The sequence below is a fragment of the Acartia tonsa genome, chromosome 13, assembly GCF_053477335.1.
Source record: "Acartia tonsa isolate MP-2025a chromosome 13, ASM5347733v1, whole genome shotgun sequence".
In the NCBI taxonomy this organism is placed as follows: domain Eukaryota; kingdom Metazoa; phylum Arthropoda; class Copepoda; order Calanoida; family Acartiidae; genus Acartia; species Acartia tonsa.
In genome coordinates this window covers 40,805,576-40,949,754 of record NC_137272.1, presented here as the reverse complement: position 1 = coordinate 40,949,754, position 144,179 = coordinate 40,805,576, and the positions used below count along the sequence as shown (strand labels likewise).

The 144,179-nt window shown below is 32.5% G+C and overlaps 8 protein-coding genes across 12 annotated transcripts in view; all 8 read right to left on the bottom strand.

Moving 5' to 3' along the window:
- The window catches only part of LOC145335311 (fibroblast growth factor receptor-like 1), a 9,382-nt gene extending 5,905 nt beyond the window's left edge, over positions 1-3,477 (bottom strand). Inside the window, exons 1-4 of the mRNA XM_080181045.1 lie at positions 3,474-3,477; positions 807-899; positions 463-527; positions 6-80 (exon numbers count right to left, since the gene is read on the bottom strand). Coding sequence (XP_080037171.1) covers positions 6-80; positions 463-527; positions 807-899; positions 3,474-3,477 — 237 coding nt within the window. The remainder of the gene's footprint in view (positions 1-5; positions 81-462; positions 528-806; positions 900-3,473) is intronic.
- Positions 3,478-33,305: 29,828 nt separating this feature from the next.
- On the bottom strand, positions 33,306-36,598 carry LOC145304658 (uncharacterized). Its single transcript, XM_080146590.1, has 10 exons — positions 36,433-36,598; positions 36,235-36,351; positions 35,880-35,948; positions 35,501-35,607; positions 34,806-35,353; positions 34,657-34,731; positions 34,453-34,560; positions 34,310-34,372; positions 33,804-33,863; positions 33,306-33,456 (listed from the first exon to the last, which is right to left on the bottom strand). The coding sequence occupies exons 1-10, from the start codon at positions 36,559-36,561 to the stop codon at positions 33,407-33,409; spliced, it is 1,326 nt and encodes a 441-aa protein (XP_080002716.1). The 5' UTR covers positions 36,562-36,598; the 3' UTR covers positions 33,306-33,406.
- Positions 36,599-38,328: 1,730 nt separating this feature from the next.
- Positions 38,329-41,679, bottom strand: LOC145303942 (uncharacterized). 4 transcript variants are annotated; one of them, XM_080145610.1, is made up of 10 exons: positions 41,552-41,679; positions 41,054-41,170; positions 40,862-40,930; positions 40,538-40,641; positions 39,877-40,049; positions 39,424-39,468; positions 39,236-39,328; positions 38,828-38,905; positions 38,685-38,723; positions 38,329-38,478 (listed from the first exon to the last, which is right to left on the bottom strand). In XM_080145610.1, exons 1-10 carry the CDS (start codon positions 41,675-41,677, stop codon positions 38,429-38,431), a joined length of 894 nt encoding a protein of 297 aa, XP_080001736.1. In that variant the 5' UTR covers positions 41,678-41,679; the 3' UTR covers positions 38,329-38,428. The 4 variants fall into 4 exon arrangements, with proteins under 4 accessions (XP_080001736.1, XP_080001737.1, XP_080001738.1 ...); XM_080145611.1 differs by having other exon boundaries at positions 38,828-38,893; XM_080145612.1 differs by having other exon boundaries at positions 38,828-38,890.
- A 2,047-nt stretch (positions 41,680-43,726) lies between these two features.
- LOC145335487 (uncharacterized) lies at positions 43,727-50,502 on the bottom strand. Of its 2 annotated transcripts, XM_080181249.1 has the most exons (9): positions 50,387-50,502; positions 49,333-49,449; positions 47,832-47,900; positions 47,596-47,704; positions 45,809-45,856; positions 45,359-45,742; positions 45,162-45,222; positions 44,029-44,108; positions 43,727-43,913 (listed from the first exon to the last, which is right to left on the bottom strand). In XM_080181249.1, exons 1-9 carry the CDS (start codon positions 50,498-50,500, stop codon positions 43,831-43,833), a joined length of 1,065 nt encoding a protein of 354 aa, XP_080037375.1. In that variant the 5' UTR covers positions 50,501-50,502; the 3' UTR covers positions 43,727-43,830. The 2 variants fall into 2 exon arrangements, with proteins under 2 accessions (XP_080037375.1, XP_080037376.1); XM_080181250.1 differs by lacking the exon at positions 45,809-45,856.
- Positions 50,503-51,446: 944 nt separating this feature from the next.
- LOC145304703 (uncharacterized) lies at positions 51,447-53,866 on the bottom strand. Its single transcript, XM_080146644.1, has 5 exons — positions 53,575-53,866; positions 53,046-53,165; positions 52,536-52,601; positions 52,079-52,409; positions 51,447-51,625 (listed from the first exon to the last, which is right to left on the bottom strand). The coding sequence occupies exons 1-5, from the start codon at positions 53,677-53,679 to the stop codon at positions 51,543-51,545; spliced, it is 705 nt and encodes a 234-aa protein (XP_080002770.1). The 5' UTR covers positions 53,680-53,866; the 3' UTR covers positions 51,447-51,542.
- Positions 53,867-58,334: 4,468 nt separating this feature from the next.
- Positions 58,335-60,833, bottom strand: LOC145304701 (uncharacterized). Its single transcript, XM_080146643.1, has 6 exons — positions 60,616-60,833; positions 59,797-59,913; positions 59,636-59,701; positions 59,410-59,563; positions 58,955-59,098; positions 58,335-58,503 (listed from the first exon to the last, which is right to left on the bottom strand). Exons 1-6 carry the CDS (start codon positions 60,721-60,723, stop codon positions 58,421-58,423), a joined length of 672 nt encoding a protein of 223 aa, XP_080002769.1. The 5' UTR covers positions 60,724-60,833; the 3' UTR covers positions 58,335-58,420.
- An 8,666-nt stretch (positions 60,834-69,499) lies between these two features.
- Positions 69,500-95,596, bottom strand: LOC145335308 (uncharacterized). The gene is made up of 15 exons (XM_080181044.1): positions 95,573-95,596; positions 94,814-94,887; positions 93,051-93,155; positions 89,960-90,074; positions 89,223-89,305; positions 86,340-86,410; positions 82,549-82,603; positions 81,812-81,851; positions 77,175-77,254; positions 73,246-73,310; positions 72,681-72,829; positions 71,898-71,993; positions 71,293-71,428; positions 70,605-70,700; positions 69,500-70,178 (listed from the first exon to the last, which is right to left on the bottom strand). Exons 1-15 carry the CDS (start codon positions 95,594-95,596, stop codon positions 69,940-69,942), a joined length of 1,428 nt encoding a protein of 475 aa, XP_080037170.1. The 3' UTR covers positions 69,500-69,939.
- Positions 95,597-124,005: 28,409 nt separating this feature from the next.
- LOC145335307 (uncharacterized) overlaps positions 124,006-144,179 on the bottom strand; it is a 111,336-nt gene continuing 91,162 nt past the window's right edge. The window contains exons 22-25 of the mRNA XM_080181043.1: positions 144,092-144,146; positions 143,419-143,472; positions 142,751-142,824; positions 124,006-124,318 (exon numbers count right to left, since the gene is read on the bottom strand). Of these exons, the coding sequence (XP_080037169.1) occupies positions 124,236-124,318; positions 142,751-142,824; positions 143,419-143,472; positions 144,092-144,146 (266 nt within the window). The 3' untranslated portion in view covers positions 124,006-124,235. The remainder of the gene's footprint in view (positions 124,319-142,750; positions 142,825-143,418; positions 143,473-144,091; positions 144,147-144,179) is intronic.

Sequence of the window (144,179 nt, the reverse complement as noted above, 5' to 3'; positions counted from 1 at the left end):
TTTACCTGAACATTTTTCATCCGGAGGGATTTTCTTCCAGCTTTTATTCTGGTCCAGGTATGATCTATTTCCTCTCCATCCTGCACATATAATCATTATTCAAACAAAATGCATTGTATTGTTAATTACATTATAGGAGGAGAAAAGTTAGTATTTGTTTGCTTTTTCTTTTCTGCCATTTAAAAATGATTTGTATAAAACGATGTTTTACCATGCCATCTAGGTAGGGGTTGTTGGTAATTTTTCCTGCCCCCTTTAAAAACATTTTTGATCGAAGTATATTAGATTTAAACTCCCCCCCCCCCTCCCCCCACTGTAAGAGATTTATCCAAAGGTAAAAGAGGAAAAGTACCCATCCCACTTAAAGTGTTTTTGTAGGTTCTCATGGTTAAAACTTTTAGTTTTGACAAATCAAGTGAATTTACAATAATCTAAATTTGTTTTATAAATGGCTAAGGTTACCTTAGTCCATTCAATGATTGGCTGGGGATTTCCAGTTACTGGACACGGGACTCGAACCTCCTCGCCTTGTAAAGTTTAGATTTAGATATAGACAATTTAATGAAAAAAGAAAAAAGCTAGTAAGAGATTAATTAATATATCTACATATATATAAGTAACAGATCCTTTGGCTGTCTGTCTATCTCAACCAGACTTGAGGACAGATACGGTACTCCTTTGCAGCGAAGGTTCTTATAAGTTCCCGAAATTTGAAACTAGTCTATCATACATGTATATTTATAGAGAGAGAGAAAGGTATATATATGTATATAGATAGATAGATACACAGACATACAGATGATTACCTTGATAAGCAACTATTCTCAATACATCTACACTCGCCTTGGGAGGACCTTTACTCTCTTCTTCATCGCTTCTACATGTGGATATTTTTATTCCTGTTTTTTTAGAGTTTTATCAATTCTTACTTTTTAACTGAAACTTTCTTTTTCTAATGCTGCTGTTTTGTCAGATGCATGACATTAATAGTTAGAGTAGGAAGGATGCCTTGGTATTATTACTTTAATCAAGACAAAAAGCGTGCAATAAAAGGGTTAATTGTTAATTACAGTCAAGATAGCCCTTAAACCTTACAAAGCTCGCAAAAATCCACCAATTCCCTAAAAAAATGGCATAATAGCTATCGTATAGAATGTTAAAATCACCTAAATTATAAATAAGGGAAAAAGAATGCGTTAAAATAAATTTTTGGTGATTTTCATAGATTATGTTATGGGAAACCCCCTTAAATTTGACGTCCTTGTTTTCTTGTAAAACAAATCAATTTTTTTGTGCAATCATGGATTCACAAACAAATGTTTTTGTCATAAAAACTGTAATTATAACTTTGTTTGCCTTAATTGATTAATTATTGAATTTCCTTGTATTCTACTGTTTGTTTTTGTTTAATTTTATAAAGAAAACAAATAAAATTTTCTACTTCAGTAAATTTATATAATAAAACATTAATTGATTTTAGACGAATAAATTATCAATTTCTTTAGTCAATTGATTTTTTCTATTAAAAAGTAACAAGCCCTTTTCACTCCACAGGGGGAGCATAGGCCGCTGACAATTTGTCAGTGTTTCTGTTTCAGCTTTTTTTTATAGATATGGGATAAGGTTGTCAGCTCTAAGCCCTATGATTGCGGTGTAAAGCTTCCATTTGCCCATCAGACAACCAACCCTTTGATTGCACGACCTTTGTCTGAGAAGTCCTAACTGTGCATGGTAGTGAGTTGCGCCTGTTTTGGGCCAAGGCATTCCCCGTACTCTAACTATTTTTGTCGCGCACCTGACATAGAAGCAGTAGGAACCATTTTTAACGTCTTTAGTTATGACGCGGTGTCGGTCCGAGATTCGAACCTACCACCTTCCCGACGACGAGCGGATGCGCTACGTGTTGAGCCACAGTCGCGTGTTCTTTTTTTTCTATTGCGAAGTATTTATTTAATTCACTTGAGCCGTTCTTTTTATATCTCTAGTAAACTAAGGCCATGTATGGTAACTCATAAAGTTTCTAGGACATAAAGCGTAGCAATTTTTAATGGATTGGAAGTAAATTTTAGACATTTTTACATACATAACTTATTAAATGATATTCATATCTAATATTAATATTTATATAATTTTTGTATAATGATCTATAATAGCCATTTAAATGATTGCGTATTACAGACTGACAGACACATACAGTTGATTTTGTATAGTAGCTTCGCTACTAAAAAGGTTGTAATAATCAAAATATCCTGTATTATTAAATTGTTAATGATATTTTGTTTACTATTTGCCAAAGTATCATTCAACGTCAGGACTCAAAGGACTGGTTATTATTTAAATTCTACTACAAAAAATCCGCTAAACAAAACTAGTTTCTCATCTCTTAACTTTACATCTTTGGGTGTAGGAGGTAAACAAATAGTTTTAAACCACCGCAAGGTCTATGTAAAGCTTACCTAAAAAGCACAACAAAGGCGTCTAAAAGGGGGGGGGAGAGGGGTTGACCACCCAATTCATTATAGTTTATAAAATAAAATCAGAAGACGTAATCTAGAGTCGATATTTTCAAGCTAGTTAGAGCCACATGATGAATGAGAAACACTTTCTTAGGACCTCTACGAAGCTTCGCTGTAAATGATAATAATTTCGACCAAGCAGGTACCTAGATCTTAAAGCACAGGGATAATTTAAGGATAAGTCATTTATTTAACCACTTTATTCGTAATGAAGTTGTAATATGAAATGAATATATCAATTATCTAACTTTAGAGTGTTCATACAAAATATACATAAATTGTTAAAATTAAAAATTAATCCTTCTATCACAAATATCAGCTGAGAAAATAATGTTTGCCTTTTGGCGTAGCTTACTGATATTTCAAATTAAAAGTTAGCTGAGCTACGTACTGATACCACAAAAAGTAAACAAGGTTTTGCTAAATTAAAAACTGGGTTTTTATAAATAATGAATAAACGCCAAAAGTTATCAGTGCTGGTCGGGTGGTTTCTCATATCACCTGTTGTAAGTTACAGGGATCTAAAGGGATAAGACAATGGCTGATAAATTAATGTTCATCCCAAATGATGAACAAACAAAACTACCCCTTTTGTAGATTACAATTAGAGGTAAATTGTTTGGAAACTCAACTTAATGAACGAACCAATCAAAAGTCCCCAAAGTTGTTTAGCCACAAATAAGATAACGTTATTATAGAACTTTGGGGACTAGTGTAATAAACAATCCAATGTACTCTTCCTCCCTGTGTAAGTTATATATCAGTGGGTAGAATAACATTAATTATGCGATGTGCATTCCCTTCCGCCTTAGTAACAAATCATTAGAACTGTCTATTATTTTAACAAAACAAACTTTACCCTACTAACATCATTGAAATAAACACCCTCTCTAGTCGATACTTTAAAACGCTCCTCGAGACCTCTAGGGGCACTTAAGGTGAGGGTTAAACCCCTACCCATTTCTCAATTTTTTTTGAGGTTTGGTCTGTTTTCCAGGGACAATATCTCTTGGAAGGGTGGTGGTACTCTCCCACAATAGAGATATAAACATTTCCATGACCTTTTGAATTGATGTGAAATAATAATACGGAATTGAATGTACACCGAGTCATATAATACATATATTATTTACTAAGTATATTTGCGATTACTTTTATTTAATGAAATCTTCCAATTTTTAACATGTACAAAACGGCCTGCTTACTTGCTTCAAGATCCATGTCAGATCTATATAGGAAATAAATGTCTATAAACGAGCTCAAGTTTTTCAAGGAATATATGATTAAAACTCATAGTGCTCCAATAATCCATAATAAACTCTCATTGCCCAGAACGATAAGACCCATTATTTTACTTTATTAAAAATAAATTCATTTTTTTCATTTCATGTTGCTATTTACCTTATATTGATGTATTTAATTTCTAATCATAAAAAAGAAAATTTAAATTTATAATATGATAAATTTAAGAAAACTATGTTTTAAAAGAATTCGATTGTGGCGACATTTTGTGTGTTCAAATATTAAACTAAAATTGTAATCATCATCATTAACCCTTTGGTGATGGTAATGTAAAGAAAAAATATAATTTTAAAAAATCTTTTAAAAATCATTTAAATTATTAAATATTTACTTTCTTTTAGAAAGTAATGCCGGGTGAGGAAAATAGATTTATTGAGAAATAGATATGCATATAGAAAACTAGCCAATAGGGAGATAATTATATCGAGCCAACTCTAGTTAAAAAATATACAAGAAAAAAAAAGACTTTTCGTTCTTTAAAAAGTTGATATTGTCAAATGGAATCAACTAATAAAATATGATTATAATAGCTGTGCTATTTATAAACATAACAATTGCTATTTTTGTATGACCACAATCATAATATTAAATAGATAAATAATTATCTAGCTTTCAATTTTGATTTCCAACAATTGTGGTTTGATAATTTGGTAATTTTATATCTTCTTCATGTAATTTCCAGGGATCTAAAGGCATAAGACAATGGCCTACAAATTGATGTACATCCCCCAATAATGATACACACAATTATCCCATCTGAAGATTACAATAAGTGGTTGAAATGTTTGAACACTCAATTTAATGAACCAACCAATAAAACTTCATCAACAGTCCCCAACGTTGTTATGCCAACGAATAAGAAACCATCATTATAAAGCTTTAGGGACTAGTATACTAAACAGCCCAATGTCCTTTCCCTCCCTGGTAATTCCTGTTTGGTATTTACTCACTTCCGTACAATTATAATCTAAACCTAAAGCTGTCTTAAATCAAAAAGTTAAAGATGAAAATAAAACAGCATGAAACTAATTGGTTCATTGATTAGCAAGATCTTAACGGACAGACATAAAACCTTACTACTTTATCAGGGATCTTAAGGGTTATAACAATAGACAACAAATTCATATACATTTCAAAAGATGATTATTAACAAAATTATCCTTTCTTGAATTAACTTGTTGGTTGAAAAGTTTTAAACTATTTTGGAACCAACCAATAAAAAATCAATAATGATATCAAATGTTTTTAAACGAAGCCCAATCTGTACCTCTTTTGCACCACTTTTGATTCCTGTGATGTCATAAAAAAAGGGAGATGAGAGGAGAATTGGGAAAGAAAACCCCTAAAAAAGAGATGGAGAATCCCTCATTTTTATTACGTATCAGGAATCAAAAGTGGTGCAAAAGTTGTACAGATTGGGATTCGTCGTTTTTCAAACAACGAATAAGATAACATGGTTATAAAAGTAAGGTACCAATATAATTAACAATCCAATGTCCCCTTTTACCCTGCTTCTTTAAATAATAGGATATTGTCCTAGTCAAAATTCAGAATAATAATCGTTTGACACCTTTTAGCATTTCCTATTTGTTGATAAAAAGCACAATATTTTTCAACAGGGAAGGAAGGGATATGTTACACGGAAAAAAATCTGCCTTAAATTGTTCATTAACCTTGTTGAACTAAAAGCATTGTGTAGACTAATTTATTCGACACTTTATTTGATCGATCAATGTCGACAATATGTTATTTTTTTTATAAAATTGATCATCCTATATTATAAGTAGTAAGTTTTTTTTGTCTGAAGCTTAAGATTCCAATAATTATCAAACTGATTGCGTTATCCTTTATAGGGAATCTTCACATAGGTTACGGGATGGTTTTCAGAAATTTAAATTTTTATTTCATTCTTTGGGATTGTTACAGGTTTTATTCAAATTTTTACAAGCAACTTTTCTAGATTTACTAGTTAAAAATATATTTCTTTGACTTTGATATCCCTTATAACCAGAATTTGCATGTTTTTTGCAACTCTTGCTAATGTGTAAATATCTTGTATTGTTTTCAATAATTATGTATGTGTATCTGCACAGAAAGAACAAGGATAACAACAAGTAGCAAAGGTAATACACATTGGTGCCTTCCCCCCAAGTGCCTAACGCGCACCCCCATACCCCTTATTTTTTGAATAAATTGTATATAAGAGTTGTGTATTTTTTTTCTTTTCGGGGGTTTCCTAATCTTAGGGCTACCAATATAACCTACCCTAACCTGACCTAAAGTGAAAATCTAACACGAAAACAATATTTCAAATATTTTAGTTACCAAACCTATGTAGTTTGGGATATTCAACATTTAAATTTTTTATTTTCTACAACTTACGAAGCCTACATTTCTGTATACTGTGATAATTTCATGTTAAATTATATGAAAATATATGCTTGCATTTTTACCATGCGAATAAAATTGTACTTTAGCAAAAACATTGTATGTAGGTCTTTATCATGAAAAAGAAGCGAATCGTAGCTGTGTTTAGTGCCCTAGGAAAACGGAGATAAATATCATCGCTCTTCGCCTACCTAATCTATTGCAATCATAGTAGATGTAAAGAGAAAGGGAAGGAAGAGAGAAAACCCCTGATTGGTACAGGGCTTTTCATGTACCGTCATTAGAATATATAGGCCAAAAGCAGTGACATTTATCCCCATTTTGCTATGGCACTATAGACAGCTACTTATAAGAACAGTATTAGAGCAAAAAAAGTACGCAAAATATTTCTTAAATACATAAACCGATAAAGATTACCCTAGATGCTTGTGGCACAGTTGCTTATTCATAAAAATAGTTTTTAAAGTATTTTTTTGGTGAGTATTTAAAAACACTAAATGTGTGGAATTATGTGAAAAAAAAACAATAATTAAAGCTTTTAAACCACTACTATTTCTTCAATAATTCAAAACTATTTTTCTTTTTCATTTGGAAATTTAAAACTTTAGCAGAAAATGTCTTATCAAATCAGAGAAACGGACAAATGAATATTAGACAAGTAAAAAGTATTTAAGCTTTATTACTTTATGTCAAAATCAAAAATCTGTCGTAAAATTAGCTATAAATTACCGGAACACTAAAGCAAAGTTTGAGCTAGCTTTGACGATTCTAACAATTCTATCTTTATTCTACATTTACAAACAAAGATGAAAAAAAATTAAATAGTTGTCCCTAATTTTACAGCAAAAGGAAAAAGGCAGCTCTACCAAATTTCATATTTTAGGGGGGTATTGACACCCCACTACAGTAAGCTTATGTATTTTGACCCTATTAAATGAACACTAACTATATAGTAAATAATAATAATTTTATGTATTTGTTTAAACTTGAGAAAATATGGCAAAAAATTAACTGCGGTGGTGATACTAAATAACTAACAATATTGAGTTTTTATCAATCTTAGATTTAGGCAGGAAAGTGCAACAATCTAAAATATAAAGTTAAGGGGGTATATAATATTTCTAAGGGAGGTATTAATGAAATATTCATGTTCAGGGGGGTGGGGGGAGATGTGTAAAACTAAATTGTGTATGGTGAAGGGGAGTGTCATTCCAATACCCTGGCCCCCTAAAAACAAACCATTAAAAGAGCTTTAATTATATGCTTTAATTAAGTGTTTTTAGTATAATAAATATTTTGTTGTATGTTATTTTGTAGCCATTCCATTATTTTCGTGTAGAATTTTGAACCACAATTCAAATATTCATATATCAACTAACTAAACAATGCCTAACCGGTGTTATACTGTAATGGATATAGAATACGTGGATATCGTGACAGGTGATTTCTTTTTAAAAGTGAAGCTTTTCTATAATTAGGGTCGGTCCGTCCGTCCGTACATTTGTCCGTAACAGATAGCTTTTTTCGTTAATTAAGGCATGTTAGAATTGTCCTATTGATTTCAAACTTTGCATGGTGATTCCTGAAGTAATTAGGTACGATTTAGAAAGCGTAGCAACTCTATAATCATTAACAGAATGTCCGTACGTCCATTTTAAACATGTTGATTTTTTTACTTTTTTAACAACAAATTTGTTTGTGACTTAGTAATCCGATTGATCTGATTTTAGGTATACTGATTCCTGGGACAACAAAGTACAATATTATAGGCAAAGCAACTCTATAATCAAGTCCTAAAAATGTAAGTAAGTCCATAAACATTATTCTGACACTATACAAGTGTTATTGTCTGTTTGTAGTACCGTTTCAGTGCTTCGCTTTTATGGATGTTGTCATCCTTGTCATCGTCCATTTAGGTTGCTAGCATAGTCCTCAGATATTGGTCAATGCGTTCATCCATGATCAGGGGAGTGGATGGGGGAGAGAGTATGTTGTGATTGTCAGATGAGAGAAAAATTTTATCAGGGTATGCCAGAATATCTAACAATATCCACGTATTCTATATCCAGTGTTATATTTTATGTTTATAAAATACAGGCAATATTAAACATATATGAAAGACAATTATTTTTCACTCATAAATATTACCATATATCATATTTTGTATAATAATACTGAACAATAAGTAATGTTCTTGACTAAAGCCAAACTTTTTCTTCGCCAATTCTAAAGTAATAAATATTATTATTAATTAAATGTTTCCACTGAAATGATTCTTTCTCTTTCACTTTCTTTCATTACTTTATGAAGAAATGTAGTCTAACTACTCTACGATTAAATATGTATTTGCTTTTAGAACTAGAAGTAACTGCCTTTTTGTGTTCTTAACCCTTTACTGTCAGCGGGTGAGGGGGGGGGGGAAGGTAGGTGGTGGGCAATGAACGACACCCAATACCTGTTTGAAAAAAGATAGATAGCTGTTACTAGCGGGCAAAGAACACCAGAAAACCTTGCTGGGTCATCCAGGTACAGAGTAAACCTTAGCCTTCTAACTTTAAATGAAGTTGAAATATTTGCGGAGCCCTTTAAAGCGCTCTGACAGTTCAAGACAAATTTGTTACGGAAAATTTATTTTTATTTAAAAAGTTCTATACATTTTAAAAGTATTTTACGCTTTATTAAACTTGCTCAATCTTGTTCTATCCTTGTTTTATATTAAATTGATATTCTTTTAAGTGGAACAAGTTAACAAGTATTAGTAAAATCAAAAAGTAGAACAAGACAGGCATAATTCTTGTAATAAAGTAACAAGATTCTGTCTGTCTGTACCGAAGGATCTCGAAAATCACTGAACCGATATGGTTCTCTTTTCAGTGTAGCTTCATATGGGTCCTGGGATGGTTAATAGCTATTTTTGGGGGTAGGGTACCACCACCCTACCAAGAGAAATCAATAAACCCCTATATGGCGGCGATTTTTTTTCTAGGGGGCGTAACCGCTCATATTATATGTGGGGAAATGTTATCAAGGCAAAAATTATTCGCTTTGTCCATGATCTTAAATGAAATATACACTGGAGTGTTTGTGTTTAAGTCAAATAGCATAAAACCGTCACATATTATCTACATCGTTACCTAAAAAGCGAATTGTTCATAAAATATTTGAAATCTTTAGTAACAGACAAAAAGTTAACCATCATTACTTGACTTGACTTAATCAAACATAAAAAAGACAATTAAAAAAAACATATTTTGACTTGTTATTTTATTTATTTTTAGAATGTATATCCCTCTCTGTTTGAGTGTATCCTTATTAATGGCAAGGTCTCGCATCGCCTGAAAATTTCTCCTTTTCGAATTTTCGTATCGAAGCTACTCTATTATTCACATTGTCTGTTAATAAGTCCGTAACGTTATGGGGTAAATGTTGAATGTCGGCTAGTATTGAATATAGACAGCTGAAATTTTAAGTGAAGATTCCAATCTTATCTAGTCTATACTTTGTCTTGTCCCTTTGTCTAATTTTTTTTGCATATTTGCTCTCTTTCTTTTCCTTTTATATATTCATTCTTTGATTTTTTGAGCTTCGCTACTTATTTATGTTGTCATCCTTGTTTTTTTCTCTCATCTAATCATCCTCACATTAGCACGTTATTAGCAGCGTAGTTACTCTATAATTATTGAATATTAGTCCGTCCGTCCGCAACGGATAACTCCGATGTTAAGGTCATGTATGTTAGTTTGTTAGTATTAATTTAAGACGCTATTGAATTAACAAAAAAGACCAGCATTTATTAAATGATTAACAAAAAGTCTTTTAGACTTTCATTTTAAGAACCTTTTTTCATTAAAATTGTGTTTTTTTCTTAATAATTATAAGTGCTATATCCTTTTTTTTAGCTTTATTTTTATCTTATACCTTTATAGCAACTTATACATTACACAATAAGTGTTAATTTGAAAACAAAATATATTGCTGAATGTCATGGCTTGTTTTAATCAAATTTGTTTTCTCCTCTCAACTGTAAAATTAATTGTAATAATTATTTTTAAACTTTGGAAGTTACTTTTCATTAAATACATAGAAAACTGTTCTATTTGAAACCGCATGTAAAATTTTAAAAGTTACTTTATAAAGTGTCTCAAAAATCAGCATTGCGACGGCATACAAATGAGGGTTGATCCATCTCTTTTTGGGGGGGTTTTCTTTTCCACTTCTCCTCTCATCTCCCTCACTTTTATGACGTCACATGGCTGGTTTTCATTCGAATCCGGAAGATAGGAACCGGTTCTCATCCATACGTAAAACTATGTCTAGCATTCTATATCCGCGGAAAGCCGTTTATAATACGATGCGAGAAATAACTATTCTGAACGTTAGGATTAGAATAAATTGGCAGGGTTAAGAGATTGAAGAGTTTAGGCTGAAAACTTTATAAAAAGCATTAATATTTAGGGGTTGAACCTTTTAACTTGAATTTGTCTGAGATTAATACAAAGCTTCACGAAGTAAACATTAAAATACTTAAAGATAAATTATTAAATTATCATTAATATTATTCCATGCACAACTTTGATTTGTTTAATTCAAACATTGATCTGATGCACTTGTAATATTCATCTGTTAAATATACAATAATTATTAAAATTGACATTTTAACAAGGATGACAACATTCAAAAGTAGCAAAGCTTAAAAATTATGAATGGATATCGGGAAAAAAATTTACTATAGAGCAGTGTCATACAATAAACATTAAACTTGATAAAATAGAGAAAAAACGAAACCTATAAAATCACGCAACCTTTAAAATCACAAAAAAATTAAAAATCTAGGAATAGATCTAGCACCGCAATTAATGGACAAATCTTAATGAAACTTGATGGAAATATGTAAAATATGGGTATATTCATTCCTTGCTAATTTCAGCCATCAAACCTGAACATGAATCGAGAAAACGGAGGGACGGTCCATCGGAATTATAGAGTTGCTTCGCTACTAAAAAGCGGAGCGCAAAAAATGCTTATAAATCTTAAACAAGCTTATCTGTTAAAGCAGTAAGGACACTACTAAATTAATAATCAAGATGAAAAAGTGGGATTTTAAATTTGTCACGGCTGAAATTAAAAACAAAACTGGTTGCCACCTTCCAAAAATCTTAATGAACCTTTATTGGACCTATAAGAAGCTTCCCCATATCGGTCTAGCGGTTAGCGAGATTCTAAGCTACAGCAAAACTCACATATACAGATAATACAGACATCTTGTTTTGTATAAGGATTAATTATAGAGTAGCGTTGCATAAATAAATACTACTTGTATGTATAAGCTAGATGTCATTTTTGATGAATTCCATACGGAACAGCCAATATTATTAAAGGAAAATAGCAACCAGAAAATATTGGAGATTACTAGCGGCTTCGCCCCCTTAGCCTGAGGGAATGAGGATTTTTCCCTCCGAGAAAATAACTTAAAACTACCATAGGACCAGTTGGTATATTCCTTAAAGAGTAGAACCCAACCGATTCAGCGATCATATTAAGATCATAAGCTTCAGACAGACATACAGACGGACAGTTGGACAGAAATCATAGATAATAATTACAACATAAAAATATAAAAAAAATAATGTCTAAAAAAATATTATTCTCCGTTGATAATGTCGTTTTAAGAATTGTCTTGTATTATCCTCTTAGAATTTTTTTTTCAATTTTGAAAATTTGAGTATCCCCCCCCCCCAACCGCCCCCCCCCCCCCCATCCCCTACTGGACAACGAACAACTCTGGCCGCAGCTCTCGGCTCCCTAGCCTGCCTAGCGCAGCGCTCGACCCCCTTGCATGCCTAGCTGCAGCGCTCGGCCCTCTTGCCTGCCTAGCCGCAGCGCTCGGCTCCCTAGCCTATAACCTAACCTAACCTAAACTAAACTAAAATAGTTGTTCGTTCTCAAATTTTTAAAACGCCAATTTTCTAAATATTTTTATGCTGCTTTGTAAAAGCAACAATAATTTGAGCAATTTTTCAATTGTGTTAGCTCTTTCAAATTATTGAAAAGGGATCGTTTTAGGTTTAGTTTTTTTTTAAGTAGAAAGAAGTTTTATTTAGGGGGTGGTTGATACGTTGATACTTCTAAAAAAATAGTTATAAACATTCCCAGGACCTGTAAGAGACGACAATGTAAAATGAGAACCAAATCAGTTCAACAGTTGTGACTTACACCCTGTTACTTTTATATAAGCCTTTTTTTCAAATTCAAAAATGTTTTTTTATTGAAAATGTATGACATTAAAATCAAATTATTACTACAACTTAAATCTGTTTAAACTTGTTAATATACATATAATTTTCCTCTTCAATAGATTACATCCCTCATATTTTGATATTTGTATCAGGAAGGGTGGGGACATTGGGATTATAATTATACTGGTCCCCAAAGGACTTATAAACCAGGAATAAGGTATAACCAACAAGCGAAATAAATCTAAAATAATATTTGGGGGGCAAATGGAAAGGTCGTCAATTTTACGATGTGTTGCCCCCCAACGACAAAACAAAACATGTATAGGTTTCGAGATTTATTTCCTGCTTATAAACCCTTTCTATCATTCGATGGCTAAAAAAACTTTAGGACGTTTAATTGAATTTTTATTTTTTTTGTATTTGTACTATCAAGCAGTATAAAAAAATTTCTATCAATAATCTGAATAGACAGAATTTTGATTGTTAACTAATGTATCAATTAATTTAGTGAAATGTACAAAATAAAGAGCGTACAATCCCGGAATGCTTGATACTTGTCACCGTATAACAAATTTGATTACACAATACATATGCAGTTTAAATTCAAATAGACAGACATACGGATAAACAAACGGATAGACAAAGACAGACATAAAGACATTGTTCTACTTTGTAATAGAATCCTTAGAAGTTGAATAATTATATTATACTGTACCTTAGAATATTGGATTTCTTTAAATAAAAACTATTTATTAAACTTTAAATAAAACTCTCCTAATGCAAATACTAGAGCCAATAGAGTCTTCATTTTCTTATTTCAACTTTAATTATTCTTTAGAAGATTTTCTTTTCTCAATTCACGGATTCTTTAAAAAAGTGTTTTTACAATTCAGACAATATTACACATTAGCTGAATGAGATGATTTGCTTATAAGATTGTACCTTGTTGCAATAGGAATCAGTATTCCAAAAAAACAGATGAGTAGGATATTTATAACAGACAAAAATGTGTTGTAAAAAAAGTAAAAAAATCAGAATGTTTTAAATGGACGTTCGTACTTTCGAGTAGCGATTATAGAGTTGCTTAACTTCCTAACTAAATTGTACCTTTTCTGTAATAGTAATTACTACTAAGCTTAAATCACTGGCTTGATTATTTCACTTTACATTTCACATATCTACAGTAGTATTGTTGTTAATCATTAAGAATTTGACGGACATATTATCACGGCTGTTTCCTCGTTGTCTGTCCAGGGAGTATGGAGGCTCGACATTAAATATTTTCTGAAAAAATAAATTTTCTAAAATTACAGTTTAACAAATTTAAAGTAGTATGCAAGTATATTTTTGCAATCAGTGATGTAGGAAGGTGTAGGGGTGTCAACGCCTCTCTGAGAAATAAGTTTGATGAGGCCTGTCTCCCCCCTTTTCACCTACTTATAATTTCATACCCCCCCTTTATGAATCGATGTGCACGCCACTCTTCAAACTAAACTTCGAATAAGATTAAATTTATCGTGCTGAAAAGTAATGTATCGCATGGATTTATATAATAATAGAAAAAATATCATAAGATTAATCTATTTCTTGTTAGCTAATAAATCAGGCCTCTTGGAGCCAACAGAAGATGGAAAGAAGGAGGGAAAGTAGAAGTGCGTGAAAGAGAAAGAGAGATAGTACTAAATAGAGAGAAATAGAGAGAGAGGGAGAGAGAGAGAGAGAGAGAGAGAGAGAGAGAGAGAAAGAGAGAGAGAAAATTACTAATCACTATAATTTTTACCATTGGTCAATTACAGTGTATACTGGCCTCTCATTGGTTATTTTTTTTGACGTCATAATCTGAGTCAGCCACTTTTACTAGCTTCGAGAGAGAGAGACAGACAGACAGAGAGACAGAGCGAAAGAAATACATTCAAAGATATAAGATTGTCTCTCCCTACTCCCTGTCTATTTCAATTATGATAACAATAATTTTCTGCTTTCTGAATATATGTTTGTAATTAAGCATTTGTTGTATTATTTAATGGATGTTGAATATACATGGATATTATCACAGGAGAAAAATTGTCGCCAATTTAGGTTGCAATATCTCCTTGCATTTATTGGTCGGGCCGTTTATTTATTAGGAACGGAGGGGATGGGGGATTGTTATTTTAGCCCGCTACAGAGTTAACTTTATTATAGAACATAAAAATCTGGTTTAAGATCCAAGTAATAATAAATCCATTATCTTGTACATAATCATATAGGATAATTATCAAATACATCATTTTTAGGAGCGAAGCTTATCTGGTCGTCAGTATGTTCGTTCTTCAGTCCTTGTATGTCAGTCCATCTGAACGGCTATAGTGGTAAATGGAAGTAACTTGAATGCCAAATGAAATAGGCTTCATAAGTTTCTTAATATTTTTTTATTCCTTTTTTTCAAAGCAAAGATAATTTATACGAGCTGAAAAACAGTATTGATATTTTAAAAGTATATTAGGTTATATTTTTCAGGGTTGCTTACTGTAAGTCCCATTCTTGTCATCCAGGATTCAACCCTCTCACTTTTATTTATTGCATATACTACAGTGACAGAAAGTTTTGTCTTTGTATGCACGTCTGCTAAGATCTCGTAAACGGCTAAACGGTATTTTTAGAGAAGTTTTATATTGGTTTAAATCAGGGTTTAGGCTATTTAGAGGAGCCTAACAAATATTGCCTCTTTTCTTGATTAATATGGGTATGGAGGTGTTCCGAACCCTCCCTTGGGGTGAAGCCATTATAGTCAATGGACGAAGCCACTAATTTAACAAACACCTAAACGCATTATTAAAAGCTATTATCAAATATTGAAAAATAATTCATTTTATTTTTATGTGTCATAGATAATTTTTTAAAATACCAAATGTTATTATATCTATAGTAAAATCTATGACAAATCTGATTATTAAATCATAAAATAACACCTTCACATATTTTTTTGTTAAATTTAAAATGTATTTTTTTCACAAAAATATTCACTAAGTAGGGCCTTGCGTTGACACTCTATGAAAAACTACTACAGTAATACTAAAGGAGAGAAAACAGTAAATAAGATACGGACAATTTCCGCTTTACTCATGGCTTGGCGGTACAGAATATTTGTGCAAGGCAGTTCAGGCCACTCAGGCAGTGTAGGCCAGTCAGGCAGTAATGGCGTGACGGTTTAGTAATAATTTATTTATACTTAAAATTTTGAATATATCGATCCAAAAATCAAGTAAATAGACATAGCATATCTAGATGGTCCATCTGACCCTAAAATTCGTCAAACTTACTAAGGGATTCCAAAACAGACAAATGCCTTGCATTAAAGTTATTTAAAAGATGAATTTTTTCGAGGATATAATTTCTAGAAAGCTTTATCCTAAAGAATTCAACCTATCATAGCTAACTTATTTAAAAAATTGTAATGTGTTTCACTCTATACTAGGAAATAAAGTTTTACACGTTATAATTTACCCAAGAAAGGCTTTATCTAAAGAAATGCGTCTATTTATAGCTGTCTCATTGTGTGAACGAAATGAAAATAAATATGCTCTTTCATACAAAATTCTGTACACAAGTTCAACCAATGACTTGTTTGGAATGTACCTCCACTGTTATCCTATAGGCTGATTTAGAGTGTGTCTCTAGATTAACTCTATTATAAAGTATTTATGTTCTTAAATCAAACTACATATATAAATCTTTAACTTATTTATGTTTGAATTGTTATTTGATATTGCTCTGTCTCATAATTTTGTAAATAATTTTGCATAGTTTATCTGTTTTAATTCATATATTAGTCATCTTTTTCTGATAAGCACTTTAAAAGTGTGATTACTTGAAATCCATTTTTTACTTAACTTTAAAACATGGCTTTAATTCAACGTGATAGGGGGAGGGTAACAAATCCCCTTTTGAGGGGGGAGGGGGGAATTTACCAGCCCCCTAAAAAAATATGAAAAGCCTGTTCGTCCTTTTTTTACCTTCATAACTGACGTTGCCTTGTTAATCTAAAAGCTATTTTAGATTAATAAGATTAAAAGTCTTTTGACCTCTTTTTAAAAGCGAAGCTTTTCTATAATTAGGGTCGGTCCGTACGTTCGTAACGGATAGCTTTTTTTAATTAGGCATGTTAGAATTGTTCTATCGATTTCAAATTTTGCATGGTGATTCCTTTAGTAGTTAGGTACGATTTAGAAAGCATAGCAACTCTATAATCATTACCAAAATGTCCGTACGTCCATTTTAAACATGTAGATTTTTAGCAACTCTATATTCATTACCAAAATGTCCGTACGTCCATTTTAAACATGTCGATTTTTTAACTTTTTTTACAACAAATTTTTATGTGATCTAATCATCCAATTGATCTGATTTTTTGTGTATTGATTTCTGGGACAACAAAGTATGATGTTATAAGCGAAGCATCTTTATAATCAAGTCCTAAAAATGTAAGTATGTCCTTAAACATTATCCTGTATAAAGCAGTTTTCTACAAATTTACTTAAGATTTTGTTTCAACTATTATACATTTATATTCTGATGATTCAGTTATGACACTATATAAGTGTTAATGTCCGTTTGTCCTACCGTTTCAGTGCTTCGCTTTTATGGATGTTGTCATCCTTGTTTTTTTTTTATTTTTAGCCTTCTTTCCCAATTAGTAGTAGATAAAAGTCAGTGTTAAAACCTTTATAACTCTTTTGCGACATTTGCTTAATCCCAACTGCATTTTGACCTCTTTTCCCCCTTTTTTTTAACACTTACACACCTCTTTAGATAAATCTAGTAATACGATTCTAACAAGGATGACAATATTCATAAGTAGCGAAGCACAAAACAAAACCATGAATGGTAATACGGACAAAGGGTTTAAAAGAGAAGATGTTCAGTGTTCTAAATAAAGAATAAATTTATTTAGAGAAAAATAAAGTACTTTAAATATTTTTAGCCTGATAGACAGACCTATAGATCAAGTATAATAAATTCTTATTGTTATAGGGGATCTTTACAAAATAGCGCCAAAGACTGATGGACTGACAGGAAGACTAATTTGAATTATATAGTAGCTTTAAAAGTCAAAATTTGAATCTACTTACGGTTTTGAATTTAGGCTAAGCTACCATAGAACGTTTATTTCAGCCTTTTTAAAAAACGAAATGTACATTTTCATTGTTTAAAGCAAAAAAATAAATGAAAATTGCAGCAGAATGTAAAATGTATAAGATGCCTATTTTTCCACACCATAGTGTACCTTTTTGCAGTAAACTTTGGTCAAATGCAAGGTTATTTATTCTAATAAGTCAAGCTTTTGCTTGCAACTTACTCGCAAGATAAAACAATTATTATTGAGATAAAAAATGTATCTGCCATGAAAGTTTTTTACGGTATTTTTAGTAATGTATAAGGTTGACGGTATTGTCAGAACTGTAATATTTTTCAACATTTAAGTGAATCTTGTTGTAGGCATTTTACAACATAAATCTATACAGTTCTCCTCTACAAGATGGGACAGTCAAAATCAATTTATTAAAGGGACGAGATTGAAAGTGAGTAAAAATAAGATGTATTTACTGTGCTTAAGATTGGGAGATGGGAGGCAATTGAGGGTGTAACTTCCTGAAGAATACAAAACTTTAAATTATAAGTAATTTTGCGACAAAGGAGAGCCATACAGGTCCCGTGGATAGGGAGATCTTTTGAAAGAAGACACACTTCCTGCCATTTTCATAGCTTTATATGTGGATAGAGATGGAGAGACAAAGGGGAAGCGAGCATTAAGATAGTAAGGGCAAGATAATGAAAAAGTTGGAAAGGGGGTAAAGTAAAATTACAATCCTTATATTAAAAGTAACAGTATGTTTGTCTGACAGTGGGCACCAATATCCTCCCAAGATAAATTGTCATTATAAAAAATTACCCCACCATCCAGGGGCGTCCAAGCTTTTTATTTTGGGGGGAGTAAAAAATTTTTAGGGGGGGGTAATTCGTGTTTGGGGGGGGGTAAATGGTAAAATTTTTACCCCGGGGGTAAAATTTGCTTGGGGGGGGGGGGGTAATTACCCCCCCCTGAAATCTGTTGGCAGGGGTAAATTTAGTTTACCCCCCCCAAAATTTACCCCCGGGGTAAAATTTTTGGGGGGGGTAATTTAAATTTTATTAAATATATAGTATTAAAATTGCGCGCGAAACGCGCAAAATTTTTTTTTATTAGAGATTTTTTATTTTGGAGGGGGTATTTACCCCCCCAAAATTGTTTGGGGGGGGGTAAATACCCCCTCCTAAATTGTTGGGGGTGCCTACGGCACCCCCAAGGTAGGGGTGAATTTTGAATGGGAGGGGTAATCGCCCCCATTACCCCCCCCTTGGACGCAAATGCCAACATCCACAATTTTTAAAAAATTTTTACTTAAAACTTAAATTACAAGCGGGGGTCAACTTTCCCACCTTTCCCCCAAATCTAGGGGTAAAGCCGCTTTTAGAATATTCGTAAGACTTTGATGAATAAACTTTGGTAAAGGGTGAACAAATCTGCAGATGCAAATTTGCAACTAAACATAAATCTGTCAGAGGAAAATAGCAAAATAGACGGATAACAAAATAGAAAAAGAGATAGAAAGGAAAAAAGATAAATATAATGCTTAATTCAAATTAAGCAATATATTATCGCCTCCAAAATTATACTAGAGTTTCGGGTATAGTCCCTTTCGTAACATGGCACCTTATGGGGAGATTCTTCGTATTTTTCACAGTAGCTTTTCTCCTATTTCTAGCCCCTGCGGGAGGCTCTAACCAATTACCTAACCCTGTGGGGAAATCACCTAACCCAATAAAACCTAACCTAACCTAAAATAACCTATAAAAAGCCATTTTAAAAATACGACGAATCGCCCCTTATGGGGCGATGTTACGAAAGGGACTATTCCCCTAGTTTTTGGTTTATTTATTTTATTAGGTTAGGTAAGCTTAGGTTATATTGGGTACTTGGTAGCACCACAGGGTTCACCAGAGGCTACGTCTAGAAAATTTTCAATTTATTTTTTATAAAAAGAGAAAGGAAGTGCTATGGGGTCCAGTGCTCAATAGGCATTTTGAGGAAAAGTACAAATAAATCTTTTTATAAATAGGAGAAGGAGGGGTCCAATTCCTTATAGAAATACATAAAAAAAGAAAACACATCTCGACAGGAGGGAAGATTGTAAACATGTCTCAAATCTGCATCCTATAATTATAAATCTATCAAAGATGACAATTCCTGCCCACTTTACAATTTTAGAAGTGAAGCTTTTCAAGAACTAGGGACGTCGGTCAAATCCGTCTGTATCCGAATGCTCTGTAGATTGTTAATTTAGGCATGTTAGAAATGTCAAATCAGTTCAAAACAGTTATTACAAAATAATCAGTTTATCCATTTAAACATAATGATTTTTGGCTTTAAAAAAACAATATCTATAATACAAAGTAGAATGATGTCTCTCCGTCCGTCTGTCTGTCCGTCTCTTAAGATCTCGGTAACCACTGAACCGATCGGAATCTACTTTTCAGGGTATATACCTACTGGTCCTGTGGTGGTTTTAGGCTTTTTTCTTGGAGAGTGGGAACCCCCAACCCCCAAAAAACCAAAAACTTCCCCCCATTTTTTTTCTGAAGATTTCCTTGGTCCTTTTATGAATTTCGGCCAAAATTTTTTTTGATCACCTCTTGGGCGAAGCCGATAGTTTTACATAAAATAATCATACTCATTTGACTTATTGAAATCTGGATTTCTAAGACCATTAAGCATTCTGAAATTAAGAACTTTTAAGAAAAGATTTCTACGTACTTTTATCAAACTTTTAAATAATGTTTAAAATTAACTGCTTTGTTACTCTATAATTTCTATTGTGTGTTTGTTTTGGAGATTTGCAAAGCTTCGTTTTTATAGATGTTATTATTCTTGTTTAAATTCACATAATAAAGCCATTTATTTAAAACCAACAACCAACATTAGAAAAAAAATTATAAGAAAATTATGAAAAATATGAAAGAAAGAAAATATACTTTAACCAAATAGAAATATTGTAATCCTTGTTATGATATAGTTTTCATATTATTTTATAAGTTTCTCTTCAAATTAAATTTTCATTTTCTTATTCTCAAGATTTTTTACTAAAAATGTATGAAATAAATATACCTATATTACTATACATGACTTTGTATGTTATTGGGAGAAAGGAAATGATGTTTACGAAAATGAAACTAGGTAAATTTCTTTTGCTAAAATGTCAGTTGCATGACTTTCAGGGAGGGAGGTGACATTTTACTGCAATTTTATGGCACCAAAAGTTTTTTTTTTAACATGCGTTGCCTTTAAAACTTTTGAGAACTTCTATGAAATATTGATGGTTGATAAAAGAATTCAATTTTCATTCATTGTCTTATTCCCTTGAAATCAATGAGGTTAGCTTTAAGTTACCATAAAATTAGGTTTGCAGGTAACGTCAATAAAATCCACTAAATTTCAACATTTAAGTAAACTATCAACATCCGCTCGTATTTGAAAAATTGAAATAAAGATGTGACTTGTTAACCTTTATAAACTGGGGTACCATCACTTTCGCACATGTTTAATTTTATCAAATTTTCATATCGGCATTATAATATATTACAAACTGGTTTTTACTTTTATCATAACCCCCCCTCTAGATTTTAGGGGCCCTTGATGAAAGCGAATGGAGTAAATCGACTCTACACTTTTAATATTAGTTTGAAAAAGAAAAAGTAAAATCCTTCTTAAATGTATCCTTTCTTCTAATTGCAGTTTGTCTTGGAAGGGTTAGCGATAACCTCCAATAAAATAGTTATAACCTCTTCACTGTAAAGAAGTACAATATTAGTTCAGTGGTTACCAAGATCAAGATAGCTACACACAAACAGAGAGACATTTTGTTACTTTTGAGGATTTGTTTTAATATGAAGCATTATAATAAAATATAAAAAAGTGGAAATGAAAGAACACCAATTGATCTACAATTTATTTAAATGAATATATCAAACAAAACAGACAATATTATAAACTAGCAAAACATATATAAAATTATAAGAATGCTAGTAAATTCCTTTAAAGGATAGTTATATACATTCTCAATTAATAAAAGTCAATAAAGAACAATTTCATAGACGTCTAGGGGGGGGGGGTAAAGTGGCGATTACCTCTCCCCCCCCCAAACGAATTTGGGGCTGCTGTAGGCACCCCCAAATTTTTTTTCATTTTACCCCTACCATTTAAAATTTACCCCTACTTACCCCCCCCCCCCCCAAAAAAAAAATATCTCTAACAAAAAAAAATTTTGCGCGATTCGCGCGCATTTTTAATACTAAATATTTAATAAAATTTAAATTACCCCTCCCAAAAATTTTACCCCAATGGTAAATTTTTTTGGGGGGTAAACAAAATTTACCCCTGCCAACAGATTTCAGGGGGGGTAATTACCAACTCCCCCAAGCAAATTTTACCCCCTGGGTAAAATTTTTTTTTTTTGGGCGGGGGGTAAAAAAATTTTGCGGCGCCATTTTACCCCCCCAAAACCAAAATCCCCCCCCCCCTAAACAATTTTTACCACCCCCCCCCCCAAAAAAAGCTTGGACCCCCCTGAACAATTTTGTGGCTTTTTTAAAGCGAAGCATCTATAATCAGCACCTCTATATTCATTACAACAAAGTCCTACGTTCATTTAAAATATGCTGATTTTTTTTACAACAAATTACTTATAATTTAGACTTAGGCATTAATATTCTGCTTATTCGGTTCCGACATTCTACAAGTTTTGATATTTGTTTGTCCTACCGTTTCAGGGCTTTGATTTTATGGATGTTGTCATCCTTATTCTTAGAATACCTCCTCTATAATTGATGTAAGATTGAACGAAAACTACTAGCTACCAAAACTTGTTATTAAATCAAAATATATTTTTGTTGCACTGTAAAAATATTTAAAATTAGGTAATATATGATTGATATAATAATGAAAACTTAATAATGTTTAACCCTTACAGATCGGGGGGGGGGCTCAAAGAGCCCCCCCCTCTAGTTTTTTCAATCTCATTTTTTTTGTAGGAAAGATGGAGAGCTGTAACTTCATGACTTTTTAAGTTTGGTAATTATACGTCGGCAAGAGTTGATTTTATTAGGATATCTGGTCTGTGTCGGTCGTGGTGTCCGGTCAAAGTCGGTTGGGTAGCAAAAAAAATTAGAAAAAATTCTAAATAAATCTTAATTTCTACATTATGACTTTTGTGTATAAGGTAGAAACATAAAATTTTTTTGGTGAATACTTAGATATCAATGACCATCTGAGAAAAGTGGTGTTATGACCGTTTGACCGCTCCCTGACCGACTTTATGACCGATTTTTGTCCGGCTTTTACTACAGACATATATCATGAATATCGTGGCTTCTATTACAGCTAGAGAACTATAATTTTTTTTGGTAAATCCTTGAGCAATAATAAACAGATAAAAATATTAATTTGCGCCGCCAACCGCCATTTTACCGCCGTAACCGCCGAAAATGGCGGTTTCCGTTATTTGCCGTTTTTCGGCGATGATCAGAAAAAGTAATTTTTTTGTTATGAAAAATAAAAGTTCGTCCTAAAATTTGGTCATCCTAGCTGCAAAATTGGCCGCTCTACAGCTGTTTTAAAATTTAGCGGCTGGCCGCTAAAAAGCGGCTAAGGAGCGGTCTGACTGCTATGACTAGAAAAAGTAATTTTCTCTAAAAATACACATGAACCACCAGAAAAAAATTTTACGTCTTTATCTGTACCAGGAGCCGAGATAGAGGGGGGGGCTCTTTGAGCCCCCCCCCCGATCTATTAAGGTGGGAATTGGGGCCCGATCTGTAAGGGTTAATAGATATTTGTGTTTCCTGTTAAATTCTAAACTTTAACATCCTAAATAAATATTTTGATAGATAGATTGATAGGTTACAATTTAGATTTGGATTGGTAGATAACCATTTAGATAGATTGATTGAAAGGAACTATATAGATAGATAGACAGATAGATAGGTAATCAAATAGATAGATAGACTGAGAGAGAGAGAGAGAAGGAAAGAGAGAGAAATTAAAAGAGAGAGAGAAAGGTAACCAGATAAATAGAAAGAGAAAGTGAGAGATAGCTAAAGGATGAAGGGTAATAGAAATCTGAAAATAGAATTGACGCAAATGAGTACAAATGATACGCCAATTTTGATCACTATTCTCACGTTTATCTAAAAATGCAACATATAATAATAGCTATTAAAACAATTTTCAAGCATAACTTTTGTCTTATTAGGATAACAATTAAATAAGAAAAATATTTTTACCATATGCAATGCGTGATCAAACACCTAATTGAAAAGAAATGCAAGACATAGCTTTTATTTTAAGAAAGACTAGGGGCAACGAACGCCCCCTAGAAGCCTCTAGGTGTTCTTAAGGTGGGAGGGGGATAAGTCAATCGCCCTTCTACTTTTTAATTTGAGTTTTAACCCATTAGTGCCGAGCGCCACTTTTATGGGCCGATCGAGCTGAAAGTTTCAGGGAAGCTTTATAATGGTCAAATTGGAATTCGTATTTTTTTGTTTTGCTCTAGTGGCGTGCACAGGAAAGTTGCAATAAAACCCGGTTCGGCGTGAGTAAAAAAACCTTGCGGCATTAATAACCGTTTTTGGCCCTTTTTGGTGCTTTCCCCCGGCATTAAAGCCCGTTTGCGACCTAAATACCCGGTTTTTTGGCGCGAAAAGTTAAAAATGTAATTTCTGAACGCCCAAAGTGAGATGAACACTTTTTAGAACTTTGATACGGTCCGTAATTGAAAACTACACAACCTCATGTAATCTATAGAGCTACAAGTAATATACGAATCGATTTATATCACATTTAAGATTTTGGCTATAGGTGCCGCCGTTTTCGGTTAAAAAAGCCCATTTCGAAGAAGTTTTAAAACTTTTGCTAATATTTGTATTGATAATAATGGGAGGGATATTGATAATGTAATTTTTGAACGTCCAAAGTGAATTATAGAGTAGCAACTATTCTAGTAGTATCAGTAATTGACAAATATATAAAAAATATAATTTTTATTGATAAAGGAAAGACTAGAAAAGACTTATCACATATCTTTGGCCTAAAGTATTTAAAAAATATCACAAACAAAAGAATAGAATAATACTGTAATATCAAGATAACAAAAATGGCATAAAACCATCAAATTTGCATATCCCCCCCCCACCCCTTAAAAATATTTATGTAGTTAAGTCTAAACCAAGATATATCTATCTATCTGTCCATCCATCCTTTTATTTATCTATCTAACAATTGTTGATTATTATTGGGAATCTACATAAATTTATCGGCCATTGTCTTATCCCTATATATCAGTCTATCTATCTATCTATTGATCCTTTTATTTATCTATTTATCAATGATATTTATCATTGGGAAATAAAGAAATTTTTACATTTGAAGAGAATAATAAATGATAAAAATATCTAATATATCTAATGGTTGAAAAGTTAACCCATTAGTGCCGAACCGGGCAATAAAACTTTCGGGTATTTTTACTCACGCCGAACCGGGCCTATATAGAACGTAAAAAAACGATAAAAAAATCATATAAAAAATAATAATTTGAATAAAACGATTTCACAAATGAATGTAGTTGCCAATAAACTTTAAATTTCACGAAAAAAATCACTAACTTTACTTCATAAACAAAAAAGTTAGGAGGGGTATTTTAAATCACCTTGTTTTTCTCGGTTCACCCATTTTCGATGAAAGATTGTGGCCGACCGAATAGATAGAAACGCTTCTCTCTAGGGGGGATTGAAAAACAGCGCAGTAAAGGGTAGGCTCATGCGAGCATAATGCAATCCTAAAACTGAAAACCGGTTTTTTTCGGCATTTTCTGGAACCGGGCGTTAAAAGCCGGTTCGTCACTAATGGGTTAATAAGAAATATTTTTTAAAAAATGGGGGGGGGGTGTATTTAAATTTGGAGGGTGGAGATACGCTCTACCAAAGTAGTTAAAAATCTTCCCTGTACCTAAAAAATAGGCTTAATTGCAAAGGAAAACCAAACAGATGTCATTTTTAAAAAAAACTTTATAAAAAAAATTGGCGCATTTGTATAAACACCCATGAGTTGTCACGAATTACGCATTTTTAGGGAAAGAAAAAAAGAGGGCGAGGGGAACAGGTTTGAAGACATCCTAGAATAGTTATGATACGGATCTGCTGCTATCTAGCTAAAGAGAGAAAAAGAGAGAGAGAGAGAGGGAAATAAATAAAGAATAACATAATAAACTATTATTTTATTTTTTATTTTTTTTAGCTGTGCTATTTAAAAACATAGAAGTCCTTGTAATAATGTATATCGAGTGAATGGGAGATTCTCTGTTAAAAGAACAATCCATAGTTTTGGTTTGGACAGCGGAAAGTGTCATATGTGACTTCATAAAAAATACGTCTAAAAAGGAAGAATGAGAAGAGAAAGGGGAAAGGAACGCCCTTAAAAACAGATTGATAATAGACGTATTTGTATGACGTCACGCATGATACTTTCCGCTGTCCCGTTTCGGTTTGTTTTTAGAACATTTTTTTACAATCACCATCGCTTTCAAAAAAGCATTAAATAAAATCTGTTTAAAATCCAATTGATATAACCTTTAATTTTACAGTTTGAGTTAGACTCCTCAACAATGAAAAGAACTAAATATAAGCCATGCCGTTCTAGAGACCTTAACGACAGGAAGACAAACACACCCTAGTAGATTCATTTCAATGACATACAAGTTCAATGGTTTATTTCGATTACATGGCATTAAAGAGAAAAAAGTACTATATAATGACATTATTACTACATATTTATTGCATTCAATAAAAGTGGTGACAATTGACATATTATAGACGTGTCATTGATATAGTTTAATTCAGTCTTCAGTCTTTTTGATAAAATAACGACACAAAAGAAGAAGTTTCCTTTTACCCAGGGAGGAAGGGAGGGGACATTGGATCGAATAAGTGTTCATAAAGGATTGAGACTTAATTTGGGGACTTTGAGTACTAGCACACAGTTGCCGCGGAATTTGTTAAGAATGAAACAATTAACACAAATTCTAGAAGACTTTTCTTCTTAGAACTCTTTCTCATTTTGAATTATCTAATTTATATAACCCTATACACTTTAACATTTTCTTCAAATTTTTTTGATAAATCTGGTTTTCGTGGCTTTTCAGCGAAAACTCTCAAATTAAACTAATTGCCCGTTGTCCCCACCCTTCCTCCCTGCGTTTACCAGAAAGGATGTACCCTTAAAAAACTCAACACATGCAATCTATATCATAACTTGTTAGATAAATTTGCACAAGTATAACAGTGTTCAAAAATAGCGCAGTCACACTTGATAACGAAAATAAGTGTAGGGATTTTTGGCAAGCACCTTGAGTATTTATTGGAGTACATATACCAGATTACTAACCCTTTAATTGCACAACTTTTGCACTCACGTTTTGGATGCCATCGTATATTTATCTATCATCTTAGGTAGAAGCTTGTTTAAGAGACGTATAACCAAACAAAGTAACTTATAGAGTGGCCTTGCAAAAATTCCAACTCTCAGTTATGTGTCATACCCATACTTAAAAAGTCACGCAGTTTGGGCTCTTTATCTTTCACACACAGAAAATGAGATAGAAAAAACCGGAGGGGGGGCGTTGAACGTTAAGGGTTAAAGTCACACCCCAGATTATGACGTCATACAATAGAATAGCCAATGACAGGCCAGTATACACTGTAATTGACCAATGGCAAAATTCATACTGGCCTCTCATTGGTTATTTTATCGTATGACGTCATAATATGTGGAGGGACTTTAATAATTTTCGAGTACTGCTAGCAATTGCGGAAAATTGATGTATAGACTAACAATTAAAGTATATTATAGAGTAGCTTTGCTACTATCATTAAATAGTATTTTTATTTAAAAGTAAAGCTATCAATGGAGAAAAATTGACGTATAGACTAACAATAAGAGTAAATTATAGATAAGCCGTGCAACTACCATTATATATCATGTCTAGTTATGAGTACCAGATATTAATAACATATAATTAAAATGTTTTGGTACAACTAAAAAACTACACAACCTTAAAAAGTCACAAAAATAAAATTAGACAGGAAAAACAGATTATTTACAACAACAAAAAAACGCGGTATTAGAACCAGTTCTAAACAATAGCATCGTATTACAGATAATTATCCACGAATCTTAAAATAAAAATCCCAAAATTGATATCAGTTTTAATCTTAAAAATTTTTCATTATAATATCTGGGGAAAGCTGTCTATAATACGATGTGATATAACTATTATTTAACAAAAAGCAAATCAACACAAATGAAGAGGTAGTCAACCGGTAAAATGAAAGGGCAGTTTCACAGACAGAACGACGATTGACAGGACATATATCAAGACTGGCATTTTTATAGTTGATCTAAATATTTTAGATATTAAATGTAGGGTCGAGCCTTTTCCTCTCTAAACGCCCAATTTCATGAGAATTTTTACAAACATTTTTTTGAGTAGCAGTGCTACTCTATAAACTATTTTATTTTGTCCATCTATGGTATATGAACAGCATTTTTTAAGTTTCAGATTATCTAAAATAAATAGCTCAAAACCATACCGGGACCTATGTAAAGCTTCCCAAATCATACAGGATCGTGATTTGTTTTAATTATCTTCGGGTTAAAAAAAATGTTTTTAAAAAACGTTTAGTTGTGCGAAAAGTTAGATATAAAATATTTCAGGGGAGTAAGATTATGCCAATTTCTGTGTCAAATTTGTAAATATATTAAACGGTAAATTTGGATTTTATCATCCCTGTTTATTTTGTTTTCTCGGAAGCTATTATTTGTGCTTTGACTTTCATTAAGTCTTAATTTGTCTATAGTTTGATACGGAGCAAAGCTTCTTATTGAAAAAAGACTATTTTGACAGAAAAGCTAGACATATACAATACATTGACAGATCGACAGTCAATTATGTAGAAAAATATATATAATAATGACAAATAGACATAGAGAGAGATAGAAAAACAGATACACAAATAGATAGACAAATAAATATATGGACAGACACATGGTGAGGCAAAATATACATACAAAGTCAAATAGATATTTGCAGAAACACAAACATACAGATAAAAAAACAGACACAATAGCTGACAAATATCTACATATAACCCGATAGACATACAGACAGACTGGTAAAATACACAGACAGTAAGACAAACAAAAAGACATTTTCAGATAAAAAAACAGACAGATAGACATACATTTGCTGATATACAAATAACTAGATAAAACTAAATATAAACAGATAGATGAAATATACAGATAGAGAGATAACCAGATGTAACATTCAAATAGACTGGCAAATTATTTAGACAGTTAGATAGACAGACACAAATAGCCACTAAGAAAGACAGACAGATAGACAGAACTATAGACAAATATATAAACAGGTAGACAGTTACACACTTAAAAAGACAGATATACAAATTGACAAATAAACATTAAATATACCATAATTAGACAGTTAGACAAATAGACAGTATAAATTAACACAGCTACATAGCTAGGCATAGATTGGCAGATCAAAAATTTAAAAATCAGACACATAAACCTTAAATAAATTCAACGTTATCTCAATTATTCTCAAAATTTTTGTAATTCTACTTCAATCCCGGACATAAGCTCTAAAATATTTTATTTCCTGTCAACCTAAATAAAATCACTAAATTATCACTGTATGAAATTTCAACCAAAACAAATCTAAAATGAGAATTGCAAAGCCTCATTTGACATTTCTTTGCACAATAATTTTTAAAAATATAACTAATATATACAATTACTGGTTGTTAGGAGGATAACGTAGGTCAGGAAAATAGCCTAAAACTATCCCAAGCCATTTATCAAGCTCCATTTCATAGGAAAGGAAAATAAAAAGAACAATACTAATCTAAATGGAAAGTTTTACTTTGGTCAAGGATGTGACAAAGCCCAAATTGTGTCAAAAGTGTGTCAAAAATTATTAATGTGACGTTATAAAAATGAGGGAGATGAGAGGAGAATTCGGAAAGAAACCTCTAAAAAAAAGAGTTGGATAATTACTCATTTTATGACATCACATGCATTATTTTTGACACAATTTGGGCTTTGTCCAAGGATGTATATTTAGGTGGGAAGGATGGTACCACCTTTGGAGCTATAGCCGCAAAAACTTCCCCCCCTTTCCCCCCACAAAGAAAATCTATTGTTTTAATTTTTTACAAACAAAATTATATGTCAAACCTGGCCCTCTAGAGGCTAGGGGCGTAACCACTGGCAATAAAAAGAAGAAAGATGAAAAGAATTGATAAAAAAATTCCAGGACAATCGCAGGAGTCCCAAACATCGGAGTGGACAAACGCAGGAGTGTTAAAATATTAATTTAAATAAGTATTTCTATACAGATTAGCCTAGGTTAAGATATGAATGTACAAATAAGCCACACGCAGGGGTTAGGCATTTAAAAGTTGGTCTAAAATAGGTTAGGTTAGGTTAAGTGTTCACTCCTGCATTTGTCCACTCCGACGTTTGGGACTCTTGCGTTTGTCCTAGGACCAAATATGATAGAAAGATATACAGGATGATAGAAAAAAGCTGTCACCATGACTAAAATATCAATTTTGGTATTCATTAACCCCACTTCCTGTCAATGTGTGTGTGATGTGTGTGTGTGTTGGGGTGTGGGTGTGTGTGTAGGCTTGTGTGTGTGTGTGTGTGTGTGTGTTAGGGTGTGTGTGGGTGTGTGTGGGTGTGTGTGGGTGTGGGTGTGTGTGTGGGTGTGGAGGATAGGGGAATAGGAAGTAAAGGGTTGAATTAAGACAGGGATAAGTTTTCTAAAAAAACAAATAGGTCTTTGGTTTCAAGTTTATTATTATAGGGAGAGAGAGAACATTGGACTGTGAATTACACTAGTACTTAAAGTATTATAACCATGTTATTTTATGCGTAAGCTCAAAAACTTTGGGTACTTTCATAAAATATTGATTGGTTCGTTCCAAACTAGCTTTGTCAAAATTAACAAACCATGGAATGTAATCTACAAAAGAAGTAATTTTTTATTATCATTAAGAATGTCTATCAATTTATCAACCATTGTCTTATCCCTTTAAAACCCTGAATCGGCTGTATACCGCCAAATATAAAAATTATCCATTGGTAACTATTCTTCACTCATGGTCATTAAACGGTGTCTGTGTTAATAATATTAATCACTGTCCTTGATTAAGTCTACTACTACAAGTGGTAAAACAAGATCAGACCTGAAGTCTATAGACAAATCATAATCATGGTATGTTTCAATGTACATAAAATCCAAAGAAACGTACTAACCAAAATGTTTTTAGGAAAGCTTTGTATTAGCTCTTTGAAGATATAAAGTTAACTAACAACCAAAAGAAGCTACTCTTTATTATACATAGACGGCTAAAATTTCTATTTGCATACCATGAGCATCTACTCTTTAACTCCATTTATTCCTCAGTCTGGCTTTCCATAGAGACAATGAAGGATCTTAAATTAATTAATAAATATAAACATCTACTCTGTAAGTAACTTTGTCCGTCTATCTAATTTTCTATTTTTATAAAGTTTCAATATTAGAGTAAAACACTAGAGGGAGAAAGGGTTAAATAACTGTATCTCCCCTTCACATTAATCTTGTGGAACATTTATATTGGGTCATTGAAAATCAACCAATGGTGTCTCTTATATTAACACAGCCAAGAAGAAGAAAATAATTTAGAAGCAAACGAAAAAGGTCATTTAAAAAGGAAGGGAGGTAGTTGTCTGTTGTCTGTACTATACATCTGTACTATAGATCTATAGTTTCAACATTGTTTAATAATTTTATTTTTTCTGCCATTTGTCTTAAATACCTCTAAGTAAACTCTACTATGAGAGTACTAATTGTGACATTAATTTCTTTCCTTTTCCATAATTTACAAAAGTTTTCTTCCTTTCTCTCTCTCTCTCTCTCTCTCTCTCTCTCTCTATATATATATATATATATATATATATATATCTCTATATATATATATATATCTCTATATATATATATATCTCTCTCTCTCTCTCTCTCTCTCTCTCTCTCTCTCTCTCTCTCTCTCTCTCTCTCTCTCTCTCTTTATTTCTCACTCCCTATCTACCTATCTTTTCTAATTAAAATTTAAGATAAAATGTTGTTTTACTTTTAAGTATATTTTCTAATTAAGTATCAATCTAATTATCTTATTTATAGTTTTTTTCTCTTCCTTTTCACTTTCTATTTTAATACATTTATCACTTCCTCTGTAAATATATACATCCCTTCCCTTTCATTTCATCTATATTTCTATTTTTTACCTCTAATTTTTCCTCTTATATATCTACTTCTTAATCTAATTATCATATTTTTATCTATTTATTTTTCTTCATTTGTCTTTTAAATCAAAATTATTTTTTTTCTTCAAATCTTTATATTAATATTTTCAAGGTTTCGTGATTTCATTTTATATTATATTTATAAATTAGAATTAAAAAAGGGGTGGAAAATAATACGACAGGAAATCCAAAGTGATCAATTAGAATGACAAATTCAGTCAAACATAACAATGATTAATCAAGGGACATAAACTGATGGATAGATAGATTGCTATATCAGTTACTTCTGATCCCTAAAACAGCTGTAATTTTCTTTGAGCCTAAAATATGATCAGGCTATCTTCATTGCAAGAACAAAAACACAAACAATTTTTGCCTTATTCCCCAAAAATGCCTTTTTGTGCATTGAAACTGCCCCCTCTTCTTTAAAAAAAATAGAATTACGAGGGGTGGGGGGGGGCCGGGGGGGGGGGTAAATGTTTGTTTGTAATGGAAGTAATTTGAAGGATAGTCAACAATGTATAAGCAGGGCTCGGCAGCCGCGCGTAAGTTGCGAATAAGCCTCAAATTTAGATACGTTTGAAAGTTTTGCCTTATGAGGGTCGGTTTAGACTTCCATTTGATTTAAAATTGTAGAAAGTTGATTTCTCTCAGACTTACAGACGGATGACTTAAATGTGCCGAGCCTTGGCAAAAAGTTGTAAAAGGAGGAGGGGAGGGGGGAGAAATAATTGAACCAGTTATAAATTAAAGGAAAAAGGAAATGTTTTTATTAATGAAATTTTTTTTGGTTGTTTAACATTTAAGTCAATATCAACAAACACAACCAACTTCCTTCCTTCCTGCTTGTGGTAGGTCTCAATCTTGCCCAGGAAGGTGGGGGATAGGTGGAGGGGTTGTTGAGGGTTGGGGGGGGGGGGAGTACTACATTTGACTGTTAATTACACTATACCAAAGTTTTTTTATGGTCACATTTTCTTATTGATTAGCTTAGAAACTTTGGGTACTTTTATAAAATTTTAATTGGTTGGTTCATTAAGTTGAGTGTCTAAACGTTCCGATAGGTTTAATCTAGAGAAGTTATAAATTTGTCTTTCATAGTTGGGGTTTAAATTGTCTAGTGTCTTATCCCTTAAAATATTTTATTGTAGAGACACATTTCTTAAAGTAAAGTTTGAAGTTGGACATTACATTATGTAAATACAGGTCAGGCAAGATCCTTAGCAATTTCTTCCTACCTTCCTATTCCTCTAGACCATTGAGTAAATTTACCAATAGAAATTTCTTGTCTCAAAACCGAAATGTGCATACTTAGTTTTCTTTATATCTTTTCAGTAATAAAAAAAACAGCTTTAAAACAAATTGCAATAATATATCTTTTATTCTTATTCTTTATTAATCTTACATTAAATACATTCATAAATTTTTGATTATCCACAATCACATATTTTTCTACATTCTTCTTATCCTATTTTGATTTTGTTTCCACCCTTTCTTTTACCATATTTGCCACCTAAAAATTCATAATTGTGAAAAGGGATATTTTTTTAAGTGTACTTTACAAGTTAAGGTACTTAAAGAAGTGATCATTTTAATGTTATTGAAGAATAGGAATAATATTGTTTACTTATGAAGATTAACAAGGTAAGAATTTACTTTTTCATGCAATTAAGATTCCTAATAAAAATATGCAATTTGTGATGGAAAACTTAGCAATAAATGAATTATTAGCTGCAATCAAAATTACTTAAATCAAAAGTGTATTATCTTCAAAATTTAAATATTTAAAGTAAAAACTAAATTTTAAACATAATTTCCTACTTTGTTGGTTAATGTAATATCTAAATAATTTGTAGGTACCTTTAAAATTTATTTTTACTGGGGAACCATCTCCAGAACCAGAATCATTTTGGTCATAGCCTAAATTTAAAATTAGTTTAATCATAGATGCTTAGATATTCGCATAGGTTAGGGCTTTACACAGTAAAAGAAATAGTATATTCAAGGTTTTATATTACCTAGCTAAATTGTTTTCCTAAAATCTAGCCTGATAGATATTGTTATTTAAAAGAAAATAAATCTTATCAAAGCTTTGTAATATTAGTATTAGAGATACCTACAGGCATACCTAAGTATGTGGGCGAATCGACGCTATACACCGAAATTATGGTGCTTAGGACTGACAACCCATATCCATAAAAAAATACACATTGTTAGCCAAATTTCCAGCGGCCTATGCTCCCCCTGTGTAATGAAATCAGCTAGTTACTATTTTTTTACACCTGAGTACATTAGTATTAGTATGCTACTGAAAATTAAAGTTTATTTTATGAAGATCAAAAATGATCAGTTTAAAGAATTCTTACCATTATCTCCTGATCCTTTAATTCTTATTTTGCTTCCTCCCTCTCTTCGGCCATACTTTCCTCCTAGAAATTTTTTTTATGTATTTTGGTTTATTCTTAATTTTAGAAATAGTTATGATACCTAAGAATTTGAGGTAGTTTACCTGTGAAATTGATATTGACAGGTTGACCTGCAGCTCCACGGCCATGATTACTTCTATCTCTACCAATGTTTATTTCATGCCCACCTTCTCTAGAGTTGTATTCCCCACCTAAACAAAAACTTTGCAAAATCTATGTTTTTCATTTGCATTGACCATCTCCATTTGTACATACCTACACTCTTTAATGTAATGTTTGAAACATACCTACAAAATTAACATCCACAGGGGCGCCTCCCCAACCACCAGGGCATTCAGGACATGGATACTCAGGATCATCAACTAGGAAATTAATTTAAAATTTAGAAAAGCCACAAATTTGGTAGTTGTAGCAAACCAATGATGTTATTACCAACCTGATTTTGATTTTGGAGTCGAATGCACTCTGTTTGGACGTTTAGTTGGAGGTGGGTATGGTACTTCAGGGAAATCAGTAGTTGTAGATTCAGGTTCAATAGGATAACGAGTTTTAGGATAATCAGTTATGGGTACAGGAGGTTCAGTTTCAACAGGATTAGGAGTCTCTGGGTATTCAGTAATGGGTACAGGGGGTTCTGTTTCAATGGGATATTCAGTAGGTTCAGGATATTCAGTAACAGGTACAGGTTGTTCAGTTTCAATGGTATATTCAGGAGGTTCTTCAGTAGGTTCAACAGGGGGCTGTGGAGGTCCAACTGGGGGAAATGGAGGTCCAACTGGGGGAAATGGAGGTCCAACGGGCGGAAATGGAGGTCCAACTGGGGGAAATGGAGGTTCAACGGGGGGCAGTGGAGGTCTAAATGGGGGATATGTAGGTTCAATTGGGGGCTTTGGAGGTTCAACTGGAGGCTGAGGAGGTTCAACTGGGGGCTGTGGAGGTTCAATTGGGGGATATGGAGGGTCAATTCCAGGGAAGATGGGTTCTAGTTTTGATATTATAATTATTAGTTTATTGACGTAAAAAAAAATTAAATAAATATTTTAATATAGTCTTTGACATTTAAAAATAAATTTAAGATTTAGAATGCATTAATCAGTAATTATAATTCCATGTAAATATAATATCATTCCTCTTGGTGGTTTATGCATTTCCAACCTAATTCCTTTGCAAGCAAAGGCTAGAATTCGTGTTTCATCTTCAATAGTAAATTCACACACAGCTGGTCGAATATGATGACACTAAAAAATTAAATACAAATATAAAAAAAAACTAAACAATTAGTAATAAATATGATAAAAAACAGGAATCCTGAAGATATGATAAACTGATGTACATCTCCAAAAATGATTAACAACATTACCCCTTCTGTAGATTAAGATTATTGTTTGAGAAGTTTGGATACTTTTAATTTAAACCTATTGATCAAGTTTTAATAAAAGTAATGAAATGAGCATGATTATAAAACTTTGTGTACCAATATTCCTTTCTCCCTGATAAAGTAAGATATTACCAATTGTTTTATAATCAGTGTAAATTTGTATTCAGTTTTTTCACCTAGTACATCTCCGAAAAATATATCCTGGAAGCATTCAAAGAATTATCAAATCATTAATTTTAAACTTTTATACTGTGTTATAATTATATTATAAAAGTAATATAAAGTCCCTAGAATTTTGGATTTTTATTATAAGAGGCAGGGAATAGCCTGAATCATGAAGGCTTTAATCTTAAAATAAAAATACAACTCTATGACCTTAGTGAAGCTTTCCTCAAAATGAGAACTTAATCGTTCCATTAGTTATCAAAACTTTAAGCTACAGAAAAAGCCTCAATTCTTTATATGATAAGATAAATAAAAAAAAAACCTTTTGCTGAAGATGATGAACCTCATATTGAGCAGAGGTACATGTAAAAATAGTTCTCTCAAGGTATTGTACCAGATTACTTGCCATTTCCTTGTGCTTAGAAGTTATTGCTTGCACCTAGTTTAAATATTTATATTTTGCAACTTAATAGATTATCTTCAATTTTTGCAAATTTATCGGATAGGGGGGAAAATATACCATTGAAAATCCAGGTTCAACTTGAGTTTGTTTCATTCCATATCTTCTTCCAGTTCTGAAGACTATGTAGTTGCTGAAAGTAGAACATACTGCTGCTAATATACAGACAGCATGTAGAAACCTAATCATTTCACCTGAAAAAGTAAATATATAATCTTGTTAAAACATTTGAAATGATATAGTTAATACATGCTTTGTTAATGAAAATCAATGATTGATTGAAGATAATTTACATTAAATGGTCAGAATCACAGCTATATGTTTTAGTATTTTAGATAAAATATTTATATTATATTCTAAACAGTAAAATCAAACATCCATATCCTTTTTCTCAAATCCTATTATCATAAACATATTATATTACATTGTTATGGTAATAAATTTAAATAATCTTTACATGTGGCCTTTTGACAAATGAAATAAACTTGACATGATTAGATAAAGTTCTTGTTATACCTATTTTATATGCCTTATCTAACTCTAGTTGAAATTCTACCATATAAAGATGAGCAAAATGATTAAAATATATTTTACTAGGGCGGGCTACGCCACTAGAGGGGAGAGTCAAATTTGATAACCTAATTTATTATTTTAGATTTGAAAAGAATAGGTAAAAAAAAATTTGAGGTGGGGAGGAAAATTTTTATCTTTACTTTAAAAAATTTAAAAAAGAATAATTTTTGGGGGTTAATTTTTTTCTAGGGGCAATTTCTCTTGGAAGGGTTGTAGTACCCTTCCCCAAAATAGTTATAAACCTTCCTGGGACCTATGAGAAGCTACCCTGTTAAGGTGAACCCGATCAGTTCAGCGGTTAGTGAGATCCTTCGGTACAAACACACAGACAAACAGACATCCTGTACATTTTTTTTTGTATTCATTCGAACCGGTTCTCATCCATACAAAAAAAAACTATGTCTAGCATCATGTTATATCCAGCTTTCTACGAATATAAAAATGTACAATCATAAGATTAAAACCAGTTTTTATAGTCGGTTTCTTCAGCACCTTGGGGCTAAATAACTAATTTTAATCTCATTATTTTACATTCTATATCCGAGGAACGCCATTTATAATATGATGTGAGAAGTAACTAATAAATGCCTAAATTTCTTTCTATGGATGGGCTAAGAATGAGCTATCAACATTTTCCCCTCTATACAAATAAATTGTATTATATTGGATAATATGTTTATTTCTAAAACTCTAAACTTGATTTTTTAATCTATGTTGTTTTAACAATATTAATGGCTTTAGCAATACTGTATCGAGACAGTGTTTCAAAATTTAGGGATTTTCTTTCCCACTTCTACTGTAATCTCACCATGTCGTCAAATGGATGATTTTTAGACACTTTATCCCACTACCAAATATCACCAATCTTTCTTTATTCCAGAATTTTGTATTATAGACAAAAAAAAACTTTATTATAGAAGGTGATCTAACAAATTTTTATTATCAATCTGAAAATAATCTTTGTTTGTTCACAGCAATGCTGTTTGAATTTGTGTCTTAAACAGTCATACTTTTGTGTAATTTTTAAATTTAAATTTTTTTCATATCTTTTCCTATTTTAAAATTTGTTCAAAAAAAAACTCTTTATAGAATTTATTTATCATATATAGTAATGAAAAACATATCAGTTACAATTAACAAAAAAGATTTGAAATGTTTATAATTCAATATTTTCACAATATAAAATCTGTCACTGAGACAGGTGATTGAAGGATATTTTAGTAGTTCAATTTGTCTAGATTTGCAATAAAAAAGGTACCTGATCTAATGTCTTTCAGACATCAAATTACTTTATATTTATCAGATTTCAGACCAACATTAAACAGCTCCCATTTTATGTTTAATGGTATTTCAATTTGATCTATGAGAAACATTTACATGATAATAATAGGTGAAATTTTATTAAAAATATATATAAATTTTACATAAATTTTAAGTACATAAAATAATTCAATCAACTTAATTTTCACCATGGGTATCATAATTATTCTAAAATTATTTTGTTTCCTCCATTTCTCTTTCCATATTTTGCATCTATGTGGGAAACTGTATTATTTTCTTTATAACTATGATTTTTTAATAATTTGAGTATAATAAATATTTGTTGAATATTTTACAAAAAAAAGAAGCTTGCCATGAATACATTTATAGTATTTCATTTGAATAATTTGTAGGACTAATTTGTAGCAATTGTGATCACCAAAGATTTGATAAAAGAAATAATAAAACAGTTTTTATACCTTTAAAATTTATTTTCAAGGGAAAATCTTCTGAATTTTCTTGATGTTGTAAAAAAAAGTATGAATCAAGATAAAAGTTTGAACAATGATAAACATTTTTCAATATAAATATAAATAAGACTTATTATAAACTAAATTCTCACCATTCTCCACATTGTCACTTATTTTTATAATATTTCCTTTCTCTCTTCTTGTATAATTTCCTCCTGCTAAATTTAGTCCTTGTTTGAAATAAACTTATGTAATTGAAAGTATGCTAGTTTCACTTACAAAACACAAAGTAGAACACATTTATCTCTCTGTCTTGATAAAGCTTAATATTTCTATAACTGCTATAATTGTGTTTTTGTAAGAAAATACCTTACAGAAGTACCAGGGTTTCAGAATGTTATCTATGGGGATACAACCCCTCATAAAAATCCCTTGATTTTAATAAAATATGTATTTATGTAAAGTTTAGATTAGTGTAGTACAATTAAGGTGTGGTTTGGACATCATAATCTGAAATCAGGCAAATCCCTGTAAAAAGAAGAAAAAAATAGATTTTTTACCTTGAAAAGCTATCATGAAAGGTCTACTATTTCCATATTTATCCCTGCCAATTCTTATTGTGTTGCCTCCCTCCCTAGAACCATATTTTCCTCCTTAGAAAAATTAAAGAAGTTCAATCTCATCTTCTATGATATAAATAATCAATTGATCAAAATACTTATTTTTAAATTAGAAACTTAGTAATGACCTATAAAATCTATGCTCACAGGAGAATCTCCATCACCATTTGAGTCTAAATCATTTAAACATCAAAAGTATATTACATCAATTCAATAGAATAGTAGATCTAGATGGTCATGCATATGATATGTATTTTCATTTACCCTAAAATTGTACATGGGATGAAATTGCACAAGATATAATTTACACAAGAAAAGCTTTATTTTGAGAAATGTGACAATTTATAGCCTACCTCACTCATCATGTGGATGAAATGAAAAAAAAATAACTTTATAAAAAATATCTATACACTTTCAGACTAATAATATGGCTGGATTGTTCCTCCACTGTTTTCCTATTGGCTGATTTAGAGAGTGCTTATCTGGATTATATCCATTATTACATCCAGCAAATTTTTATTTAAAAGCTATTTGACAAGATAGTAAATTTTTGTCTAAGGAGCAATAAATTTAATGGTAACCTGTGGTTGAATCAACTGGTGATGAAGGTAAAGTTATGATAGGATTATCAGTAGTTTCTTCAGGATAGGGAACATAAGTAGGGGGGTAAGGATCACTAGTAGAGGCTTGAGGAAGTACAGTTGGAGAGTTTGGAGTCTCTGTAGAGAGCATAGAAGGAGGTTGGGGAGTTTCTAAGTTTGATATTATATTTACTACTAGCGGCTTTGCCCCTAGCCTCTAGGGGCATTGCCCCAAAAGGTTTGATCAAACCAAATAATCGTATTTAAGATTTAAAAGAAAAATTTTAAAAAAACATTTTGGGGGGAAGGGGGGTGGGGGAATTCAACCCAACTATTTTTATTTTTTTTTTGGGGGGGGGGGGATTTTAATTTTTAGGAGGGGTTGGGGGTATCCCACCCCCCAAGAAAATAGTTATAAACCTTCCCGGGGCCTATGAGAAGCTACCCTGTAAAGGAGAACCCAATTGGTTCAGCGGTTAGCAAGATCCTTTGCTACAAACAAACAGACAGACATCGTTCTACTTTGTATTATAAATGATTGTAAAAATTCATTAAAATGATATTTTAAAGATAGATTAATATTCAAATCATAATAAATGTTTTTGATATATTTTAAAGGTTAAAAAATGTATTAGCCACAGTTAAATACAATATCATTCCTCCTAACTGTTTTTTCATATCTAATTTTAATCCTGTACATGCAATGGACAATATGAGGTTATCATCAAAAACAACAAAGCTGCAAACAGGTTTTTGTGGTAAGCACTGCAATACAATTTATAAATTATCAAATGTTTTGGTATAAGACTAAGTTTATTGAAAATTATTATATTAAATGAATTATTCTCCTTCCATCAAGAAATGATAGACAATTATTCTCTTATTTCTGTTATTATTAAGAAAACAAATTATATTTTTAAGACATCCAACATTAGGTCTCTCAGCAAAACTGTGAAAATAGTAATTGCAAATAGATAAATATTACCAAATCTTCTATTTTCATTGTAACTTTGTACATGGAGTGTTTAGTATTTTCCATTATATTGACTCTTGTCTAAAAAATAATGGAAATGCCAATGGGTACATTGTCCTATCCAAGTGAAATTTTATTCTTCAATTGTAGGTTTAAGAGAAAACACAATAAGTTTATAAAAAATTTAAAAATTGAAAATTATACCTTTTCCTGAAAATTAAAAATCACATATGTATTATTTAGACGACATATGACAATATGGTCTTTCATATATGTTGTAAGATTTTCCAACATTTTCAAGTGTTCTTTCTTTAGTGCAACCTAGTTTAAAAAATGGTTATGAATTCAATATTATATTTATATAAATACATTTAACCTAGTGGCTAAGCTTCCAGGTGAAAGTGTCATTAACCCCCAGCAGTAAATACTTAATTAAAAATCATCATCATATTCAGTGATTACTGAGAAATAACTCCATAACTTGTTCTGATTTACAGGGACATTACTAGAAAACATATCCATCTTGCAGTTTGCTTAATATTATGCTTCATCCCAACAAACAGACATTTGTCTTCTTTGTTTTAAAGTATCATTTTTGTAGATTAGTAACTATATACAATCTACAATTTATAATTGCAATCTATCAGAGGAAATGCAAAACCTTCATTTGTCAGTAAATCAATATTTTGCATCAAAACCAACCTGGGTAAATCCATCCTCAACTTGTCTGTGTTTCATGTCATAAACACCAGTTGGAAAGACTATGTTGTTCTTGTTTGCTGAAGCTGATGCTGCAAGTATGCAGGCAATCTGCACTAATTTTAGCATTTTACCTGAAAATGTAATTTAAAACATTGAGATTTTTATCATATCTTTTTACTCCGCAGACTTAAACAAAGTTGTTATAACATTAGAAATCAACAATCAATTGAAGATTTCATCAAATATGGCCAGTATCATATCAATTTGTTTTTAGTTTTAAAGATAAACTGTTTAGTTTGTCATTCAAAACAGTGATAATGTTATAGTAATAAATCGCTATTTAGATTATTGTTCTAATCAGAAAAATGTTGAAGTGTTTGTTGTCTGTATGTTAAATATAAACAAGTAGCTGCTATGCTCCCAGAGGCCTCTAGGAGCACATGAGAGGGGGTTTGAATCCCAAGCCCCATTTTTTTAATTTAGCTTTTTTTGGGGGGGAGAAGTGGGGTAATTTTTTCTACGGACGATTTCTCTTGGGAGGGTGGTGGTATCCTCCCCCAAAATAGTTTTAACCCTTCCTGGAGCCTTTGAGAAGCTACCCTGTTAAAGAGAACCTGATCAGTTCAGCAGTTATTGAGATCCTTTGGTATAGACAAACAAAAATCCTGTTTCTTTATTATAAGGATTGTAACAAGTTAATTACAGGATACCTAGGAGTTAATCTAACCATTGACAATTAAGTTTTAAACAGGAGATGATGAGCCAAATACTGTATTGAAAATATTTATTTCTTGTCTTTGTGATGTCTTTTTTGATGCATAGTAATAACAATAATATCACAAAATCTTTTTTAATTTGTATTTTTAAGAAAGAAGGTGTATCAACTATTTTTTTTATAGCTAGCCGGTTCTTTTAGTAAGTAGTAGATGTAAAATTTTTCATAGAATTCAGATATGCAATCGGTTTTTTTGTAGACCTCTTATTTTTTAAGTAATTTAAGTTTAAAAAAAAAATTAGGTCGATTTTAAGGTACTAAAATGCAACAAAAAAAGAAAGAAAATGGTCATTATGAACAAAAATAGTAAGATCTTTAATTTGACACCTTACTTTTTCAATTCTGTCAGGTAATTATTGAAAAAATCGATTTTTTTTAACCCACGAGAATAAAAACTTTGAACTTAATTTTATTATTTCACAAATAAAAAAATATGGGTTCATATATACCTTCAGAATCAGAAAAATATTACGAATCCATTGTAAGCAAAATTGAAAAAAAAAGTTTACAATATAGTATATAAACTACAATAAAAGGAATTATATGAAAATATCATATTATATTGTACAGGCAACGTCTTAATTCTTCAATTGAGTATAAAAATGGGAAGGGGGTAAAGAGGGGGTAAAAAAGGGAAGACAATAGTGTTGTCTGAACAAAAAAAATAATTGGCCATTTCTTTAATTTTTTAATTTTTAAATTTTTTTCAATTTTGCTTACAATGGATTCGTAATATTTTTCTGATTCTGAAGGTATATATGAACCCATGTTTTTTATGTCTGTTTGAGAAAATATTTAGGTCTAAAGTTTTTATTATACCGAGGTTAAAAAAATAGATTTTTTCAATAATTACTCAACAGAATTTTAAAAGTAAGGTGTCAAATTAAAGATCTTACTATTTTTGTTCTTACTGGCCATTTTCTTCTTTTATTTTGTTGCGTTTTAGTACCTTAAAACCGACTTAATTATTTTTTTAAAAAACTTAAATTACTTAAAAAATAAGAGGTCTACAAAAAAACCGATTGCATATCTGAATTCTATGAAAAATTTTACATCTACTACTTACTAAAAGAACCGGCTAGCTATAAAAAAAAAAGTTGATACAACTTCTTTTGCTGTTTAGTTTATCTTAGTTTTATGGTATAGATGTAAAAATCCTACTCTTACAAGTAATAGAAATATTAGCTCCGTGGAAAGAGTAAAATTTTTAATTGTTTACATTTTTTGGCTTTAAAATCTGCTATGCTTTGTTTCTCACATTAAACCTTTTGTAATCTATCATTAATATTTTTATGTAAAAATTAATAAATCTAATTAGTGAAGTTCAACAAATATATTTTTTATTGTATTCATTTAAAATTTACAGGTTTTCTTTATAGCTATGATATTGAATGAAACTGTTTTAATAAAACATTCATATATTTTTAATTCCAATAAAGTACATGTGATTATAATGAGATTTCAGTTATGTTGAACAAATATGGTTATTTGTAATGGAAAAATTTTATTTAATATTTTTCTTTTTAATCTTCAGTGCATTAATTTTCTTGATTATCTTTCCTCTTTCTTGTTTCTTTTGCTTAAAACCTAATAATTATTGAAATAAGTACAATCAATCAGTAAGATATAAAAATGTAAGAGATTTAGCATTAAATAATATGTATGAAAACTTTGCTGTTGTTTAAAAACACTGCAGCATTACCTTTATTTTCTTTTGCTTTTTCAGGGAATTTTATCGAGTCAACATCAGGAAGTGAGGTTGGGACACCAGACATTAAGCCTAGACAGGTAAACTATTTCCATAAATTGTCATTGAAACAGAGTGCTTGGACTCATTTTGCATTTGAACCACACACCAAGTTTTTGTTATTTAAGTTATTATGTTTTAAGGGTTAAAGCACCCCCAGTTGCTAGAATTCTATTTTCTCACAATATTTTAAATGAAAGCAATAAGAAATTTCTTTCATATGGAGGGGGACATTTCATAAATGCCCATAGCACTTAAAATGACTTATTTATGATTTAGGTATTAAATAATGGTAAAAGGTTTAGTTAGGGAGATTAAAATGTAATGTAAACAAGGATGACAACATCCATAAAAGCGAAGCACTGAAACGGTAGGACAAACGGACATTAACACATGTATAGTGTCATAACTGAATAATCATAATATAAATGTATAAGATTCAAAGCAAAATTGTAAGTAAATTTGTTGAAAAACTGCTTGATTTAGGATATTGTTTATGGATATACTTACATTTTTAGGACTTGATTATAGAGTTGCTTCGCTCATTAAATTATACTTTGTTGTCCCAGGAATTAATATACCAAAAATCAGATCAATCGGATGATTAGATCACATAAAAATTTGTTGTTAAAAAAGTAAAAAAATCAACATGTTTAAAATGGACGTACGGACATTTTGGTGATGATTATAGAGTTGCTACGCTTTCTAAATCGTACCTATCTACTAAAGGAATCACCATGCAAAATTTGAAATCGGTAGGACAATTCTAACATGCCAAAATTAACGAAAAAAGCTATCCGTTACGGACGGACGTACGGACGGACGGACGTACGGACGGACCGACCCTAATTATAAAAAAGCTTCGCTTTTAAAAAATGAAATGTAACCTAGTAAGGAAATCATAATTAAGCAGAACACAACATTGCAACTTCTGAGCTTTTTTCTCAAATAATACCAAGCCGTGAGAGGTTCCTAGGTACTTGAATCTTGAAATCACTAGATGGAGAATTACCTTTTCATCCCATACAAACTAAGCTTTATATAACACGCTTGCATGTTAGAAAATAATGACCCTGTGTTACTTTCCTTTCTTTTCATCTCCAGTTATGATAATTTTATGTCCTCCTGTTCTGTTGCCATATTTTCCTCCTGAAACAAATATAATCCTAATCTCTATAACCCTAAATAACATCAATGAGCTACATTGTAGATTTTTTAAACAGAAACTTAGGTTTCTTCATATTAATTTATAGTGTTGATTTTGATAAAGAATAAAAATGTTTACCTTGATAATTTATGATGACAGGGGAACCTCCAATGCCAGGTGGATAGTAACAATATGGAGGATACGGACATGGAGGATATGGGTAAGGATAAGGATTTTCAGGGTGGTGTGGAATTCGAGTAGGGTAAGGAAGAGAAGGATGAGGAGGGGGAGGGTATGGTTTATGGGTTGAAGGGTGAGGTGGGGGAGGGTAAGGCTTCTGGGTTGAAGGACGAAGAGTGGGAGGGTATGGTTTATGGGTTGAAGGGCGAGGAGGGGGAGGGTAAGGCTTCTGGGTTGAAGGACGAAGAGGAGGAGGGTATGGTTTATGGGTTGAAGGACCTGGAGGAGGAAGGGAAGGATGGATAGGTGGTGTAGTATTTGGTGGATATCTTGTCAGTGATTCTTAAAAAAAATTTAAATAAATAATTAAAAGAAAAAGAAAAAGAAATTGAAAATTAATGATGTTACCTGTTGTTGTTTGACCAGGAATTGGTGGTCTCTTAGTTGTGGTAACTCCTAATGTTTATATTCTTAGAAATTGGAATTTGTAAATGTATTTAAGTGAAAGTTCAGACCCTTCAAGCCTAGATGGATGTAATTGTATACAAGATTTTATCATCATACAGGGAGTAAGGGAGGGGACAATGGGCAATTAATTCAATTTAAGAGTTTTCAAAGACAGGCCATGAAATCCACACTAATCCATAAAATTTGGAGGATATTGTAAAGGGTTTGTTCATTAAATTTTGAAAATTATAAACTAAGAAAAAAATCATGCAAAAAGAAATCACATCTTGTTTTTGATGAAATATATTGAGTATTTATAGTGCGATTTTTATCTTACAAGATTATTGGACCCAGCCAACTGCTGGCTGGCTGGGCAAAAATATGAACCTATACGCCAGCCTGCCCCTTTTTATCCAGTTTATTTCCCTTGCCCCATGCCCCCACCTCACTTTTCCCTTTTCCTATCGTGTGTTTAAAAAAAGGGAGATGGGAGGAGAGGGGAGTGAAATAGAGTATGGAGGGGGGGCCGTGTATTCTCAACTCTCTGTCTGCTAGATTCAAAACTAAAACAACGAGTAGCGGCATTTTATGCGCAAGTACCCAAACTCAGTCAGAAATTTCTAAATTCTTGCACATTCCCTTTAAGCCAGTACCCAAAGTCTGAGACTACTAAAAATTGAATATTCGATCCATTGTCCCCTCCCTTACTCCCTGATCGTCATATGACTGTTCATATCTACAGTGTGTTTTTATTTATGAGAACTTTTTTGAAAGCAAATTTACCCCACTTATAGTTATCAGAATTTGAATTAGTAATGGCTTATTTTCTTTGTTTCTTAAAGGACGCCTGCAAGAAATACCACGCTTTAACTGCTGAAAGACTGCCACAAGTAGACCCAATACCCAAAATAACAAAAAAGTTCTAGGCGTTTCAAAATAGCATTTTATGTACAATGAAAATTTTGAAAGATTTACAGTGCTCATAAAAGAAAAAACTATATTAAATTACGTTGCCTAGACACAAAATTATAACCTTATCTTTGTCAGAAACTTAGATTGCCTGTAACTGATTACATTTTTATAATAAAACACCACATTTCATAGTCAAAATCTATAAAAAAAATCGATTTAAATTGCATTTGTAAACGAAAATCATAGCGGAAACAAAGGGGTAAACTAATACAAGCTCAGCTGTGATTGGTTTTAGGGCATTTTTCTTATGTTCAAATCTTCTACCTTTTGCAAGAATGGCTGCAAAACGCTTCAAAGTTGAGATATAGAGCTAAAAATTGATACAGATACTATTAGGGACATGTACTAAAATATTTGAAAGTTTGAAGGCCATATCTCAATCAGGGAGGGAGTACTGGCCCCCCAAAGTCGACTACTGAAAATCCAATTTTCTTCTTGCAAAGGGTAGAAGATTTGAGCATAAGAAAAATGCGCTAAAACCATTTTTAGATGTTGTCACCTAAGTTTTGAATTTTAGATTTTACTGTACTTTTTAATTAAAAAACTGAAATATTTTTTAATGTTCTATAAATTGCATTAAAAAACGAAAAAATAGGCCATTAATCAATAAATTCTGATAACTATAAGTGGGGTAAAATTGCTTTCAAAAAAGTTCTCATAAAAAAACACACTGTATAATACAAATTGAACAATTTGTGTCTGTCTATCTGTCACTTAACATAAGGTAATACTTTTCAAAGAACATACAAAACACTAAAATATATTGTTACTTATACCTGGTTCTATCGGAAGAAATATCTTCTCGCAGAAGAAGGATTCAATTGTATGTTTTCTTATTGCATTTTCATTTATGAAAAAGCTACACTCAGACATCAAGGTGCGACACTAGATAAATTGCAATCTTAGGAAATAACAAATTATTTATAATAATAATTATATAATACATTTTTTGTATAAAGGATCATAGGATGTTCAAGAAAATTTTCTAGAAATGAATTCTTTTATAGCTTACCACATCTATAATTTTAAGGTTGAACTTATAAGAATATCCTCCATGTCTACCCTGTTCAGTATACTTTGCCTATATGAATGTATTATATATTATGAACATTTTTTTATCATGAAGTTAAAATTTTAATATCTTTGCATAAACATGTGTTGTCAATAGACTTATACAAATAAAGGGATAACAAAATACAATTGATTTTATTTTAAATAAGGAAGAAAACACCAACCACTCCAGATAACTAGATTTTGTTTACTATATTGTATAAAAACAGAGAACAGAGTCAAAATTAGACTATATGTTGTCACTTGATGTTAAATTATCTGTCAGATAACCTTTCATAAAGCTTCTAAGAAAATCCGGATCATGGAAAGAAAACAAAGTTGCGGGTTTTGTCATATTTTCACAGTAGCTTTTCTTCTGTTTTTAGTCAACCCTGCAGGGCAATTGTTAATGTTTACTTAACCCTTACAGATTGGGGGGGGGGGGGCTCAAAGAGCCCCCCCTCTAGTTTTTTCAATCTCATTTTTTTTGTAGGTAAGATGGAGAGCTGTAACTTCATGACTTTTTAAGTTTAGTAATTATACATTGGCAAGAGTTGATTTTATTAGGATATCTGGTCTGTGTCGGTCGTGGTTTCCGGTCAAAGTCGGTTGTGTAGCAAAAAAAATTAGAAAAAATTCTAAATAAATCTTAATTTCTACATTATGACTTTTGTGTATAAGGTAGAAACCTAATTATTTTTTGATGAATTCTTAAATATCAATGACCATCTGAGAAAAGTGGTGTTATGACCGTTTGACCGCTCCCTGACCGACTTATGACCAATTTTTGTCCGGCTTTTACTACAGACATATATCATGAATATCGTGGCTTCTATTACAGCTAGAGACCTATAATTTTTTTTAGTACATCCTTGAGCAATAATAAACAGATAAAAATATTAATTTGCGCCGCCAATCGCCGTTTTACCGCCGTAACCGCCGAAAATGGCGGATTTCCGTTATTTGCCGTTTTTCGGCGATGATCAGAAAAAGTAATTTTTTTGTTATGAAAAATAAAAGTTCGTCCTAAAATTTGGTCATCCTAGCTGCAAAATTGGCCGCTCTACAGCTGTTTTAAAATTTAGCGGCTGGCCGCTAAAAAGCGGCTAAGGAGCGGTCTGACTGCTATGACTAGAAAAAGTAATTTTCTCTAAAAATACACATGAACCACCAGATAAAAATTTTACGTCTTTATCTGTACCAGGAGCCGAGATAGAGGGGGGGGGGGCTCAAAGAGCCACCCCCCCCCCCCCCCGATCTATTAAGGTGGGAATTGGGGCCCGATCTGTAAGGGTTAACCTAACCTAACCTAAAATAACCTATCAAAAACTACTGTGAAAATACAATCAAACCCTAAACTTCGTTTCCTTTTCATGATCAGAAAATCTTCATTTATCACGGTTGTATCTCTTCCCTGTACATGTAAACATTATAATCAACACATCAATAACTGCTAGATAAACCTCTTCTTGTAGGTTGTGAACTTCATACTGAGTTTCTGAACATGAGATCATGCAACTTTCCAAGTATTTAACCACATGATAGACCATTACTTTGTGTCTTTCTTTAATACTTCTGACCTTTATGTATGAAAATTAATATGAAAAGACAAAATATGTTTTAAGAAAAAATTGTAAAGAAATGAAGGTTTAAAGTTGATTATTTTGTGTTTAATTATTGGAATGCATTGTACAGGGTGTTTCAATAGAAATGTCTTTTTAAAAATCTTAATTATGCATAGAAAATAAAACAATTATACAAAATGCTTTATATATCTGAAAAACCTATTCTGGGACATTTATGTTTCAAATATTTATGTATGATTTTTTCAACAAATTATGCCTTAAAAACCGGTTTTTCCAAAGGCCTTATTTTTAAAGATTTACAGATTTAAAGATTGTGGAAAGAATGTGCACGTTTTCAATATTCAAATTGCGCGTCTTGTATTAATAGTAGAAAAACTCTAGTTTTTGGATATATAAAAACCATTCCAATGCTACGTATAGTATACGAGCTACATGGTAAAATGTCCCAACTTACTTAAAACTTTTCAACATTTCTCACATTTTTCAACGTAGCTCCTAAACTACAAATAGCACAAAAATAGTACTTATATTTCCAAAAACTAGAGTTTATGACGATTCTAACGGCATGCATAACGTTTTTCTACTATTAAAAAAAGCCACGCAATTCGAATTTTAAAAATGTGCGCATTTTTTCCACAATCTTTAAATCTGTAAATCTTTAAAAATAAGGCCTTTGGAAAACCGGTTTTTAAGGCATAATTTGTTGAAAAAATCATTTTTGAATATTTGAAACATAAATGTCCCAGAATAGGTTTTCCAGATATATCAAGCACATAGTATAATTGTTTTATTTTCTAGGCATAATTACGATTTAAAAAAAAGACGTTTCTATTGAAACACCCTGTATAACCAACACAACAGTTCTGTATGCATAAACTATATGTGGTATTTCTTTTTAATCTGAGTTATTTTTTTCATTTAAAAATCTTACAAATTGAACACCATAAGGATTAGGTCCTACACAACAATTTCTTGTCTGAAAATGAATGGAGGCTGAACAAGATGCTGCTAATATGCTCAGTGTCCCTAAATATCTAAGTAACATCTTACTCTAAAATTGGTATAATACAACAATTCATAACAAATTTATTATCATGATTAATATAAGGTTATTAATCTATTGTATTAAATTCAGAGAATTCAGTTTTTAACTGTTGCATTATAAAGTAAAACATTCCATGCTAAAAATAAGTTGTTATTTTATGAAAATCAAAATCAAATTAAAGTAATTTTTAACATTATGTGTATTAGATTTTTGTTTTAGTTTCATATTTAATAGTCGTAAAATTTCAATAATAAAGAAAATCCTTTGAAGAAATGTAAACAAAATTACACTATATTGCAATATATGTCCTATTGAGGTCAAGTTTTTTGTCGGAAAATACTTATATGTAATGTATTATTTGTTAAATTTTGTTTAAAAGAAAAAGATAAAAACCATTGTTTTGTAATATGTAGTTTTAGATTTAAAACTTTTTCAAAAGGTTGCAAAATATCTAACAGAGGCTTTTTAAAATCATATTCAGTGACGTTTGATCCATGTTGATATATGTTGATTAAGAAGAAAAAATCAATAAAATTTACTTTGTTTTTTTTTTATATGAGGAAAATTTCCCTGTAACACATATTGCATGAATAAATATCAAATTACAAGGATGTAAACTTATAAGTTTAGCTACTCTCTAATTATACTTAATATTCCTAAAGAGTTCAAATATTTAAATACCTGATCATACTTTTTCTCATAATGAGCACCAAATTTTGAGTTACATAAAAATGCATTTAAAAATAGAATAAATTCTTTCATATATATATATAATTTTTTAGACTTCTTATAGCAAAAAAGATAAATCAAATATCATGTAGAATATTCTTAACTTAAAATGTGGATGGCAAAAAGAAAACAACAGGATTGATTTTTAATCATTGAAAGGGAATACCATTATAATACTACTTAAAAGTATATTCATTCAAATTAACGAAAAAATGAATAAATACTTGCATTATTTATTTCATATTATTTCACAATAAACTATTTTACAGTAACTTTATATTTCAAATTAGGTCCAGTGACTTGCTTAATTAGATTAATTTTTTTCATCTCCCATCACAAATATTTGATGACCTCCTCTGCCACCTCCATTACCTCCATGAGGTTGATGTCTGGTTCCTGAAAGATAATGTTATAAGGCTTTTAAAATCTTAATTTTTTTCATAACTAGTTGCTTTTAAGAGGGGAGTGTTTCATCCAACAAATATATATGTATTACAGTACAGTTAACATGTAAATGTTCCCTGAAAAGAAGAACACAATCAGTTCAGTGGATATTATAGCATAATAAATGTTACAACCCTCTCCATCAAAATTTTTTTGTATTTTCATTAAGATATGATGTATTAATATTCTCGATCACTTATTAGATTTCATAAATACTAGTTACTTTGCCCCTGGCCTTTAGGGATAGCCTAAAAACAACCCAAGAAATTTATAAAACTTTCATGAAAAGTACAACCAATTAGGATCAAACAATATCTTTACCTTCAGACAAAAATACCTTACTAATTTATATTATAGGATTGCAATCTCAATCCCCTCTTTTATTACAGAACTGGTTCTACTAACCTCTGGACCAGGGCCTAGTGGCAGGAGTAGTTTCTTCCACCCAAGGGCTCATAGTCTCATCAGTGCTTTCAGGCTCTTCAGTCACAAGATCTATACTGACAGGCTCAAAAGGTGGAACAGTCCATACACTTGTGTTCTCTACTTCTTCTGTTGTAAGTTCAGGTTCTGTGACTGTGACTGGAATTTCAGATGTAGGAGGGGGAACTTCTGTAGGATTACCATGATCAACAGTCCAGTGTAATTTTTCACAATTAAAGCTAACAATATCAAACATATTTCCAACTTTATCAACACGAAAATTACAGGTTGTGCTTCTTTTAGTTTCATGACACTAAATGAAAATTTGTAAAGGGTTAATTTCTTTAGATTTCTGTCCATTCAAAAACAAGTTTTCAGCATAATAAAGATAAATAGCAAATATCAAAATAAGAAGTAATGAAATGATTAACCAACTCACTTTGTCTTTCCATGCAATTGTAAATTTGTAGCCTTCAGCTGGTTGCCCTTGTCTCCTTGCCTCTTGCTAGAAAAGAAGAATACATTATTACAATTTTATGAATATATGAATATTTGAGCTCAAATATCACCAAATATCAATAATTAAAGGGGTAGTTTCACGAAATGCATTTGAACTTAATTTAGTGAACCGCATATTTTTTCTTAGTTAATGGGGTAAACTACATTTAAATAGTATATATTTGAAATAAATTCAATTTTCTACCACATAGTTTTTAAAATATCAAGACCTGAAAATTGTCTTTTTGTGATATATGCAATTTAAAAAGACGATTTTCAAGTCTTGATATTTCAAAAACTATGTGGTAGAAAATTGAATTTTTTTCAAATATATGCCATATAAATGTAGTTTAACCATTTAACCAGGATAAAATATGCGGTTCACTAAATTAAGTTCAAATGCATTTCGTGAAACTACCCCTTTAATAATTTTATAAGTTTAACAATTTACCTTTTTCTCCATGGTATGCATATAGTATTCATTATTTTCACATGTGACCATTTTGCCTTTCATCATTAAATCAATGACATGATGCATCATTTGATTCTGGGCTTCAGATGGTTCAGTAACCTAGTAATAATAAAAAATGAAATTTTAAAAATAATTTTAGATTTAAAGTAAAGTCTATTTATTTGAATATGTTAAATAAACAAGAAAATATTAATAAAAAAAATTCAAGTGCTAGAAAAATTGATAGGTTGCTTTACTACACATCAATTAAACTAGAATAGTTATTTCTTGTATCGTATTATAAACGGCTTTCCGCGGATATAGAATGTACATTATAAGATTAAAACTAGATTTTTTAGCCCCGAGGTGCCGGAGGCACTGGCTAAAAAAACTGGTTTTAATCTTATGATTGTACATTTCTATATTCGTAGAAAACTGGATATAATATGATGCTAGACATAGTTTTTTCATATGGATGAGAACCGGTTCCTATCCACCAGATTCGAATGAATACGAGAATAATTCTTACAATATCCCAAAGTTCTGTTGGTGGTTTTTCCTCCTGTCTAAATTGAACATTATATCTTGCAGAGGCAGCTGCCAATATTGTGGTCAAATATACAATCCGAAACATTTTACCTGGAAAGTGAAAAAATTATGCACAAAAGTTTTTAAGGGATATGTGGTTAAATACAATGATATTTTAAAATTAAACTTTTTTATCATTATAGTAGGTTTAAGGGTGGCTTTTGACTTGAAAATACTGATACTGATACTGATGAAATTAATAGTTTGATGTTCATTAAAGGAGTATCAACTGTGGATTAAGTTTGTATCTAAATTGAATTTAAAATCTAGACTCCATGTTTATACTTACAAAGTTAAAACATTGATAAATCAAAGCAATAAAATAAAACATCCTTTACAAACTTCCATTTGTTATCAAACAATTTTACCAAAGTTCAATGTTTTGACCATATATGTTATTGAATTTGCTACAAATACTACAATAATGAAATTGAAATAGATTAAAAAGTTTATGTGATAAAAGCAATTTTATGCTAAGAATTTAAAAATACACACAAATGAATTGGGAGAAGATTAATGTATTTTGTCAGTACAGAATTGATAAAGGAACTTTCAAGATAAATAAAAGGTTTAAATTTAAAAACAGTTTGACAGTTTGTTCAGAATGAAAGTTTTTCCAAATTGAAATGAAAGTATACTCCAATAAAGAACTGAAATAGCACTCAGTCCTAGCCAAAGTCCTAATGAGCTTCCAATTTCAACGCATAAGTTGAAAATATCGTAGGATCTTACTTCTTTGGATACTTTAACCTTATCACTAAACTTTAGGTTAATGTGATAGCCAGACCAATTACCAGCAGCAAAACTTGTCAATTGGGTTGTTACAGTAGTCTGTGAACAGGGGGGATGGCAATGGTGAAAATTGAATCCTCGAATCCTCCATCAGTTAAAAATTTGACATTTTGTGTTAATTCTTCTAACTTGTATTGAGCAAACTCTACTTCTTTGCCAACTAACTCAAATTTTGTTTTGCATATATTGTGTTCTTGTTCCGTGTTGAAAATAACCCATGGTGGAATACAACCTAGATATTCTAGCATTTCCTTTTGTAAATTAGCATCAATACATGCAGCATAACCAGCAGGTTTATCATATACCGTACAAGAACCGTCATCTAGTCTTTTCTCAGTAATAGCAAGTTTTATTTCATAGTAGGATGATTCTCCAGGATATTTTCCAAGTCCAAGTGTAACAGGATCTGTCGTAAGGGCAGTTTTGACAAGATAAAAAGATGGCTGGTTGTTAGCATCTGTAAAATACAATACAAGAGGCTGCTTAGAGTTTATGTGTATGTGATGTTTCACATCAGAAAATTCAAAACAGCTTAGTGGGAACATCCGAACAGGTTTTATAATGCCACCTGTTAATACTTTGAAGTTTGCCATAGGTTCTTTAAAAAGTTGTCTTTTAACACTTATCCAGCTCACATTTCTCTGGCCAATCCAAGAAAATGAATTTCTTTGGTTTTGAAGTTTGCCTCTAAGAAATTCTGCAAATCCACTATATCCATGTACTCTAGCCATTGCATAATCAAATCCCCAATCAGTGTCGCATACATAGATTCTGTGAAAACAATAGTTTAGGTAAAGCAAGTAATATTAAATACAACTAAGTTGTAAGTGAAATTGTGTAATGCACACAATTTAAATTTTTATACCTACCCAGGTTGTGAAACATTTTTGGTTGATTTTTCAGATATCTCAATTACTGTAGGTGATTCTATGTACCTATATAAATATTTTTACAGTAAGTAAACGTTATATTTGAAAATGAATGAAGTAAAAATGATATAATGTTTATTAGGTTCTGCCAAAAACCTACTTGCTTAGAAGATTACACATGCAATACCCTAAACTGCAGATATCTATAGATAATTTAGGGTTTAACACCTATGTTGTTAGCCCAGGCCTTCATCCCCCTGGGGCTAATAAAGCAGGTTTTAATCTTATTTTTTCATATCTTAGAAGAGCTTTCTCTCATATGATTCAATAAGTAACTATTCTGAAATAGATTTTAATAAGTGAAAAATATATGTATGTTTCACAGTTAAAAGAACCCTGCAAGAAATACACCACTTTAACTGGTGAAAGCCTGCCACAAGTAGACTCTATATCCAAAATATTAAGCCTCCAGCTTCAATAACAAAAAAAGTTACAGACATTTCAAAATGATCAATTCAGTACAATGGAAATTTTGAAAGATTTGAATTGCTCATGATGGAAATTTCAATATTAAATTACGTCGTCTGGAAGCAAAATTAAAAGCTTATTTTTGTCAGAAACTAAGACTGCCAGTAACTGATAACATTTTTACTATAAAAACACCCCTTTTCATAGTAAAAATGTTTTTTTTTAATTCGGTTTAAATTGCATTTGTAAGTTACTGCCATCCTAAGTTTCTGTCAAAAATAAGCTTATAATTTTCTTTTTAGGCGAAAATTCTATTAGCAATGAAAAACTTTCAAAATTTTCATTTACTTAAAATATAATTTGATAACTTTTTTGTTATTAAAGCTGGAGGCTGCAAATTTTAGGTATTGGGTCTACTTGTGGCAGTCTTTCAGTAGTTAAAGCGGTATATTTGTTGCAGGGTTCCTTTAATTGAAAAGGTCGTGCTACAAGAGGTCTAATTTACAATAGATCTTACCCTTCAAAAGGTCTAATCCGACGAATGGTCTAATTTAAAGAAAGATCTAATTTATAAAAGGTTTAATGTTATATAGTTAAGAAAAAAGAAAGGGGAATGATGGAAAAATTTCAATGTCTATAATTCTCACGATTTCAAAAAAACTTTAGGCCTTCAACAATTAATGGCATTAATTGTAAAAATAAATTACTATGATTTTGGTACATTTGTCAATAGATGAGTTAACCTATTTCTTTTTAATTTAGACATGTCAGAATTTTCCTATCTATTTCAAACTTTGCATGATGATTCCTTATAACAATTAGGAACAATTTAGGAAGTGAAGCAACCTATAATCATTACCAGAAATTCCTTATTTCCATTTAAGATTTAGATTTTTAAAAATTTTGATTATAAATTATCCTATTCATTTGAATAAAGGGTGTTAATTATTTTTTATTAGGTTTGTACCAAAACTGTTAGGTTTACATTGACAAAAGGGAAGCGATTGGTTTTTTTTTAACACTCTTTAATTATTGTTACCTTTGTACTGCAAGTGTTGATTGATAGAGAAATATTATGGCTGCTACAATATGAAAAACTTTTTGTAATGTCACATCAACAATAACCATTTTAACTCTCTAAAACATTTTTTTTGTAATAATTTAGTTACTGCAAGGTTTATAAGCTTAATTTAAAATGACTGAATACTTTTGAAGTTATCTTGTATTTATTTTAAATCTATAATTGACACATTAAGGAAATAAGTGCTTGTTTCAAGGAGAATTGATGTTCATATATGTTCATTTATTTATTAGATTTTAACATTTAACCGTTGTGTCCTCATGAAACATTAATTTTCCCATGTGGTATAGATAATAATTTATTATTCTTCAAGATAATGGTACTTTTTGAGAGAAAAAAAAACGGTATATACATATTACATAGGTACATAATTAAGTTATGGTTTTATTTTTATTGAGCATGATAAATATTGAATTGCCATATATTGTGTTGTGGCTACAACAGCCTAACTTCCTCTGAGGCTAGAAAATTATACTCAAATTTTGTTATTGTACATTAAATCAGGGATGATTTAGCCTCATGATATATTTTGAATTTAAAAAACACATACCTTATTTGTTCATAATGTTAATTATTAAATTAACTTTGTTTAACCATGTGGAGAATGTGCAGCCCTTTTATTAAAAGCAGTCAATGCCAAAGCATCTTGTTTGCATAAGGTGAAAATGTTAAAAACCACTTTTATAATTACATTAAAATTATTAATTTATTAATTTACCTTTTCAAAAAAGTTAATGACAAACAAGTAGTTTTGACTCTATTTATTACAACATTAATTTTTAAAAAAAGTTATTTACTAATTTTTGTTTTACTTTTGCTCTAATTGTAATTAAAAAATATTATATTCAATGTAATTTGTTTCAAATATTTCTTCTTTATTTTGTCCACTTGTTTAGAAACTTGAGGGAAATCTACATGAAATAAATTTTAGCATTTTTAAGTTTTTGATTGTGTTCAAAAACCTTAAAGTTTGATAGTATGATTAATTGATTGATTAGCTATAGTTTCTTAGGGTTTGGACCTAAGTCCTCATGGAGAGTAGGCCACAAGGGCCAACTCAAGTTCCATGTTCAAGCCCATTAGCTCCTCTTTATTACCTTACCCTTTCCAAGTATGGCAGGTGTCCCAAATTAATTCACCGTAATGAAAAAGGCTCACTGCAGAGGAGCATGGGAAAGAGAAATTCGAGTCAACATATGGAGATTTGAACCCTAACCCTCAACACCGGAGCACAGTGAGCTGTCACTGAGCCACGAGGCCTCCCACCAGTACTCTAGGATACAGAATTAACGTGGTTATTATGAAAATTTCATTTAATTTAGGTTGCTAACATGGAACACATTTATTGGTCCGTTTTTTTTTCATCTAGAAGGGGGGAAGGAAAGGTAGTGGATAGGGGGTATCATTATTAGAGTATACGAAAATCTGATGTAACACCTAAGTTATAATAAATCCATTTGCACAAAAAGTATATTTTTCATTAATAACTCATGAATTGCATTATTTATTTCATATTATTTTTCAATATACAACATTACAGATACATTACATTTTATTAGGAATTGTTTCACATATTCTTAGTTCTTCTCATCACCCATTACAAAGATTTGGTGTCCACCTCCACTTCCATGGGACTTAGGTCCAGGCATTTGTCTTCTACCTAAAATTGAGAAACAATCATTAAATATAAAGAGCATTTCAGTTTTGAATTTTATCTTTTTTAGATTAGAACTCATATGAACACTTAATATGTAAACTTGCAGCAAAACTACTCTATGATTCACTATGTCTGTCTGTCCATCCTTCAATAATACAACGGTTATCTAAGCTGTTATTAAGGCTATATCTCATATTTTCCTTGTCCATAATCCCATCATTGTAATGCATAAAGCATAATGAATAAAGTATTTGATATCAATGTCTGTCTGACTGCTTTAAAGCAACTTTTTAGTTGCTTTTATTATTCTTACTGAATTCCACATATCTCTGATTCTTAATATCATTCACACAACATTTCATAAATAATTTACTTTGTCAGAATGTTTATCAATAAATGTTTTGTGTGCTTCACTACTTGTAGACGTTGTCATCCTTGTTTGAAAAGATATTACCTCCTCTCGTACGGCTCCATTCTGGATATTCTGGATATTCAGGTTCAGGATAGTCAGTAAGTCCAGGTGCTGTTATGTCTGTTGTGGCTGGGTCAATTGTTTGAACCTCTGGAGTCACAGTTTCAGTGACAACTTCAGGATTTTCTATTCACATGAAGTTAAATTTGTATTTATGAATTATTGGGTTTGAATCTAGAACTAAAATTGCTTGGATTCAAAACCAGTTAATATCCGCTGGATTATAACTGGTTTCAGGCCATACTGAAAAATCATGTATTGTATCATATTTTATGCAGTTTTCTATGAATATTAAACTGTAAAATCATAATATTAAAACCATTTTTGTTAGACCATGCCTGCGACATTTTGAGGCTAACATATCTTATAATTGCACATTTTTATATTCGTGGAAAGTTGTTAATAATATGATGCGATAAATAACTATTATGTTGAACCTGTTGTAGGAGGAGGAGGTGGAACTTCAGTGACTGCACCATCCTCAGTAACTACCCAGTGAATACCCTCACATCCAACATCAACAACATCATAAATTCCTCCAACTTTCTCAATGTGGAAAGAGCAAGCAGGTTGGTATTGAACTGTATGACACTGAAAAAAATTTAGTGAAAATGAAGGATATTTCAATAAGAATGTAAATAAGAATTCTTTGAAGTTACTTACTCTTTCTTTCCATTGCAACATGAATTTGTATGCCTCAGTAGGTTCTCCTTGTCTTCTACCTTCTTTCTACAAAATCGTGTGGTTATACATAAAAAGAATCTTAAAGTCAAACTTTTAAATACATGAAAGTTGAAAAAAGGTACATTAAATTTCAAATTTACCTTTTTCAATACATTATATACAGCATAAGCATTGTTATCACATCGAAGCATTAAAGCTTCCCTCATTAAATCAACAACATGGTGGAACATATCTTGAACCCCCTTGCTATCAGATACCTGCAAATCATAGGTTTTAAAACAAACAAATTCCTAATTTTGATTAAATGTAAGAATTCACAACATATTTCTATATTTGATATTTTGTTCATGTATCAAATAAGTTTAATTGTATAACAGTTATTTCCTGCATCATATTATAAACAGCTTTCCATATAAATATTATAAGATAAAAACCAGTTTTTTGGCCCCGAGATGCCAAGGCAAGGGCTAATCCACCGGATATTTATCAGTTTCAAAATAATTCAGGGGTAGTTAATTCTTTCATTGTATTATAAACAGCTTTCCGCGGATATAGAATGTACAACCTCAGGGTTAAAAAACTGGTTTTAATCTTATGATTGAACATTTTTATATTTGCAGAAAGTTGGATATAATACGATGCTAGACATAGTTTTTCCGTATGGATGAGAACCGGTTCCTATCCACCAGATTCAAATGAATAGAAGAATAGTTATTTCTCGCATCGTATTATAAACGGCTAAAGTAATTCTTTCATTGTATTATAAACAGCTTTCCGCGGATATAGAATGTACAACCTAGGGGCTAAAAAACTGGTTTTAATCTTATAATTGTACATTCTATATTCGTAGAAAGCTGGTTATAATACGATGCTAGACATAGTTTTTTCGTATGGATGAAAACCGGTTCCTATCCACCAGATTCGAATGAATACAAGAAAAATTATTCTAAAATAATTACCTTTTCCCAGTTAGGATCCCCAGGTTCCTGTCTGATACCAGCATAGTGAATATTATATCTAGCAGAAGCAGCAGCCAACAATGTAGTCAAACAAACAATCCGAAACATTTTACCTGGAATGTCAAGCTTAAGAAAATTTTGATTTTGCTTCAACCATGATATTTACTAATAATATTTTACATTGTGAAATTTTATAAGTATAATATATGAAATAGTGTTAATAGTTATTTCTCGCATCGTATTATAAACGGCTTTCCGCGGATATAGAATGTACAATTATGAGATTAAAACTAGTTTTTTTAGCCCCGAGGTGCCGAAGGCACCGTCTAAAAAACTGGTTTTAATCTTATGATTGTACATTTTCATATTCGTAGAAAGCTGGATATAATACGATGCTAGACATAGTTTTTTCGTATGGATGAGAACCAGTTCCTATCCACCGGATTCAATTGAATACGAGAAAATCTATTAAACTTCTTTATAAATAAAGCTAGTGCCCTCCTTATGAAGTATAAAAGTAAATTGAATTCTAAATAGATTTTGGAATAAAACATTGACTTTATGTTTATTAGATTAAAGTAAAACATTTACATTCTCAAAGCAATAAAATTAAACATCCTTTGTTTGAATATCTTGTATATACTTATGTCCATTTGTTTTATAAATGGTCAATTTTTAAAGCAAAGCTTTTCGATCATGTATTTTGTAAGATATAAGTATATTGATAAAAAAAAAACATCTTTTTCTCTGTGTAGAAAAATTTATAAATTAAAAAGTAAAATATTCTTTAAAATACCAAATTTGGTTGCAAAATACAAAACAAGGTAAAGAATATAAATATTCTAAAATGTTATATTAAGATTTAATTTGAATTTTGTTGTTTTTCTTAGTTATATACTATTTTAAAAATTAACATAAATTATTTCTAATTTTATTCAATTACTTTAAAATATTAAATCTTATTTTGTCTTTATTTATAGTTTTGAACTTTTGAATTCTTTAGATCCATAAATATAAATAAACATTATTAGAATATAAACCATCTATCAAAAATATAATTCCAGTAGTTGTAAACATCTACAGAAGCATACTTTTTAAATACAGTTGTTGTAGGTATTTATAACAAAGCATTTTCAATTTAATATTAAATCCTTTTTTTATTATAAAGGTCTTTTTTTGCTTAAACATTTGTTTAAACATTGGATTAACTTTGTTTCTTTTGCTTGAACTGTTATAGTTTTCTGAATTAAATAATCCTAGTGCTTTATTTAAATTTATATTAATAGAAACAAAACTTTCCACTTTAATTTCAAATTTTTGAAGAATAAAACCCTACTTAATATAACTTAACCTAAAATAAGTATATAAATAGGCTCTATACAATAAGATGGTTGCTGCTAGAAGCTACTAGGATAACATTGTATTGTTTACGTGTAAAATACTTCAGCAAAAGTCGTATTCCTAAAAAACTTTCCAAATATTTTCAAATCAGAATGGGATAGACCAATGTTTTAATCTATGCTTGAAATGATTATTTATCTAATATTCATTATGGCATACAATTAGTTATAACAAGGTGACAACATCCATAAAAGCAAAGCACTAAAACGGTAGGACAAACGGACATTAGCACTTGTATAGTGTCAGAACTGAATAATCAGAATATAAATGTATAAGAGTCAAAGCAAAATTGTAAGTAAATTTGTTGAAAAACTGCTTGATACAGGATAAAGTTTATGGACATACTTACATTTTTAGGACTTGTTTATAGAGTTGCTTCGCTTATAACATTATACTTTGTTGTCCCAGGAATCAATATACCAAAAATCAGATGAATCGGATGATTAGATCACATAATGTTATTAAAAAATCAACATGTTTAAAATGGACGTACGGACATTCTTGTAATGATTATAGAGTTGCTACGCTGTATAAATCGTACCTAACTACGAAAGGAATCACCATGCAAAGTTTGAATTCGATAGGACAATTCTAACATGCCTAAATTAACGAAATCCGCCACGGACGTACGGACGGACCGACCCTAATTATAGAAAAGCTTCGCTTTCAAAAATTTACTGTACTTATTATCCTGGGTACATGGCGTTCCTGCAGCTGGCAGAAATACATCTGGATGTTTTTTTGTCAAAATGTAAAAACCTCTGCCAAAAATACAGTCATACTTAAAGTAACCGCCATAAATACATCTAACACAGGCATTTATACATCCAAAATTGTCAATTTTACATCTATTTCTTGCCAATTTTACATCTAAACTTTTTTATATGTCATAAATACATCCTATACATTTTAATAATAAACTATAGTGAACTGTATAGTAGACATTTATTATAATTACAAGAACATGCATACATGAGAGCCAAATACTTGTTAATACAGAAAAATCACGCATCAAAGGCTTCTATTACAGCTAGAGACCTTTAATTTCTTTTTGTTATGAAAAATAAAAGTTTGTCCTAAAATTTGGTCATACTAGCTGCAAAATTGGCCACTCTATAGCTGTTTTAAAATTTAGCGGCTGGTCGTTAAAAAGTGGCTAAGGAGCGGTCTGACCGCTATGACTAGAAAAAGTAATTTTCTCTAAAAATACACATAAACCACCAGAAAAAATTTTTACGTCTTTATCTCTAACAGGAACTGATCTGATAAGGTGGGAATTGGGGCCCGATCTGTAAGGGTTAATGTCTAGGAGTACAGCTCTTCACAACTCATTTTTACCTGGAGGTCGATTGTGGAAAAGAAAAACAAGTACAAAGAAGTTCAAAGAAAGAAAGCTAGATTTTTATAACAGATTAATCAGTTATAGAACTAGTTAGAATAACGTGCCCAAACTAGAATTGATACCATAATTTACTTAAGTATAGACTATTCCATTTATGAAAAAAAAATTTGATATTAGGCACGTAATTCTTTGTATAAATACATTTACAATTTCACCGCCAATAGAGTTTAATATTTGAGTAAAATATTGATGAAGGAAGATCTCGATCATAACTATTTTCGGATAGATTCACCCCCTCTCTTTCTCCATTCCCTTTGAACTGGATGGTTCTGGATTGTCTATTCCAAAACTTGTTAGCGATAAGGTGTTTATACAAGTGCGCCAATGTTTTTTTTTTATAAAATTGTTAAAAAATGACATCTGTTTGGTTTTCCTTTGCAATTAAGCTTTTTTTAAGGTACAGGGAAGGTTTTTAACTATTTTGGGAGAGCGTATCTCCACCCTCCCAATTTAAAATCACACCCCCACTTATCCCCCTCCCACCTCAAGAACACCTAGAGGCTTCTTGGGGGCGTCCGTTGCCCCTAGTCTTTCTTAAAATAAAAGCTATGTCTTGCATTTTTTTTTTCAATTAGGTGTTTGATCACGAATTTCATATGGTAAAAATATTTTTCTTATTTAATTGTTATCCTAATAAGATAAAAGTTATGCTTGAAAATTGTTTTAATAGCTATTATTATATGTTGCATTTTTAGATAACACGTCAGAATTTGCGTCATTTGCGTCATTTCTATTTCAGATTTTTATTACCCGTCATCAAAATATTGTACAAATTGTCGTTGTTATGTGGTAATGATTTAGGTTATGAAATGGGTAAACAGGGAAAAAGGAATAAGTTATAGAATAAAGATTTTAAACATTTAACCATAATCTAATATAATAATTATGTATATTCTTGTAGTATAAATATCTACTATACAGTTTACTATTGTTTATTATTGATAAAAATGTACAAGATGTATTTATGACATATAAAAAAATTTAGATGTGAAATTTGCAAGAAATAGATGTATAATTGCCAATTTTGGATGTTTAAATGCCTGTGTTAGATGTATATTTGTCAGGGTACCTACGATATATGGCAAATTACTGTCGAATTTACATCCATACAAACAATATTGACAAAAATACATCCACTGTATTTCTGCCAGTTGCAGGAACGGCAACGTCCCATTATCCTGTATCTAATAGAAGTGATTTAAGCAATCTCAACTTGATGTTTTATAACGCGAGACATTTATTCCTAATTTAATGATCAAAATTGTATACACTTTGAATTTAACAAAACATTTGAAAATTCTTATAAAATGAAAAAAATAGAAACCGATGTCATGTATTAATCCAGGAATAAGGTTCAATCAACAAGCGAAATAAATCTATAAAATAAATATTTTGGGGCGTATAAAAAGGTCGTCCATTCTAATAAGCGTTGCACCCAAACGACATCTGAAAATCATGTATAGGTTTCGTGATTTTTTTTCGAAATAATTACGTTGTTGGTATAAACTGGTATGAAACAATTGAACCACACTGTACCGATTCGAAATGCCTCTCCATAAAGAAAATACATCCCAAATTTATTACATAAAAGAAAGTTATATATTTACATCGATTTTCTAGGGCAGAGTTATAATAGGGAATTGTTATTAAATAAAGAATAATAAACTTAACTATATTGCAAAGGGCGGTAAGATACATTGGACTGCAATTACAAAATTATACTAGATGATCCCCAAAGTTTTATAAACACGATCACTTATACGTTAGCAAATAAACTTAGGTGACTCTTTTAAATCTTGATTAAGTTGGAATTGTATTTAGATTAATTTTGATTTTGAAAAAGGTAATTTTCTTTATTGTAATTGGTTGTTAATTGATTTCAAATGTCTTGTACTTTTTTACACCTCACTCACAAAAATGAAATTTTTTTAAATATATCTGTTTTATAGACATATTTAAGATATTTAAAAAGATATTTTACATAATTTTGTATCCGCTTTATTTTTATTACTTTCGCGTTCTTTTTTCTCCTTTGAATAATATGATGAACTATCATAAGTACATCTACTTTAAATCTTTGATTATTTAGAATTGTCAATGATATATAGATGATTTTTGTAAGCTATGGCCGTTTACCATCTTCTTTAATAAAAATAAAAAATAAATAATTATTAACTTTATTAAAATACTTCAGTTTATATTAATTATAACAAATATATATGAATATTAAGCAATAATTCCATCTGTTTAGATTCATTATACATGTTACATATTTAAACATATTTTGAATTTTTAAAAGCGAAGCTTTTCTATAATTAGGGCAAGTCCGTCCGTCCGTGACGGATAGCTTTTTTCGTTTTATCGATTTAAAATTGTGTATGGTGATCCCTGTAGTAGTTAGGTACAATATAGAGAAGCAACTTCATTTTTAAAATGTTGATATTTTCACTTTTTTAACAACCAATTTTTATATGATCTAATTATCAGATTGATCTGATTTTTGGTATACTGCACAGCTATCCTCAACAGTTTAGCGGATTTATAAACAACACGCTCCAAGCGGTCAATGGATCCTAAAAATAGACAAACTTGCTGAATCATACCTGGTTTTACCTAAATTATACCTGCTCCTTCTTCGGGACTATAGGCTTTTAAAGATTTTCACTTAAATTACCCTATTATTTGACTTAAAAATGGCGTTCGACAAGACATCCTGTCGCTGTTTATAAGTTTTAATACAAAAAAGATGTTATTATTTTCTTTTAAGGCCATCCAAATGTCTTTTATTAGACTTAAATTTAACCAGTATAATTGTTATTGGTTCCCTCTGCCGATTCTATCCATATTTCATGAAATTAAAACCATATGAAAGAGTTGACGAGAAAATAAGAAAAGTGTTGAGAGGATAAGTAAAAACTAAGTTAATGATAGAGGTATAGTATTAAGACTAAAGTAATTTTATCTAATATAAGGTTTAACAAGGTTAACCTCAAGAAAAACGTAAATATAATGGTGGGACAAAGTAAATTATAAAGTAAATGATCAGTTAAGTTGTCATAATAAATAGGAAATAGAGGAATAGAAATAAAAGAAAAGAATGATAGGAGAATATATAAGAAAACCGAGAAACCCTTAAATATAAATATAAAAAATGTAGCATGACCAACAGACTGACAGACAAAGTAAGTTCGTTGTATGCTGTTACTTTTTGTTAAGGGATATCTTCACAAAAATTGACTTATCTATCTGAAATAGTATTGGTTAAAATTAAATTTTACCATATTGTTATGGACTGACAGACAAGATGAATTATAAAGTAGTTCCGCTACTAACCCGCAACTATGGCTCGTCATGTAGCGCATCCGCTCTTCGTTGGGGATGTGATAGGTTCGCGGTACAATTAAAGAAGTTAAAAATTGTTCCTACTGTTACTATATTAGGTGCGCGGCATAAATAGTTAGAGTAGGGAGACAGGAATCTAAAGGGATAAGACAATGACTTATAAAGTGATGTAAATCCCCAATGATGATACACAAATTTACCCCTTATTTAGCTAACACTTAGTGGTTGAAAAGCTTGGAAACTCAACTTAAATACCAATCAATCAAAACTTAATAAAAGTCTCCAAAGTTGTAAGCAAACAAATAAGAAAACACTATTATAAAACTTTTGCTACAGCCCAATGTCCCCTTTCCCTTCTCAGACAAAGTGTTGGTTGTCTGTTGAATGTTACTTAAATGAATATCTAACAGTGGGCGGTAGAGCTCCCATGACAAGCGCGCGGATTTTGAAATTAAAAGATAAACCCACCCCAATTAGGTAATATTTTCGCTATTAAAAACTTAAAACACATAGATGTATTTATGTTAAGTATACTCTGCTAACTTAATTTGAAGTCAAATAAGCTGATCATAATTCTACCATCCACTTTCTTATATTATGCCTGGAGTAAAAATCCAATTATAATATATAGGTTAGTACTCTAGCCTATAACTTTTCCTCAAGATAAAAATACAGTTAATCTTTTAGATGATTGTAAATTTCTTTGCTATTAATTATAGCATACTATTGAAAATCGGTATGCAAAAGATAAATTTCTTGTCAAGTTTCACAATTATTATTTTTATCTCTTGATATGATAAAAAGTAATGCATAATTTAATTTTCTATTCTTATCATTGGTGTTGGGCGTTATATACCAAAAATATTTGATGCAGTTATCAGTAAGTATACAAACAGCAGGTCAACAGTCTTTAGATTTATGAACTAATATTAAATATGTATTAGATTGTAGTTCACAGCACAAAAAAAACGCGCGAACAGAGGTTAGTGGGTTAAACTAAGCACTACTTTTATTCCTCAAAAAATAAAAATCACCCTGTGATAAACATGCTGCTACTTTTGTTTTCCATAAATTGTTACATGTCTTTTATTACTATAAATAAACATATGGTTGCCCTTTAACATCCAGGGAATTTGTATTCAAAATGGAAGGAAAAGGCAGAAAAATAGCCTAAAACCATTCTGAGACCGATTTTAATTTTCCATTATATCGAGAATTCAATTAAATCATTAGTTATTGAAATCTTAAGCTAGCTACAAACAAAAAAACCTTAAAACTTTAAAAAATAGAATAAGAATAAAATACATTTTACATTTGTGCCAATAAAAAAATTTGATCCTAAATTCATGTTAGTATATTATACTGTAATCTTAGGCAATATAATTATTTTTTAGGAACCGCTATTCTTGACTAGCTGGAGAATTAAACGTACACTAGATCATTTTCTGATGATATTATTTTCTTACTGCCCTGTAATTTACTAATTACATTTCATATTTTGTTTTGATATCTATTTCAGCTTAAAACTGTAGTCATAATGTCACCAATCCTACTTTATAAAGTAGTAAGTTTTTTTTGGGTCATGTAAAGGAAACGAAGTTGCGGGTTTCGTCGTATTTTAACAGTAGCTTTTAAAAGGTTATATTAGGTTAGGTTAAGCGATTGCCCCTTAAGGTTAGGCAATTGGCCCCGCCGGGTTAGAGCACCAGCAGGAGCTAGAAATAGGATAAAAGCTAATGTGAAAATATAACGAAAACCGCAACTTTGTTTCCTTTACATTAGCCAGTTTGTTTTATAAAGCTTAAGATCTGAAAAGTTGTTAGGTTGTACTTTTCAAGAAAGCACAATAAATTTTTTTTTAGTTATTTTAGGCTATTTTCCTCCTCCCCCACCTTCCCTAGAGGATCAGGTTGACCAATTAGTAATCTTATAATGTTAAGTAGTAAGTTTTGTGAATGTATGAATTAACATTCTAATATTTGAATGGTAATTTTGTATAAAAACAAACACTGTAAATAATGGTTTTAGCAAACGCTGTTAACAATTTTATCAATATATTAAATGCAAATGACTCCTTTTTTGTAATAAAACGTATAAACAGCAGCAGCTCGACAGGATGTCTTGTCGAACGCTATTTTCAAGTCAAATAATAGGGTAATTTAAGTGAAAATCTTTCAAAGCATATAGTCCCGAAGAAGGATCAGGTATAATTTAGGTAAAACCAGGTATGATTCAGCAAGTATGTCTATTTTTAGGAGCCATTGACCGCTTGGAGCGTGTTGGTTATAAATCCGCTAAACTGTTGAGGATAGCTGTGACTGATTCCTGGGATGACAAAGTACAATATTATAAGCCTAGCAACTCTATAATTAAGTCCTAAAAATGTAAGTATGTCCTGAAACATTATTCTGCATCAAGCAATTTTTCAACAAATTTTCTTACATTTTTGCTTCGACTCTTATACTTTTATATTCTGATTATTCAGTTCTTCGCTTTTATGGATATTGTCATCCTTGTTAATATAATACACTTTAGATATTAATATAATTAGATTGTTTTTTTATCTGCAGATTTTTTTCATATTACTTATTATTTTCCATTTATGATTCCAATTTAAATTTTTTTGTAGCAAAATTACTATATAATGAACTTTTTCTGTCCGTCCTTTATATTCTATCTGAGAATGAGCTTCCAATATATAATATGCATTAAAATACAATAATATTTTTTGTGCTTTGATACTTATGGATGTTGTCATCCTTTTTTTTTAATAACCACTTTTTCTTCTGCAATTTGCCATACATTACAACAGTAAAGGCATTATGTTTGGACTTTTTTATAAAAAAAACTTTTCTTCTATTGGATAATATCATACTTGTTTTATTATCTCATAATTGCAACAATTTTAATTTTATTTGAAAGCATTCATAAGTTGTAAATTTTATATTTTATATTAATTGAAAGAAATAAGAATAGGATATAATTATATAAACAAAACAAAGAAGTTTAATTAATTTATAATTTTTTTTGTAAATTAAGAATATTTATAAGAGCTCCAGTAAAACTTTCTTTTTATCTTTTAATGTACCAAATTACAAAAGTTATGTTCAATTTTGATTTGACCTTAATAAAATTTATTCTATTTTTTTGATTAAAATTGTTTTTAAAGCATTACAAAGTTAAACAACTGTTGTTTTACAATATCCATTGCTTCTGGAATATAAGTTCTCATTATCATAATCATTGTTGGCACAATTAGTCTCATCAATAACATCCCCAGCTACACTCTCATTGGGAGTACTGTGCACTATAAAGTTAGCCTCACTCACTGAGATGTCGTCTTTGTTGTTGATGCCAGGTGTGTACATGCACCTGTAGATGGTGGTTCTAGGTACTACTGTGTCTATACTGTTATGACCTAAAAATAATATGTAAAGATTATTATTAGAGTGTTTTTTAACTTTGATTTTTCTTTGATTTTTACACTTAACCTTACAAAAATCATAAACATATTTCTTTTTTGCAGTGCATTCATTTTTCATTATCATTTGTTAAACTGGTTCTACAGACAGTTTGCCAATAATATTTGTCAAAGTCTCATTATTAAAAACTCACTGCTTAGAGCCTGCTTGAATATTATTTAATGCATAATATCTTTGAATATCATACTACAAACCAACCTTCTTTTGACAGTTTGTAAATAAAAACTGAAATATATAAATTAAAGTCACATGTCAGACAAGGCAGCATTAAGAACCATTCCTACCGTTTATAGTTGTAACACATTTTGGGTAGAGATTCGAACCCATTACCAGCTGACAGTTACTATTCAAATGTTTACTACCTGTAACAAGAGCAGGATCTATGAGGGCCTCGTCACAGGTTCTGAGAAACCGGATGGAATGATGTCCAATAACGTCCTCGCTCTCAACACAATACTCTTAAAGTAAAAGTATATGATTTAAAACAACTTAAGTAAAGCGCTTTAAAGTCCTTTTATATAAAGAAGTAAGTTATTTTTGCCTGTAGCTTCTGATAGCGATAAGTACTAAACCAAGTTCTTCATTTTTGGCAAGCTTCCCGGAGTGGTTTTAGGCTATTTTCAGCTCTTCCACTTACAATATAGAACCCCTAGATGCTAGGGGTGCAGCTGCTAGTTACTACATTTAAAATTGATAGTTGTGTTTCACATTTCTTGTACAAGGATGATATACATTATACAATCATAGAAAGTTCCATTATTTTCAAAGTAAATTGAAAAAAGGTTTGGTAGTTTTTTCTTCCTTTTCATAACCTCTCGGGGGGGGGGGGGGCTATCCCAGGCTCATACCTAAGGTGCACTAACCCTGCCGGGTTACTTAGTACCCAAGAGAGCCTAAACATAACCTAAAGAATTGAAAAAAATAAACCTCCCCCACACCTTTTTTGTCTTTTATTTAAAATAAGGTGGTAAAGGTTATTTTTGGTTTAGCACTTTGTAGAAAATCGCCAGTTTTCTGAACATAGTAATGAAATGGCTAAAACTACCATACCTAAAGAGGCAGGTATTTCTATCACATGTGAAATTTCTGGAGTATTCAGCTTCTTGGAGGTAAATCCAGTAGCAGATTGTATACCCAGAAATGGCTGCACTTGACTCCCTCTTCTACTTATGTCCTCATGGAATGTCTAAAACAAAGTTGAAATGATCACAGCTATACACACTGTACAACTACTAATAGTGAGAGACCATTGGAAAGTTACATAAAATAAGTTGCTAAACTTCTGCCTCACATGAATGTTATTTTTTCAAATACTCTCCTAATGTCATTAAATATTCTTAGGTTATATCAAAGTAATTTTAGGGTAATAATGCATAAGAAAAACAGATATCAAATTTTTAAAAACTAGTTTCTTCCCCAACCCCCTCCCCCCTTAAAGGGAGGAGGAGCCAACACAATTATTTTGTAAAATAAAAAAGGAGAAGAATTTTTTCTTTGGGTAACATCTCTTAGAGCGTTTAACGTACTCCCCAGCCAAATAGCTGCCCTGGACTATGAGAAATCTTCACATAGATTTTTGGAACTAAATGGGTATACAGTATAAGCGCACACACACACACACATACAACTTGTTACTTAGTATAGAATATTGAAACCTGTATTGAATTAGCTAGTGGAATTACAGTTTGTAAAATAGTTGGAGATGCTGTCAGTACCTGGACACTACCACTTTCCAAGTCTCGTGGTATTACCTGGAAAAGTCATTAATCATTTATTAGAAGTTTTTTAAAGTGCCTATAAAAAATGACGTCATACTGGCCTACAATTGGTCAATGAAAATTGGTAATTTAACATGTGTATTGGCCTATTATTGGTCATTTGTCTTATATGACACCATTTCTTATAGGCCCTTTAAACACTTCCCTTTATCATCCTTCAGATTTGTTGTAAATTTTATAGAAGCTTTCTGATTGTTCTAACCGGAAAAACGTAGAAACTCTACAGGCATTACCAGTAAGTCCTTACATTAAAGTTACAAATATTGATTTGTTTTTCTTTTAAAAGGCGATGTTTTTGTATAATTAGGTTCGATCCAGCCGTACGTACGTAGCGACTTGATAATTATTACCTGAAAGTCCACATTTAAAACATTATGGCTTTTTACTAATAGACAAATATTTTTTTATGATCTATTTAAACAAACTAACCCCCCCCCCCCCCCCCACCAACCTACCTTCAAATAAAACATCTCCCCCCCCTCCTCCCATTGGAAGTCCATTGTCTGATAAATTAAAACGTATTAAAATTCTATTTTATGATTTCATTAGTTTTGCTTTTACAGATGTTGTTAAAAAGTCCATGTTCTAATCAATCTAAATTTTTCACAAGGTTTTAAAAAATAAAAAAATGAACCTTTCAATCATTTTTTTAGCTCTTACCTTTTGAAATTGGTTGTTGATATATCCTACATTCTGTATGTCCATATTCATATGTTGAGGGATGGAATTTACTTGATTTTGGCCAGAATAATTAGCAGTGCTCAGATCAGGGGGTTGGCTTTTATAGTCCTCTATTCCCTCAGAATCTTCTAAAAATAATAATATCAATAAACTAAATTTATGTATAAGTGATGCAAAATTGCTTTGATACAGAATACTTGATAACAGATTACATTTTTTAGGACTTATGAAAATGCTTCGCTTATAATATTGTACCTTGTATAGAAGGGACGGGGGGGTGTTTATTATACCAGTCCTCAAAGTTTATAATAACGTTTTCTTATTTGTTGACTTTCCCTTCTATTGAATTTTGGTTGGTTGGTTCATTAAGTTGGTACACCGACAAACGTTGAGTGTCCAAACGTTTCAACTACTAACTGTAAACTACAGAAGGTATAATTTATGTGTGTCATCATTAAGAATGTACATAAATTTATGTGCTATTGTCTTATCTCTATAGATACTTGTTTTAATTTGTAGTGAAGCTGTATAAAAATATGATTACCATTACTATTTTGTTGTTGCGAAGAGGTACTAGCACATCCGCCATTCATCATCTTGTATTTTTTCCTAAACAAAAGATAAACTTTTTAATAATGTAGTAAATTTTATTAATAGCAAAATTCTTTAGTACAATTAGCTGGTTCTTTAGCATTTTGATGCTCAAGCTGTCCTTTAGGAGGTTAGTGGCACAATTACCCTACTCCCTCAAAATAGACATACAAGAATAGATTTTCAACAACAACAAAAATCATTGACCTTTTTTGTAGCAGACAAGGAATTATTTTGTCAATTTTTAATTTCCTTACACAAGAGCTTTTTGGAAATGAAAAATGAATCTTAGAATGTGATTGATTATCTTCAAATCCAGCTTATACTAACAGTAAAATTAATTCAGGAAAAAAACATGAAACCTAGACATGATTTTCAGCTGTCATTGGGGGCAACATTTAGAAAAATTTACATCCTTTATGTCTGCTCCCCTGATATAATTTTTGATTTATTTTGCTTGTTGGTCATGCCTTATATCAGCTTCAAATTTATCTTCCTTAAAAATATTTATTTCAATGTTTTTATAAAAAACCTGACAAAAGAATTTAAAGTAACAAAAGAACTATAACTTAAAAATAATGATATTTTCTAAAATATTTTGTTTGTTATTTACTCTTTGTTCCCACTTGTTTTGTATTAATTTTCTTTTGTATTAAAATAGTTTTTTTATATAACTAATTGATTTTTAGGAAATAAGAAATTGGAATTGCAATGACAAGACAAAAGTCAGTAATTCAGAGTATGTTTAAAAGTTATTTGGGAAATTCTTCAAGGTGAAACAAAATAAAACTGCCAGCCATAAGGCTTCTTGGTTGAATTTTATCATACAAAATATATTTTTTATAACATAAATGTAATGCTAAGTAGTACAGGTACTTCTAAACAGAGTATGTTCATATGTCCACTGAAGTATGTATGTAGCCACAGTTTTTAGTGTCTAGCAATTATTCACCTTTCCAATTATCACCTTTGTCATACAACCATTGGGAAATTGTAGTGGCATTTGTATTGTAATATTGTTAATCTTTCACCTGTATATTATTTCAATTCTCCAAATAAAATAAAATGTGATTAATTATACCTAAGCTATTTATAGCATTAATCTGATAATTATATATATTTCTAGTTAAGTATATATTTGCCTCTTTATTGAAATACATACAATTATTCAAATAACATTGTTTGTTATTTGGTATCTTAAAAGTGAAGCTTAAATAACAATTGGTGATTCTGTCTGTACGTCTGTAAAACAGAAATTGTTGACCATTTCAAAAGTATCGCAACTAATAAAATTGAGTAACTCTACATTGGATCCTAATCTCTTAAGAAGTTTATGAGAAAAAAGATTTTTAATTAAAATAGAAAGGTTTGTAAAATTTCTATATTTACTAAATATAGGTAAATTTTAGTTTGACATTTGCATTCAAAATTTTTTATTATTCTTGTAATATTGTTTTCTTAATTGTTTTACATGGCTACTTATTATCAGCATAGTTTTCATTATTTCTTTATAATGATTTGCAAAAAAGTACATCTGTAAGTTCTAAAGAAACCTTAGAAGTATAATTTATAAATTTATGAAATTGAAATATAAACCTAGGCATTAATTTAAATATTGTTGTCTTAAATTTACATTTATGCATCTAGCAAAATACACTTACTCGAATTTGCAAACCTATTATAGTATTACATCCATATGACATTATCAGAATTTCAACTAATGAAAAAAGTCATATCTATCTTGAACTGAAGGTCATAGGATCTTTTATTTTAATCAACCTGATTGGCATAGCTTTTTGTTAATAAACAAGTTTTAAATCTTTGAAAATAATAGATATTAAAATGTATTAATTAATTGTGTACTTTATCTGAACTACATGATAAGAGCTGCTTCATTTTTTTTATCTTAGTAACAAAGCATAAAAATCATAAATGAAATAGTGGACAGTGATTTCGTGAGCAGACGTACAGTAGCAATCAAGAATAAGATGAAAAAATAACAAAACCTTTCACATTGTATTATTTATATTTTTAAAGCATAACTCACAGACTGACCAAATTTAGATTATCTTCTCAATTATTTTTTAATTAATCCGTTTTAGTGTTTATAACTGTTCCTCTATCTTCTAATACTGCTATTGTAAGAATAAAGGAAATAGGATTTATTTTTGCAAGGGTTTCAATTCACATAGGCTTCAAATAATTCAAATTTGCAGGAATTGCATTAATACCTGGAATGAAAAGAATGTAAATATTCAAAGTCAACACATGAAATTAATACTAAGAATCTTATAAATGAGTTGTTTGTTAACAAGAGGTTTTTTTTTAGCAATTTATTTTAGATATTTCAAATTTATTTATTTGTAAGAAAAGGCTACTCTTTAATTTTTATCAATAGCTGTATTGATTATATAAATAGTTTTAACTGCAAAAGCAGGTGTCTATTCCATGGTTTTTATGCGAATAGCCCTAATAGTTAGTTTATCCTATTGATTTTAAACTTGGTTTAATGATTCCTGTTACAGTTTGGTATAATTTGTAAAGTATAATGATAATTTTTAGCTTATTTAAAAAAAGTATTTTTAAATATTGATTACTTTGAAGAGCAGGCACGTTATTATAAGCTACTTCAATGAAGTCTTTAAGGTCCATATTGGAAAATGAACATTATTTATCTAAGTAATCAAAAGGTTTGCCTTTTGGATGTTGTCATCCTTGTTTTCTTTATTTTATGTTCACAAATATACCTATCACAATATTTTTTACATAATACTTCTTGGATCGACTATTTAATAATATTCTTGAAATCAATTTTCTATTCTTTTGAACGAAAATTGAGTACAGAATACAAGAAGTTTGAAAGTTGAAATAAATTGAAAATAAGTGATCGTGGGGGGGGGGGGGATTTGTGCCATTTGAATAGTCAAAAAATGTTGTTACTCTATGTGTCACACTATTAAAATCAGAGCAAAAAAACTTTAGGGGAGGGCCATCAATGTTTAAAAATACAGTTTATACCAACAACGAAATTAATTCTAATAAAAATTACGAAACCTAAGAGTAATTTTCTTCTGTCATTGGGGGGGGGGGGGGGAGGAGGACAAATGGTGACCTTTTTATCTGCCCCCCCCCCCCCCTTTCAATTTAAATTTCACGTATCAATGTTACCCTCTTCGTTTACCCACTGTTGATGGAAATGCTAGTGACGCATTTGTTAATTCTGGTAAGAAATAAAAGTAATAATTGTTTTTCCATCTAATCCTTTATAATGAGCTTATTAATCACTCAGATTTGCCAGGGATGAAGGGAATGAAAATATAATCTAATTCTAACGCTCTTTGGGAATGCTTTTTCCTTAAACTCATTGCCATGCACAGTTGGGACTTTATGACAAAGGTGGTTAAATCAATGGTTTTTCTGTAATAGTTAAGATGTTAGTGTCTTAAAATCTACTATAAAAGGCCTGACCCTACGTTGTTATCAACAGTTCCATATTAAACGTTGCACCTATAAATTTAATTAAAGCTGTATGTAACTAATGTACATATTACTTTATTTCTGAGAAAATTAAGGAAAAGAAAATACGTAAGATGATGAATATTTTTCTTTGATAGTTTATTATAATTCTGTAATAATTATATCATTTAACTTAAAAACAAGGACAACATTGTTTAAAAAAAGCTCGGTCAAAAAAAATATATATAAATTTTAATATCTTTACTCTATGCATAAGTCTGAATGTCAAATTGTTTGACTGTCTGTTTGTCTGCTGTTTGTTTGTCTATCTGTCTGTTTGTCTGTCTGTCTGTTTGTATGTCTGTCTGTTTGTCTGTCTGTTTATCCATCTTTTTGTCTGTCTGTTCTATGTATCTATTCAGTTACCTGATTGACTTTTTTTTCTTCATTCTATGAAAGATCCACTGAACTAGAAAGTCCCATCCTTTGTTTCTTTGAACTACAGCCTAGAAATAATGGTTAATAAATGCGTTGATATTGTGAGAGATTTTCGCATACCCGATGACGGGTAATAAAAATCTGAAAATAGAAATGACGCAAATTCTGACGCAAATTCTGACGTTTATCTAAAAATGCAACATATAATAATAGCTATTAAAACAATTTTCAAGCATAACTTTTATCTTATTAGGATAACAATTAAATAAGAAAAATATTTTTACCATATGAAATTCGTGATCAAACACCTAATTGAAAAAAAATGCAAGACATAGCTTTTATTTTAAGAAAGACTAGAGGCAACAGACGCCCCCAAGAAGCCTCTAGGTGTTCTTAAGGTGGGAGGGGGATAAGTCAACCGCCCTTCTACTTTTTAATTTGAGTTTTAATAAGAAATATTCAGAAAAAAAATTTGGGGGTGTGATTTTAAATTGGGAGGGTGGAGATGCGCTCTCCCAAAATAGTTAAAAACCTTCCCTGTACCCAAAAAAAGCTTAATTGCAAAGGAAAACCAAACAGATGTCATTTTTTAAAAATTTTATAAAAAAAAACATTGGCGCACTTGTATAAACACCTTATCGCTAACAAGTTTTGGAATAGATAATCCAGAACCATCCAGTTCAAAGGGAATGCAGAAAGAGAGGGGGTGAATCTATCCGAAAATAGTTATGATCGAGATCTTCCTTCATCCGCATACCCTAATAAAATATTTCTCCCCCCCCCCCTTCCCCCCCCCCTTTGTGCCTTATGACCTTAACTCATCCCTTCCCCTGACAATGCACACTGGTCCGAAAACGGAGATTTGGGTCAACAATTCGTTTTTAGCCGTTTTTTGGCCGATTTTATTGCCCAATACGGCAAATTGGGGGTTTTAGGGGTCAGGGAGTCCATTTACGAGAAAAAAAACATATGACCTTAAAGGTCAAAGACCTTTAAAATGACCTTTAAAGTCTGATTTTGCCGTTCTCGTGGTTTTATTGGACATTAAGGGGGGGGGGGGAAGGAGGTGTCCAATCAAGGCGACACTGAAATACGTTTTTATAGGCGATTGCATTAGCTAAATTCAATGTGAAGTAAAAAATTTTGTAAATAAACTGGTTTTGCACCAGCTGAATTTTAAATTTTCGCCTTTATTTTATTTCTAGTTTTAACCCATTTATATATATATATATATATATTATATTATTAAGACATACTTTTAAAAGAGAATTTATTTGATACTTTAAAGTCTTGCAAATTGTAATTTTTAATTAATGAAATATTTACAAATTATGAAAGCCCAAAAAATGTGTTTATATTTAAATTGAGCAAACGAACACACATACGAACGCACACACACGAACGCTCACACACGAACGCAACACACGAACACATAGTTTTGACCAATCAGAGGCAAGATCGTCCAATGAGAACTCAGGATTTTGGCTTCGACCAATAAGAGACAAGGACCTTTGTTTAGACCAATCAGAGGCGAGATTGGCTAGAATCGAGAATATCTAGGATTCTATGTATATTTTATGATACATGTTATTTTTTATTATTATGCACAAAACGAACAATTTCGGAAGCTGGATTTTTGTGATAATGAAGCCAATTAAAATACAAACAAATTCTCTTAAATAAACATATAGGTTTACTCGGGTTATATTCATTAATAAAATTTGCCAAACTTACCCTTATCTTAAAAACTGAGAAAAAAACCACATTTTTGCATTTTGTTACATTTTTTGTGTTATAATTTTTTTTTGAACTTATATAGGACTTATTTTAGTTGGACAATTTCCAACATGCGGATATTTGATTTTATCACATTTAAGCAAGTATAGCTAATTTATCAATGTCAATAATACGTTCTTAGATTTTAGGGTTCTGCAGCTTTGGCCCCAAATTATTTCAAAAAACATATTATCAACATTGGTTGATATTTAAAATAAAGGTGGCCCAGGATGTCTTTGAAGACTGGCAGGTCAACTTTTGTCTAAATTGATGGGTAGAAAAATTGAATTGTTGACCCCTCCAAACCAGTGTGCAATGGAGGAACCTATTGACCAATAACTGAGGACTATATTAGCAACAAAAATTGAAGACCCTGTCACAATATCCACGTTTTCAATATCCATTCTAGGAATATCTATAATACAAAGTAGAACGATGTCTGTCTGTTTGTTTGATCTCGCTAACTGCTGAACCGATCGGGTTTTCCTTTACAGGGTAGCTTTTCATAAGACCCGGGAAGGTTTGTAACTATTTTCTTGGGGGGTAGGACATCCCCAACCCCCCCCCAAAAAAAAAGAAAAAAAATACCCTCCCCCTCCCCCCCCCAAAAAAAATTCCTTTTAAATCTAAAATTAAAATAGTGGGGTTGACTACCCCCCCCCAAAAAAAAAAAAAAATTCTCCCCCCCCAATTTTAAAAAAAATTTTCTTTTAAATCTAAAATACGAAAAATTGGTTAGATCAAAAGCGAAGCCGCTAATATCCTTATATCTTGAAGATATATTCTATGAAATGTTTGAAATGATTTTTTTTTATTTTTACCTAAGTTTTGCAATACCTACATAGTCATTTATTAGTTCAGTTCTAACAAAAAAACACTCTCTGAAAGAAAAAACAATACGGGTACTTTTTGTACATTAAGTTCATTGCAAATATAGAATGCACTAAATATTAGTATTTTTACTCAGCGAAACTTTTTAATAATTGTTAAAACCAAACAAATTGTTGGCAAGAATATGATTATTATTATAGTCATTTATTAGTTCAGTTCTAACAAAAAAACACTCTCTGAAAGAAAAAACAATACGGGTACTTTTTGTACATTAAGTTCATTGCAAATATAGAATGCACTAAATATTAGTATTTTTACTCAGCGAAACTTTTTAATAATTGTTAAAACCAAACAAATTGTTGGCAAGAATATGATTTTTGTAACAATGATACCTAGGACAACAAGGCACACTATTACAAGTGAGGTATCTCTATAAGCAAGTCTTAAACATGAACTTATTTCCTGAAACAGAATCCTGAATTTTCAAACAAGCTTATATACAATTTTGTTTAGACTAAAGTTCTGACAGTCTACAAGTTACATGTTTGTTTGTTCTACCGTTTGATTTTGAAAATTTGCTTTTATGGATGTTGTCATCCCTGTTTACACAAAGAATTTTTTTTTCTTCAAATTACAAATTTCCAAATTTTCAACATTTTTGTAATTCTCTTTTATTCTGTTGTTTATTATATAAATATTTTTCTGTGAACCATAGAGGGTTTATTCATTTGATCAAAATATATAAAGCTTCTTACTTTTCATCCATTTAAAAAAGAAGTTCTAGGAGACAAAAAGTTTAAGACAAATTCAAAGTACAAAATAACTGTCAGTATTTAACTTGTCGAAAAGTTACAGGCAAACAAGTTCTTTAGATAACCTGTTCTAAAATTATTCTTTTTTATTTACTACTTTGTATGATTTATTTTTGTTTACAAAAAAGTGCATAACATATAAAATTCCATTAAATAATTATATAATTATGTTCAGTACAAATAAAACAATGAATGGACAATCGGAGTTTTTGAGCAGATTTTCAGTGAACATAACAAAGAAATAGAAAAAAATTTACTAATAAATAGAAAATCATTAAAACCTTTATATATAACAAACTAGAATGATGTCTGTCTGTCTGTCCGTCCGTCTGTCTGTCTGTCCGTCCGTCCGTCCCTTACAATCTCGGTAACCACTAAACCGATCGGATTCTACTCTTTAGGGTATATACCTACTGGTCCTGTGGTGGTTTTAGGCTATTTTCTTGGGGGGTGGGACACCCCCAACCCCCCAAAAAACAAAATAATCCCTCCAATTTTTTTTTTTTTTTAATAGAAAGTAGTGGGGACATCTTAGTGGGGGTACTTAATTTTTTTTAACAGAAAGTAGTGGGGGTACTTAATTTTTTTTAAATCGCCTCTTAGGGCATAGCCCCTAGAGGCTAGGGGCAAAGCCGCTAGTATATAATAAACTAGAACGATGTCTGTCTGTTTGTTTGTTTGTTTGTACCGAAGGATCTCGCTAACCGCTGAACCGATCGGGTTTTCCTTAACAGGGTAGATAGATCCCGGGAAGGTTTATAACTATTTTGGGAGGGTACCTCCACTCTCCCAAGAGAAATCGCCCCTAGAAAAAAATTACCACCCAATTACAAAAAAAATCCTCCCTCCATAAATGCCCCTAGAGGCCTCCGGACAAAGTAAATCTTATTTTGGATGTTCTTTGGTATAGGAAATCTTTACTTTAAAAGTGCAGCCGTCTATCTTAAATAGGTATTGAGAAAATCACCCATGAAATATTTAAATAGATTAACATTTCGAAGTTTAGAGTAGCTTTTTTTCTAAAATTTTCGTTTGATTAAAAGTCCTAACTATTTATGATAATTAGTTTCGCTCTTAGGGATCACAAATTTGTTTGCACTTTTAGAATAGTTTTTTAGTGTAATTTTCTATTTTTAACTTTATTTCAAAGCTTCGCTACATATGTTCATAATTAACCTTGTTGTTATGATAAAATTCATGGCTTACCCCATCAAAATTAAGTGTAAAAGCCCAGACTAACCACAACCTAAATTACATTAAATTAGTTAAAAACATGTGCAATATCCCAATGATGTGTAGACAATATAACCCACCCTGCACCCCCACTCTTGGATACTTTTTCTAGGTTATAATATTTTGGGTAAGGCAGGAGATATTTTTTCAGCCCCTGGCAAATAATACACAGCAATTGTCTTAGATCTTAACTCTTAAGGGATAAGACATTGGACAATGAATTTTGTACATCCTAATGAAAATAAACAAAATTACACCTTCTGCAGATTAAAATCATTAGTGGAAAAATTTGGACATTATTACATAAGAAGTAACCTAAGTTTTAGAGCTAACGAATATGGCAAGGTGACTATAAAAACTTTGGGTACAAGTTTAATTTACAGCCCATTGTACCCTCCCCCCCCCCCTACCAATATTATATAAAAAAAAAGAGGCCAGTTACACGTGTTTCACTGGATATTACCTAAAAATTAATGTAAAAATACATAAATTGAAAATTAATAACACAATAAGTATTACCTATAATTACATGACAAATTGCTCCAATATTAAATTTGAAAATAATTTTTCCTTTAATGATGGTTTTTAATATTGAATTCTTTTTTTTTGTAAAAATATAGACGCATTTAGCAATAAAATTAATAGATAGATGGTTAGACGTTCAGTTGATACATGTCCTATTTATAGAGCAGTCTAGATGCGCTACAGACCTGTACATTGAATAAATCCATAGAAAAAGAACTAACGCAGCAACAAATATGGAACCTAAAATAAAAATATCTAATAGTTATTTCTCGCATCGTATTATAAACAGCTTTCCGCGGATATAGAATGTACAATTATACGATTAAAACCAGTTTTTTTAGCCCCGAGGTGCCGAAGACCCGGGCTAAAAAAACTGGTTTTAATCTTAAGATTGTACATTTTTATATTCGTAGAAAGCTGGATATAATACGATGCTACATAAAAAAAAGGATCACGGAAATCCCCTACAAAAAAAGGACCAAAGAAATCCCCTACAAAAAAAAATGGGGGGGGATTTTTGATTGGGGGGGGGGGGTTGGGGGGTTTAGTTTTAGTTTTATTTGTAGTGATAAATAACGACAGGGACGTCAAAGCTTTTTCTTTTACTGGGGGTTAAATGAAAGGTTTCAAAGTTTAGGGGGAGGGTAAATACCCTTTGCCTCAACTATTAGACGTCTATGAATAACGGTGCCATGGCGGTAAGATTAATTTCAATCATCCTGAATATTAATGATAAGTAATTTTGCTTTTGAGTGTATCTTAATAATCTCTTAATCCAGGAATATGAAATATTCTTACTGACTGAAATGTTGGTGGCAAAAAGGTTTTCTTAAGTTGATGACGTATGTTTTCTCTCTACCCTTTTTTCTATAACCACTTCATGTAAAGATACTAGAATAACACGGAGGGAGGGGATATTGCACTGTACATTATTATAGTACCCAAAGTTTTATAAACACGATATCTCATTCGTTGGGTACTTTTATTTAATCAGGATTGGTTGGTTCAAACTTCTCAACCAATATGTTTAATTTACATTTGAGGATTATCGTCATCGGGGATGTACACAATAAATCATCCATTGTCTTATCCCATAATATCCCTGTTGGATGTAAAGTTTTGAACTGGAGGTTGTTTGTATTGTAAAATTAGTTGTAATCCGTATTTACTTAAACTACAAATCTTCCCAACTACTCTACAAGTCGTCCTTGTCTGTCCGTTTATATATCTTGTCGTCTTAGGAAGCTGAGAGGATATTATTAAAGTTTTGTAAGGTTATTCCTTTCCTATAATTAGGGTCTGAACGTCTATCCTCCAAATGTCCTTGCGTAAAAGATAGCTTTGATGGTTAATTTGGACATGTTGGAATAATCCTATTGATTTCAAACTTTGCACAATGATTCCTGTAACAGTTAGGTACGATTTAAAAAGCGTTTAAGATATTATTATCCTAATCATCTAATTTTTGAAAAAATATTCCTAGGACAACAAGGAATACTATTTTAAGCAAAGCATATATACAATCACGTCCTAAAAATGTAAGTACACGAATTTGTTTAGACTTATAAATCAATATTCTGACACTCTACAAGTGTTTAGTATATGTTTGATTGTCCTACCGTCTGATTTAAGAGCTTCGCTTTTATGGATGTTGTCATCCTTGTTTTTTGGTTCGAAGCTCTCTATAGTGACGTCATATTATACAAGTGACCAATAACAGGCCAATTAACAGTCTAAATTACCAATGACAGGCCAGTTTACACTATAATTGACCAATGATAGCCCAGTTTACATTTTAAATGACCAAGGTTAGGCCAGTATGACGTCATTTTTATGGGCACTTAAAGATTCCTCTGGTACAATTGTTGGACATGGATATTGACAATTTTGTTACAAATAGACGCGATTGTCCTTGTTTGCTCACAGAAATGTTGGAATTGAGTTTCAGATGCTTTTTCTATTTCAAATATTTACTCAAACCAAGATACAGGAACAAATATTCAACAATCTGGATCTTGTCTTTAATTACAGTTCAAACTAAATTAGAACCTTTAACTCTCTCTAAAACTCATTGATTTTAAGGGATAAGACAATGGAGGATAAATTGATACAAACATCATCTGAGATAACAAACACAATTCACCCTTATGTTCATTAAAAATATTAGTTGAAAAGTTTGGACACTAGAAGACGGTTTAGAACTAACCATTCAAAGTAAAATATAAGTACCCAAAGTTTTTGGGCCAATGAATATGATAACTGGGTTATAAAACTTCATATTAATGCATCATCAGTAAATAAATAAACAATGTAAACTAAAACAAAGTTAAGTAAACAAGTTGTTTGAGAATTGAGTAATGCATAGTTATTATAACCCGCGACCGAGTCTCAACACTTCGGAAAGTGAAGAGGTTCGAATCTCGGTCCGAAACCGTGTCATAGCTAAAGATGTTAAATATGATTCCTACTGCTGCTATGTCAGATGCGCGACATAAACAGTCAGTGTAATGCCTTGGCCAAAAACATACCATACGCTGTTAGTACTTCTCAGACAAAGCTCTTGCAATGAAGTGGTTGGTTGTCTGATGGGTGTTGATACTCAAGGCGATTGAGCGCGTTACATTGCAATTTAAACTGCAAAGTACATTCAAATGCATAGTTATAATAATGATGTTCTTTTCCACCTTAAGTTAGTTTTAAGTAAGATGCATGACAACAAAAGTTTGAAAATACATATAATATATCATTTTATGCGATATACTTAACTCCAAAAAAGAGAATATGCATGAAGAAAAGACAATGTTATTATTTCATTTCCAAATTAAAAGGGTACTCAGTGGTGAATAAATTCAATGTCTCTCTGTAATGTGTTCCACATTGATTCCTACAGTCAAAACTTTAAGTGCATTTCATCAGATATCCCCTAATTCGTATTTGTCCATTTTTTAATGTTTAAGGACTAAGGGATTTATAAGATAACTAGCGGCTTCGCCCCTAGCCTCTAGGGGCTTTGCCCTAAAAAGTATTTTTAAAAATTTTCTTTGGGGGTGGGAGGGGGGGAATTTTTTTGAGGGGGGGGGGGGTAGTGGACCCCACTATTATAATTTTAGTTTAAAAAGATAATTTTTGGAGGGGGGGATTTTTCCTTTTTTGCCCAAAAAATAGTTATAAACCTTCCTGGGACCTATGAGAAGCTACCCTGTAAAGGAGAACCCGATCGGTTCAGCGGTTAGCGAGATCCTTTGCTACAGACAAATAGACAGACAGACATCGTTCTACTTTGTATTATAGATAATTCAATAATTTTACCTGTCTTTCTATTACAAAATTTAGTTTAATCATAATTGTCTTATCCCCTCATCCCTCCTTTATAACTTCCTTATTTTTAAATTTCCTTCAAATAGCCAAATTTTTGTAAAAAGCCCTTTTTCTCTAAGAAATAAATAAAAATAAAGTGGTAGTTTTATGATTCATGCTTCATTATTATTGTTGATGTTTTAAATCCTATATATTTTTCTTCTCTTGGCGTGTCCCTTTACAAAATGAAACATTTCCCTCTTGCAAACAGCAGCTCACATGCACAATGAATAATGAACAGATAAAATCCAACTATTTAACTTTTATATTATTCCTCAGAGATTAATAAATTGTGCATTGTTAGAGGCCCAAGAGATTTATTTAAACTTTAAACATAAGTTTTAAAAATGATTGGTCAATTGTAATAATCTTAATTTAAATGATAAAAATAAGAATTGACTATCTATATTTTTGAATTGATACAATGTTTTAAAACGATAGGACAACTATTTTTTTATTATTCTATTTTTCAAAAAAGTGAGGTTCTTAATTTAATGTTTTCCGTTCAAATCTCGTTAATCAGTTGTTGGCGAGATTCTTTGGAACAGACAAAGAAATAGACACACAGACACAGATCCTATTACTTTTATAAAATTATTGAATTTTTATAAAGTTTCACCTGTAAACCCTGGAGCATCGTATCCAGAGCTGGAATGATAATACCACTTCCGAGTCTTGTGGTCAAATTCTCTGAAAAATAAAGAAATTCTTATGTTTTCGTACATTTCTTAGAACTTTGTCAGTTCTTTTAACTTAAACTTAAAAATGTAAATTGAAGTGCATATACTATTATATAAAGAAGTAGATCTTTTGTCTGTAGCTTAAGGTTTCTAGAACCACTGAACCTAAGCTTTCCATTTTACGTAAGCTTCATATATGTTCTGAGGTAGTGCTAGGTTTTAGCCTTTTTCTGTTTTTTAATCCCTTCACCTTCGATTCAAAATATTTTAAGATGCTAGGGGCAAACCCGCTAGAAATCTACAAATATGTGTTTAGATATTTTTGGTTTCGCTTTGGCTACTTAAAACTTTAATAGTGATCCTAAATTCAATTTTACGGTACTATGGCAGGGAAATTATTCAAATAAAAAATTACATGAGTAATATTTCATATCAAAAATTGTTTTTAAAAAAATAGTATTCACTTTATACACCACAATTTATTATGCATTAAAAATAATGCTATATAGGATTTAAAATAACTTTTTCTTAATTAGATATAATAATAATCTTTTTTTATTACATAATGATTGATTCTCTCTCCACTGTGGATCTAAACTACAGAAAATATTTGTCTAACCCTTTAATTTGTTTCTGTATGGCCAGCAAAGGTTTCACATATTTTGTTTTTACTAGAGTATAGCACTTCTAAAACGTAATTTACTTTATTTTATATTTTACTTATTTTTTGGCGTAACAATGTACAATATGGGATATTGACAAAGGAGAATTAGTCATCAATTTAGCTTGCTAATATGGACATAATTTATTGGTCAGTTTGTTCATTTAGTTGGAGGGGAGGGAATAGGTATAGTTATTTTAGCCAGCTACGAGCATCACTTTATCAGGTTACATAAAAATTGGGTGCAACAATCCATTAATAATATATCGGTTTGAATAACTATCATTCAACGTATGGTATGTCTGTCTGTCTGACCAACAAGTCATTTTTAAAAATCCATGAAATAAATCATTAAGATTCAATGAGACATTTTATTTTTTTATCAAATTTTCTTAGTTAGTTTTAAGTCATCTTTTTCAATATGTTTGTGATGAGATATACGCCCCTAGAGGTTTCTACACACCATCAGATAGCTTAGACATTTATTTTTAAAGGATTAAATAGACATAATTGTTTTTCTTCAGATAAACTTTGCATGTTATCATCCTTGTACATTATCCATTATCTCCCCAGTATTCTCCGGTATAAGAGAATAGTTTTTTTTCTCGCATCGTATTATAAACAGCTTTCCGCAGATATAAAAATGTACAATTATAAGATTAAAGCCAGCTTTTTTAGCCCCGAGATGCCGAAGGCACGGGATAAAAAAACTTGTTTAATCCTATGATTGTATATTAGGGTGGGTTCATATCGGAATTAGACAAAGCGGGGATATGCAACAGATAAAATTAACATTAAAAACATTTCTGACCGAAAAAGAATTTTAAAAAATTGAGTTTTAGAACACGACCACTTAAAAATATAATTCATTACTATTATGGCTTCATGGTGCTCCCTGGAAAGGCCTTGAGGAGCTGAATCAGGAACTTTTGTCCGTTTCAAAATATCTCGTTCCTAGCCTTAGAAATCACTAAAAAACCAAAAAAATTTAAGGTTTATTGAGAATTGTCCAATTTGTAGAGGTTTTTTAGATTTTCTCAGGCTAGGAACGAGATTTTTTGAAACGGACAAAAGTTCCTGACTCAGCTCCTCAAGGCATTTCCAGGGAGCACCATGAAGCCATAGTTCTGATTCAATAAATTTTTGACTCCCATTTACAAATAGCTATACAATTGAATGTCTGGTCGTCAGCGGTTTTAAGACTTGGGATAAATTTTAAATCATCCAGAGGTGTATTATATCTATATAAATTGAGTGCAGATCCCCGCTTTGGCCTCAGAAAAAAAATGTCCAAAATCGACCCACCCTATTGTATATTTTTATATTCGCAGAAAACTTTATAAAATACGATGCTAGACATATTTTTTTTCGTATGGATAAGAACCGGTTCTAATTCACCGGACATTAATCGGTTTTGAATAAATACGAGAATAAGCAATTATTAACTTTGTGTGTCTGCACAAAAGTTTGCACAAATATTGTTTTTGCTGATTCCAAGTTTGGGCAAAAATATATGTACATATGTACCTGCTCAAATGATGGATGTAAAAATGGCAAAAAAAATACTTTTTTTCTTGAAGCTTGAAGGAAGGGGGAAAATGTCTTTAATATACACATTTATTAAATAATAAAACACTCACATGTTTATCAACTTATTCTACTTTTTATATATACTAGCGGCTACGCCCCTAGAAGAAAAAGTCGACCTCATCCTATTTTAAATTTGAGTTTTCAAAGAGTTATAAAAATTATTTTTTGGGGGAGAGGGGGGTTAAGACACCCTATCGAAAAATAGTTTAAAACCTTCCCAGGACTTATAAGAAGCTTCACTGTAAAGGAGAACAATATCGGTTGAGCGGTTAGCGAGATCCTTCGGGACAGACAATATGAGTTCAGGTATTATACCAAACAGATAACGTCAACATATAACAGGTACAAATGCCTTGAATTTTCATTAAACAGGTGAATAAGTATCATTTTTTTACAGCAATTTAATGATAATAGGCCCATTGATGCAATTTAAAGATGAAGCTGGAAAATCAAATAACACATGATAATTTCTGTTTCTTGGTCATTATTTGATCTACCTTCGAACTGTAAAGACGACCTCTCAGAAAAATACTACACAATATCTCAAATGGTTTTATGAAAATATACCAACCTGACTTCATTGCCAGCAGTGATAGGGCCATATGGATTAAATGAATATGGCTGGTAGGTTCCATACTCGGGTATCAACTCATTCTAGAATATTATATTAAACAAAATAAAATGTTTAATAGATTTAAAGACGGTCTGTTTTTCGTGGATTTTTCGTAAAGTCATGTGTTAGTGTTTATTCAGATGCGCTTATTATCAACAGTTTGTCTAAATAAGCGCAAATGTTAACATACAACTTTACGGAAAATACGCGAAAAAAATGACACTCCTTGTTTAAATGTTTGACTATTAAGTACCAAAAAATGGATAGGGAACTAAGGGAACCTTTCTGAACCTATTATAAGATTTTATGTAAAGGATAACCGTATCGGTTCCTACACAAAAGACACACAAACATATTTTCTGTTATTAAATTCAGGGATGTAAAGGGATAAGAAAAAGCCGATAAATTGATGTACATCACTAATGATGATACAAAAAAATACCCCTTCTATGGATTAAAATTAATAGTTGAAACGTTTGAATATTCAACTTAATGAACCAACCAATCAAAATTCCCCATAGTTGTTAAGTCAACGAATAAGGAAACGTTATCATAAAACTTTGGGAACTAGTGTAATAAACAGCTCATTGTCCCCTCTATCTCTGGATTAAATTAGCTTAATTTTATACGTCTTTAGTAAGGAGCTATTTACCAGAGGTTTAATATTTTCCACTAAAAGGCGTTTGCAAGTGTACCTTTGAATCAGATGAATATTGATGAATAGGTAGAACTGGGTAGAAATAATACGGGGGCAGGGGCTCGTCCTCGGTGCTGTACGCATCACCAGGCTTCCACGGAGAAAATTCGGCGCTAGAAAAATAAACAAGGATGGTGATATCCACAATAAACGAAGTTCTGAATTTTAAAATAATACAAAAGACATAATAAAAAGAAGTAAAGAAAACATGTTTGATTTTTGTTTGTTTGCTAACCACTAATAAATTTGAGTTCTACTTTTTAGGAAAGCTTTACAAGAAACAAAAGTCCCCCCCCCTGCCAAAAATGCTATGGTTGTACCCGCCAGTGTACTTTAAAAGCTTTACTAAGTGAAGTACGCGTCACCAGGATTCCACGGGGAAAATTCTGCGCTAGAAAAAATAACCAAGGATGACAACGTACATTAGTGAAGAAACGCTTAAATATGATTGTCTAAAATAAATACTACAATCAGTAATAAAGATTCCTTGTTTGTCCATTAAGATCTCGAGAACCACTAAACAAAGGGTGTTTTCCAATTTAGGAAAGCTTAACCCAGAAGATGATTAAAGTCCTTCCACAGATTATCATACATTAAAATAACCAATGAGAGGCCAGCATAAATTACAGTGTATACTGGCCTCTCATTGGTTATTTTAACTTATGACGTTACACAAGTTCTGGTAAGGTTTTAGGGATGGCTTTTAATTTTTTACTGTCCCCTTGGGTTTAATTACAATGGACGTAGCCTTTGAAACTACGCTTTTTGTTGATATAATTGTCCTTGTTGCTTTAGATTTTGACCATTTTTTTAAAATGACTTGTTATGATATTTTGTATATAAATATATCTTATACTGTTTTGTAAAAAATGTATCTTTTTTTAGACCCTGATGAAATTTATGCTAATAAACGAAAATATTTGGTGCCATATGTGTTGATATTTCGTCCTTGTTGGGGAAACGGGATAGTTAGTACGCGTCCATTTTATAAATATGCAGTCTTTGAAAGTTTGAATTCATCAGAGTAAAAAAAATATTTTAACTTTTTCTTTTCAGAACTAAAATTTAATTTGATGATTCAACCCTTGCACTCCAACCCCCTTTCCCCCTACCCCTTTTTTAAAATTCAACCTTAGAAGCCTCCAGGGGCGTAACCACTAAAAATAACAAAATATGAAGCCTTTTTCAATTGATTTAATAGAATAGTGTACTTTTTTATCAATTTGTTCCATGTTTACTTTGTTTGATTTGTACATTGTTGTTGTATTGAACATTTTATGACAGTTCTATTCATTGGGGAAAACATATAACAAGGATGACAACAACCTTAAGTCGCAAATATCTTAAATCTAAAAGAAGAAACAGCATTTCAAATGAAAGGAAAAAGAGTAGTAACGTTGCTCACTGATCAACAGTTTCTCTTTGATAATAACTAAGAATACTGTTTTATACAGCAGAAACGATAGACGTGCATTGCAGGGGTGTCCAAGCTTTTTATTTTGGGGGGGGGGGTAAAATTTTTTTAAGGGGGGGGTAATTCGTTTTTTGGGGGGGTAAAATTTGCTTGGGGGAGGGGTAATTACCCCCCCTGAAATCTGTTGGCAGGGGTAAAATTTGTTTACCCCCCCCCCAAAATTTACCCCCGGGGTAAAATTTTTAGGGGGGGTTTTTAAAATTTTATTAAAAATTTAGTATTAAAAATGGGCGCGAGGCGCGCAAAATTTTTTTTTGTTAGAGATTTTTTGTTTTGGGGTGGGTATTTACCCCCCCAAAATTGTTTAGGGGGGGTAAACACCCCCTCCTAAATGGTTGGGGGTGCCTACGGCACCCCCAGGGTAGAGGTAAATTTTAAATGGGGGGGGGTAAAATGAAAAAAAATTTGGGGGGGTAATCGCCCCATTACCCCCCCCCCCTTGGACGTCTATGGTGCATTGTTCAGCAAAAAATTCACCAAAATCAACCTTCTATTTTAAAAAGCAGAAAAAAACACATATTAGCTACATAAATTGATGCAGACTGATTAACCAAGTAAATCATATATTGATATATGGATTATCACAAAAAATAGTTGTTAATAATCCTCTTAAAGAAAGCTGACAGACGGACGGACAGATATTTCGAAACATAGAGTAGCTTCACTACAATAAATAAAAAAAAATTGTAGGAGCACTTATTTTGAAGTTTGATCATTTTAACCCCCAAACCTTAAAAATAAAGGGATAAGAGTATTAAAGTTTAGCTTAGTTATTTAAAAGGGTACATTTTTTACTGAAAAAAACACACTCTGAAAGATAGACAACCAACATAAAGATGTTTGGGGTATAGTCCCTTTCTTGGCAACGCCCCGAATCGTCGTATTTTTAAAATGGCTTTTAATAGGTTATTTTAGGTAAGGTTAGGTTAGGTTATATTGGGTTAGGTGATTGCCCTTCCAGGTTAGGCAATTGGCCCCAAAGAGTTATAGTTTATTAATTGCGTTGCTAAATCAATTCCTAGATTTTATGATTTTAAATGTTGCGTGATTTTAAATAATTCTTGATTTCCCTATTTTATCAAATTTAATGTTTATTGTATGACACTGCTCTATATAAAATTTTTCCTCGATGTCCCTTCATAATTTTTGAGCTTTGCTACTTGTGGATGTTGTCATCCTTGTTTGTATAATTTGCACAGTTTAAAGTGAGGCTTTGCTAATAAAAATCTACAGCACAGAAATCTGATACTTTTTCTCTCCCAATTAGTGAAACTTTTCCAATGTTTTGTGTTTGGTCCAAATGATTTAGGTTTTTTCCTTTTTTTATAATTAACAATTAGTTTTAGATTGAGCTCAGTAATTTGGAAATAGATTAGACAGATTAAGAGAGATAGATAGATAAAGAGAGAGAGAGAGAGAGAGAGAGAGAGAGAGAGAGAGAGAGAGAGAGAGAGAGAGAGAGAGAGTTAGATATATAGAGAAACAGAAAGAGAGAGATAAAAATAAAGAGAGAGAGAGAGAGAGAGAGGAAAAGAGAGAGAGAGAGGGAAAAAAAGAGAGAGAGGGACACAGACTGGCTTAGGTTGAAGATAGATAGATAGAAAGAAAGATATACCTGGAATTAGGTGAATATCCATATCCAGCCAGACTGGCAGGATGCGGCACCCATGGAGGATGGGCGGAGTTCAGGTGAAACGGCCACAAGCAGTAGGTACTATTTCTACAATAAATGATTAGAGTAAAACACTAGACGGGGAAGGGGTTAGATAACTGTATCTCACCATCCCAATGACCTTGTCACGAATCTCAATTGGGTCTTTGAAAATTAACCAATGGTGTCTGAAATATTAACACAGCCAAGTAGCACAAAACAATTTGCTAGCAGACGAAAATTGTCAGAGGGAGGTAGTTGTCTGTATATAATCTCTACCAAAGATCTGTTGATAAATTTTTAACAAGCGTAAAAAAAATTTTGAAGGGGGGTAATTTTTTTCCTAGTTATAAATCTTTCCGGGACCTATGAGAAGCTACCCTGTTAAGGAGAACCCGATCGGTTCAGCGGTTAGCGAGATCCTTCGGTACCAACACACAGACAAAAAGACATCCTGTTACTTTGGTATAAGGATTATGTGAACTTTACAAAAAATTACATGTTATACAGTTAGGTGCAAGATTAAATATATGTTCTTGCTCTTTTGAATTAATTACGAAAATTCAGTTTACATAATGTATTTTTCCATGATCTAATTTTTCTCATTTTTAACATTCTACATGTTTTTTTCTGCCCGCCAAATACACAGTTTAAGTACAAAGTATAATTATTGACATAATCATAAAGTATGAGTTGTGCCCTAAATTCCGCAAATTTACACAATCTCATATTGAATTATAAAGGAGTTGGTTTTTTAAATAAAAAAATGAAAAGTTTTTGGGGAGCCAAATCCTCCAAATTGCACAGAAAAAAATTGCGATTCATGCCATGCTTTTATATTCTTTTTTTACAAAACCAAGTACATTTTGACATTTCACAAGAAATAAACTACCCCCCTCCGCAATCAGATTTGTTACTCCTTCCCCATAAAAATTAAAAAGCTTGGACGTCCTTGGTGGGAGGTATAGTTTGTGATTTTGAAATATTATTCAATTCTGATATTCTAATAATGTAATATTATGCGGAAGTATGGGTACACCATTTTAAGTATACAATTGGATATATAATATGTGGATATTGTGACAGGGGGAATTTTTGTTGCAATTAAAGTCCTCAGATATTGGGCAATATGTTTCTCCATGGTCATGGAAGGGTTAGGGTCAGGTCATAAGGGGGGGGGGGTAAGGTTATCGTTTCATTAGCCAGTAAGGAGAAACATTTTACAGGGTATGCGAGAATCTCTCATAATATCCACGTATTTTATATACATAAATATACATTACTGCAATGAACGGTCAAAAGGTTAATGCTCTTTCTTAATTATAGAAAGTATGAAAGAAAAAGTAAAAATCTGTCAATATAATTTCTTACAATTACTTAAAGAGAAAAAATAAATACATAAAATATCCTTATATAATGGTATCAGTATATAATTGAAGTTTAAAATCGCTCTAACCGATGAAATGATATGATTCTCATTTACAGTAAAGCTTCTTTTACGCCTAGGGAAATTTTATGTATATTGGAGAGGGTAAGTTTACCCTCCCAGGAGCAACACTCTGGAAAAAATACCTCCCATAATATTTTTTAACTTTTTTTTAAAGTGTCCCTTAAGGTCATAGATTGAAGAATTAAATAACCAAATATATCAATCGATTTATGACAAACTGACTATTAGATTTAACGTAAAACTTATAGAGAAGAATCGCAACTAAATTCTAATTCACCTGATTTCTTGAGTTTGATTTGTCAGCTTACCACCAAGAGAATTATCAACTGTTAAGAGTATAAAAATATCTTTCTTAATAATCACTTTAATTGCACGACCTTTCTTACTACTAGTGGGACGGAAGGAACATCAAAGCTGATATATTATTTTATGAGGTATAAGATACAATGGATTTATTATTACTTGGATCTTACACCAGATTTTCATGTTCTATAATAAAGTGAACTCTGTAGCGGGCTAAAATAAAGATTTCCTCCATCCCCTTCCCCCCCTGCTGAATAAACGGCCAGACCAATAAATGCAAGGGGATATTGCAACCTAACCTGACGACAATTTTTCTGCTGTCATAATATCCACGTATATTCTACATCCATTCGAAATACACACAATTATGAAATTGAAATTGAAGTTTTATGTCTGAGATTATGGTTGTATAAAGTTTAAGAAAAAATGTAATTTTTCTTTAAAATATTCTAATCCTAATCCGACTCTGACTATTCAAGCTATTAGAACAAGGTTAAACCATAGCGGGATAAATTTAATTCAATAAAAAGAAGTCTTTTTTGTGAATTAAGAATAACGTTTTCTAAAAGCAGGTAAATTAAATTCGTTAGTAAAATCTTTAAATAAAAGTTATTTAAGATCATTAACAACAACAAAAATATTTATATCATATTATTACTTATATAAGATTTTTTTCTTTGATGATTTTGTTTTCTTTTAGGGGGTATTTTTTCTTGGGAGGAAAGAGAGTTACCTTTCCTAAAATAGCTACAAACATTCTCTTGGCCTATGAGAAGTTTCACGGTAAAGGAGCATGATTAGCAAGATCTTACAGTTCATACAGACAGACACACAGACAAATATCCTTTTTTTATGAGGATAAAAACGGTGAAAATGTCGAGATTTAAATTTAAATTTGAAAGGTGTCACTTACTCTTCTTACACAGTATGTCTAACAGAGATGGGGTTTTGAAAGATGAAAGCCGCGTTTTTAAAAACATTGTTAGACATTGATTGATTGAACGAAGACGATAGGATTTTAACAGAGTATACAACTTAAGAATTCAAAATTCTAAAATTATTATTGTAGCCATTTGTATAATGTTTAATACAGCTCTAAAAAGATGCAATAATTGATATGCAGCAAAAATGGATTGAAGATAATTTGTTTTTCTTCTATGAAGGCCGTACCAACAAAAGCGAAATAATTAAATAAATAGTTGTATACTCTGTTTATATTTCGCGAATAAAAAAACGCGGCATTCATCTTTCAAAAACCCATCTCTGCTTTGTCTTAATGCATTAAATGATATCTATTGAGGGAGACGCCTGATTGGTTCCTTTTAGCTGTAAATTATGTTTTTTTTAATTCGGTTATATTCCCTTTGATGCCAATTGTCTAATTCTGCCCTGCGGGGCAATAATCTTACTTGACCTAATCTAACCTAAAATAATCTATCAATAGATAATGTGAAAATACAAAGAAACGCCCCTTAAGAGGCGTTGTCACGAAACTATACGAAAAAAAATCAAAGTTGTTTAAAAAGGTTTTTACTTTATTTGACAAATCTCCCAATTCATTAATTTCCCCTTAATTTATGGTTCTGACGGGATAAGAAAATGGAAGAGATATTGATGTACATTTCTAATGATTATTTGATTATTATAGATAAATATATTGGTTCAAAAGTTTGGAAACTAACCAGGATCTGATTAAGTACCAAAAGTCTTTAAGCCAACGCATCAGAGAAAGTGTTAAAATTATCATAATTACCTGTCAAACGACCCCTCACTCAATGGCAAAAGATAAGACATAGGGCAATAAATTGTTGTAAATCCGCAATGATGAAAATAAGATTAATTTATGGGAACCAATCAGCAAGACTTAATAAAAGTATCCAAGGTTATAAGCCAGCAAATAAGATGGTGATTATAAAAATTAAATTACCAGTTTGTTACCCCTCACTTCCTCTTTTATTTAATCATGAAAATAAAACAAAATTAAATTCACATTGAGAAAATACAGCACTTTTTGAAAAGTTCTTAAAGACTGGAATAGTTATTTCTCGCATCGCATTATAAACAGCTTTCCGCGGATATAAAATGTACAATTATAAGATTAAAACCAGTTTTTTTTGCTCCGAGATGCCGAAGGCACGGGCTAAAAAACTAGTTTTTATCATATAATTGTACTTTCTATATCCGCGGAAAGCCGTTTATAATACGATGCGAGAAATAACTATTACTTTTTGAAAAGTTCCTAGAGATTGGAAATTATTTTATAAAAGAATTATTCCATAATTTAGGACAGAAATATCTTCTATTTAAATGTCTGAATGAATTGAAGTATGATTCCAAAGAATCTTACATTAGAGTCAGCAAAAATTTAAGCCAAACAAGGATGACAATATCCATGAGTAGCGAAGCTTAAAAATGATGAAGGGATATCGTAAAAAAATATTATAGAACAGTGTCATATATTTAAAATTAAACTTGATAAAATAGGAAAATCAAAAAAACCTTTAAAATCACGCAACCTTTAAAATGATGAAAACTTTTTTAAAAAATAGGAATCGATCTAGAACCGCAATTGATAGACAAAAGTTATTGAAAATTGATGGAAATATGTAGAATATGAGCATATTCAATCCCTGACAATTTCAGCCGTCAATCCTGAATAGGAATAGAGAAAATCACGAAAACCTAAAAATTTAGGAATTATTACGGACAGACAAAGTGAATTATAGAGTAGCTTCGCTACTAAAAAGAATTCCAATTATCTGATTTGATTCATGACAATTTTGTAATATTCTTTTCCAGTATGGCTTCAAACACCGATTAATATCCACAGGATTAACACCGAGAGGCCGATCTAATAATAATTAATTTTGCTATGCGAAGAAAGCTGTCTATAATATGATGCAAAAATTAATTATTATAGGTAAAAAAGTTTATATTAAATTAAACACTTTATTAGTATTTTATAAATTTACTGGTGCCCCTAACATCTAGAGAAAGAAGGCCGGAGGGCAGTAAAATGATCTTAAACCAACACAAGAATTTTTTAAATAGTCTAAAAACATACTGGAATCTATTTGAAGCTTCCCTATAAATAGGGTTCAGTGGTTTTCGAGATCTAGAAGGACAAACCCTTTAGCGTAAGGAAACAACAAAGACGTCAGAAAAAAAACATGATAACTATATTCATAGACGTCCAAGGGGGGGGGGGGGTAAAGGGGTGATTACGCCCCCAAAAAAAATTTGGATTTTAAATTTTTACCCACCCCTTAAATAAAAAAATGCCTCTATGAAATAAAGATTTTCCCCCCCCAAAAAAAATGAGCTTGGGGGTGCCGTTTGAAAATTTTTATTTTCAAAATTTTACCCCCCCCCCAAAAAAAAAATAAAAAAGCTTGGAGTTTGAAGTTATGAAGTTTGGTACAAATTTGTTTTACTTTTTCTATTAATAAAAAGCTTTACTATGTAATTGACTAATTGACTATTTTTACTTAATTTATTTGTGTATTCCTTTTAAGTAACCAAAGAAGTATCAACTAATTAGGTTTTTTTATACTTTTCTTATGTATTCATTAGATAAGAACATAAACTAGAAAACATGAATGACAAACAGACAGGCACAATAAATATTGGAGTAACTTTCCTTTTAAAAAATCAAACTAAACTCGGTCACCCTGTATTTTATTATGAATGTCCAAATAGGTTTATAAGGACTTTTATAACAAGATACATTGTCTTTTTATGCATTATAATATACCAACAGACTAACAGACTCAGAGATTTAGGGATATGTCAATGGATATAGAATTCATTATTTTGTCTCTGGCGGACTTTGGGTAATTGAACAAACTCATTTCTCATTAAATCTTAAGAGTTCTTTCGAAGAATGCCGTTATACCAATTTATTTCTCTAACCTCTATATTCAATTTTTGACCTTAGAGGTTAGACTTAGATTTTTGTCATAAATGAAGACTTTTGTAACTGGACCAACTATTTCAAAAATAACTCCAAAACCTTTTTTTGAAAGTATAATAACAACTAAATTTTCCATTTTAGCTCTGAATCTGATAAGTTCTGCTGGTATAAAACCGTTCTGAGCAATAATGAATGGCATATGGTTAAATTGTTTAATGACAATACATATGTAGTCCATGAAAAAGAAATTTGTTGTCCCTAAACCTTGGCCCCTCGGGACCAACAAAATAGGAATAAATATTTTTCTAAAAGATATTTAATTTTCCTGGAATATACATTTCTGGATCACTGTCGAAAAGTTAAGCAGTCTAGATTAAGATTTTTTTCATTTTTAAAGCAAACTAGCAGTAACATCTTACATTTTCATATTTCTCTGAAATGAAATAAGACTTTTATCATGTTAATTATAAGTTTATTGATAAGCATATATAATTATACAGTTTTTGCTTGGACAGGAGTAATTATGTTGTAAATGAAAATAACAATAAATTGTAATACATCATAATAAATTCCGTATTCTTTGTATATACATTTAGATACTAATCCAATCTTTAAGAACCTAAAATAGCTAAGAATACAAATAGATAATTTGAGACTTTCTTAGAGCATTTGAACCTTTCTAGGGTGTGAATTTGATGGTTACATAATAAAGAGCAACTCATTCCAAAAATTCTTATCTATATAATTTTGTATTTCTAATGTCGAAGCTTATTTTTAAAATTATTTAATTTTAAACTAAGATCATTTAAATCATAAAATATTCTTAGATTTAAACAAGGATGACAACATCCATAATAGCAAAGCTCTGAATCGATAGGACAAAAAAACATTAACACCTGTAGAGTGTCAGAACGGGATAATCATAATATTAATATATAAAAGTCGAAGCAAAATTGTAAGTAAAATTGTTGACAACTGTTTAAATACAGGATAATGTTTAAGGACATACTTACATTTTTAGGGCTTGATTATAGAGATGCTTCGATTATAAAATTGTACTTTGTTGTCTTATAAATCAGTTCCAAAAATCAGATCAATCAGATTATTATATCACATAAAAAAATTGTTGTTAAAAAAGTTAAAAAAAAAACATAAAATTGATGTACGGACATTCTGGTAATAATTACAGAGTTGCTACGCTTTCTAGATCATACCTAACTACTAAAATAATCACCATACAAAGTTTGAAATCAATAGGACATTTTAAACATGCCTAAATCAACGAAAAAAGCTAGCCGTTCCGGACGGACGGACTGACACTAATTATAGAAAGGCTTCGCTTTTTAAAAATAAGGTATTCTTGGATTTATTTATCTTAAGAGAGCATGTTATAATGTTATATACTTATTTTGATCTAATATGAAGATGGTTGGACAAAGTAAATTCAATAAAAAAATGAAAAGAAGGAACCAAGAACAATTTTGACCAAAATAATCGAAGCGTATCAGAATTTGTTTTAACAAATTTTGGGGGAGTATAGAAGTCCAGGTATGGGGTGGGGGGGGGGGGCCGGGGGTTACTCACCTCAAACTTTATAACATCTTCTTATACCCCCTTCAAAATTTTTAAAAATACATTGGTTTACCCCTATTATACTTTTGGACCCCCTTCAAAAAAAGCCTGACGTCCTTGTTTGTGGGTATATGAATAAATCTGTAGTTTAATACAAAAATAGTTATTTCTTTCATCGTATTATAAACGACTTTCCGCGGATATAGAATGTACAATTATAAAATTAAAACTAGTTTTTTAGCCCCGAGGTGCCGAAGGCACGGGCTAAAAAAATGGTTTTAATCTTATGATTGTACATTTTTATATTCGTAGAAAGCTGGATATAATATGATGCTAGACATATTTTTTTCGTATGGATGAGAACCGGTTCCTATCCAACGGATTCGAAAGTATACGAGAAAAAGATTTATAGTTTTTTATGATGAAAATTAATTAAAGATCAACTTAGATACTTTATATATTTACTAGTTGCTTCGCTCTAGCTTTTAGGGTATGGGTGGCTAAAAAATAACCTTAAACCACATCAAGATATTTATCAAGACGCTCTGAAAAGTACAACTAGTTTGTACTAGTCATTTCTAAGATCTTTAGCTTCAGACAAAAAAAAACTTACTACTTTACATAATATGTATATAAATATAAACATTTATATATTTAATAATTTTACCAAAACATCAAAATAAGACAGATAGAGTAACTACGCTACTAATACAAGATCAAAGGTGGATGTAGGATTCTAGAATGTTGGGTACCATCCAATATTTTGCAAGTTAATAAACAACAACCCCCTCTCCTCCATTTATTCTTTTAAATGCTTAATTTATGGTAAATTTAATGCATCCAGGGATCTTATGGATGGATAATGGACCCTAAATTTATAATTATATCCCTAATAACAATAAACAAAATACCCCCATCAAAGTAATGTAGATTTATTTTTGGACAATGACACTATGATACAACGATAACTCATTCAAGATAATATTTACCCCATAGAAGAATTATTAATTCAGCCTATTGTTCCCTTCTTACCTGAATTTCATATCTAATTTATAAAAAGTGTGTGCCTTCAGAGTCATAATAATCAAGTTTTTATCAGATATGGCGGAGGGGGATGGGTTATCCACTGTTAAATTATATTATCCTAGAGAAAGTTGTCAATCAAAAGTTAGACATTTGTCTATGGAATACTAAAGAATACATATAATATAATCTTCATTTTTTAGTCTTTTCCCTTTCTTTTTTAGTCATCTGTCATGTTTTTTATGACAAATTGTTTATCAAATTGCCTATACATGCGGTGCTCTAACCCTGCTAGACCACCCAGTACCCTGTATAACCTAACCTACCTAACTTTACCTAAAGTAATAAACAAACAATCGAAAAATTATCTTTAACTATTTTCAATTATATATATTTGAAATAGTAGGGATGAGGTTTCATTGTTTAACAAGTAACTTTGGGCGTGAGCGCCTGTTTTTTCACTTGCTTTGTTTTCTCTATCATTTAGGTCAAAAATGCAATTTTTGGAAAGTTAATTATACCATAGTGTTATCCAAAAAGTTCAACATTTCAATACTTTTAAACCCTTTTTAATTACTAAAGGTACAATTGAGGTACAATTTTTAAAAAAATCTATTTGTATAGTAGATGTATAATTATTTCAGAGAAACAAACATACATAATTATGTATGATATAATATAAAGAATGATAATAAGTATAATAAGCACAAAAATATCTGATTCTTAAGAAAGGGTTTTTTACTTATGATATTATTATATATATCTTTATTTAGTGGCGTACACTTGGTTTTACCCGGGGGGTGCGCTAGTGCTATAGAAATTTTCACACCCCCTTTTAGTCCTAAATCGAAAGGTGTGAGATTTTGGGGGATGTAATACAGACAACAAATTTTTTATCCTGGGGAAGATCCTTTTAATTGGCATATTGAGGCACGAAGCGCGCAAATTTGTTAGACCTTTTTATATTTGTACTCTTGGCTGTTTTAGAGGATAGTATCCGGGGGTGTGGTGAGGTAAAGATTATATCAACCCCTTAATTTTGCCAGGGGGGTGGACACCCCCCTTACACCCTCTTCTACACTCCTCTGTATATGTTACATATATGTTGAAAATAATAAATTGATTACATAATTATAAAAGGTGTCTAGGTATTGCAGCGAAGCCACAGATGTACTTTTCATAAGAAAAAAAAACGCATATAACACCAGGAAGAGAAAGGACATTGGACTGTAAATTACACTGGAACCCAAAGTTTTATAAACACATTTTCTTATTAGTTGGCTCTAATACATTGGGTACTTGTACGGAATTTTGATTTTTGTTCCAAACTTTACATCATCTTTGAGAATTATATAAATATACTTTTTATTGTCTTATCCCTAAAGATCTCTGGAAAAAAAAACACTCAAATAACAACTTTTCCTTCTTGGAAGATTATGAAACTATTTTTTTTCTGATACAAAAATATGATTATGTATAAGAAATATATCTTTTTACAATTTGTTAATATTTTGAGAAAAGTGCAAATTCGCACGTCAATACGTCAGACAAAAATAAAAAAAACATCTTTGCTCAAAAAAACTCAAAAATTCCTCATAGCCTTTGGCGTGAATAAGTTTTACATATTTATTATCGAAGATACTATATGACTATTATCATTGTTTGTCAGTCCGTTCAGTTCGTAACGCTATAAAAAAATACAATTTTAATTCGGCTGCAAATAAATTTAGATAACAAAAATTTTGTGATATTAATTTTTGGGAATAGTTCCTTTCGTTGCAACGCCCCTTAAGACGCAATTCGTCGTATTTTTAAAATGGCTTTTTATAGTTCATTTTAGGTTAGGTTATATTGGGTTAGGTGATTGCCCCACATGGTTAGGCAATTGGCCCCACAGGGGCTAGAAACAGGTTAAAAGCTACTGTGAAAAAATACGAAGAATCGCCCCTTAAGGTGCGTTGCCACGACAGGGAAGTGTATAATTGACTTGGTCCGTCAGTATATCAGTTTCACAAATATTTTGAAATATAAAAAGTTTCGTGATTTTTAGCCAATATATTTATTGTTGATATATGGCCATTAAACATGTGATCATACAATCCCTTATTCTTGTCTTATTTTGCTACTTAAGGATGTTGTCATCCTTGTTTAATCTGTCATATAGAGTAGCTTTGCAACCTGTGGATCAATTGTAAGAAGTGTTGTAAACGTGCAAGTTCTTATGTAAATTATGGAAAATGATAAAATAATATTTGTCTCTCCTGAATAAACAATATTATTATCCTATCATATAAAGTAGATGGGTTTTGTGTCACAAATAAAAAGGCTTCGGAAAAGACTTGCCTAGATTTATAATTATCTTGGGATGTTTTGAGCTATTTTCCTAACATCACCGCATTCTTCGAAAGGCTAAGGGTGAAAGGTTTTTTTCTTCTCTGAAAGATTTCTTAAAAATGAATACGTCCTGAAAATAAAACCATTCCTTTACAAGATACTAGTGGATGCGCCCTTAGTATCTAGGCGCTCTATATTTGAATTGATATGGAAGGACAGAAAATAGCCTAAAACCATATTCAGACGTTTTTAGAATAAAAATAAAATAGCCTAAAACCATCCTGGGACCTATAAGAAGCTTCACTGTGAAGAAGAGGAATATCGGTTTAGCAGTTAGCGAGATCCTTTGCTACAGACAAAAAAAGGCTTATCACTTTATATAATAGGATAATTGAACACAAAAAAACACCTTTCCAATTATTATTGAATGACTGTTCCTATTTGAAATATTCAAGAATTATCTAATATAGTTTATATTTAATCAAATGCTACATAAAAGTCAAACTGACTTAAAGTATTATTGAAAGACTATTTGCATATTTTTTTAGGCTTTGAGTATTTTAAAGCAAGTTTATTTATCCATCAGTCTGTCTCTCCAAAGCTTAACCCTTACAGCTCGGGCCCCAATTCCCACCTTAATAGATCGGGGGGAGGGGGGGGGGGCTCCTTGCCCCCCCCCTCTATCTCGGCTCCTGTTACAGATAAAGACGTAAAATTTTTTTCTGGTGGTTCATGTGTATTTTTAGAGAAAATTACTTTTTCTAGTCATAGCGGCCAGGACGCTACTTAGCCGCTTTTTAGCGGCCAGCCGCTAAATTTTAAAACAGCTGTAGAGCGGCCAATTTTGCAGCTAGGATGAACAAATTTTAGGACGAACTTTTATTTTACATAACAAAAATATTACTTTTTCTGATCATCGCCGAAAAACGGCAAATAACGGAAACCGCCATTTTCGGCGGTTACGGCGGTAAAACGGCGGTTGGCGGCGCCAATTAATATTTTTATCTGTTTGATGTTGCTCAAGGATTTACCAAAAAAATTTATAGGTCTCTAGCTCTAATAGAAGCCACGATATTCATGATATATGTCTGTAGTAAAAGCCGGACAAAAATCGGTCATAATGTCGGTCAGGGAGCGGTCAAACGGTCATAACACAACTTTTCTTAGAAGGTCATTGATATCTAAGTATTCACCAAAAAATTTTTAGGTTTCTCCTTATACACAAAAGTCATAATGTAGAAATTAAGATTTATTTAGAATTTTTTTCTAATTTTGGTGCTACCCAACCGACTTTGACCGGACACCACGACCGACACAGACCAGATATTCTAATAAAATCAACTCTTGCCGACGTAAAATTATTAAACTTAAAAAGTCATGAAGTTACAGCACTCCATCTTACCTACAAAAAAAAAATGAGATTGAATAAACCAAAGGGTTAAAATTCTTAAAGCCGCTGGACCTTATTAGATAAACTTTGCGGAGAATACCTGGTGGTTTTAACCTATTTTCCTGTGGATAAAATACACCCTCTTATTAATTTTACCCACCCCCTATCCACATATGAAAAAAAAATCATACCGATTAGTTATATTATCAAGTTGTTCGAAACATTTTGTATACCATTTTAAAGAAAATAAATCATTGGTTGAAAATATTCCCCTTTGTTAAAATAAAATATTATATGCAATTTATTTTATAAAATGATCTTTTAAAATATTTGAAGACTTGTATTTGTGTAAATTTAAAAAAAAACTAATAGTACCCTAGAAAAATAATTACAGAAAGTTTAAAATGAATCTTCAAATGACTTTTCCCTGAAATGATGAAATTTAATTTAAGATCTATTTGAAGATCTTATAATCTATTTTCCTAATCTTTTTTAAGAATATACATTATAATAGAAATTAGTTAAGATCAGTGAGATCATTAGAGAATTTAAATAAATCCAAGGTCGAATGAATTTTCCTTTTATTTTGTATCATAGAAAATCAGTGGTTTCGCCTTTAGCCTCTTGATTTTATACCACAAGAAAGGTTTGAGGACATCACCCCCTCCCTTTTATTATATTTTTAAAGCGAAGCTTTTCTATAATTAGGGTCGGTCCGTCCGTCCGTACGTCCGTCCGTCCGTAACGGATAGCTTTTTTCGTTAATTTGGGCATGTTAGAATTGTCCTATTGATTTCAAATTTTGCATGGTGATTCCTTTAATAGTTAGGTACGATTTAGAAAGCGTAGCAACTCCATAATCATCACCAAAATGTCCGTACGTCCATTTTAAACATGTTGATTTTTTTACTTTTTTAACAACAAATTTTTATGTAATCTAATCATCCGATTGATCTGATTTTTGGTATATTGATTCCTGGGACAACAAAGTATAATGTAATAAGCGAAGCAACTCTATAATCAAGTCCTAAAAATGTAAGTATGTCCTTAAGCATTATCCTGAATCAAGCAGTTTTTCAACAAATTAATTACAATTTTTCTTTGACTCTTATACATTTATATTATGATTATTCAGTTCAGACACTATACAAGTGTTAATGTCCGTTTGTCCTTCCGTTTCAGTGCTTCGCTTTTATGGATGTTGTCATCCTTGTTAAGATATGACTTTTTTTGTCTTTTGTCTTCAGGGATAAGACAATGAACGATTAGTTGATGTAAACTCACAATGATAATAAACAAAATCATCCCTTCTGGAAATTAGAATTATTGGTTGAAAATATTGAACTACTAGTTGGAAACTAACCAATGATTTTTTAAATGCCCAAAACTAAATAAGCTAAAGAATAGGATAGCATGTTTTTAAATACTTTGGGTACCGATATAATTAAAAGCCCAATGACCCCTTCTTCCCAAGGTTGTTTTACTCCTTAGAAAAAGGCCTATGAGCAAGGTATACTCCATGAAAAGCAGAGCCCAATAATTCTTGCAGTTAGCGGGATCTTAAGCTACATCTCTACAGACAGACAGTGTTCGATGACCATTAAAAAGTCAAAGTCTGCTCTAGAATTCCTTTAGTCCATAGTTGACTTTTTGTACTTCGCTAATTATTGATGTTGTCATCCTAGTTATTTACTTGTAGGCTGGAATGTAAGAGAAAGAATTGGAGCTTTAAGGCAATCTAGATGGACTTAAGAAAGAAATGATTGCTCTCAAATTAAAGAGTGATGAAGACCCTACATTACAGGTAAGACAAACAGACAGACTGACAGACAGACAGACCAACACCCATGCAGATATATAGATTAGTAATTGAATGTACAAAAAGAAAGCAATAATTGATCTCAAATTAAAGAGTGATGAAGACCCTACATTACAGGTATGACAGACAGATAGACTGATAGTCAATTAGACTGATTGACAGACTTACAGAGGGACATGCAGACAGATAAACAGACAGACAGATATCCAGGCAAAAAGACTTACAGATTGCAAGATAAATACATGCTAGATAGCTATCTATATATAGACATATAGATTCAACTTTACAACTTATTTAAATAAAATAAACATAGATAGACAGATAGATAGATAGATAGAAGGTTGGATTAATAAAGAGGATTAATTTAATATTCTGTCTTACTTAAATTGTATGATTTGATATGATGTTTTAAAATTTTTTGTTTCCTTATAACAAGGATGAATCATTCCTATAAAGCGAGGCCTAATACAAGAACTATCAAGTCTTATGGAAACAAGACTTTTTCATGAAAAAAATTATGGCATTGTTATGCTTAGAACTAAAAGATAATATCAATATATAATCTGATGAGCAATTGTAAGTTGTAAAGTAGCTTCGCTATTAAAAAAAAGCGTACAGGTCTGTCTGTCAGTCCCTTAAGATCTCGGTAACCACTGAACCGATCAGATTCTACTCTTCAGGAAATATACCTACTGGTCCTGTGGTGGTTTTAGGCTATTTTCTTGGGGCTAGGGACACCTCTACCCCCCCCCCCCAAAAAAAAAAAAAATCCATCTCCCAATTTTTTTAGGCAGTTTATTTAAAATGTAATTTTGGCAGCACCAGAGGTACTTATTTTTTTTAATTACCTCTAGGGGCTTAGGGGCGAAGCAGCTAGTAGAAAACAAAGAAATAAGATTTATACAAATAAAAAAACCGGATTAATTATAAGGCTTCCATTGATAGATTTAAATTTAAAATTATAAATTCTTATAACTAATTGTATATTTTTCCTAATATAAAATAACGAGGTGTCTGTCTGTCTGTATGTATGGAAGGATCTCGAAAACCACTGAACAGATAAGGTTCTCCTTTAAAGTAAAAATTCTTATTGGTAAAGGAAAGGTTTATATAACTATTTTGGGGGAAGGATACCATTGACAAAAAAGGCTGCTGGTCGTACATAAAAGTAGGTGGATGTTTGTCTGTCTACCTAACTATTTCCAACTCCCAAATAAAAAGATACCTTTATAGATCTCTAGAGGCGAAGCTTATAATGAGTGTAAATTATAGGATAATGTGTGGTATAATGACCTTAGATCGATTAACTGCAAATATCTATAAACTTTCAATAATAATGATTCATAAAATTTTTCCATGATTATATTATTACATGTACTATGAATTAAGGTGTTCCGTCACTTCCACAAAATGCATCATATTATCATGTTACCAGAGCTTGATCTTTAAATCGTTTTTATGCCGCGCTGAATCGGGGCGATTCAGAGGTGAACTGTAGGCGCGCTGGTGGTAAGCCACAGCGCACCTGATTTTTAAAAGATTTTCGGCGCGGTGTTGTTAAATCGCTTGCGCACTCACTAAAATATCGATCCGCGCCAGTACAACTTTATTACTTAAGCAGTGCCAGTAAGGTATTTTATATAAAATACCGTGTCAGTATGGTTTTATATAAAACATTAATATATAATTTATTTTAAAAATAACTATAAAAATGTTTTCACGATAGTTTTGCAATAAAATATTAAAGTAATTAAAAAAATATCCATTTATTACATATGCAATGGGTCTTTCGTTGGGGCTCAGTGCATGATTCACCCCGATTTAAACCGGCAATGCCACTCGGTGAGTGCCATTGCCGCGCCGGGCCCGCGCCACTGCCCGATTCAAATCGCCCATGCAAATTCGATTTAAAGATTGATATTAATAATTTGATGGTGCGCCAAATGAATCGCCCCGGTTTAAATCACCTATAAACGATTTAAAGATCGAGCTCAGAATCGCAACTGTGAAAAAAAGAAGAATCGCCCCTTAGGGAGCGTTGCCACGAAAGGGACTATATCCAAATGATTCATAAAATTTTCCATCATTATATTATTACATGTACTATGAATTAATAAAGGTGTTCCATTACTTCCACAAAATGCATCATATTATCAAGTTACCAGAACCGCTACTGTGAAAAAAAGAAGAATCGCCCCTTAGGGAGCGTTGCCACGAAAGGGACTATATCCAAATGATTCATAAAATTTTCCATGATTATATTATTATACTATGAATCAATAAAGGTGTTCCGTAGCTTCCACAAAATGCATCTTATTATCAAGTCGCCATAACCGCATTATATATACAGACAGTTACTATCCTTTGATTCACCCTCATTCACACCTTCAGATATATTCAGGGAGGGAGTGGACATTGGACTGTAAATTAGCATTGAGTATTAGATAACGTTGGGGTTGGGCCGGATACCGGATATTGAAACTTTCCGGATACCGGATATCCGGCTGATTTTTAATGCCGGATTTCCAGGTATCCGGCCAGATTTCCGGTAATTTGCTCGATATCGAATGTTAACCAGGTATCCGGCATTATAAATCAGCCGGATATCCGGTATCCGGCCCAACCCTATATAAATGTTTCATAATTTAGAGATTGAGAAATAATTGTTTAAGCCCTTCTTTCAACCTTTTAACATTAAACTGCTATCAATGAAAGAACTTAATTTGTAGTTAAGATTAATCTTTCGTCCATTGCCCTATCAACTATTTTTGTGTTTTAGGCATGTTTTTATTTTTAACCCACTTAACATTGACTAAGCACCTAGAGACATCTAGAGCAATTAGAGGGAATGGGTCGACCACCCACCTTAAATTTTAGTTTTTAAAAGAAAAAGGGGCGATTTATCTTGGAAAATAGTTATAAAGAAGGTGGACAAAGTTTCTCAAAAATCTGCCATGTGACGTCATAAAAATGAGGGATATGAGAGGAGAAGTAGAAAGAAAACCCTTAAAAAAGAGATGGATAATCCCTTATTTAGATGACGTCACATGGCTGATTTTTTAGACACTTTGTCCCACTACGTTATTAACCTTCCCAGGTCCTATAAGAAGCTGTAAAGTAAAAGAGAACAATATCGGTTCAGCGGTTACCAAGGTCCTTCGCTACCTACACAAGATAAAAAAAAGGTTGACATGAATGTTCACCGTATAATGTTTTTGTTAATACTAAATAATAAGAGTAAACCGTATATATATGCATGTATATAGATAGATATACTACGCAGAGTAGATTTAATATTATACTTTGCGTTGGAAATAGAGAAAATTATCGAGTCCACTTCGAGTATATACCATACTAACACGTTAGGCCGTCCCGCTTCTCTGTAAAACCTCGAGGCATAAGGTTGACAGTAAATTATTTGTGTCGACTTTATCCTATTATATAAATTATGGTATAAGATATTTATCTATAATACAAAGTAGAACGATGTCTGTCTGTATGTATGTCTGTTTGTTTGCTTGTACCGATAGATCTCGCTAACTGCTGAATCTATGGGGTTCTCGTTAACAGGCTCGTTATTTATAGCTCCCAGGATAGTTTATATCTATTTTGGGAGAGGGTACCATACTAAACAAGAGGAATCACCACAAGAAAAAATCCCCCCCCCCAACCAAAAAAAATTACACCGCTCCCCCCCCCCCCTAAAATAAAAAAAATCTTTTTTAGGATTCAACTCCCTCCTACTCAAGTGACCCTAGAGGCCTCTAGGGGTGAAGCTGCTTGTATTATATAAAGTAGTAATGCTTTTATTAATGGATATTAATAATGTTTCGATAAATAACAAACAGATTAAGTTCTCAATTTTAGTAGGCATAACATAGATCTTAGGTTAGTTTTAGACTGTTTTATTTTATAGATTTAAATCCTGGGATGGTTTTAGGCTATTTGTCATATACTCGTATAGGACCGTCCCGCTTCTCTGTAAAACCTCGAGGCATAAGGTTGACATAGTAAATAATTTGTGTCGACTTATCTGTTTATATAAAGTAGTAAGGTTTTTTATTAATGATTAATGTTTTCATAAATGATAAACCGATTGAGTTCTCGATTTTTAGTAAGCTTAACATAGACCCTAGGTTAGTTTTAGACGGTTTTATTTTAAGATTTAAATCCTGGGATGGTTTTAAGCTATTTACTGTCTTCCCTTGCCCCAAGCTAGATGATAGAGATGTGGCTGCCAGTATGATATAGAGTTAATAAACCTCAAGATTCCATTAAAGACTGAATCGAATACTGCCCTTTTTAATTACAGATTCCCTAGCTTCAAAGGATGCAGTCGCCAGTATTATATAAATTGGTAATGTTTTTTTTAAAGATTTCGTTAAATATATACTGAATTGATTAAGTTCCTAATTTTTTAAGCTCAATTAGATTCCTATGTTTATTCCTATGCTAAGGTTTTACCCTATTTTTCCCTTTCAATATACAGCTTTTACAGCAGCCTCTAGTGGCATTTTAAATAGTAATATGTTAAACAGAATAACCACTAGTAAGTTTATTCCCAAAACAGAATCTAACTGTTTCCGCTGTTAGAATGATTTTAAGCTACAAACAGACAAGGTTCTTCTTTGTATATTAAATAACAATTATAGGATGCTTTTTTACAACAAAAAAATGCAAAAAGTTTTTGACAGAAGGAAAAGTTATCCCAAAAATGAAAATCCTTTTTCCTTCAACTAATTTGTTTGTTCTCTAAAGAAAATTAAGTTTTTAAATCCTATTTTAAAACAAGCATAAGAATAAAAGTAGGAATAAAAGAATACAATTTTAGAAATACATTAAAACCATATTTTAACCTGCGACTGTGACTCAACACGTAACGCACTCGCTCGTCGTCGGAGAGGTGATAGGTTCGAATCTTCGGCTTGACACAGCGTCATAACTAAAGAGTAGTAAAGACGTTAAAAATGGTTCCTACTGCTACTATGTCAGGTGAGCGACATTAGTAGTTAGAGTAGGGGGGATGCCTTGGCCCAAAAACTCAATACCTTGCACAGTTAGGACTTCTCAGACAAAGGTCGTGCAATCAAAGTGTTGGTTGTCTGATGTTTGTAACTTAACCTAATACCCCGGGTGTTTGGATAGAAAAGGAGACATTTGATTGATTGATTGATTAGCCATGATTTTCTTAGGGTTTGGGCCTAAGTAGTCATGGAGTAGGCTGAGACACTTTTGTCTAGCCACTAGGGCTATCCAGCTCCACGTTCAAGCAAATTATGACTTGACCCGCTGTCTCATGAGAGCTACTCATTATTACCTCACCCTCGCCGAGTATTGCAGGTGTTCCAAATTAAGTCACCGTAATGAATGACGCTCTCCACAGAGAAGCTTGGGATAAGGGTAGTACTGATATTATGTACGTGACTATTAGTTATCCAAACTTACTCAATAATCCTCTTCTAACACAACCAGGGGAAGTTGCGTGATTATTATTGCGAATGAGAAATTCGAGTCAACACACGGAGAATTGAACTTGAACTCTCACCACCGTAGCTCAGTGTGTTACCACTGATGCCCTTGGTTATCCTTGTGGGACCATGGTGTTTAAATGCCATGGACAGCATCTCCGCCCGTATGAGGAATTGACGAGGTACCAAGGGTTGAAAAAGAAAAGCACAAGCAAATTTTTAAAAAGCTTATTTTGTTCAGGTTATGTTAAATGATGGTTTGAAGAGCCCCACTTTAATTTTAAAACAATAGAAAGAGTTTTGTGGTCTACTTTGGATTTTGAACGAGGTTGATTATATAATTGCTACACTTCCAAAAAGATTTTAAAGTTTGTAATAACTAATTCTAGTTTCTTAAACCGTTTTTGGATATTTATACTTCAATCGAAAATTTTTCATTTTTGTCTGTCTTTTTTTGTTCTTAATTTATTATTTTTACTTTATTCCTGTTTTAAATACTTTTGATGTACCTTAGAATTTCAGTGAGTCTACCCTTTTCTGAATATTATATATGCATGGAAATAAGTTGCACCTGTTTATGGACACCATGGAAACTGTTTTAATTTTGTATAACTTTTGCGGAACATGTTCCAGTTACGTCATATTTTTCTTTCCCGAAAAAGGGAAGGGGGAAAGAAAAAAAAGGGAAGGGGGGAAGAAAAAAGAGATTGGAGAAAAGGGGGTTTTCCCCATCTCTTTTGAAGAGATTTTCTTCCCCCCTTCCCTTTTTCGGGAAAGAAAAATATGACGTAACTGGAACATGTTCCGCAAAAGTTATACAAAATTGGGACAGTTTCCATGGTGTCCTGTTTATGGTAAGCGTATAGTGTCCAATAATTAATGATATCATACAATACAAATGACCAATGAAAGGCCAGTATACAATTTACCATTAGTCAATTACAATGTATACTGGCCTATCTTTGGTCATTTGTATTGTGTGACGTCATTTGGACACTATACGCTGTTTCATTTATGGGTCAAGGCATTACTCCTTTTCTTAAAGTACACACATATTTTATGATGTACAAATCTATGAAAAAAATACAGCAAACCTCCACTTTAATTTGTAAGTCTCAACTGTCATAACCAATTCTAATCAAATCTTTTAGGATCAAACTAAAAAGAGAACATTTGCGACAGCTGGTAATGTAAGTAATATAATTTAAAAAACCAAAAAAAAAGTTTACATGTAATTTTGCTCTAATTAACTATAAATTATTTGGGGGGGGGGGGGTTCTCATGATTTTAAGCCTTTTATTAATAACACTTGAATGCTCAAGAACATAATAGTCCTTAGATTAATAACGTAAAGAGGGTCAGTTTTGCGAATTTTCTTTAAAGTTTGGTGCAAGCTTCCAGTCAAATACGCTTATTAGGTTAATCTGTTCTTAATTATGACCAAATGCACAGGGAGTAAGGGAGGGGACAATGGGCAATTAATTCAATATAAGAGTTATCAAAGAAAGGGCATGAAATCCAGTTTAATCCAATAAATTTGTAGGAAATTATAAAGGGATTGTTAATTGAATAATAAATTTCCATAGCGTCATGTAAAGTGAAATCACAACTTGTTTTTGATGAAATATATTGAGGTTTTTTGGTGTGATTTTTATATTAAAAGATTATTGGACCCGGCCAGCTGCTAGTAAGAATATGACTGCCCCTTTTTATTCTGTTTATTTCCCTTGCCCCTTGCCCCCACCTCCCTTCTCCTTTCTCCCCGTCTGCTACATTCCAAACTAACACAACGAGTGTTTATTTCTCTTCCCCCTACTTCCCTTATCCCTTCTCCCCGTCTGCAATATTCAAAACATACATAACGAGTAGCGGCATTCTATGCGCAAGTCCCCAAACTCAGTCAGAAACTGCTTAATTCTTGCACATTCCCTTTAAGCCAGTCCCCAAAGTCTGAGACTCCTAAAAATTGAATATTCGATCCATTGTCCCCTCCCTTACTCCCTGCCAAATGCATATAATAGAACGCATAATTTAGAACAGTTTGACCTGATAAGCGCATTTGACTGGGAGCTTGCAACCAACTTTACTGAAATTACGAGAAAAAATGACCCCATTTGTTTATTAATTTCAACTTTTTAAAAAGTAAACTATATTTACTGTATAATGTATTTATTTCTTGCAGGTTTAATAATACTTACCTGAAATAAAATAACTTTTTGGTGTTGAAACGGGTAATTGATTGTTTGACCGTATGAATTGCATGGAGTTAGCTACATTTGACTGTTTAATACACTAGTCCCCAAAGTTTTATAATAACATTTTCTTTTTATCAATATTGGGGACTTTTATTGAATTTTGATTGTTGATTCATTAAGTTTAGTGTTCAAACATTCAACCGATGATTGTAATCTACAGAATGGGTAATTTTGTGTACAATTAATTGGGATGTACGTACATAAAATTATTGTCCATTGTCTTATCTATTTAGATCCATGAATACGTTGTCTAAAGCGCGGCTACACTTCAACTGCGAATTGCGGCCGCTGATTTATTTTTTAATATTTTATGTAATATGAAGGTTGTCGCAAAAGTTAGTTTAGCAGCTAAGTTTAAAAATACATCTTAGGTCTAGCTTCTTGTACTGATTTGTGTTTATCTATAATACAAAGTAGAACGATGTCTGTCTGTTTGTTTCGGATTCTCCTTAACAGGGTAGCTATTTATAAATTATAACTATTTTGGGAGAATATACCCCAACACTCCCAAAAGAAATCGCCCCTATAAAAATATTAACCTCCCCCCCCCAAAAAAAAATTTTCATTAAAAAAAAACTAAAATAAAAAATGTGGTTGGCGAGTGGAGCAGTCCCACCCCAAAAAAAGTCCCCCTCAAGGGCCACTAGAGGCCCTTAGGGGCGAAGCCGCTAGTATTAAATATTTCATTTATGTGATAAAATGTGTTATATAAAATGAAGAAACCTAATATCGTAATTAAGATACTGAAAGAACAAAGAGTTGGAGTCAGTTATATAACAATTTTATTACAAAAATTATAACATGGTTTAAGATGTTCTTTATCTTATTTAATCTGTATTTTGTGTGGAAAGTATTCATTACACTGGTACCCAAAGTTTTATAACCACATTATCGTATTCTTTTGATAACAAAATTTGGGTTTTTTATTTGCATTTTGATTGGTTGGTTCCAAACTAGTAGTGTTCAAACTTTAAAACCAATTATTCCATTCAACAGAAGGGGCAATTTTGCTCATCATCATCTATCGCCAATTTATAAGTTTCGGCCAAAGCATTTCCCCTGCTACCTTAAGTATGAGGGGGGGGGAGGGGTGAGTGATCAACAAGGTAGCTTTGTTTAGCTGATTTTGGATGATTACTATCTTGTTTTATAAATTAGAACTATTTTATAATAGTAGAAAGAAAACCTTTACAAAAAAAACTTTTAATTAGATCTTGCTCAGTTTTTCCATTGTTCTTTTTAATATTACCCTTCACCATATATTGGTATGTGGGTGTGGGCATTAGAAAGTAAATTATACTGTTACCCAAAGTTTTACTATTACGTATCATTATTCGTTGGCTCAATAAAAGTACTTACAGAATTATGATTGGTTGGTTCCAAACTAGTAGTGTCCAAACTTTTCAACCTATAATTTTAATCTACAGATAGTTAAATAATTTTTGTATCATCATTGGGGATGTCATAGATTCATCGTCTATTTCATTGTCTATTTTTATAACTAGCTAGTCTTAAAAGACGCTCTGTATGGTCTCAAAAAATTGGGGGGAAATTTTGTGGAGATTTACAGGGTGTTTTTGTTTAATGAGTTAAAAGTATTGCTTAATTTAACCCACTTGCCATTGACAGAAATTAATAATCTATATCTTAATTTCTTCATTGATGTGGGACATTTTGTATGAGAAAAAAATATTTGGCGATTTTCAACAAATTCTGCCCTTAAAACCGGTTTTTCCAAAGTACCTATATTTGGAAGATTTTTGGATCATGACTAATTTTAAGAGTATGCAAAAATGCGTACATTTTTAAAAATCAAATTGCGCGGCTTGTGTTAATAGTAGAAAAATGTTACGCATATCGTTAGAATTGTCATAAACTCTAGTTTTTGGAAATATATGTAACACATACATGCTATTTGTAGTGTAGAAGCTACATTGGAAAATGTGAGAAATGTTGAAAATTTTAAGTAAGTTGGAACATTTTACCACGTAGCTCCTAAACTATACGGAGGACAGGAATAATTCTTAAACATCTAAAAACTAGAGTTTATGACGATTCTAACGATATGCATAGCATTTTTCTACTATTAACACAAGCCGCGCAATTTGATTTTTAAAAATGTACGCATTTTTGCATACTCTTAAAATTAGTCATGATCCAAAAATCTTCCAAATATAGGTACTTTGGAAAAACTGGTTTTAAGGGCAGAATTTGTTGAAAATCGCCAAATATTTTTTTCTCATACAAAATGTCCCATTTCAATAAAGAAATTAAGATATAGATTATTAATTTCTGTCAATGGCAAGTGGGTTAAATTAAGCAACACTTTTAACTCATTAAAAAAAAACACCCTGTATTAAGACTTGCAGCACCATGTATGAATTGATAATGGTAATAAAGATATTGGATTTTCGGCTGCAATTGAAGATAGGTGCTTATTTTTTTAAACGAAGTATCTACACTAAAACTTACATTGTCTGTCTGTCTGCTGATAATACATGGATCATGTAGAAACGTGAATATATCAACTGTTAAGTTTAGGTAAGAGAAAAATTTAAGAAAATTATGAGACAGCCATTTAATAAATAAGTTATTAAACTAACAAGGATGACAACATCCATAAGTAGCGAAGCTCAAAAATTATAAATGGATATGGGGAAAAATTTACTATAGAGCAGTGTCATACAATAAACATTAAACTTGTTGAATAGGGAAATAACGAAACCTTTAAAATCACGCAACCTTTAAAATCACGAAAAATGATAAATCTAGGAATCAATCTAGCATCGCAATTAATGGACAAATCTCAATGAAACTTGATGGAAATATGTAAAAATCTGGGTATATTCATTCCTTGATAATTTCAGCTATCAATCCTGAATAGGAATCGAGAGAATCTTGAAAACCTAAAAATCTTTGAATCGATCTAGCACCCCAATTAATAAATAAATCTTGATAAAACTTAGTGAACATATGTAGCATGTAAAATCATTAAAGCCCTGAAAATTTCAGACATCTACCTTGAAAAGGAATTGAGAAAATCACGAAAACTTAAAAATCTAGGAATCGATCTAGCACCCCAAATAACAGACAGAGGGACAAAACAATGTATAGATTAGATGTTCATAGGAATCTTCCCTAAAAATATCAGCTGTCTATCTTGAATAGGAGCCGAGAAATTAACGTTTTCCCCAATTCATTAATTACGGACGGACATTCAGAATTTTAGAGTAGCTTCGCTACTAAAAACATTTCATAAGTGTTAATTGCCTTTTAATTAAATCTTAATTAATGATTTTCAATGCTTAAAATGGCCAAACAGTAATTGATCATAATATACACCAATTTTATAATTTGAAATCATGATGTAAGTCAGTGATGTTAAGGGGGGGGGATAATAGGGTGTTAAGACCCCCCCCCCCCCAAGCGAATTTTACAACAACAACAACCCCCAAACACACACACACACACAAGGTGAATTCCAGCTCCCTCTTTCAGAGATGTAAGTGAAAGAAAATTCGGATTAAGTAAAAATTGTCATATTGTCAACAGCATTAAGTTGGGTTGATAATGTGCAGCTAATACCACTTTTATTAAAAGCGAAGGTTTTTTATAATTAGGGTCGGTCCGTCCGTCCGTACGTCCTTCCGTCCGTCCGTCCGTACATCCGTCCGTCACAGAGAGTTAGCTCCTTTCGTTAATTTAAACAGGTTAGAATTGTCCAATCGATTCCAAACTTTGCATGATAATTCCTGTAGTAGTTAGGTATAATTTAGAAAGCGTAGCAACTCTATAATCAATACCAGAATGTCCGTACTTCCATTTGAAACATGTCGATTTTTAACTTTTTTGACAACAAATTTTGTATGTTAAAATTATCCTATTATTCTGATTTTTTTAAAACTGATTCCTATTACTACAAGGTACAATGTTATAAGCAAAGCATCTCTATTAACAAGTCCCAAAAATGTAAGTATGTCCTTAAACAGTATCATCAATTTATGCAGTTTTGCAACAAATTTACTAACAATATTGTTTGTACTGATGCATTAATATTCTGCTAATTCAGTTCTGACAATCTACAAGTGTTATTGTTCGTTTGTCCTTCCATTTTAGAGCTTCGCTTTTATGGATATTGTCATCCTTGCTTAATACTACGTAGACAAAAACAAAGGCTAGTCAGAGCAAAAAAGATTTCTTATAGAGTACTCTTGCTACTTGAAAAGTAAGAACGTCAATGAAAAATTGATATAAAGATTGTTAACATTTTTAGATTTTAATTTCAATAGAATTGAAACTTTTCTTTTACATTATATTTATAGAAATTCTCTTTTCATCATTATTCACGTAAACAAAAAATTACAAACGTAATTTTGAAATAAATTAAAACGTTTGACGAACTTCTTGTTTAAGCAACAAATCTATAGTATAGATGTATATACATATAAAAACCTCCTCCCCTTTTCCAATGACCTATTTTGTCTGCTAGCAAATTTTTTTCTGCTACTTGGCTGTGTTAATATTTCCGACATAATTGGTTGATTTTCAAAGACTTAATTGAGAGTCGGCACACGGTCATTGCGATAGGGGAATACAGTTGATTAAACCTTTCCCCCTGTAGTGTTTTACTCCAATGTTTAGGCGACGCTTTTCTATATATATGAAGAGTCCATTTATTCTAAAATTTTGTCTTATATAAAGTAGATTAAGGACATTAGAATCATCCTACTAATTGCAAAAAATAAATGGTGATTCCTGGAACAAGTTAAACCAAGATTTTGACTGTAAAAAAGTTTTTCCTTTATGTAACTTGATAAAACATTATAAACTACCTTTTTAAAATTCTAAAAAGCAGGACAAATATATTCATTATTAAGACGACTGGCTGCGGCCTGTTGCCGTGTTTTGATTTTAATAAGGAAGTATAAAAGCAGCTGGTTAAAAAATAATACAGGCTTCATGTGCAGCCATTTATGCAACTGCATACTGTTACTTGAAAAAAAAGGTTGCTGTTTGTTGGCTGTTTGGTTTATGTAAAAGCAGCCAACTTGGATTTCTAACTTTAAATAGACTAATTTACTTGAAAGGACGACCGTATTGATGATGCTCAAAACTCATTTTGCTTAATCTCTTGGTCGTCCAAAGAAGGGAGGCCTAGAGGGGCACTGCTCCCCCAGAATCGTTGATTAGACCCCCCCCCCCCATCCCCCTCGAAAGTTGGGGTTCTATAGGCACCTCAAAAATGTCTAACGTACTTCGCTGTGGTTGTACATCCCTGCTTAAAAATTGATATCTAATAAATGATGTATTGAACATTAAAAATTGGTCACACACGCTTACGGAATAATAAAATTTAGAGGGAACAAGGATGACAACATCCATAAAAGCAAAGCTCTGAAACAGTAAGACAGTCGAACATTAAGTCTAGTATAGTGTCAAAACTGAATATACGTAATAAAAACATAAAAGTTTTGAGAAAATGATACATAGGTTTGTTGAAAAACTTTTTAAATACAGAATACTGTTTAAGGACATACTGACATTTTTAGCACTTGATTATAGAGATGTATCTTATTGTAATAGGAATCAGTACTCCAAAAATCAGATCAATCGTATGATTTTATCAAATAAAAAACTGTCGTTAAAAAAGTTAAAAATCAACTTGTTAAAAATGGACGTTCGGACATTCTGGTACCTCGTACTACAGTAATCACCACACAAAGTTTGAAACTGATAGGACAATTCTATCATGCAAAATTAACGAAAAAAGCTTTCTGTCTCGGACGGACCGACCCTAATTATATAAAAGCTTCGCAATTAAAAATTGATAACGCCTAGGGAATAATAAAATTTAGAGTGAAAAATAATAATGAGATACAACAAGAAAATAAAGAGAAACCAGGATGATTCTGTTCAAGAGTATCATGCGGTTTATAAAGAAACTCGGAGAGGAAGTAAGGAGAGGAAAAATAGTCTAAAACCTTTCAATGACCTATGTGAGGATTACCTACATAAAATTGAGAACTCGGTTTAGTAGTTATTGATATATTAAGCTTCAGACCAAAAAAAAAACTTTACTAATTTATAAGTAGTAGCATGAGGCGGATATTTAAGGGGAATTGAAGTTTTTCGTTTGTTTGTTAACTACTGTAGGTCAGGTAAGGTTAGGATGGGGTAGACCATCATGTTTGCAGCACCGTCGGTGTAAGTCCTGCAGGGTTAAAAGGAAAAAAAAATATTTCCGTAACACACACATTGTTCAATTTGTTGTAGAAATAATTCAAAAGGGTTATTTTATGGCCCAGTATAACTTAGGTATTTTTAGCCCTTGTACTTTTTCAACTAAAGTACATTCTCGTTCTAATGGTTGTCTGTCATTTGCTGCCAATGACTTTATAATAGGGTAAGTATTAATCAGGGATCTTAAGGGATAAGACATTGGACATAAATTGATATTCATCCCATTTCCAACAATCCCTATCATAAAGTAACAGGATGTCTAATTTGTCTATCTGTGTGTTTGTATGTTTGTACCAAAGGATCTCGAACTAATCGGGTTCTCCTTTGGCAGGGTAGCTTCTCCTATTTTGGGGGAGAGTACCACCCAACCCAAGAGAAATCCCCCCCCAGGAAAAATTACCCCTCCCCCCCCAAAAAAATGCAATTTAAAAAATAAAAATATCCGCATGTGATAAATAAAATATTAGAGTAAAACACTAGAGGGAGAAAGGGTTAAATAACTGTATCTCCCCATCGCAACCACCTTGCGCAACCTTTCTATTGGGTCATTGAAAATCAACCAATGGTGTCGCTTATATTAACACAGCCAAGTAGCAGAAAATAGTTTAGAAGTAGACGAAAGAGGTCTTTGAAAAATGAAGAGAGGTAGTTGTCTGTATATACATCTATACTATAGATCTGTTAATAAAATGACCCCTTCTTAACATTAAAATTATTGGTAGAAAATATTTGAAACTACTAGTAAGTACCAACCAATCAAGATTTAATAAAAGTACCCAAAATTAATGATAGAGTATGTTCACAAAACTTTGGGTACCAGTATAATTCACAATCCCAAGTCCCCTCCCTTCCTGACTATTAATGGATGCAAGTATTCGTATCTTTAATGGTTTTCTAAATGACCCTATCTGCAGCTTAATTAAATACTTACAGAATACCTAAATATTTTCCTGTGTGATTGTACAGTTTAGTGGGGGATATAGTCAAGGGTGGGCTGATGGATGTATTTTTAAAAGCGAAGCTTTTCTATAATTAGGGTCGGTCCGTACGTCAGTCCGTAACGGATAGCTTTTTTCGATAATTTAGGCATGTTAGAATTGTCCTATCGATTTCAAATTTTGCATGGTGATTCCTTTGGTAGTTAAATACGATTTAGAAAGCGTAGCAACTTTATAATCATTACCAGAATGTCCGTACGTCCATTTTAAGCATGTTGATTTTATTACTTTTTAAAAGCGAAGCTTTTCTATAATCAGAGTCGGTCTGTCCGTGCGTCCGTCCGTAACGGATAGCTTTTTTCGTTAATTTAGGCATGTTAGAATTATCCTATCGATTTCAAATTTTGCATTGTGATTCCTTTAGTAATTAGGTACGATTTAGAAAGCGTAGCAACTCTATAATCATTACCGAAATGTCCATACGTCCATTTTAAACATGTTGATTTTTTAAATTTTTTAACAACAAATTTTTATGTGATCTAATCATCCGATTGATCTGATTTTTGGTATATTGATTCCTGGGACAACAAAGTATAATGTTATTAGCGAAGCAACTCTATAATCAAGTCCTAAAAATGTAAGTATGTCCATAAACATTATCCTGTATCAAGTAGTTTTTCAACAAATTTACTTACAATTTTGCTTCGACTTTTATACATTTATATCTTGATTATTCAGTTCTGACACTATACAAGTGTTAATGTCCGTTTGTCCTACCGTTACAGAGCTTCGCTTTTATGGATGTTGTCATCCTTGTTTATGTATTAGTATACTTCTTGGATGAACTCCAATTTAGTTTTCGAAAGTGTACCTAGCGTCCGCGTCCTATCTCGAAATTTGCTATTAGCTAAAAAAAGCTTCAAACTTCCAAAAAAAAAATTAAAATTTTAAACATTAAAATTTTGAATGTATAATGTATAAATCGCTTTGTTTTCGCAAATTTCCGGAGTAGCTGAAAAAAGGGTCTGCAATAATTGGGTTATCTGCTGTACATTTTAGGAAACTAGGGCTAGAATAGGAAATCCATTTGGAGTTCATCACTCCTTGGTATTAGGTAGTGTTACTATGGCAGGTTAGGTTAGTGTATAGTGGGCGCAGGATAGCCCGCAGGATTAGGGCACTGCAGGTACAGGCCCCTTAGGTTTAGGGCCCTTTTCGGGTTGGGGAGTTACTATGCTCGCCAGGCACTTTGAGGTAAAGCGGCTAAGCTCCAATTAAAATTCATTTTTAGGACCATACAAACGACGAGAAATTTGGATGATGAGATAAAAAAAACTTTTTTTGTTATTAATCAATTTATATTATGATTATGTATAATATTGTATATTTATTATTACATATGTAAATCACAAAAAAATCATATCAAAGTTTTTGGAATAGGGCTATAAAAATCACCGTAGAATTGTAAAAGGAATGAAAAATGTATCAAATTAAAGCATTAGCTACTGGATAAACATTGAAATGAGAAACAACAAGAGATAAATGTACAAAAATTTCTAATCTACATTTTTAACAATAGAAAATTATAAATGATCCACTTTTAATATTTACATTAGGTAAATGACATTGGATAATATGCTAACTTGGACAAAAAAAAGGTAAATTGCTTCTTTTTAAAGAGAAAACTATTATTTCTAAATTGGTATCACAATTAATTTGACGAAATTAACAAGGATGACCATGAATAAATACTTTTACAATTAAGTTTTTTTTAAAAAGTGATTTAAATGCTCAAAAAATTCCTTTCAAGACAAATATTTTGTATATAAGACACCTTAAACTTTGTATGTCCAGAAGCAAAGAGTGAAGACTTAATAAGTGGAAACTTTGTTCATAAAAATACATACAGATACAGAATAGTTATTTATTGCATCGTATTATAGACATTTTTCTGCGGATAGTAAAATGAAAAATCATAATTCCAGTTCTGTTAGAACCGAGGGACCGCAGGCCCGGTCTAACGAAACTAGAAATGATATTATGATTTAAATTTTATTATTCCTAAAAAATTGTCACCAATACGATGCGACACAGGATTTTTCGGTATGGCTCAGAACTGATTCTAATAAAGCAGATATTAACCAGATTCGGAGCCATACGGAAAAAACACTTTTGGCATAATGTGGTAGAATAGACAAATCAAAATTAAAAAAAAAGATTCGTGTTCTACAAATATTTCTTACTGTATATAAAGAGTGAGGACTTTGTACGAACTTTTGTTCAATTGTGATGCTGATTTTATATTCTATTCAAAAATCTTAAAGTAAAAGTCAATAACATTTATAATATTTGCTTAACATTCATATAAAATAAGAAAATATTATATTAGCCATACAAGAAAACAGTAGTTCATTCAAATCCTCACTATTAAACTATTTTTTAAATTAAATAAGGATATTTGAATAAATGTAAGGGGCCATGTTTATGGATTTTTCCACCCTTGTTACTGTTGCCGTCACGCGGGCATCTGAAAGTAAAATATAAATTAACTACAATTTCATGAAAAAAGTTATTTATATCAATAATCATCTAATAATCTACCTTTATGGTGAGTCTAACTATCACATTTATATAAACTTATATTAACTAGGATGCCAATATCCAAAAAGCGAAGCTCTAAAACAGAAGGACTAACGGACATTAACACTTGTAGAGTATCAGAACTGAAGATCAGAATGTAAATCAACAAAAGTATGAACAAAATTATTCGTAAATTTGGTCAAAAACTGCTTAAATACAGTAATTTTTTTAGGAATTGATTATAGAGATGCATCGCCTATAACATTGCTCTTTTTTGTTCCAGGAATATTTATTCCAAAAATCAGAAAAATCGGATGATTTTATCACATAAAAATTTGTTGTTCAAAAAGGTAAAAATCAACATGTTTAAAATGGACATACGGACAATCTCGTAACGATTATAAAGTTGCTCCGCTTTCTAAATCGTACCTAACTACTACAGGAATCATCATGCAAAGTCTGAAATCAATAGGACAATTCTAACATGCCCAAATTAACGAAAAAAGCTATCCGTCACAGACGGACGGACTTACGGACGGACCAACCCTAATTATAGAAAAGCTTCGCTTTTAAAACCAATACACATAGAAATTCTAGATCCACAAATACGTACTTTGACCAGCAAGAAAATAGTGTAGGATCAATCTGACCTTAATATTAGTAACAGAATGTATAAATTTTAGTATGAAAGGGCAGATATCATTTAATTCATAAGTCAACTTTGATTAGTTGAATTTCTTAGGAAAATTTAATGTTCAGAAATTCCGTCTCTGTCTGATTGACCTTCTAGAACAATAAATTCATTATAAAAATCTTCTAAACCTACATGTTTTTATTGTTAGGCTTCAGAATCTATCTAATCAATAAAATATCACTTTTTATATCAATAGTTTAGTTTTATTACCAATTTTCTAAATTCATGAAAATCTTATCATAAACCTATACAACTATATCAAAATAGTGCAATTTCTAATAGAGAAGTTTGCAAAAATATAACAATCAACATTTAAAAAATTTCTATGAAAATTTACTTTTATGTACAGCGTATCTTAAAAATAGTTTCCCTAATTTAATTGCCAGAAAACACAAGTTTTATTACATTCAGACAATTCAATCAAGTCTTAAAATGCAAAGGACTAAATGTCGTTGACAAACAATGTTGACCAAATCTTTAAAAGCGACGTTCAACAAACAAATTGCCAGACAAACTAACATTAACACTTTGATGTAACTGTGGTATTCGGCAACCGTGAGCCATGCCTATGGCACCCCTGATCTAGGGTTCGGTGGAGGGTCAATGGCCCTCCCCCGAGTCCTGGGGAAGGGGTCTAGCGACCCCCTCCCTATGCTTAAAATTAATGATTGAATCTGTCATGTTTATTATGGTTAACTGTATTCTTAATTCTCCCCCACCCTTTTCAGGGATGGGGGATCATTATTGCCCAAACTGACCATTGTATATGTATTATGATGCTTTTATGTTATGATTATTTATTCCGATCCATGTAATTATTGTTTGTTGTATATAGCTTTAGTATCTTTTAAACCTTCAATAAAGTGACAACTGAAATAGATGTTGATCATTATCTAGTGAATGCTAGAGAAGCGTAGCTTCTCTATAGTAAGGTGTCCACGTCTGTCACACTGCCGTAATCTAATTGAACTCCGGTGTCTGCCATTTATCCTCGGCGGATACCACAACTTTTGGTGACAGCTGTGTGAGATTACGGCGAACCACAAGTGTAGAGCAGACGCGCATCTGAGGCTAAGGTACTCCCAGCAGTGAAACTGGCAAAACTGACGCAAGCAACCTGAATTACCCACCCTGGACAGCAAAGTTTAACTCTGCATCCGGCAGTTGTGGAAGCGAGACAGCGAAATTTGACGAATAACCGCGAGCAGCGCCGATATCTAACGGAGAATTGAGCGCTCAAAGGGCTGAAACAGGCCTGCGGACCGGCTGAAACAAGCCAAATAAGTGTAAACGGCTGAAAATAGGCCAACTTTACTGCAAGAAATAGCAGGATCCGAACCAGTGGCGCTAGCAGGACGGGACATTCCCTGCCGCCATCAGCCGGATTTGGATCAGCGGCGCTAGCAGGACGGGACATTCCCTGCCGCCGATAGGCTGAAACATGCCACATAGCTGCAAGCTGCGAGCCAACATACGAGTGTAGTGCACCAGAACAGAGAAAAACTACGTCAACTCCAAGTATCCTGAGAGGCTACAACGCAGCCACCCATCTAGAAAAACAGATATTATGTTACATTGCAGGGGTTACCACCCTGGTGTGATGGCTAAACAATAGATTTATGAGCAAAGCTTGGCAAACAAATTGTTGTGTTGTGATAAATCTAAGAATAGAACAGGCTTGGATTTATTGTGTATTGTGATAACAGCTAAAAATAGAACAGGGTTGGTAAACAAATCTGTTATGCAATTGTGATAAGGACAAAAATAGAAGCTAGATGTAATATAATAAAGACCCTGATATACAATCAAAACACCTCAAGCCCACAGCACAACAACAATACACCCCTTATTCCAAGGGAAAGGGAGGAGCCCCTCTCCATTGAAGGCAAATACAATCAGGGTGATATAATAGATAAGCCTAGGATTAAGAAGAAAAGGCACTATTACACCAGCACACAGTTACCTCCCTCCCTCACAGGGGGAACGGACGGAGTTACCCCCGTCCCCTCACGCGCTTCCCCCTTCCTACCCACACTAGACTAAGTCCGTCTGTAGTGTGGGGCTAGCGACCGGGCACACAGAGCGCCATTCACGGGTAGCGCAACAGAGTGCGGAAAATATCATAAATTCAACGGACGAAACGGACCAATGAGAGAGCGAGTTGAGGGGTGAGAGCGCGTTTTCCCCGTGTGCGCGGATTTGACGGTGCGTACGCGCGTTGCAAGGACAGGAGATTTCACGCACACACACACACACACCGGAGCGGAGCTACTCCATAGCATTTAACAGGGGTATTTTTAGCAAATAAAGAATTACAAGCTTCTCTCCTTCTAGCTCTAGTGTGATAAAGGAAAACCCAATCAGTTCCTGACAGCAGTTCAGACCCTCAACATCTATCTACCCCTACCAGCCTACCCTACAACCTCAGCACCTAACTAGTGATAAGTACAGCTAAGTTATATCTTTGCAACTAAACTACCAACCTAGTGATACAAACAGTGTTGGCTGTTAGGCTAGAAAGCCTCAAGTGACAAACCATTCATCTTAGTACTGTATAACTTTGTGCCCCGCCGTTGAACCATTGACCCAATGGACCAGCCGCAAGCCCCAGGAGGTGACCAAGCCCCAGGATGGCTCCAGGATGACCCTCAGCCGGCCCCAGCCGAGTACCGCAAGCTGATGCTGAGCAATCTGCCGGAGTATAGAGGGCCGCCCAAGCAATCCTGGTCGTCACATATCCGCAGACTCGAGATGTCATGGGCGGCTTACCGCGTGCCACCTCATGATTCCCTCAACCGCCGCAACGCCCTCCTACTGTCACTGGTAGGGCAAGCGGCGGAAATGGCGTCCCATCTGTTTGGCGAGGCAGGCCAAGCCTTGACCTACGAGCAGGTCAAGGCCGAGTGTGAAATGTTATTTCGTCCTGCTTTTGAATCCCAAACGCTTAAACAAGCGTTTAGGGATTACAAGCAACACTCGACAGAACCGATACAGGCGTACATATCCACTAAATGTGCCCTGTATCGGGACGCCTATAGCCATGAGGATCTTGAGTTGTTGGTGGACGAATTAAATCGTGGAATTCGTAACGCCAATGTAAAACGCATCATGATGGGTCATGAAATTACGAGTGTACCTGAGTACACTCGTAAGGCCATGTTTACCGTCACCATGATCACAAAGCAACTGAAGGAAGGTGTGTGCCTAGTGGACTCTACCGACGGGCTGACTGGATCCGCCAGCATCCAGTTGCCCCAGTATGATGATTCGGAGCCAATGGAGATTGGCGCCTTGGCTCCGGGTCTCCACCAGATGGGGAAGGTCGCTCCAGATGACAAAGTTCCAGGACGCTGCTTCCGCTGCCAGGGGAGAGGCCACCGAGCTCGAGACTGCCCAACGCCTGTGGAAGTTAGCCTAGAGGAGAGATGTACCCAGCCACGCCGTGACCGTTCTGCCAAGTGTGAGCGTTGTCACTATGACGGTCACACGGCGGCCGACTGTAGAGCTGACTGGGCCCAGGTAGCCAGCCGCCGGCGCACCGCCGATAAGGGCGCCCCTCCAGGGAAGCCCAGCAGAGTGGCCCACATGGAAGGGAGCGCGCCCCCAGCACCACCGCAGCAAGCAGCCGCTCCCAAAGCTGTGGACCGAGCCGATGGGATGCCGCAGTTTGGGACTGTCCCAGCTAGGATCAACGTACTGGGCGGCGCGGCTGAACCCAACCGGGTTGGCCTAGGCTTCAGCCTCAACCATCTGGGGCCAGAGCTGATACAACCCAACAACATCGCCGAGCCAGAGATCCTGAGGCCCCAGCCTTTTAGCCTCTACATGATGGAACCTGCCCGACTGAGCCTACCCAGCAAGAGTGGAGGGGCGCTGCCCAGCGTCCCTGAGACGGTGTATGGGGAGGCCCTGGCAGCCGCCGAACGAGAGAGGCAGGAGGTGCTAGCCAGCGCCTCTGCATCGATGTATGGGACGCCACCCGGCGTCGCCACCTGGGATGATGGGGGGGTGCTATCCAGCGCCTCCCACCTGGTGCCTGGGGCGACAACCGTCGCCGCCACCGAGATACCTGGATCCTGGAACGAGCCAGCCTCCAACCTGATGTCTGGGGCGACAACCGTCGCCGCCACCGAGAGACCTGAGTCCTGGAACGAGCCAGCAGTCCCAGAGGAAGGGGTGACACCCGTCACCTCCAGTCAGCCAGCGCCACCAGCCTGCAGGGAGAGCCCAGCTACATGCCATCCAGAGCCCCCTGCCAGCCAAGGGAACCTAGCTGCTCAACATCAGGATAAGTTGAATTTGTTAAATGTGTTGTATCCAAGCCATTGTAAAACCCCAGCCTTGCCTGTGCCCCCTGCACCAGAGGCTGGGGAGATTGAAATTTGGGAAAATAAGGACTTGCCTGTGCCACATGCACCTGAGTTCCTAGGGCAGTGGAGGGAAGTGAGTAAGGGCGAGCCTGTGCCACATGCACTTCAGCCCCATGCCACTGGGCATGCTTTGGACAAGGGAAGGGAGCACTTGGGGCTAGGGGAGCCAACACCCAGGCAAGTGCCAGTCGCTTGCCAGTCTGTCATTGGGGAGGGTATCGGGGTGCCCCGGCCGCATAAAGATAACGCTCAATGGAAACTTGTATCTAGCCAGGAGCAACCCAGCCGTGTCCAGTCCCAAGAAGCAGCCGTGACCAGAGCTGAAGATCCCCAGCCGCGTGTACGAGGTAGATGGTTGCCTGGAAGCCTCTCCCATTGGTGGATGGTCCTGTGGGGCCTCCTGCTGGCAGCCGTGTGGCCTACAACCAGCTACGTCCTAGTGGGATGGGACTGTGCCAACCCCACCCATGTCACATCCTACAATAAAGAAAAGATGTGTAACACGGAGCCCCTACACCAGGAGGTGCCCCTGGGCCATGAAGTACACGTCCTGCAGCAAGTCAAGGTGAGGGAAACCACCGGGTACAGTTGTCAGCTCACCGTGTCCCAGTGGACATTCAGGTGTGGGGTATGGGGTCACCTCAAGGTGACCTCGGTCCCCACCCTCATGAGGCCAACCAAGATAGACCCAGAAGCGTGCCGAGACCTGGCCAGGAACCGAGTCTACACGCTGCCAGGCAAGACCCAGCCACTGACGTTCCAGCTGAACCATCCCCTGTTCTTCACCATCGACATGGTGGGCGCCCTCGTCAACAGCCCCGAGGGGGTGGGTTGTGAAGGGGAGGACGTCCACTTCGAGGGCCAGCTATACCGCAATGAATTAGTGCTCCAGGAGCGACGGCTGCTGGTCAAGGAAGAGACCTATGTGGTGGAGGATGGACGGGTGGAGTCCCAGTCTGACCACCTGACCCTAGAGTGTCCCCATTCTGAGCTGTCCTGCATCACTGGGGAAGCAACCTACGTGTGGGACCACCTGGGGAGAGATTGCCCCTTGAGGCTGATCCGCAGCCTCCAGCCCAGCCTGGTGATGGATGCATATCTGGTTGACCATCAGGCCCAGTTTTTCATCAACATGACCAACCCCACCTCGATTGTGAACTGCGACTTCGAGGCCCACGCCACCAACCATCCAGCGTTGTTCGTGGCAGCTGACCCAGCCGCGGCTGCGCTGCCCAGAGTGTCGGCCAGGGATGTTGACGTTCCCCTTCAAGCCCAAATACATGCAGGTTATATTGGGTTTACCCTGGAAACGCGCATGAAAAGCACCGCAGCAGAAGAAGTAGCGGCCAACTGCTGGAAGCTCCAGCAACTAGACCCGGCCCACCCGGTGCGTGTCCAGGGGAGCACGTTCTCGGTACTGAGGGGAGACATCCTGCTGCAGCTGACCTGCCAACGCCATAAATACGTTGTCCGCGAACACAAGGAGTGTTGGGACAAAGTGCCAGTAGAGCCCACAGGTTTTGTAGACGCTGTGACACGGGTATATAGTGAACACGCCACCAAGATCCCCTGCTCCTCCACCTACCCCCTGACTGTGCACGCGGAGGAAGGCTGGATAGAGTTAACCCCCGCTCCTAAGAAAAGGCCACCACTGCTGGATACGCCTAAGCAATTGTTGACAGAGCCCTTAGATGACTTCAGTTCAGGGGGCTTGTATTCGCAGGCTGAGTTGAACGACTGGCAACAACTGCTGGCGTTCCCAGCATACAAGAGTGCCATGCTGACCGGCCTATCCTATGGCTCCTGCGTTCAGCAAGGCAGCTGTTCGGCCACAGGAGACCATGGGATAGTGTCCTACAACATTGACCGACTGGCGGAGGAAGGAGAGGCAGCCCTGGATGTCTGGGCTGAATTTAGACAAGCCATCCACGAGTGGGGAGATGGCGCAGCCATACTGTGTTTGCTGTTGTTGATCCTCAAACTGCTGGGGGACCTAACCATCATTTCCCTGGCAGCAGCACAAGGAGGAGTCCGGGCAGCCCTGAATGCGATATCACAAGTGTTCCTGTACCATCCAGCTTTGTATAGGAAAGCGCTGGCTAGAGCCAGGCTCAACCATGCCAAGTCCCGGGACTTTTCAGTGGACTGGGATGCCATTCCCATCGGCCGGGAAGCAGCCGAGGAAATGGTGTCTATGAAATCAACTGACAGCGGGCATGACCGCCCAGGTAGGCCAGGACCGCCCTCTGGCAGACCCCGCGGCCCCTCAGGAGGACAGGCTGCTGCTCAGACGATCAACCTGGCGGCCAGCGCCCCAGCCGCTGCCAACAACAACCAGCAGGCCCCACTGCTGACTGTTCCAGCAACAACTGTGCCACCAGCAAACCTGATACCTGCCGGCGCTGACCAACGTGTCCAACCCAAGCCAGCCTCTGCCTTCTATCCCACATTGGGAGCCCATCAACCCTAAGAAGACACTCACCACTAGGATTCCATTGAATCATTATCGTTTGTATATATATCTTAGCCCTAAGGAGCGGACCGAAGGCCTCAACCACTGTCGGAAGTCTGGTAGGGAAATCATCTCCCAGCCTTCCGAGGGGAGAGTTGTGGTATTCGGCAACCGTGAGCCATGCCTATGGCACCCCTGATCTAGGGTTCGGTGGAGGGTCAATGGCCCTCCCCCGAGTCCTGGGGAAGGGGTCTAGCGACCCCCTCCCTATGCTTAAAATTAATGATTGAATCTGTCATGTTTATTATGGTTAACTGTATTCTTAATTCTCCCCCACCCTTTTCAGGGATGGGGGATCATTATTGCCCAAACTGACCATTGTATATGTATTATGATGCTTTTATGTTATGATTATTTATTCCGATCCATGTAATTATTGTTTGTTGTATATAGCTTTAGTATCTTTTAAACCTTCAATAAAGTGACAACTGAAATAGATGTTGATCATTATCTAGTGAATGCTAGAGAAGCGTAGCTTCTCTATAGTAAGGTGTCCACGTCTGTCACACTGCCGTAATCTAATTGAACTCCGGTGTCTGCCATTTATCCTCGGCGGATACCACATAACCACTAAAAAAAATATTATTTTTTAAAAATCTGAATAATTCTTTGGATAATTCTAACTACTTTGCATTATATACTGTGTATTGCAACCCAAGGAGAAAGGGGACATTGGACTGTTTATTACACTTGTCCCCAAAGTTTTATAATAACATTTTCTTATTTGTTAGCTAAACAACTTTGGGGATTTAATTAGTTGGTTAAATTAAATTAAGAGTATAGGCGTTTTAACCACTAATTAGAATATACTGCAGGAATAATTTTGTGTATCATCATTGGGGACGTATATCAATTTATCTGCTATTGTCTTATCCCTCTAGAACCCTGATTGCAACCTATTAGCCTGAATTAAAATGTCAAAACCAGAGTTTTGACCAAGCTGAAAAAAGTAATACATTGCATTGTAAACAGAATATTTATTAAAAATTCATTAAATTGAGAATTAGAAAAAAAAGAGATATAAAAGAAAAAATAGAGAATTAGGGAGAGAAAGAAGGAAGATAGAAAGAGAGAGAGAGTGGGAGGCAGGGAGAAAGAGAGAGAGAGAGAGAGAGAGAGAGAGAGAGAGAGAGAGAGAGAGAGAGAGAGAGAGAGAGAGAAAAAGAGAGAAATAAAACAGAGATATGAATTTAGAATATTATTTTATATTAGTTAGGAGAAATTTTCCTTTATAGAATAATACATCATTAAATGGTAATATTTAACTTTCTAAGGCCTTTAACATTAACCTAACACGTATTAGGCAGGGTCTAAACCCCCTCAAAAACTTTTAAAATTAAAAAAAAAAAACTGTAATGTGAAGTAAAGTGTCGTCCCCCCCCCCCCCTCCCTTCCCTCAAGTTTGCAAAGAGTTTAACCGCTAGAATAGAAAAAATGAAAAAAATTAACCTGGGGAGGGAGGTCTGGGTGGGGGAATTGAATTGCATTGGTTTAGGGGGAACTCATTCTAATCATCTAAAAATATTACACTTTATTAAATTGGTAAAATATTAAAATCTAGATTTTCAGAATGTAAAATATTATTATTTCAAAGGAAAGGGAGGGGCAAAAAAGACCTAAAATTAAAATTGTACCAGGAGCTGTGACAAGTTTCCTTACAAGGCAAAAATTTAATCGGATTAGGGGTTAACATGAATTTTATGGCCAAACTGCTAATTGTAAATAAAACCGGTTACGCCCCTAGAGGCCTCTAAGGCTACTTAGGGGAGAGAGAGTGGTGCCTAAATTAACCCCACTCTTTCAATATTAAGTAAGAGATTTTTTTCCAGGGGTATTTCTCTTGGGAGGGTATAGGTACCCTCCCCCAAAACAGTTAAAACCTTCCCTGGATCTGTAAGAAGCTTCACTGTAAAGGAGAACCTTAGTGTTCCAGTAGTAAGTGATATCTTAAGCTACACACACACAGAAAGGCATCATGTAACTTTTATATGATAACTATAAGGAGATGCTATGCTTATTTAAAATACCAATAAGAAATACACAAGTTGATAGATTTCTGTTTTGGACAATGCAATACATTTTATAAAGATTGAATGGAGGAAAAACGTTCAATTTAAAAAGATACATTTAGAATAACATTGACTTTGCCCCTAGCCTTTAGGAGGAAATGTTTTTGCTGTGAAATGTTTCTTATTTAAAATTTCGCCCTCAATTTTTTTTTGTTTTTGGTGAGAAGAATTTTGGAGGCACACTTTTTCAATGCGTTACACCAAGAAAATAGCCTAAACCCATCACACAACCACTAGTTATATTTCCTGAAAAGTAGAAAACTTAATTTTACAGATGGACAGACATTTTTTGCATTTATTATTTATCTTTAAAGATAGAAATGTTTATAATAAATATTACCTTTCCACCAATGGACGTAATACTCCTTGTTATTTTGTTTTACATCATTTCCCCAAACTTTTGTTATGTAACAAGTTTTTTAAATGATCTAATTTTCTTAACTTGATGGGTGGTGTAAATAAGATAACTTTTAGTAGGAAAGAGGAACCATTTTCCTTTTTCAGGAAACAACTTATGTAACCTCTTTTTATTTTGGTGTAAAAAATAAGATGCTTGCTTAATTATATAATAAAAAATTAAAATAATGGCCAAGCGAACCTAGTAAAAGTGTCTGACTCTGATTATGACAGAAAAAAAATTAGCCAATGAGAGGCCAGTATACACTGTAATTGACCAATGGTAAAATTTATATTAGCCTCTCATTGGCTAATTTTTTTACTTTATAATCAAAGTCAGACTCTTTTACTAGGTTCTGGCCAAGCTAATATTGCTTGATTCACATCTACAAGAGTTAAGATTAATAATGAAGATTTTTCTTTTAAATATATTTCCTAATGAAAAAGCAGTACCCAGCATCTACTAAAGTGGTTTTGTTTCTTTAGAAATGTTGCATTAACATGTCGTTAATTTTCAATACGTCTTTTTTGTGACGTATTTAAAGAAAATTACTTATTAATATGGCCTTAATTGTTTTTTATTTGCCATTATTTTTCTTAAAAAAAGAAATTACAAATTAATGCCTGATTAAATATAAAAATTAAGGTTGTTTCAATACGTCATATTCTATTTTTTCCACATATTAATATTTGTTATAAAATTACATATTAATGTGACAGTAAATAAAATAAATAATGTGGAATCAATACGTCCTTTATTTGTAATAAGTCATCTTTATTAATTAAATAATTTAAATGACATATTGAAAAATAAGGACGCATTAAAATGATCTTATATAAATTTAAAAAGGAAATGGATCAAATAGTTACTGATTTTGACACCAGATGGCAGTTCAAATCACTAATTGTTTAGCTTTGTTTTCTCAATGTTTTGACCTTATTTTTAGTTTGACAATTGTTATTTTGTAATGAAATGAAGGATATTAGTACTACAGACACCACTATGAATTTATATTTTAGTTCCTTTATGCATGTATTTTATGAAAACTAATTTTTTTGGTGAGACATTCTACAAAGAATAGAACCATATATATATAGGTCATGAAACTATTCAGTAAGCAATGAAATAATAGAAACATATTATGTGTTTGATTCAAAATTGTTAGATTTATTTTAACCCTGAATTATTTCTACTATTTTGTTTGTAAGTAAATAATACATTACCTAATTTGGTAGCCATATTGTTTTTTTTGACGTTTTATAAAAATTCGACGTCTTAATACAGCCTTAAATGATTTAAATTGAATTAAATTTAATCATTTTATTTACCACAAATAATAAAAAATTATAATACAATTTTGAAAGTTTGGCGGCCATCTTGTTTTTCTGGACGTTTTAAAGGAAAAATTGACGTGTCAATGTGTCTTTATTTAAGATAAAATGTCATTAAATTCAAAATATTGTTATTATTTATATTTTTTTTGGTGACGTTTTTTTAAAGATAACGACATGTTTTTGGTACCCAATACGTCTTTTAAAAAAATTTAAAAAATATGAAACGTCATTTGTATAGTAATAAAAAAGTTACGTCATTAAGGACGTATTAATGCGACATGTTCCTTAAAATAATGCGATAAAAGTATATGCTGGGTAGTTACTAATCTAAAAATGTTAAGGTTGAGATATATTTTTAATTGTTAATTAAATTTAAATTCAACAATGAATCAGACGTACCGACGGTCATATCATCAGCCATTGTCTTATCCCTTTAGAGCCCTGACTAACAATGATTAGTCGAAACAATGTATTGGTTGAAGTTTAATAGGAGCCACAACTTTTTTGATTAGTTGCAAGCAATGCATTTAGTTTGTCTCCAATTCTCTAAGATAACAATAAACAATAATACAGGAAAACTTTTCTTTTACAAGTCATTCATCAGGCCCCTTATAGGGATAAATGGATGTTTACTACAGCCGAAAAATCATAACAATAGATTTCCCTTTGGGTCGGGGGGTAGTGGGACAAAGTGTTTCAAAAATAAGCCATGTGACGTCGTAAAAATGAGGAATTATCAATTTCCTTTTTTAGGGGTTTACTATTCCACTTCTGCTTACATCTCCCTCATTTTTATGACGTCACATAGGTGATTTTTGAGCCACTTTGTCCCCCTTGTGTTAGGTTGGGGTGGGGGGGTTGGGGGGGGGGGGTGTTCAGTTAAAAAAAATGAAATTAAAAAAAATAATTTGAGGAGGGGATTTTTTTCTAGGGGCGATTTTTCTTGAGAGGGTGATGGTACCCTCCCCAAAAATAGTTATAAACCTTCCCAGGACCTATGAGAAGCTACCCTGTTATAGAGAACCCGATCGGTTCACCGGTTAGCGAGATCCTTCGGTACACACAGACAAACATCCTGTTACTTTATTATAAGGACTAGCGACTGCGCCCCTAGTATCTAGAGGCTCTATAATAGCAGTTATATGGAAAGGCAGAAAAATAGCCTAAAACCATACCCAATATTTTTTGATAAAAATAAAATAGCCTAAAACCATCCGTGGACCTATCAGAAGCCTCACTGTAAAGGAGGACCATAACAGTTAAAAGGTTAGCGAGATCCTTTGCTACAAACAAAAAGAGCTAACTAATTTATATCATAGGATAGAAATACCTAAGTGTGAAATTATATGATTCTAGCCTATGCATATATCCATTTATCTGAGAACTGACCCTATCTAACCTAAGAGAAGTTTGCAAATGATATTGATTAATTTGTTGTCATACAATATTGTTAAATCGTTAAAAAATAGCTAAAATGTACAATTGAAATAAAACGTTTAGCTACAATTAATACCAAACTTCTGTCAAATATTTAGTGTGTCCTAATTTGTTAAACTTTGCTTTAATGGATTTTACTCTATTTGTTTTGTGTTAAATCTAATTTCCTAGTTTTTAGGAATAAGACAATAATCAATATTTTATAGATTTAGTTCCTTTTAAATTTATTAAAATTTAAGGATAAAAATATTTATTCTATTAGCATTTCCTCGCCATCAGTGGTATTGTGCGAATCCTCTTTTTTGTGCAAAATTTGTAGTGTGTTATTTCACGTGGAGAAAATTGATAGAAGACAACTCTATGTTTACACTATTTCTATTAATTCAAACAAGGATAACACTAATCATATTCTGGTCAATCCTATTTTTTTACTATTTATCCATTAATTTAAACAATGATGACACTATTCATAGTTTAGTTAACTTTATTTTTATACTATTTCCTATTAATTTAAACAATGATGACACTATTCATAGTTTAGTTAATTCTATTTACACTATTTCCAATAAATTTAAACAAGGATGACAGCAACCATAGTTTAGTCAATCCTATTTTTACACTTTTTCCTTTTAATTTAAACAAGGATGACACTATTCATAATATAATCAACACTATTTTTATAATATTTCCTATTACTTTAAACAAGGATGACACTTTTTATAGTTATAAAAAAACTATTAATAAAAATTTCTTTAAAGAATTAAGCCTAAATCAATATTGTTCTAAAGAAATATTTATAAGTTTTTTGTGTACATAAAGAGAGAATTATTCCAAGAAGCCATAATTGTTATTTGATTCTTTGCTTGTTAACAGTAACAAGAAAAACGTAATTGTTTTTGAAATAATTTTGAAGATATAAGTTATATTAGGAATCATTCATTTGTCATTAGTGCCTGTAAAATACAATACAAATGACCAATGATAGGCCAGTATACGTTTTAATTGACCAATGGTAACATGTATACTGACCTCTCATTGGTTATTTTATCGTATGACGTCATAATCTGTTGAGGGACTTTAATCATCTGCGTTCAATTAAGAAACATTCGTTCGTTAATTTTGTCGTTGGCTTTTAGTGGCTATAAAAAATACAATACAAATAACCAATGGTAGGCCATTATACATTTTAATTGACCAATGGTAAAATGTATACTGGCCTTACATTGGTCATTTGTATTGTATGACGAAATTTTTTATAGATATTAAAAGCTGCTTCCGTTATAGATTATAAACGTAAGAATATTTGTTGGTTCTAACCTGATTTTTGCTGTAATAGGTATTGACAAAATTATTTTACTACGATAAAAATCTGATACACTAAATGAAAACTTTTTCTTTATATTTAGATGTACTTTTTTCTTTTGGATTATAAAATTACTTTTTTCTGAAATAAATTCAATTTAAAGTGTATTATACCAAATAATTGAGAAGAAAAAAATAATCTATTCATAAAGTACAATTAAGTTATGTAAAAGAAACTTTTTGTTGCTTAGCTAGTCATTTTAGTAAAACCGATACAAGTAAAAGCTTCATAGATCCATTTGAGATTAAATTTAATGTCTTTTAACAACAAGAATTTTTAAAACAGCGAAGATACATAAAAAACGTTATATATTATTTATTGGGCGTTCTCCTCTTGAGTCCACCCCGACAGAACAACTATTTTAGGTTAGGTTAGGTTTTAGGCAAGGGAGCCGAGCGCTGCGGCTAGGCAGGCAAGGGGGCCGAGCGCTGCGGCTAGGTAGGCAAGGAAGCCGAGAGCTGCGGCTAGGCAGGCAAGAGGGCCGAGCGGGACGGCCAGAGAGAGGGGGGAGGTACTAAAATTTTCAAAAGAAGTTGTATCAACTTTTTTGCTTTTTATTTAAGATAGCTAGCCGGTTCTTTCAGTAAGTAGTAGATGTAAAATTTTTCATAGAATTCAGATATGCAATCGGTTTTTTTTGTAGACCTCTTATTTTTTAAGTAATTTAAGTTTTAAAAAAAATAATTAAGTCGGTTTTAAGGTACTAAAACGCAACAAAATAAAAGAAGAAAATGGCCAGTATGAACAAAAATAGTAAGATCTTTAATTTGACACCTTACTTTTAAAATTCTGTTGAGTAATTATTGAAAAAATCTATTTTTTAACCTCGGTTTAATAAAAACTTTAGACCTAAATATTTTCTCAAACAGACATAAAAAACATGGGTTCATATATACCTTTAGAATCAGAAAAATATTACAAATCTATTCTAAGCAAAATTGAAAAAGTTTTATAAAACTATAATATTTTAAGAATCATAATTTTCGGCTTTAAAGGGTTAGCTTGAACCAAACCTGAATAAAACCTAAACAAAAGACAATGCAATGTAGCAGATATTTTTTAAACACAAGAAACAATAATGTATTTTTAACTGCATTGTTTTGAAGTTTATAAACAGACTGATGCATATTTGTTCATAATTTTTCATTCTTTACATGTTCTTTAATATCACTATATTTATTGTAGTATCTATTGTATATATTGTTTGAAAGTTCTCCTTTTTTTCTGGCAATTCTATAGGTTAGTTTTATAGGTTAAGCTTCCCGATTCGTCAATTTTTGCAATTTGTGATTGGCTAGTTTAGTAGTTACAATTCTTAAAATAAACTTTTTATTTTTTCTATTTTTTATTAAAATTTTTTTAAACTTTTTCAATTTTGCTTAGAATGGATTCATATTATTTTTCTCATTCTAATGGTATATATGAACCCATATTTTTTATGTCTGTATGAGAAAATATTTAGGTTTAATGTTTTGATTAAACCGAGGTTAAAAAAATTGATTTTTTCAACAATTACTCAACAGAATTTTAAAAGTAAGGTGTCAAATTAAAGATCTTACTATTTTTGTTCATACTGGCTATTTTCTTCTTTTATTTTGTTGCGTTTTAGTACCTTAAAACCGACTTAATTATTTTTTTAAAAAACTTAAATTACTTTAAAAATAAGAGGTCTACAAAAAAACCGATTGCATATCTGAATTCTATGAAAAATTTTACATCTACTACTTACTGAAAGAACCGGCTAGCTATCTTGAATAAAAAGCAAAAAAGTTGATACAACTTCTTTAAAAATATTTCTAAGAGGATATTACCATTTATTGCTTAGAACAATTTTAAATTTAATTCTAGTATTTTTAATCAAACTTACTGACGATTTCAATGAAATTCACCAAAATGAATTTCACAGAGAATACAGACATACTGAAAAACTTTCCTACTAAGGCCACTGTTTCTGAGGTCTTTAGGACCAAGTTAATTGAAATAATATCAGATAATGTCATCGCTAGAAAAGTAAACTTAGGTACTGTTTTCAAACTATGTAATAAAAACTATCCTGAATATTCGTTTTGCAGTAAATTGAAACTTATGTGAAATGTAATACACTTTAAATCTAAATTTAATTTTCTTTGAAATAGTTTTATAAAACAAGAATGTATATAAATGTAAACTAATAGTAATATCAATATCAAACCATTTCCTATTGTATAAAGCTTTTATGTCTGTAGCTAAGGATCTCGCTAACTGCTTAACCGATATGGTTATCCTTTGGATTGAAGCTTCTTATAGGTCCAAGGAAGGTTTATAACTATTTTAGGGTAGAGTGCCTTTACCTACCCAGGAAAAAATGACTCCCCCCCCCCCACCAGAAAAAAATATCTTTGTCTTTTAAAAACTCAAATTGAAATTGAGAGGGGTCGACTTATCCCCTCTTACTTTAAGTGCCTCTAGAGACTTCTGAGGCGTATCCGCTTGTTTACTTTATAAATAGAGAATGTGGTTTAATGTTCATTTGATGTTACAACATATTTATATCACAGTAATAGAGATGCTATGCATCTCTGAATTAAAGGAAATTGTACAGAATTCTTAAGACATTGACTCAGCAAATTAAAACAAAATATTTAAAACTTCATGACTAATCTATTTGAGTCATCTTTTCAGTAATAAAATTGCTTTATCAAGTTATTCTATATTTGTTCTTATTTAAAGGAAACCAAGTAGAACCATTACCACAAATTTGAAGCTTTCAGCATTAATAACAAATAAGTTATAGGCATTTCAAAATGACATTTTAGGTATATGAAAATGAAAGTTTTCCATTGCTCATGAATATGATAGAAATTTGAATATTACATTTCGTAACCCAGAAACAAAATTATAAGCTAATTTTTGGCAGATGGTTAGGTTGCCAGTAACTGATTACATTTTAACAACAAAAAAACACCCCTTTTTATTGTCAAAATCTCTTTTAAAAATTCAGTTTAACATTACATTTGTAATAGGGTGGGTTGATTTTGGACATTTTTATCTGAGACCAAAGCGGGAACGTGTATATGACTTTTATAAGTATAATACACCTCTGGGTGATTTAAAATTTTAAAACCGTTGGCTACCACACATTCAATTGTATAGTTATTTTTAAATGGAAGTAAAAAACTTATTGAATCAGAACTATGGCTTCATGGTGCTCCCTGAAACGTTCTTGAGAAGTACAATCATGAACTTTTGTCCGTTTCAAAATATCTCGTTCCTAGCATTAGAAATGACTAAAAAAACACCAATTTTTTTTATAGAATTGGACTACTTTTAGAGGTTTTCAGTCATTTCTTTGACTAGGAATGATGTATCTTTCTATTTAACTTTACTAGCGGCCTCGCCCCTAGCCTCTAAGGGCTTTGCCCCAAGAGGTAATAAAAAAAATTAAGGCGAAATTCGTAAAAGGACCAAGGAAATCTTCAACAACCAAAAAAAGGACCAAGGAAATCTTCAACATCTTTGTTTTTGGGGGGGTTGGAAGTGTCCCACCCTCCTAGAAAATAGCCTAAAACCACCACAGGACCAGTAGGTATATTCCCTGAAGAGTAGAATCCGATCGGTTCAGTGGTTACCGAGATCTTTGTATTATAGATAATGAACACATCCTTTGTGTTTATCTAACCTTCTGTGTATATCTTTCGGTTTATCAAGTTATCTACATTCTATTATCTACTTTCTAACTAAGTAAATCTTTATACGTTAGGGGTTTTCTTTCCCACTTCTCCTCTCACCTCTCTTATTTTTGGACACTTTGTCCCACTACTCTTCATACTAATGTATCTTACTTTCAGTATAATTACACATTTACCTATTTTCTATCAATCTTATTAGCTACCTATGTATCTATCTATAATTCAATCTATTATTTTATCTATCTACTATCGGTTACGCCCCCCGAGAGGCCTCTAGGAGCACTTGAGGAGGGGCAGTTGATTTTCATAACCCGTTTTTTATTTTAGATTTAAAAAGAAAAGTAAAAAATTGGGGGGGGGATCTAATGGGAGAGTGGTGTAACCCTCCTCAAAAATTAGTTATGAACCTTCCAAGGACCTGTGATATGCTACCCTGTAAAGGAGAACCATATCAGTTCAGCGTTTAGCGAGATAATTCGGTACAAATATACAGACAGACATCATGTTACTTTGTTATAAGGATTTATTTACTGACCTCTATTATTACTAAGGCTGGATAATTTCTGTACTGGTAGGAGAGCAAATTCATACAGGGATGTCTGCCGTTTTCTTAAACAATAAATCATTCAATTAGGAATGTAGATACGAAAAGTGTCATGTGTGACGTCATAAAAAAACTCCAACTCTATTTTGTGGGTTTCCTTTCCCACTTCTCCTCTCAACCTTTTTTTTAGATGTATTTTTATGACGTCACACATGACACTTTCCGCAGTCCCTCAAAATGCTGTGCGATCGCTCATTGTTGGGTAGGGGATGTGTTCGAATCTCTGCCAAACACTGACATTAATTATGATTTTAATTCTACTAATGTTAAAAGCGCTTTATAAAGTAGGAAGAATGCTTTGTCCCAATACAGGCAAAACTCATTATTAATTCGATAAAATTCTTCGGGTATAGTCTTTTTCGTGGCAATGCCTCTTAAGGGACGTTTCGTCATATTTTCACAGAAGCTTTTGATAGGTTATTTTAAGTTAGGTTAGGTGATTGCCCTGCAGGGGCTAGAAATAGGGGAAAAGCTCCTTTGAAAATACGACGAAACGCGCCTATAGAGGCGTTGCCACTAAAGGAGCTAAACCCAATTCTTCATTTTGGGGAGGCTTTACATGGGTATTAGAATAGTTTTAGGCTATTTTTATCACTCACTTAGTATTCTTTTTAGCACAGCATTGATGGTCTGGTCTGCTTAAACAATCAAATCTAAACATTAAAAAAAATTACCATTACTTTTAAAGACAAGTATCAATTCTCTCTAACCGAAACCGGATCATAGAAGAAGCAGCTTATAGTGCCTGATAAAAATGACGTTATATATAATACAAACCAATAGATCAGTATGCATTGTACATAATTGGCCAATGGTAAAATGTATAATGTCCTATCATTGGCCGTTTATGTCGTATGTCGTCATTTTTATTAGGCTCTTTAAGCTGCTTTTCATAAAAAAATCCTCTTTTTTTAAACCATACCTTTGGCATCAAAGTTAAATTTGTTCACAAAGTTTGTTTGTGGTATGACTTATTTATTCATATCAATCTATTTTTCATCTATTAATCCTTCTACCTACCTATCTATCTCATAAATTTCAGATTCCCTAGATGCAATTCATCTATTACATCAATTTAACTATCTATTTACCCTTTTATCAACCCAATTATTTGTTTGTCAATCCATAACCTATCTATCTATTTTTCTATCTACGTCCCTCCGAATAAAAAAAGCTTGGACGTCCTTGCCCTAGAGGCTATACAATTAAATCACATCAATTTAATAATCTATTAATTCCTGAATCTACCCATCTATCTATTTGTCTTTTTACCTGAAACATTCAGTAGAAACTCTCGGGGCAATCTGATTAGGGTCTAAAACACCAGCTAAAATAAAATATAGATCTAGTGCAAAAATAC

What these genes read in the sequence shown, in the direction of transcription:
- LOC145304658 (XM_080146590.1), bottom strand. Translation starts at nt 36,561, where the DNA reads ATGATTAGGTTTCTACATGCTGTCTGTATATTAGCAGCAGTATGTTCT. An exon ending in TTCATCATCTTCAGCAAAAG is followed by an intron (nt 35,949 to 36,234) that starts GTTTTTTTTTTA and finishes GAATGCTTCCAG; the next exon opens with GATATATTTTTCGGAGATGT. An exon ending in TAAAGGATCAGGAGATAATG is followed by an intron (nt 33,864 to 34,309) that starts GTAAGAATTCTT and finishes TTTTAAATTTAG; the next exon opens with GCTATGACCAAAATGATTCT.
- LOC145303942 (XM_080145610.1), bottom strand. Translation starts at nt 41,677, where the DNA reads ATGCTAAAATTAGTGCAGATTGCCTGCATACTTGCAGCATCAGCTTCA. An exon ending in GATATGAAAAAACAGTTAGG is followed by an intron (nt 40,050 to 40,537) that starts AGGAATGATATT and finishes AATATCAAACTT; the next exon opens with AGAAACTCCCCAACCTCCTT. An exon ending in TTTCATGATAGCTTTTCAAG is followed by an intron (nt 38,906 to 39,235) that starts GTAAAAAATCTA and finishes ATTTCAAACAAG; the next exon opens with GACTAAATTTAGCAGGAGGA.
- LOC145335487 (XM_080181249.1), bottom strand. Translation starts at nt 50,500, where the DNA reads ATGTTACTTAGATATTTAGGGACACTGAGCATATTAGCAGCATCTTGT. An exon ending in ATCCTTATGGTGTTCAATTT is followed by an intron (nt 49,450 to 50,386) that starts GTAAGATTTTTA and finishes TCATACATAAAG; the next exon opens with GTCAGAAGTATTAAAGAAAG. An exon ending in AAAAGCAAAAGAAAATAAAG is followed by an intron (nt 43,914 to 44,028) that starts GTAATGCTGCAG and finishes AATAATTATTAG; the next exon opens with GTTTTAAGCAAAAGAAACAA.
- LOC145304703 (XM_080146644.1), bottom strand. Translation starts at nt 53,679, where the DNA reads ATGTTTCGGATTGTATATTTGACCACAATATTGGCAGCTGCCTCTGCA. An exon ending in TGCATACCATGGAGAAAAAG is followed by an intron (nt 52,602 to 53,045) that starts GTAAATTGTTAA and finishes CTTCTTTTCTAG; the next exon opens with CAAGAGGCAAGGAGACAAGG. An exon ending in CAATTGCATGGAAAGACAAA is followed by an intron (nt 52,410 to 52,535) that starts GTGAGTTGGTTA and finishes ATTTTCATTTAG; the next exon opens with TGTCATGAAACTAAAAGAAG.
- LOC145304701 (XM_080146643.1), bottom strand. Translation starts at nt 60,723, where the DNA reads ATGTTTCGGATTGTTTGTTTGACTACATTGTTGGCTGCTGCTTCTGCT. An exon ending in TGTTGCAATGGAAAGAAAGA is followed by an intron (nt 59,564 to 59,635) that starts GTAAGTAACTTC and finishes AATTTTTTTCAG; the next exon opens with TGTCATACAGTTCAATACCA. An exon ending in ACCTCCTCCTCCTACAACAG is followed by an intron (nt 59,099 to 59,409) that starts GTTCAACATAAT and finishes TCATGTGAATAG; the next exon opens with AAAATCCTGAAGTTGTCACT.
- LOC145335308 (XM_080181044.1), bottom strand. Translation starts at nt 95,596, where the DNA reads ATGTTTGTAGCTATTTTAGGAAAG. An exon ending in GGATATTCACCTAATTCCAG is followed by an intron (nt 90,075 to 93,050) that starts GTATATCTTTCT and finishes TTATTTTTCTAG; the next exon opens with CGCCGAATTTTCTCCGTGGA. An exon ending in TGGATTTATTCAATGTACAG is followed by an intron (nt 81,852 to 82,548) that starts GTCTGTAGCGCA and finishes AATGTAATTTAG; the next exon opens with GTTGTGGTTAGTCTGGGCTT.